This window comes from Thamnophis sirtalis, unplaced genomic scaffold (genome assembly GCF_051295495.1).
Source record: "Thamnophis sirtalis isolate CommonGarterSnake01/CBP01778 unplaced genomic scaffold, rThaSir2_p1.2 scaffold_10, whole genome shotgun sequence".
Taxonomy (NCBI): Eukaryota; Metazoa; Chordata; class Lepidosauria; order Squamata; family Natricidae; genus Thamnophis; species Thamnophis sirtalis.
In genome coordinates this window covers 25,324,399-25,458,284 of record NW_028261390.1, presented here as the reverse complement: position 1 = coordinate 25,458,284, position 133,886 = coordinate 25,324,399, and the positions used below count along the sequence as shown (strand labels likewise).

The following is a 133,886-nucleotide window of genomic DNA, read 5'->3' as shown; positions in this document are numbered from 1 at the left end:
TAATAGAGTGTTTTGTAACATAAAAATGAGATTTACATTATGTGTCTTGCAACATAAAAGTGAGATACAGTACAAATATTTGGAATAAATTAAAAAAAACCTGAAGCCTTCCCTTCTGTAGAGTGTTATAGTCATGTATTCATGCATCATTTATTTATCCTATACAGAAACATATAATTAGATGATTGTCCCCCAGCTATGGAATTCTTTGCATTCTGTTGTTGTAAGATAATCTGAAAAAAGCCTGTTTCATTTCAGTAAATTATATGAAAATAAAAAAAATAAGAACTGCAGCATATTTTACATTTTCTTGCTTATTTATATTTATAATGCTTTTGTATTGTTGAATTAGATTTGGGAAGACGTGAGTTCAAGTTCAGTTATGATGGCTTACTAGATCTGTGGTCAGTCACAACTTTTCCTAAACAGGCTGCAATTCTATCTATTGCTAAATATAAATAAATGTGTTTTAACTACAGCCTCAGATGTCCTGTTTCTTACCACAAATGCAGATTTCCTGCCACCTCAGAAGATTGCATTTTAATGTACTCTAAGTCTATAGTTATGGTTTTCATGTGCTTCCTATCTGAGGAAGGAAGAAAACCCCAGTTCTACAACAAGGTACTGCATTTTGTAGCTGAAAACAATGAGTTAGGAAGGTTTGGAGAAGAATCAGTCTAAAAGGCTATAAGTCGGTCATATCCGAACTAGATAACTTGCAAATTCCGATTTAGCAAGACAAACATAGGAGGATCATGTTCCACATTGATGAATTGTTTGAAGTTATCTATGGTAAGTGAACATCTGTGCATTTGGGAGAAGTTTCCTTCATCTGTTGCCTGCATGTTAATTGAAGAAAAATAGAGACATGTAGACTCATGCACAAAGATCTGTTCGTATTTTGAATATGGGGGTGGGTGGGGGGAGATGCCATTTCCAAAACTAACTAACCTGCCCCACTTCACTATTTTTTTGTTTACTGCTACATAAGATTGAGATCAATGGAGTTGGTCCCTCCCACCTCCCAACAGCCTATGGCAGAGTCAAATGCTTCATTGGAGAGAGCCCTATAGGAGACTAAAAGAGGATGTCAGTCAAGCAGTGATGGATTCTTGCACAAATGTCATGTGAGAGGGGTAAGTAAAGGAGACAGTAGGGGGCAGCAGCAGATTTAGTTGTGACCAACTCTTAGCTATTACAGTTCATATAGTAAGATAGAAGAGCCACTCAGAAATGCAATCTTGATCTCCCTTAGTTTTGGTTTAATTGCTGATTGTTATTACCAGAATCAATCGTCCTCCCCCTCTTTTTTACCTACCACATAGAGCCTCTGTTGAAAGTTTATAGTAGCCTGGGAAGCAGCATGTTCTTCAGCTGCATACATTGTGAGGATTGTCTTAGTAAACTGGTGAAGGAAGGGTACCAGAGGTGTTGTTGTCTTCGCTTTTGTAGATGACCAGGCTGAGCCAGAGGGAGGGGTTAAACAAGCCATCAGTCACAAATCCTTTCACATCCACAAGAGATCTAAATCCAGCCCACCTTGAATTCTGTTGACTCTTATCTACCTCCAACTTTTACTGTTAGTAGTTCAGATTCTTGTAGAGAGTTTAAGCGTGCAATAAATCTTTGTACTCATTTGAACCGCCTGGATTTTTTGATTTCCTTGGGGCTTGACATCTTTCTCAATATTGCTTTTATGGCAAGGAGCTTACCAAATGGAATACTGACTTCATGGCAGAGGGTTGGGGGAAAGGCACTTCTGCTTTTATCCCAGGAAAAACCCATCAGGTGAATGAGGGTTGGAGGGTGGGGTGAGGTGGTATAGGGAGCAGGGTGGCAAAAATCAAGACTCCAGCTTGGCTCCTGTTGGATCCTCTCCATACTATTTCGGGGCTGTTTCAATCAACACATGTAGCCGAGATGGTTTTTTGGTGTGCACAGCAGCCAAAGTGGAGGAGGGACAGGTGAGTGCAGGGAGTTGCAGTGCCTCTGCAAGCTTAAATGTGGGCAGGCTGCCAAATACCTAAATTTTGCTCTCAAAAGAAAGTATGCATCTGTCCATAGCCATACTTAACACACATATACACATGCTAAATACATACATACATACCAGTGACATGCGGTGATGGTTACCGTTGGTGAGGCAAAACCACAGCAGCGGCGAGAAGCAACGTCCCCGGCACTGTGTCCGACAGGCGTCTCGCATTTATGGTGGACATAAACGCGAGATGCCTGTCGGACACAGTGGCGGGTGTGTTGCTTCTCACCGCCGTCGCGCTCCACTGCCTTGCCCCCCCGCCTCCTCTGACAAACAATCCTGATGCCCCGGCCTGCAGCCAGCCCAGCACCGAGCCTGGACTCACCGCTCTTCTCCTCCTCCTCGTCCCCGCTCGGTGCTGGGCTGGCTGCAGGCCGGGGCATCAGGATTGTTTGTCGGAGGAAGCGGGGGTGGGGGCAAGGCAGTGGAGCGCGACGGTGGCGAGAAGCATCTCAGATGGACCTGGGACATCCGGAAGCCGGCGTGCTGGCTTGCCTTCCGGGTGTCCTGGCTCCATCTGAGATGCTTCTCGCCACCGTCGCATTCCACTGCCTTGCCCCCCACTCCTCATACGGACAATCCTGATGCCCCGGCCTGCAGCCAGCCCAGCACCGAGCCTGGACTCACCGCTCTCCTCCTCCTCCTCCTCCCCACTCGGTGCTGGGCTTTAAACGGGTCTCCCCTCCCCAGCCAGCCCACCCAGCCAATTCCTCCCACCACCACCACTGTGTCCAACAGGCCAGGTGTCTCACGTTTATGGCAGACATAAATGCGAGATGCCTGGCCTGTTGAAACACAGCGGCAAGAACGTCCCTGCCGCTTCCGTGCTCCGCTGCCTCGCCCCCCTGCCTCCTCCGACCCCACCGCTCTGAAGAAAGGAAGAAAAAACACACACACACAAACCTCACAATAAAAAATTAATTTTTTAATTTATTAAATTACAAATTAAATTACAATAAATTTGAAAAAACCCCTCCCTCCGTCTGATCCACCTTTTCCAGCTGTGGAAACTCTCTCAACTCTCCTCTTGTCCGCCCAACGTAAGCGTGCTCAACGTAAGCTCATAAGGCATGATTCGCTGCTCCCCGATCAGGAGGCGGGAGAATCAGTGCCTCTTTTGCATATGAAAGTGTTCGCTTGTTAACTCCGCCTTAACTTTTAAAAAGCGAACAATTCCTTAGGCAAAAGAGGCTCCGAGTTCTCTGGCCTCCTCCCATAGTTAACACTGAGAGCAGACACCAAGCCACTGTGACTTTGAATCTGGTAGCAACTACCCGGGCTTTAATTATTTAAAAAAAATTATTTAAAATTCTTTCTTTCCCTCAGGAGATTGGTGACGCCCCGCCTCCCCTGCCTCTAGTGACTGCATGTCCCTGATACATACATACATACATACATACATACCAGTGGTGGGTTTCAAAATTTTTTAGAACCGCTTCTGTGGGTGTGGCCTGCTTTGTGGGAGTGGCTTGCTGGCCATGTTACTGGGTGGGAGTGGCTTGCCAGCCATGTGACTGAGTGGGAGTGGCTTGGCAGTTATGTGACTGGGTGGGCCAACTTGTAAAATGTGGTGAAACTCACTTAACAATGCTCTTGCTTAGCAACTAAAATGTTGGCTCAGAAACACTGGCATTTGAGGCACGCAAGTCTTAAAGCTGTCAAGTTACAAGACCCTTGTATCCCTAACCCTTTAGAAAAAAAAACCCAGGGGTGTTCAAACTTGACAGCTTTAAGACTTGTGGACTTCAACTCCCAGAATTCCTCCTCTCTCTCTTCATCTTGATGATGTGCGGACGGGCGGGGAGAGGGGGCTGGAACCGGTTCTAAACGGCACTGTAGATTTGTGGAACCTCTTCTATAGAACTGGCAGGAACCCACCCCTGATACATACACACACACACACCCATACACACACACACACACACACACACACACACACACACACACACAAATCACTCTCCATTTTGAATACAAAGAGGAAGAGAGTTCACACGGTTGATGCCATACAAAATTGTGCCTGAATCTGGATATTCTGTTTTGGATTCCACAAAGCCTCCTCCCAAAAGATAACAAGGAAAACAAGTCGTGAAGAGGATCTATAATGTCCAGACAATCCCGTGGATCCTGCACACTTTTATGCTATGTCCTGAATAGAAGGAAGTGAACTACCAATAATCTTTTCTGCCATACTCACCACTCTTTACACCCCTTCCTGTCTGAAGCAATAATGCTTCCAAACCAGAGTGTAATGTAATATGACAGGACGCTCTTGATCATCCCTCTAAAGAAAGTGATGCAGAAAATGCAGGTGCTGCTGTGCCCGCTTCATCAGTGTCTCACTGGGAACAACCATGCTAGCTTACTCGTTAGCTGCACACCCGGCATAGATTGCATAAAGGAGTCTACATAAAGAAGTCCCTGCAGATTTTACTCCACCGGTTTTTGTATCTTGGAGCGAAGGAAAGGACGCGACAAGAGGTATGAGGAAGTGACTTTATTCAGCTCATAGTAACTGCGATTCAACGTGGCGTGGTTCGCGCCAAACATTTATACCCCCGGGTTTGAACGAGGAGCCAATGGGGCGTCGAGTAGCTCGACCAATCAGGGCGAAGATTGAACCGGCTCCGCCCGGGAACCAATCAGGAAGGAGTCCTTTATTCGCGCGCTTGTATTTCCCGCGCTAGTATTCAACACCCCTCCCCCCCCAGTCAAAGAGTTCCTTTAGGAAGGGCAAACATAGTCTTGTAGGTAGGCGGGGCGGTGGCGTTCTCGTCCCGATCTTCGTGGCTCCCCGGCGGTCGTCGATGGGGGGGAAACCGCCGGCGGAGGCGTGTCCGTGGTTGGGCGGTGAACCTGCGGCGCGGCCCCGTGAGAGAGCGCTGGCCCCGGGTCCCGTGCCCGATGTCCATCTGTCTGGGGTGGTGTTTCCGTGGCAGCCGGAATGTCCGGTAGCGGCCCCGTGCAGTCCGGTAGGGGTGTAGGTTCAGAGTCTCGATAAGGGCTTCGAGGAAGGGAGTAGCCGGGTGAGGTGCGCCTGTCCGGAAAGTTCGTATCGGCTTGTCTCCCGTTCCCCGGGTGGAAACGGTCCGTAGGAAAAAAGGTCAACGAGGGTGGCTCCTGCTGAGAGCGGGTGTCTGAGGGGCTCGGGCCGTCTGTTTCCGCGGGAAGGCGACGCCTTAATTGGTCCACGTGGCGCCTCCATTGTGTTCCGTCGGCCAGGCCGACCCTGAAGGAACAGGGGCCGGTCAGAGCTGTGATGGTTGCGGGAGCCCACCGTGGATCCCCAGAAAAGGAGCGGGCCCATACAGGATCCCCTAGCTTAAACGCGTGGGAAGGAAGGGCCCCCAGGTTGCTTGGCGGATCTCCTGCGTAAAGTGGATGGAGCCTGTCTAGGGGGGTTCGCAATCTCCTACCCATCAAGAGCTCCGCGGGACTTTTATTTGTCGTTGGGCAGGGTATGGAGTGCTGGCTCAAGAGGTAGGCCGCTACTCTTTCTTGCCAGTCGCCCTGGTCCATGCGGCCCAAGGCTTCTTTCGCTGAGCGAACTGCGCGCTCCGCCCGGCCATTACTAGCTGGGTGATAGGGGGCTGTGGCCGCGTGTCTGATTCCTTGCTCGGCCAGGAATTCTTGGAACGTGGTGGAGGTAAACTGGGGCCCGTTATCGGAAACTATCACATCCGGTAACCCATGGGTAGCGAACATCTTACGGAGGGCCCTCACTGTACTCTCCGCTGTGGTGGAGGTCATGATTACCAGCTCCACCCACTTGGAGTAAGCATCGACTACTATCATGAAGTTCCGGCCGTGGAAGGGGCCGGCAAAGTCGATGTGTAAACGGGACCATGGGCCTCTAGGGATCTCCCACTCACGAGGGGCGGCTGTGGGGGGATTCGGCCTAGAGTTTTGGCAGATCCTACATCGGCCTACGTAGTCTGCAATTTCCGAGTCTAACAAGGGCCACCACACGTAGCTACGGGCTAAGGCTTTCATTCGCGCTATGCCTGGGTGGTTTTTGTGGAGTGCGGGCAGGATTCGTGCCCGCAAGGCCGTGGGGATCACTACCCTATCCCCCCAGACAAGACACCCCCCGTGAAGGGCGAGTTCGGCTTGTCGCACTTTAAATGGACGGAATTCTTCCGCTACCTTTTCCGTGGGCCACCCCCTCAAAACCCATGAAGCAACCTGGGATAGGACGGGGTCAGCCTTTGTGCAGGCTGCAACGTCCGCGGCCGAGACGGGGAGGTCGGATTCGGCGATGGACAGAACAGAGAGCGCGGGCACGTGGGCTGTGTCCGTCTCTGGCAGAGGGCAACGGCTTAGAGCGTCTGCGTGCCCTAGCTGTTTGCCCGGACGGTATAACAGCGTATAAGAATACGCTGTTAGGAACTCCGTCCACCGAGTCATGCGGGGGGACAAAATGGGGGGAGTTGGCTTGTCGCCCGCCAGTAGCCCCAGGAGGGGCTTGTGATCCGTGACCAGGGTGAAATTCCTACCGTAGAGGTAGTCATGGAACCGCTTAATGCCGGACACTGCAGCCAGGGCCTCTTTATCGATTTGGCTGTAGTTCCGCTCCGTGGAGGAGAGTGTCCGGGAATAGAAGGCTATGGGGGCTTCTGAGCCGTTCGGGAGGACGTGGCTCAGGACCGCCCCTACGCCATAGGGGGAGGCGTCGCACGTCAGAATTAGAGGCATCCTATCGCTGTACTGGATTAGGACTGCCGATGAAGTTAAAATATCCTTTATAGCCGCGAACGCGTGCGCTTCACGGCTACCCCATTTCCAGGCCGCTGACCGGTCAAGTAGTCGGTGTAGCGGCTCAGCTAGTGACGCCTTGTGGGGGATAAACGGGGCGTAGAAGTTTAAAAGCCCCAGGAACGCCTGTAATTCCGCCCTAGATGTGGGTGCGGGTGCGTTTTTGATGGCGGCAACTTTGGAAGGAGTGGGGTGGATGCCTTGGGCATCAATGAGGAACCCCAAGAATTCAACTTTGGGAACAGCGATTTCGCATTTGCTGCGCTTTAATTTCAGTCCTGCCTCCCTAAAACGTGTGAGGACCTCCCGCAGTGTTTTCAGGAGTTCCGAGTGGCTGGGGGCTGCGACCAGGACGTCGTCGAAGTAGGGAACGACGCCTGGGAGCCCATGGAGCAACCGCTCCATGAGGCTCTGGAAAATCCCAGGGGCAACCGAGACGCCGAATTGTAGGCGGCGGCAACGGAAGGCCCCGCGGTGGGTGACGATGGTCTGGGCTGTAGCCGCATCGTCGTCTACGGGAAGCTGCTGGTAGGCCTGTGCCATGTCTAGCTTGGCGAAAATGCGGCCCTGTCCTAAAGAGTGGAGTAGGTGCTGCACTACGGGAACAGGATACGGGTTTGCCTGCAGGGCCAAATTGATGGTCGACTTGTAGTCGGCACATATCCTCACCGATCCGTCGGGTTTGACCGGGAGGACTATGGGGGTTTCCCAACGGGCGTGATCTACGGGCTCGAGTACCCCCTGCTCGATAAGTTTATCCAGTTCAGCGTCTACCTTTGCTCTCAATGCGAAGGGGACCCTGCGTGCCTTCAGCCTAACGGGAGCGACCTGGGGATCAAGGCAGAGGGAAATGGGGGTGCCCTTGTAACAACCCAATTTCCCATCGAACACATCCGCGAACTCATCTAGGACGCTATCTGCGGAGAGGGGAACTACCCTATGCACCCCTTCTATGGTGAGGCCCAAGGCAGGAAACCATTCCAACCCCAGGAGAGCGGGCAGGTCGTTCCTGACGATTAGGACTGGGAGTTTCCCCTTAAAATTCCCGTATTCCACCCGGATGTGGAATATCCCTGCTGTGGGAATCCCATTTCCCTGGTAGTCTAGGAGGGAGACCCCGACGGGGCGCAATCTGCTCTGGGGAACCCCGGGACAAAGGCGGGAAAACAAAGCCCAAGATAGGAGAGAACGGGAAGACCCGGAGTCCACCTCCATTTGACAAAGCTGACCTTCGAGTCGGACGGCGGTGCTTATCTTGCGGCTACCAGCGGGAACGTGGGATGCCTGGTAGACCACGCAGTCGGCGCTGGAGGGCTGGTAGGTTGAATGGCAGTCCTCAGCTCGCCTCGCGGAACGTGGCTGTTGGCGGCGTTGCGGTTGCGATGCCTGGCGCTGGTCGCTGGGCTGCATAAACGATGGGGCTGGCAGGAGAGCCCGGCAGACCCTGGCGAGGTGCCCTTCTCCTCGGCAGCGGCGGCAGACGGCAGAACGGAACGGGCAGGCTGCGTGGCTGTGGCGGCCGCCGCATCCGCGGCAAGGTGCGCTTGCGGCTGGCTGAGCGGGCGTCGGTGGTTGATGAGGTGGCCTCCGCTTCGGCTGCGTCCTCATTTGCCCGACGGTTTCCTCCTCCTCCTCCTCCTCGTCTTCGGCAGGGGAGAGGTCGTCGACGAGGTTCGTCTGGGTGGACGGCCCCGCGGCGGCTTGCGCGGGGGGGTTCAGCTGGAGGCGTTCCATGTCGGCCGTGGATTGTTCGGAAAGTTCGGCTGCTCGCGCTGTCTCCACGGCTTGCAACAGGGTGATTTTGTGATTCCGGAGCATGCGGCTGCGCAATTGCACGTCGCGGACCCCGCACACAAACTGCTCCGCGAGGTTCTCCTCCAGGTCTGCAAAATCACACTGGGCGGCCACTGTGCGCAAAGCCTCCAGGAACTGGCTGATGGATTCGTTGGGCTTTTGCACTCGGCGGCGGAAAGCGAAACGGCGTGCAAATAGAGAGGGTGAGGGAGCGTAGTGGTTCCTCAGCCTGGACATCAGCTCGTCCCACCCAAGTTTGTAGGCTGGCCTCGGGGCGGCCAGGGCTCTCGCAGAGGCGAACATGGAAGGCTCACAGCAGGACAGGAAGAAGCTGCATTTCTCCTCGTCAGTCTGGGCCTGGTTCTTCGAGGCGATCAGGTAACACTCGAAACGCTCCATGAACCCGTCCCAGGATTCTCCGGTGGCTACGCCGAATGGCGCGAAAGGAGGAAGCGACGATGCCATCGTGGTGTGGAGGCGGAGAGAGAGAGAGGAAAGGCGGAGAAAATTTCGCGTTCGCTGCCGGGGTTCTCAGTCTGAAGATAGCGTTCGAGCTGGTTCAGACGCGGTGGCAGCTGGCTGTTCTTCTCCGTGGTCGCGGGAATCGGAATCCCACCTTCGTCGCCAGTTTTGTATCTTGGAGCGAAGGAAAGGACGCGACAAGAGGTATGAGGAAGTGACTTTATTCAGCTCATAGTAACTGCGATTCAACGTGGCGTGGTTCGCGCCAAACATTTATACCCCCGGGTTTGAACGAGGAGCCAATGGGGCGTCGAGTAGCTCGACCAATCAGGGCGAAGATTGAACCGGCTCCGCCCGGGAACCAATCAGGAAGGAGTCCTTTATTCGCGCGCTTGTATTTCCCGCGCTAGTATTCAACACCGGTCATTGACTATAGTCGGCCATGCTCATCTCCATTTCAAGGCTATTGAGCCAACGCTGTCCAAAGACATTTCCAGTCATGTGACCAGCATGACATCACAGAGTGCTGTTACCTTTCCATCAAATTTACTTGCATTTACATGCTTTTGAGCTGCCATATTGGCAGGACTAGGAAAGGATGGGAGCTCAATCCGTTTGTGTGGTGCTCGGATCTCAAACCCAGGCTGCTGGCTTTTCCAGCTGACAAGCCCAGGGTCCTTACCACTGAGTTCCCACACTGCCATTGTGAGGACATATCTTGGGGGAAAAACCCCATAGGCAGCTTGTATCAAAACTAGGGAAAGGAGGTTATGTTGATAAGCCCATAAAACAGAATGTTTTACTTATTGGTCTGTGTATTTAATATTAACAGCTGGCAGCACCAGCTAACTTATTTAGAGGAAAGAAGGAATGACCTTGAAGGAGAGAAGGAAAAGCTGCTACTAAGGCAACAGTCAGATAAAAACAGCCTGAACCTGGGCCAAGAACTTAACTGAGAAACACGTCAGGTGAGTCTCACTTAGTTCATACAAAGATAAAAGTGATGAAGGGGGAAGCACATTCAGATTCTATTATAGTTGTTGTTGTTGTTGTTATAATAATAGTACTGACTTACATAGCATTGATTTCTTAGTCTGGTCCATCCTGTACTGGACAATACCTACTCTGAGATGGAAAGTTAAGTAAGGTATATAGTCTGGATAATACTCACATGGGAAATTATCTGGGGATATAAGTACTGGAGGATATTACAGTCAGTACTGTTGTACACATTTTTCAACTAAATCACAACCATGTGCTATGTGACAATAAAAAACAATATAGTTGGAATGTGGTGATCATACTTGAGATTTATGTAAGGCACCCCAGATAAGAAGCTAAGTAAGTTCATTCAAATAAAGTTTGACTAAAAGTTTTCATGAAGACAGCAAAGACGTCATTGGCTCAGAACTATATCTTTGTCTAATGATTAAAAAAATGAATCAAAAACTAGAATTTTCAAGTTGCACTGAGGCTTTGAATAGTTTTATTGAAAAGTGCAAGCAGCTACCACCCATACACACCCTGGGCTGGCTAGGAATGGAACTGAAATTGAATATACTGTACCTGTAAAACATTGATGGAGAGTGCGGTAAAGATACAGTATTTACTTTAAGCACTGAGATAGAGCTCCCACTAGGAATATCTATTCTATTTCATTGTTGTACCTTTTATTGCAAGGACAAAGTACCTCACAGACATAAACAAATGTCTCACCACATAGGAAATATACTCTTTGTTTACTTCTACAGAAGCTCAGCTTTAGTGGTCAGAAACTGAGTTGGCATAATTATACTAAGTTAAATAGATGCCATATAATTCAATTTGACTTCTGCAGAAAATATGGACAAATGCTCACCATCTTGACTCTTATGACAAAATCGAATTCTTCCACAAATTTGCCAGTAATAATCCTAACTTTGTCTTCTGGTGTTTTCTCTCCTTTTTTTTCTACTTCTCTAAATTTGTTTTTTCCATCATCCATTAATATTTTTTTAAAAAGTTTTTTATTTTTCCCTTTCAAGTTCATTCACAATATACATTCTTATAATTGCTATGTTGGAAGAAATGTCCTTCTGGGTTCAGCGCCAAGTGGGAGAAAAGACACTGGAAACATGGAGGCTGCTTGGAAAGATGGTTTAATGGTGGACAAGACCACATGGCTTGAGTCCTGAACAGAAAAGGTGATCACATGCTTTAATGTTGGGTGAAGAAGAAGAGAGAGAGGACGAGATGCTGAAAGTTCCTGGCTTTATATTCTGTTCGGCCCCACCGCTGTTTCCTGTTCCTGTGTAACAAAATGTATTCTGATTGGTTGTCAGACTCCTATGGGGATATGCCGGGGCAACTCTCTAGGCTGTGTTTTGAGTCTCAAGTTTGGTTGAGTTCTCAGATGTCATGTGGTGATGCTATCATGCCTTAATCCCATCACCCTGGAGCTGAAGGGGAGAACTCTTTATTATGTAGAATGGACTGGCTTGGGCATCCTAATGGCCCATTGACAAAGGGGGATGGGCAGGAAGCTGCAGGGAGCTACTTTGTCTTTAAAACATGTTTCTCTCTTTTCACATCCAGGGAAATATAATATTCTGCCTTTTCAATATTTCCTAGGATATTTCATTCTTTCAGGAGACGGATGGGTTTTAACTTCCTACAGCTATTTAACATTTGTCTATTCATCATTAGTCTGTATAATTCTTTTTGCGCGCGCGCACACACACACACACACACACACACACACACACATATATATATATAGAATACAATTTGGGTCACTTTCTTGCCATCCAGTGCCTCCATCTTATTTTGCATCGACCTTACTCCTTCCATCTTCTCAACCTCCCTTCTCTGCCTTCTTCTTTCCTCCTCTCCTTCCTTTCTTCTTCTCCTCTTTCCCCTCTCCTCCTCCCTTCTCCTCCTTACCCTCTCTCCTACTCTCTTAATTCCCCACCATTACTTTCTCTGCTTTAACTTTTCTTCCTTTCCCTCCTCATCCTCCCTCCTTTCCGTTGTTGCCCTTACTTATTTATTTTTTCTGATGGTTCTTGGGGTGGCGTTTCAGCAATCCCAATTTTATATTCATATTATATGCCAAAATATGTGACTTTTGATTATGATCTTAAATAGTAATATTTTACTTCTTCTGCAATTGATTGACTGGATTTTCTTGCATCCATAGTAATCCTATTAAATTTAGATAATCTCCAAACCAATAATTCAAAGGCATCTATATATTTTTCCCTTGCTCTTTATCAATATGCAGCTTTTCTAGATTTACTTTCTAGATCTAGGAAAGCTGCATATTGATAAAGAGTAAGAGAAAAAATATATATAGATTGCTCTTTACAAAAGCTGTTTGCAAAATCTCAGCCGCAGCCTCTCTTCTAGAAAAGAGAAACGTGGAACCTTAACATTTTATTCCCCTTTGAGACACCGCCTTAGGCGAAGCTCACTCACTGGGTCTATTCTAGGAAAGTCCCTTTCCACTCGTTTCCTTGAGATTCGGAAGCATCTCTACCATTCCCGGAGTCTATGATCCTTCCTACTTGGGCTCTTTCTTCCAACGCAGGGGGTCCCCAAACTTGCCAACTTTAAGACCTGTGGACTTCAATTCCCAGAATTCTCCAGCCAGCTATACTGGCTGGAGAATTCTGGGAATTGGAGTCCACAAGTCTTAAAGTTGCCAGGTTTGAAAATGTCTGCTCCGAAGGGACTCCCTTAAGAAAAGAACGCATGCGACTGGGGCAGACCCGGATGTTGTTACCGCTCGCGGAAAAGACACTATGCCACGCGTAGCGGTCTTCTAGAAGGGTCCCACTTGGGGAAAGAGCAAAGACGATAGAGTTGAGTCTTGAGCCGCCACTTCCGTCCACTCAGTTCCGATCTCTGCCGGAGTTCTGGGCGAGAAAGGATTAGAAAAAAAGGCGGAGGAAGACCGACCTAAGCTGAGTTTTCTCTGGCGCTGCCGGCAGAGAAGCAAGAAGGCGCGACGGTGAGAGAGAGAGAAAGAGAGGGTGGAAGGCGAGCCGGTTAGCGGCAGCCTCTGCTCTTCGCCGGGGAATACGGGAGGTGGGCAGGGAGAAGCGGGTGGCCGGGAGGGTGCAGGGCAGCCACGAAATCGTCCCCCTCCCCGTGTCTTCGTTGCCCGTGGAGACGGCTTGCCGTCGGGGGATGATGGATGGGGAGGGGGGGATGCCCTTCCTCTTAGCACCTGGATCGTATCACCTGTAAGATTCCCGACGGGTCATCAGGGGGCAGCTCCCCTCCCCCCCGCATATAGACCGTCAGAAGGAGGAAGTTTGGCTCATTTTACAAACAATCGCTTCTCACTTTCTTTTTTTAAAAAAAGAAAGAAAGAAAAGAAACCTGAAACTTTGGCCGGAAAAAAAAAAGGAGGCGCAATCCTTGCTACACACCCGGATTCGTGATCTTACCGTGAAGCAGGCGGGGCAGATATGGATGCAGAAACAGCAGGAAGTACTCTGGGAATTTCAGCTTATTTGTGAATGCACTGAATTAGGGTGGTTCCTCCCCCCCCCCTCTCATATCTTTCCTGCTTTTGCTTTGCTTTTTCATTGCTTGGTGTTTTAGGCAATTCTGACCAAACGTTTGGAAACGTGTGTGTTGTGGTCATCTAAAAGTTGCCATAGGGAAAGCTGGCAGTAGTTTTTTGTTGTTGTTGAGAGTAGAATAGAATAGGGAATAGAATAGGGAATAGAATAGAATTAGGAATAGAATAGAATAGAATTGATTTCTTTATTGGCCAAGTGTGATTGGACACACAAGGAATTTGTCTTTGGTGCAAATGCTCTCAGTGTACATAAAAAGACAAGAATCATAAGGCACAACACTTAATGATAGTCATAGGGTGCAAATAAGCAATCGGGGAAACAATATCAATATAAATAGTAAGGCTACAAGCAACAAAGTTATGGTCATGGAGTCATAAGTGGGAGGAGATGGGTGATAGGAATGATGAGAAGACTAAGTAATAGTAATGCAGTGAATAGTTTGACAGTGGTGAGGGAATTGTTTGCACAGGTTGAAACCACTGCTATATTGCAATGTATTTTATGGCAGGGAAGCATGATGAGAACATCCTGGAAAGTAATGCTAGATAAATGGCTTATTTTTTAAAAAATGCCATCAAAATTTCTGAATGAAATTACATAAAGCTGTAATTTCATCAGGCTGTGCTCCTTTAATGCCTTAAGCTGATACACTATGGCTTTAAAAATTACACTATATGTATGCTTTGAATGAAGACTTAAAATGACTTCCTGAATTGCCATCTGCTAAACAAAATAGCATGTCCCAGCTGATACAGCACAAAGTACACGAATCTATTATAACTTCTTACTTACCTATAGACAGTGATTGCTTCATTCTATTATAAGGGGTGATCACAATCTATCACAAATGCATATACATTGCTAATCCTATGTGTTTACTTATATAAAAGCAATCACTGTTTCTCATTCAGTTAAAAAACAGAAGTTTGCTATTAAGTACAGTAATAGCTGTATTTAACACAATCAATAATTTTTAATGATGACTGAAATGTTTTGTGGGCATGTTCAGGCAAATAAGGCTTTAGCTGTCAGTATATACAAGACTAATCTTGGTGAGAAGACAGTATACAGCAGTGATGGTGAACCTAAACAGAGCCATTTGCACAGATTACAGTACTTTTTTGGTTTGGGTTCAGATTTTGTTTATCTATTTGTTGCCCTGGTAGCAGATCTTTCTTTTGTCCTTCAAGGCCATTATTTTTATCCTCTACAATAGACCAAACTAAATCAAATTTATGCAGTTAGCATTCTTTTAATGCCCATTCATGAATTTACACAGCAAATATATAGAATCCGGCAAGAGTCAGAAAGCACACTTTATTGATAAAATACAAGTAAACATCTTGTTTTTCCTTGCCTTCATCTACTCTGTTTAACACATAACAGTTACAATGGTCAATATTAGACAATAATGCAAAAACAGCAACCCGCATGCTCAAGATTGGTGGATGAATGGTAAATGATTTTAAAATAGCTTCATAGTTTTTGATTTTTAAAAAAATCAAACCTCCTTGGCACATCCTCCCACAGCTTTCCTGACCCATGCTATGACTTCCATGTACTGCCCATGACCTATGCAGCACTTTTTAAGCACTCTCCAGCACTCCCAGTCCAAGACCTCTGCAACCCCTAGGCATTCTTCTTGACCTGTGCTACCCTTCCACATGTTCTACTTGACCTGCATTGCGCCTCTTATATATTCCCGTGACTCCCTTGCACCCTTCTTGACCTACACCACCCTTTACCTGACCCGCACTGCACTCTCGTCCCAGGCATGCTTCCCAGCACCCTATGCTGTCTATGTGCTCTTCACGATTCACACAGCATCTCTGCTACAGACCTTTCCTAAAGAAGGAACATAGATTTCTGATGCTCCCTGTTAGCTTCTCATAAGGAAACTTAATATGAAAGCTGGCAGGAAGTTGGAAGACCTTGCCCTCCCTGCTGCTTTTTTGCCCACCTGTGTTGATTCTGTTTTGCTCTTTACATAAAGAGATATCTCTTAAATGATGACCCAATGGGGAATGAATTATCTAGTAATATTTTAAAGATCCTAATTTATTTGTAGTGCTTCCAGTAGTACTCTTCTTCTGCAAATCTGTAAAAGTCCAAAACAGTTTTGTTTTCTCTTCCTTGCTTCCGTGCTGTAAAAGTGTTTTATAGTCATCATATTTAGTTTAAATTATCCTGTAAATGTGTGTTGAATGGTTCAACAAATGCAGTTTTACTTCTCCCGTGTTTGAGTTTGTAGGAAGTGATTAAGTAGAAATATCAGTTACAGAGAAGTTTTAGCTATGAAAGAGTGTTGTTCCACTGCTTAATTTTGTAAGTATAGATCCTAGTTTTCATTGCATGCAAAGAAGTAAAAGGATTGTTTAAGGATTGAAGTTTCTTACTTTGGTAATTGTAAAGCTAGTACATTAATTTAATATATTTGCATCTATATTTTAAGGTTAGATATAAAGATGCCAACATAAAACATTTTTAACAGGTGCCTGTAGGTGCATAAACAGGTACATGCCATATAATAAAAGCATTGTCAAATACTTTATACTGTTATATGCCCTTAACTCAGTTCCTGCTCTTTAGCTTGTCCATTTAATTTTTAAAATGTGCAGTTCCTGTAATATACTTTGAAATGAGGACAGAACAGTTTGTGACTCTTAAAGTATTTGTTCAAGCTTATCCAGCCTAAAATAGAGACTTATGATGTTGCTCAGAAATTGTATAAGAGCAAGTTCCATGAGGAAGAAGAAAATAGGGCTTTTTCTTTCTTATTCTTTTGAAATCTCATTTTCTCCTAATAATCAGCAAGTTAATTAAAGCTATTTGTAGGCCTACATACAACTGAAATACTCTTTAATCAAGTTGATAAATATCAACATAAGTAAAGTTTGGAGAATTTCTGAAATCTTTCTGTATTGTGTAGAGCATAGGGGTGTTGCTGTTTCATGACTTTTTCCCCTTTGTGGAGCTAGGGTGAGTGTGACCTGTGCATGACGCATCTGTCCCCTGGGCTGCCAGTTTGACACCCCTGGTGTAGAGGAAAATGCAAACATCTTAGTAAGCATGTCTTGATGTAAATTATCTCTCCAATTTATTTCACTGGTTAAATAGTGTAAATTAATACTCCACAATCTGTCCTAGGTTTGAGTGACAGTTTGAGAACTCACAGCAGGAACATTACATAAAAAAAAAAATAGTTAAGCCCATCTAGAAGTCAAAAACCCAAACACTCCCTATATTAGGCAAAGTTCCAGGAGAGAAAAATAAGAAATGTTGGAGGCCAGCCTTTGAAGAGTTAATACATCAATATGATGGATCAGGCAATTAGGGTTTAGTGTTTGATAGTTAGTTACACAGACTCATAAGCAACACATCTGATCTTAGAGAATTTTATAGTAGAACTTGAATTTCCCTATATTATGAGCCACAGTGGCGCAGTAGTTAGAGTGTGGTACTGCAGGCTACTTTCTGCTGACTGCCGGCTGACTGCAATTTGGCAGTTCAAATCTCACTAGGCTCAAGGCCTTCATCCTTCTGAGATGGATAAAATGAGCATCTAAATTGTTGGGGGCAATATGCTGACTCTGTAAACCGCTTAGAGAGGGCTGTAAAGCGGTAGATAAGTCTTAAGTGCTATTGCTATTATTTAATGATGCTCCATAGGTCTATCCTGGCCGCAAGGTCATTTAGCCATGGGGGTACTGTTGGCTAGATTTTAATTGCCCACAGCAATGTTAAGTTGCTGTGGCAACTCCCTTGGTGATTGCTAGTACCTTTAACATGGGTTAAGTATTGCATATGTGAGTCTAAATCAGAATCTTCCAGATCTACTGTGTAATGATTCTGGCTCAAATCCTGAGTTTGACCTTGCTGAATTGTTGGAGGATTGTTGGCTCAGTAGTCAGTTGTCTAAAGAATTATCTTCAGATGACTCCATTATGAACTATCAACAAGCCCAGGCCAGCTGTTTGTAGTCAAACACTGGATAGTGGCCAGATCAGGAAGTTTTTATGACTCATTTCAGACAAAAAAAATTGTACCTTTACCATAGTTGATCTACCACTCTCAAAATTGCTTTTTGGGATTCATTTATTATTTAACATTTAATGCTTAAACTAAAAACATTTTAAACTAACATACAGCAGAAGTCATGGGGAAAAATTAAGCTCCTAAAATAGTAGACTATCTGAAGCAGAACATTCCCAACTCTATAATCTTGTATTCTTGTATTTGTTTAGTTGTTTTGATATAAAAATAGACCTTGCATTTTTTGGGGCTTTTTTCCAATCAAACTAAACACAATGGGACTGCCCTAAATAACTTTCTCTACTTCTTTTTCCCCTTCCTTGATTGCTATGAGTTATGGTTTAAAAGAAATAGGGACAATATCTAAAAAGATTTTGTCTTATCTAGTTTGTAAATATTCTCCTTCCTCTTAGTCCTCTTAGTCATGAAGTTTCCAAGAGCTATTAATTGTTGAAATGTATAATTATTATTTATTAGATTTTTATCGTACCTTTTTATAAATTACTGAAGGTGGTGAACATAACTTAATACTTCCCTGTTTATTGTGAGCCACCCGGAGTCCTTCGGGAGTGGGGGGCATACAAAACCAATAAACCTAAACCTAAACCTTAATACACTTTCCTCCTCCTATTTTCCCACAACAATAACCTGTGAGGTGTTTTGGGCTGAGAGAAAGAGTTTTATGTACTTTTATGCCTAAAGGAGACCTAAAATTCACAATCTCTAGGCCAGCACCTTAACTACTGCACCAAATTGGCTTTCATATGTGGTGTGGTGTGTTAATACATATTTATATATGCATATATAATAAAGCAAATTATAACCTCTTATAGGAGCTTCATTGGAATACATTTAGTTACTTTAAAAAAAATAATGCATGCTCAACTTGTTTCATTTCAGGTATGTCAGAATACAGCAAGAGTTCCCCAACAATTGATGAACTTCACCAGGCTCCAAAAGAAATCCAGTCTGACTCTGAGGTGATTGGGTGGTACATATAGTGATAGCTATTCATAAGTCAACCAATCCTTTAACAGGAAAAACAAATTGAATCCCATTTCTATTATATTAATATTAATCCAAAAATGATTGGCTAAAAATATTCCTACTTTTGGGGCAGGCACTGTTGGTATTATTACCTGGCAGGTTTGCAGAATGGATGCATATTGATCCAGATTGTTTCAATGCTTACCAATGAACACATTTGTCTATAGGTAACCCCATCCTCTCTCCTTTGATAGGATTTTATGTTAGTTACTTAGTAAAACATGTAGTATGTAGTGCATAAACGCTCTAGGCGCATTCTCATGAGGTAGATGGCTTTTCTCATCCCGTGTTTGAAGGACAGTTAGTTTTTTTCTGTAGTGAGTTTCTTTTATTTTGAATAATAGCTTATTTCGTTCCTGTTTGCCTTCTTGCAAAGTAACCTAGTGAGCTGTTTGAATATGATGTTTGAGGAACAGTTATTGATTCTGTAGAAAGGTCACTTTCTTTTATTTTGAAATAGCTTATTTGGTCTCTGTTTAGCTTCTTGCAAAGTAACATGATGAGATGCAGAAAAGACACCAGAGACTGTGCTATGCAGTATTAATGAACAGTTTTAAACGTCATTCAGATTATGTGACAAAAAAATATATTTCAAGCTATACAGCATTGTTCCTGTACAGGTGGTCCTCAACTTACAACCACAACTGAGCCCAAAATGTCTGTTTCTAAGTGAGACATTTGTTAAATAATTTTTGCCCCATTTTATGACCTTTCTTTCAATACTTGTGAAGTGAATCACTGCAATTATTAAGTTAGTAACAGGGTTGTTAAGAGAATCAGGCATCTCCATTGCCTTTGCTTGTCAGAAGGTCACAAAAGCTGATCCCATGACCCCGGGACACTGCCACCGTCATAAATATGTGTCAGTTGCCAAGTGTTTTGATTATGTGACCATGGAAATGCCTCAACGGTTGTAAGTGTGAAAAATGGTCAAAAATCACTTTTTTATATTAATTTCAAATGATCATTATACAAACAATTGTATGTCAAGGACTGCTTGTATCAGTTGTGCTCATTATGCTTAAATGTAAGGATAGAGTCTCTTTGATTGTGGTATATAGAAGACTTTTATAATAAGCAATGGGTGGAAACTAATCAAGGAGAGAAGTAACTTAGAACTGAGGAGAAATTTCCTGACAGTTAGAACAATTGATCAGTGGAACAGCTTAGCAATAGCAGTAGCAGTTAGACTTATATACCGCTTCATAGGGCTTTCAGCCCTCTCTAAGTGGTTTACAGAGTCAGCATATTGCGCCCAACAACAATCCGGGTCCTCATTTTACCCACCTCGGAAGGATGGAAGGCTGAGTCAACCCTGAGCCGGTGAGATTTGAACAGCCGAACTAGCAGTCAGCTGAAGTAGCCTGCAGTGCTGCATTTAACCACTGCGCCATCTCGGCTCTGCCTCCAGAAGTTGTGAATGCCCCAACACTGGAAGTCTTTAAGAAGATGTTGGATATCCATTTGTCTGGAACGGTGTAGGGCTTCCTGCCTAGGCAGGGGTTTGGACTAGAAAACCTCCAAGGTCCCTTCCAACTCTGCTGTTTTATTGTATTGTATTGTATTGTATTGATAATTGGTCTACTTAGGTTTAAACATTTGGAAAGTTCTGGATTTCTTTTAAACATTTGAAAAACATATTTATACCTTTAATAAATATTGTTAGTAAATGCTGAAAAACATGACTGGTTAAACTGGGACTGATTAATAACCCTGAGCGTGCTTGTTATTGTGAAAAAGCTAACCAGGGACGCAAATAGCTCTTACACTATTTTTAGGAAGGCCATTGCAATTATTCTGTTTCACCAAACATTTTGTAGTTCAAGTAAGAGTTAAGAGTTGGACTGCCCTACAATGGCTGCAGTTATATTTCTTAATTTCTAATTTAATTTTTATCTTTAAGTAGCCTACTCTTTAAGATTTGGGGTTTAGAGTTTATGTACTGTTTTAATTTTTTTTAAATTGTGAACTTTGAAACTTGTCACTGTGAAAAATCTTGTGACTCGGGTGAATACAAATATTAAAATTAATTATAAAGCATGTTTCCATTATTGTGGGAATAATATTCCTCATCTCTCACATTATACCCATCCTAAAGTTTAATTGTTTGAAATAAGATATAATTTATTCTAAAAGCAAATTATTTGAGCATATGAGCCTCATGTTTGAAAATAATACTTGATTTACCACATTCCGTTTGACATGGTAGTAATATGGAATAACTGGATAGGTAGAAAAAGCCAACGAAGGACTAACTTAATGCACACTTTTGTAAATTTAAACACTTAATTAGTTGACAGATCGAAATTCCTTCTCTTGGGCATTGTAATGAGCTCAGGGATCCACCTTGCTGTTAATTTTAGTGAGAGTACCATGGTTGTTAAAACCACGTAAACAACCTAGAATGTCTACAGTAGCAAGAAGATGTACAGGGAGTCTCCATTTTAAGAGCAAGTCCATTCCTAAGCCTGTCTTTAACTCAGATTTGTATACAGAGCAGAGTGTGTATTTATGAAGTGGACTGGCTGTTACTAAAAAATGGCAGTTCTTCCTTGAGCTGCAAAATTGCTGAAGTCACACAGTGTTTTTATGAATTGCTGAAAACAGGTTGTGTCTTAAAAACTTGTGACTTAGGTGGTTCATGAAAAGATTGCGTGGCTATCAGCGGTTTGTTGGCTCAAGGAAGGAGAATGCCACCCACCAATTTGAGTAACTGGTGGCCTAGTTCACAAGTCTGTAAATCTGATGTTCTTAATCCAGGAACTGCCTGTATTATAAAGTAGTATTTGGGGGGATTCTTAACTCAAGGCAGGTTACAGTCTCCTAGGACCATATGAGAGCCAAGGAGAAATGCAGTTCCAAGACTTGAATGCCACCCAAAAGTTTTTTTACTTAATTGCAATATTTAATGTAATAAAATAGGGAAATTATTAACTACAGAGGGAATAGTTTCATAAATTGTAATACATATTATTCCAATAAATTCTTTGAATACAGATTCTAATATTTTCTTCAACCTGAAAAAATTTGCCTTTGCTTTGAGTCTTCAATTCTACCACTCTAAATTGTTCATTTTCTTTCCAGTGAAACATTACAAATAATATTTTTAATAAAAGCCCTTGAGTGTTCAACAGCTTCCACATGAGGGCACTCTGGGACCAGTTAAATTGCTTTCAGTTCTATATTCTATATATATATATGTGTGTGTGTGTGTGTGTGTGTATGTGTGTATATATATATATATATACACACACACACACACATATACATACACATACACACATACACATATACATACATACATACATATTCAGCAATATTTATACACACACAACATACAGTATTATTTGTGTGACATAGATTGTATACCAGTCTAGATCCTACATTCTTGAAGAATACTCAGACATTAAAAGACAAAAAAGGAATAGCAGTAGTAATAATTATTGCTAATATGTACTACAACATACTTGTATATTTTTAAATTTTAAATGTAGCTTCATTTCAGTAATAAATTCAAGGGCATCTTCAATTATTATAAGAATATCAGTTCAATATTTTTGAGTTGTTGAAAGACATGTTAAGCACACACAATCTTTGTCATTAGCTGCTTATCTAGAGCAAATAATTACTCATGGCAAAGTAATCCCCCAACTATGCAAACTTCTGTGATACATTTCTGCTTAATACGAGAAAACATTGTTCTCTTTTGTGAACAGGTTGGACAAATACATCATCTATAATATGCCGTTAACGCAATATGCAGCTAACGCATATTTCCCCAATAATATTAGGGTGGCGCTGAACAATTTCAAATGATATTTGTGGGGAATTGTAGAACAATTTGATTTTTTCAAATCTGCACTTCTGTACTATGTTCAACTGTATTGCATTTAAAATTACTTGTTTATAAGTTTCAATCAAAGGTGGGTTCCTACTGGCTCGGACCAGTTTGGCCAAACCGGTAGTGGTTTTCCGGCCTGGGTCGCCAGAACTGGCAGCGACCCATGCCTGCCACGCCTCTGAACCGGTTCTCCAGTCAGGGCGTCTTGTTTCCCCCCCCTTTTTTTAAGGTTCTGAGCATGCACAGATCTATTTTTGGGCAACTGCGCATGCGCAAGCAAAATTGTCCACGCACTGAACCGGCAGTAATGCCAGCAGCAACCCACTCCTGGTTTCAGTATATTTAGATGAAATATTTGTGTATGTTTAAAAGCAAAGGTCCTTGAGCACAGAGCTTCACTTCATGAAAGAGGTAACCCTTCATGATCGCTCCAAAATTCTACGGGTACTGCAAAAGAAATAAATAATGCTGAACAGAGTGAACTCGGTGTGGCATTTTTAAGAATGAAGGGTGAGCCCTGTTAGGTTTAGGACCAGGGGATTAGAAACTCATACAAACCTTATTTGTATATATAACTAAATATCAGTCTCAAAACTATAGTAGATACATTAGAGATTATCATTATTTCAGAGGGGAAAAATAACATCCAAGTTAAGGCCTGGAATGTAGCAGGGTTTTGGAAACAAATAAAACAAACAATTTGGACAGGCAACTTGGTTATTAAGCAAAGTCACTAAGTGAAAAATCATGTGGTCAGGAGTGTTTACAATTTTGAGCTTTCTTTTGCTTTACAATGTCAAAAGGATGTGACCCAAACAGCTGAGTGAGCCCAAACAGCAGCAACTGAACTCATGAGGAAGCTAGGTAGAAGGGCAAATCGTATAGCCCCTTTTCCCAACCCCCTGCCCTTTGGAATGCTGCTCCCAGCATTGGGATAATTAACAAAAAAATAAAATCTTTGTGTTTACATTCATTGGAAAGAAAGGGATTACAAGAGACTAAGACATACAGTGAGGTAGACACATTGAGAAAAGTGTGCTAGCACCAGTTGCTTGCCTATGCGCTTGCAGCTTTGAGCTGCTAACCATTTAGAAGGCAAAAAAAAGCCTTTAGTATGAAACTGATTAGGTTCTGGTTGATTTCAGACAGCAGGGAGGATTCTTATTTCTTTCACAGAACTGAGCTTTTAAATTTGCCCTTGGCACTTTTTAGGGGGATCATCCTTGTTTAAGAACATATGCTTAAGCAATCCCTCTGCGAGATGGGAGGGGGAAAAATGTCAGGTACAGGATAACAGATACTGATTGACTGTAATGGTCAACACGTGATTGAAAAAAAGACATTACAAAAGTTTAAATGTAATCATTGTAACTCTTAAAACTCCCAGAGGTGGAAAAACCACAAGCTCCCTAGATAGGCTGCATTACAGTTGTTATCAGAAAGTTCTTTCATATTTGGATGACTAAAAGTAATGCCTATTAGTTTTCTCTCATACCAATAAGACTTAAAGTGGGGGGGGGGAATCACCCTGTGTGCATGTTTTGTGTGAGTCATTACCACAAACAGTGTAGAATAGTTTCAGATTAATTAAATCTAATTTTTATAATATGTAAAAATATCGTTGTAACAGGATTTGGCTCATAAAATCAATGTACCTTAAAGAAAATATGATTTCCCAAGAAATGATTTGACTGATTATATGTAACCTCTTTGTAATTACATAGGTTTTCTCCAGGATGATATGTCTCCAACCTGGAAACAAAGGCCCTACAGTGATGTATCTATCATTGCTATAGTCCAATCCATCAGGCTCACTTCTAGTTGTTCTCTTTCCCTTGGATCTCAATTTTTCCTTACTCAAAAAGTTACAGGGAAAAAACCATTGCTGATTTTTGTAGATACAGATACATTATGAGACCTGAATATTTTTGGAGCCCTCTATTGCTACCCAATTAAGTACTACATAACATATTTCTTAGATGCTGGTTCCTTAATGTTGGTACTCTGTGTCAAACAAAAGAAGCATTTTTTTAAAAAAAAATCAGACTTGGAAAACCATCAGATTTCTGGTTGAGAGCTAAATATTATAAAGAATTTGAGAAGAACTGTTGCAACCAATGACAAACAAGGAATTAAATTAAAGGGGCAAAGACAATATGGCCAATATGGAAAGAGGCGTTGTATAGGTTTAAATTACAAATAACAGAATGATCAGAGAAATACAGACCAATTTCTTTCTTGAATGTAGATTATAATTTTTTGCAGCAATACTACCTTAGTTGAATGCCTAAAGAATTGCATCCTAGATATAATACACATTGACCAAACAGGTAATAGGAAATCCCCAGTTAATCCCCTGCCATAATTGGGACAGAAATTCTGCAACTGAGTAATATCATATAGCAAAATAATAATAATAATATGACCCCACTGACTTACAGTGGCACTTCTGGTTGCTGTTGTTAATTGGACCATGGGTTTATTAAGTACAATGTCACATGACCATGGCTTGCAATTTCCTGCTAGCTTTGCCTTTCGAAAGCTGGCAATGAATGTTGCGGATAGCAATCATGTGAGCGTGGGGGCACTGCAAGTGTTGTGCACTGGTCTCCAAGTGCTTGAATTTAAGGATTGGCCATAAGACTCCTGATTCAGCACTGTTGCAACTTTGAATGGCCACTGAACCAGTGGTCCCTACCTGTATTACTCCAAAAATAAATCTCAAGAGAGTAAACAGGTTTATTAATGTAACAGAACATATCAACAACAACAAAAAGACAGAAATAGTACACACCTTACTTGTTGTCATTGATTTGGCTTTCTGTTTCTAATCTTAGTCACATTTTTTTCACTGTGCTTCTTGATTTTCTGTCAGCTTTATTAGGTCATCTTCCTTACTCTGTATCTTTCATTACTAGAGCTTGCAGATCATTTACATTTACATTTTCATCATCAGCACAGGTTATTGATGTTTTGCCTCCAGTATTAAAACCATGCTCATCTTCCAATCCAGTCTTCCTCAATATATATTCAGCATATAGGTTGGATAAATAAGGAAAGAATATGTAGTTGTATACTGGTACAACTTTCATAGCAGCCATCAATTAAGTAGTAATGAGTTTTCAGGCTGGGCGACTGTTGTCTAAATGGCCAAACTAGACCATGGCCTTTCAGCCCAAAAGCTCATCACTGCTTAAGTATGCATTCTGTTGCCAACCTGGAATCAATCTGTGTTGCCATTTTCTGTCCAGACAGTGGTTTCCTGACCTATGTATAAGTTTTTTTATAAGGACAGGGATGTTGTCGGATTCCCATTTTCATAAGGACAGCCCATAGCTTGATGTCAACATAATATAACGCCATTCTGTAATCAATTTAGCACATGTTTATCTTTTTTGTTGTTGTTCTTTGGCTTCTCAATTATCTAGTGTGAATCTACAATAATGTCTTTTGTTCCTTGCCCTTTTCTAAAACCATCTTGAACATCCAATATTTGCCTTTCCATATATGGGTTTAGTTTGCATTTGAAGATACTATTATTTTGATACCATGTGAAATTAAGAATAGTGTATGATAGTTTGCACAATCTGTTAAATCTTTCTTTGACATTGATACATATGCGTCAATCTTTTAATTGGATTGGTCAGACTGTCAATCTCCAGATTTGTTACCATAGTTTGGTTGGAACATTGACTTATTCATGTTCTGTAACCTTTACTAATTTTTGTTGTGAGCTGCCCAGAGTTGTGCTCTGAGATGGGTTGATGATCATACAAATCTAATAAATAAATAATGACCAGACATTAATTTAACTTCATCTTCTGGAACCAGAGCTTCTTGTAAATAGGGAATATCTTTTAAAGTAGAGCTTCTGAACTTTTTACCATCATATCTCTCTTTAGTATACACTGTCCCTAGAAATCTCAACACCAAAATGAGCACAAATGAACAACAAAATCAATATAATTTGGGAAACAAACGAACTTTGGGAAAAGTGGATTTATAATAATGGACTAAAAGGTTCTTCACACTTCCCCTGGACTCCGTCAGCATCTCACAGTTTTGAAAACTTTGTTCTAAGGAATCTTGAAAGTTAATAAATTTACTGTACAAAATTTCAGTGTACTTCTTCCATCTTCATTTCATCTTACTTGAATCCCTTACAGTCTATTGTCTATTGATCTTCAGAATACCAATTTGAAGTTAAAAGGTCTTTCTAAGTTCAGAAATCTTTTGGAAATGTTCCCTGTTTCTATATTTAGTATCTTTACTTGTCTCTTGTAACAGCTCTCTGAAACGCTTTGTATAATTCCTCCTTGTGATCTTTATCTTTCTTGGCTTTGGTTTCTCTTCTTGGCCATTTTCCTAATTTGTTCTGATATTCAATTTGCTCTCTAATATTTCTTAGTCTTTTGCAATCTCTTTTCATAGTCATCCTTAACAGCCTTGATTTCATTCTATAGTTTCTCTGATTCTCTAATAATGAATTTCAGGCCTGGTGTGGGCTTTCAAAATGCTGTATATTGGTAACTAATCAATTTTGTCCTGCTTTTATTTGACTTGGAAGTTGCAAATGATTACTTCATGATGTGTTGTTCCACAATCAGTCCCTGGCCATGTTTTTACTGTTAAAACAATATTTCTATCTTCTTCTACCACTAATTTTGTCATTTTTCTTTCTTATGTGTGTTTGGGTATGTGTGTAGGAGGGTGGGTTTTCATTTTGATTACTTGAATACTATAATTCAGGGGTCTCCAATCTTGGCAACTTTAAGACTTGTGGGCTTCAACTCACAGAATTCCTCAGCCAGCAAAGCAAAGCTACCCCTGCTATAATGAAGAAGTAATTTAATTGGTTTCATTTCCGTTTTCTACATCATACAACCCATCTACAGTTTCCTCCCTATTATTTCAAATTTTGGTATTCCAGTCTCCAACTACAAAGATCACTTCTTGCTTGTATGGTCTGTTGACCATTAAACTTATCAACCTCCACTTTTCCATCAGTGGCACATACAAAAGAGTTGTCCACACAATCTATTTGATATTGTTTGGTCATTGACCAAAGTGTTTCCAAGTAATGCCTTACTATATTCCACCTAACTATGAAAACGATGCTGTTTCATCTTTATTTTTCATGTTCTGAATAGTGAACTATGAACTTCTGAATGAAGGTGTTTAATTCCATTCTGATGTCATTATATAATTGATTCTTTTCATCTGAACTATATTGTCCAGTGGTATCAGATTAATAATAAGCCATTCTTACCCCTAAAAGTCCTAAGTTCTTCCTCAGTAGCATATTAAGCAATGGAGAGGCCAGTGATCTGGTATTATATTGTCAGTTACTTTAACTCATCTATTCATGTAATTTTGTTAATAAAATACAGGATCACTTTCTCCCGTTAATGCTGCCTGGTATAGGTGCTGCCTGCTTTAGTTGGGTGCCTAGTATCACCTTCATGCCTTGGGTGAGCCTACGAGGAGTATATACTTTTGGTTTATATTGTGAGTATTTTTTACTCATCCCAACAACCACCCATCACAGTGAGGTTAACATTTGTTGTAAACATTACTTGTTTAGACTGGGACACTAAGCCCTCCTAATGTTTCTAATGTACATCTTTTATCAGTACTAGTCAGAGTAGCTAAGGGTAAGGGATGCTGCTAGTTGTGGTTCATCCTAAGCGTTCCAAGACTCACATGGATACAAGAAAACTATAATAATTGTCTTTTAATTCTCTGTAAGTTTGAAGGGAGAAATTGAGCAATACAGTTTCATGTGCCATTGAGACTGTCTATTTTGCATGATCAGATATGCTTATAGCACATTAATAATTTAATTAACATATGACAATAATACTTATTACTTAATAAATATTGAGTTATTAATACTTATGGTGTGATTCACTTACATTCTTTCAGCATCATTTATTCATAACTACTGTGCTAGATTGTAATTTTATATTGTGATTATATGTCATTCTACATATGTCATATGCTAGGGGGTAACTTTAGACTATAAATTTCATAAATAAATAAATATACTGTTGTGGTGGGAAACCCCGACAATGGATGCATAGTTGCTTATTTAGATTCCAGCAATATAGTAACAGAGAGCCAATTTGGTGTAGTGGTTAAGGCAGGGGTGTCAAGCTCAAAGCCCGCAGGCTGGATCTGGCCTGCAGGATGCTTAGCTCTGGCCCGTGGGGTCAGCCTGAAAACAGCAAATGACCGGCCCACGGTGCCTCTACCAGCGAAAACAGGTTCCCAATCTCCATTTTTGGCTGGGACAGCTTCCTGCAACCCTCTGCCAGTGAAAATGGAGGTTGGGGGGCAGCCACAGGTGGCCCTGACATGAATGACATCATACTGGCCACACCCACCACAGCTCCCCAAAGTTAAACACAACCCTGATGCGACCGTCAATGAAATCAAGTTTGAGTTAAGGGAACTAGAAACCAAGAGACTGTGAGTTCAATTCTGCCTTAGCCCTGAAGCCAGCTTGATGACCTTGGGCCAGACATTCATTCTCAGCCCCAGGAAGAATTGAATTGAATTGAATTTATTGCACTTATATGCTGCCCTTTTCCCCGAAGGGGACTCAGGGCGGCTCACAATCCAAGTCAGGGAAGGGGATACAGATAAGGGATAAAAAAGACAAACAAAACAATACACAATTTAAAAGCACACAACAACCATACCATTTGAGGGGGGGGGGCAAAAGCAATGGCAAAGTACCTCTGAACAAGCCTGCCAAAAAAATTAGTAAGGACTAGTTCAAGCAGTCACCCAGAGTCAACACAGACTTGAAGGTAAAAAACAAAGCTTAGTAACAGCATATCTCATAATATACACATATGATATAATATACACCTTGGATATAGCAAGATTTCCTCCATTTACTGCCCTGCCCGGAAAAAAATACTGAATGTCCAAAAACTGAATATTGATTATGTTTGAGGAAAGCTAATGCTCTTTTTTCATATTGTAGGCGTGCTCAATGGCTCAGGAATCCCCCAAAACTTCAGCAGCAGAGATTTCTGTGACAAGCAATGGAGAATTGGAAGACATACATGAGCTCGACTATAACAGGGTATGAATCTATAAATATCCCCTGAATTGCTTGACAATAATGCAGGTTTACTAATGATTAAGCAATCCAAGAAATTGACAACTTGTGTCAGGGTATTTGGGTATTTTATGTCTAGAGCGATACATAAAACAGAACAAACTAAGCAATCATTCGTATCTGTTTTGTTTTTAAAATGTAGAGGGTTTAAAAAGGGAGCTCAATCTAGCAGCATGAGTGAAATTTAAAATAGAATTGATGATGAAAAAATTGAAGTGAAAAATGCTAGACAGACTATTTTAGAGATTTGCATTCATGATGTGTAAAAGAGTGGAACAGAAATGAATGCTGTAAAAGTCCAAGAAAAGAAAATGATAAAAATTAATGTCCTGGGAAAATGTTGAAAAATGTAATGTATCAAGATAGATATAATTGGTGCATTATTAAAATATGAATATGGTTTTTATGGGATGTTTATGGGCTGTGCAAGTTATTGAACATGCACGTGAAGATTGTGGCTGTGCCTTATTATTGTAAAAATGTTGTTTCCTATGCAAAATGAAACGCAGCAAATGTAGGTAACAAAACAACAAAAAGATTAGTTTGTTAAGTCTTTACACATTTAGTAAAAGCAAGTTACAATTTTAAATTCTGCATCTCTGATGAGCAGTAAGATTTATACAGAGAGTGTGGCCCAGGATGAAAAGTTCTCTAGAAGAAGTCAGAAATTATCTTATACCTCACTGTTATGTACAAACCAGATCACTAGTAATTAATGTTACCTCAGAGGCAAAGTGATGCAGCAGATGTCCTTCTAATAAATATTGGTGTTAAAAAAGAGGTAAAAAGACAGACATAAATGAAAAATTAAGATGAAGCGCAGCTTCAGTAATAAGTACCAATTTTGAATATTCTGTACTTTGAAATAGCCATCTCATTAGTTTAAAATGGAATAAATATAAGCCTGGCAAGTGTTCTATGCCAACCAGACTTTGAAAAAAAATTGGTGAAACTATATCTGTCTGTCTGTTCTTATTTTTGGAGGCAGTCAAATGAACAATGAAGGCAGACTTCTGGCATACTTTCAGGCCTATTATGGTCATTAACATTGAGGCTTTGAAACTAAAGCTGACAGCTTTTCCATAAAGACTGAATCTTGTAAATGATCAAAGCTTTATTCTTGCTTATTGTTCATTGCTGTAAAACTTTGGCACTTTGTAAGAAATAAGAAAATATTTTGCAGTTGCCAGAACATGGGCGTGGAAAGGGTTGAGAGAGAATCTGTGATATTTATGGAAATCCCCAGAAAGCACAGCACACTAACTTATAAAGATCCAGGGAAGTCAAGGGATACATTCTTATGCTCAAACTTGAAAAGAATTACTGTATTTTTTGGAGTATAAGATGCACCAGAGTATAAGACACACCATGATTTTGAAGAGGCAATTTTTTTAAAAAAGTTTTTGCACTCTGCAAACCTCCCATTTTTCACAAAAACAGGCCCATTTTTGTCAAGAAAAGAGCATTTGTCAAGAAAAGAGCATGCTCCTGGGGGCTGGGTGGGGGAATTGAGCAAAATCCGCCCGTTTTTTACTCATTTCTGCCCTCCCCAGCCCCCAGGCGCTCTCTGAAAACTTCCTTCAAGCTATGCACGGCCATTTTGGTGAAGGGGCGGGGCTTTGGGAGGCAAAAAATGCTGTATTTAGTGTATATAAGATGCACCCAGATTTTCAGTCTCTTTTTTGAGGGAAAAGGATGCCTCTTATACTCCGAAAAATACGGTATTTAAAAAGAACTAATACCAGCCACGCACCAGTATCAATGGTGAAGATATGTGCTAGAGACACCTTAATTCGACTTCAATTAAAAATAAAAAGCTTCTTTGTTCAGTTGGGGTAGGGGAAGTAATCACCCTTCATATCTGAAAAACAGCGAGCTCTAGGGAAATTCTTTTGGTACAATGCAAGTCAAAATAGTATTTTAGTCAACTGAACCAGAAAGTAACATAACTGAAAAAAAGAGAAAATGATTCATTAATAAATTACTGTCAGGATTTATTTTAAAGACATCTTTTAAGTGTGCTATAATGCTTAATGGCAAAGGCTGGTTTCAATGCTATCTTTACAATATTCCAGTTTCTGTAAATTTTGTGGATTTCTCTATAGTTTAACCCTATTGTAAACATTGTTAATATGCATATTTCTGTTCCATCTAAATAATGGTAATGTATTGACTACGGAATTAATTACACTTACATATATCATTTGGCCATAACTATTTAGGTTTTTAGACAAATTCCAAGAGATTTCTGCACATATCACACACTGGTAACTTATTACGTATGACTGAATGAAGCCTGCCCATCAAGGTTGCATGTTGTAATGATCATAAAAGTTGGTCATGGGACCTTCAAGGGGCCCCAACCATCAATTTTGAATTCAGATCATAAGTTCCCTGCTTTGACTTGGTTGTATGTCGAGGATTATCTGTGCATAGATCTTGTTTTGCTTGTTTCTGTCTTCATCCTCCAGTGGAATGCTATAATATGGCAGGATTTCAGTTATTTATCCAAGCAAATACAGTAGATTATCAAAGTCTGATTTTGCAGATGTGCTGCAAATTAAAATGTCATATTCTGCTGACCTGTCAATTACAAATGGTCATCCATCATTCAGTTAAATATTGTTTTAGTTTGATGACTGGCTTAAATATTATAGAACAGACAAGTGTATAGTTCATTGTATTCATTGTATACACTGGAAGCTTTTAAGAAGATGTTGGATAACCATTGCTTGAAGTGGAGTAGGGCCGAGGTGGCGCAGTGGTTAGGGTGCAGTACTGCAGGCCACTTCAGCTGACTGTTATCTGCAGTTCAGCGGTTCTAATCTCACCGGCTCAAGGTTGACTCAGCCTTCCATCCTTCCGGGGTGGGTGAAATGAGGACCCGGATTGTTGTTGGGGGCAATATGCTGACTGTAAACCGCTTAGAGAGGGCTGAAAGCCCTATGAAGCAGTATATAAGTGTAACTGCTATTGCTATTGCTATTGTTTCCTGCTTAGGCAGGGGGTTGAACTAGAAGACCTCCAAGGTCCCTTCCAACTCTGTTATTCTATTGTAAAATAGTAGACTGTACAGTCAGGCATCTACTCAGTAAGGTTTTGTTGACACCAGTTAAACCAGGGGTAGTCAACATTTTTATACCTACCGTCCACTTTTGTATCTCTGTTAGTAGTAAAATTTTCTAGCCGCCCACTGGTTCCACAGTAATGGTGATTTATAAAGTAAGGAAGTCAATTAAATTTTAAAAAGGAAAGTGCTTCAATATAGGACAAAACCCGTACCGCCCAGCATGAAAGCTGGAACGCCCACTAGTGGACGGTAGGAACCAGGTTGACTACCACTGAGTTAAACAATCACACAAGCACCCAGGCACTTCCAATGCATAATTCACTATAGAAAAAAGTAGATTCAGAAGCTATTTTGTTGATGGAGAAATTTCAAAAACAGAAGCAAGAGTGCAGATTATATGCAAGGACAGCTGGTTTGTTGCTCAAATACTTATTTTCAGAATAGCTGAAAGAAAAGGACTGTTAAAATTGACTCTCATTATATTTTAAATTATCTAAGATTTTTGTATCTGCAATCTACATAGATATGCACTGATTTTTGATACCAAGCCATAATTTAGTGGCTTAACTTTTCTATCTAAGCAACCCCAGTTGTTTAATTAAACTATTAGACAATAGAAGTTTTATCCATAAATGTATTTGTGATTGATCTCAGCTCTTCAAACAGTTAATCCTGTATTAGAAAACTCTTCCTTGCAGAAGACTTACATAGTATCAGTCTTGAAAAATGCCTTCCAGTTTGGAATAAATTGGTCCAGGTTACACAAGGGGACTCTTAAACCTGGAAACAGCTGTAATTGAGCATTGTGTTGTCATTAAAATAGAACATCATGACACCATAAAATAGATTTCAAACTGTAGAACACATTTCTTCAAGATGACTTAGACTGCTATTATGCCTAAGTGTTCCCTTATTTGGGATTTTTACATGGATATTCCCTTTTATTCAAACATTTCTAAGGAGCTGAAGCGTTCTTTGCCAGCTGGACTTGGCTTGTCCGAAACACAGATCACGTCTCATGGCTTTGACAGTACCCAGGAAGGGGCTATTGCAGTTGGACCTTTTCAAGGTAACAGAATTCACTGTGTACTATTATTAAATGTAAAAGGCTAGAATAAGGAGTATTCTGTAGCCTTCAATTTAATACAGTGATTTCAGCATTAAAATGTACATGCCACCAGCAATTGGTAACAAACTGTGGTTGAGAATCTAATGAGTAGCCACAAAATAGCTCTCTATGTGATTTAGTCACCATATGAAGAATGTAATAGATTGCCTTTTGTTTAAAGTAGTCCTAAATTCAAAGTCTAATTCACTTCAAGATTTGCTTCAGTTTCACCAATATTTTGTGCATTAAAAATAGATTGATTAAATGAAGATGGATGTTGATGGCATATGTCCCATTTCCAGGTCCCTCATCATTACCCATGTCTCCTGTTATATCGCCTAGCAGTGCTGCAGCCTGCAGACTGGCTGGACAAGGGAATGATTTAGTTATTCCCAAAGGTATTCAGAGGTCTAAGCAATTAATGGCTTTACTGATTCAATACTAACTCCCATCTTTGGCAATACTTCCTTGACTTGTGATTAACTGCAATGGCTAAGTACAATGCTCCCTTTTATGCTGCTTTGGCTTGCCAAATGATTATCTTTTCTTTTCTGCATACTATCTTCCTTCAGCATTTTGTGTTAAATTTTATCACCATCATACTAAATAATGATTATGTTGAATAATCCATTGTAATGGAAATACTTTACAAATGTATATCAACACACATCTGAAAATTTGTGCTGGTGTTTGTACCTTTTTAAAAATTAAATAACGGAATGATTCTTGATTTTATGAAAATTACACTACCACTGTTGAAATGTATCATAAGAGCTATAAAAATAGATTCAAAAAGTTACTAAAGCTACTGGTATCTTTTAAAAATAATAAAATAGTGAAGTTTGAAAAGGGTAGGAAAATGAAAAAGAATTTACTGGGGGTATGCAGGACATTTAAAACTCAAATTCATGCAATCGTGTTAAGTGGTCATTTGGTCATTTGAATAGAAGTTGACTAGCTTGGGAGTATTTCAAGCTCAAAAACAATGAGTATTTGCAGAAATGATAGCTAGTTTTGCATTCAGAGCAACTTATTCCAATTCAAACTGGTTGTTTGGTGTTCGAAATGATTTGTATTTCTCTAATATTATTTTGGTGCTGAAAAGTTTATAATAGAGATTCCAAGAAAGCTTTTCTGGATGTGCCCAAATGTCAACCACCAAAATATTCTGTATTGTAAGCACAGACTTGACTTTATTTGATTCATCACATTTGGAAAATAATCTTCTAAGTTTTAAATAAACCTTTGAAATGGCAAAGCAGTGGTATAGTATAATCACATTGGTAGGTGTCAAGTTAAAACTAACCAGGATGTGAGTTAGGTTATTTCTGTACATATATCAGTCTAAACAAACAAAAGGCTTGCAAACTGCTACCAAGGTAACTTTGCTTCCTATGCCTGCTGGATTTAACATTCTCCAAATGTCCCTGAGTTAGAATCCTCCAGATGTTCTTGGCTTGTGTTTCTTAAAAGACCTAGCAGCTAGCCATTATAGTAAATAGTCAATACTGATTGGAATTATAATCCAAAATATCAAGGTATTATCAATTTGGGAAATGCTGCTTTAGATGGAATTCAGACACTCCCAAAAATAGATTATTAATTACGCCAACAGAGAAACCATCTATGGCAATCTGGATTATCAATGTTTTTTGTGTCTGTCATCATACCTAAACGTTTTTCAAAGCAGCCAGTCTTTCTAATAAAATGAAAAAAGAGAAGCCACTAGATTCCCTTTAGATATTGATGATATTTTAGTCACCGGTTTTATGTGGATATTAAACAATACTGACAGGGGGCGTGATGACTCCGCAGTTCAAAACCCAAGCACCTCACAATGGGGTTAGCTCCTATTACTTGCTCCAGCTCCCGCCAACATGGCAGTTGAGAAGCACACAATGCAAGTAGATGGGGAGGTAATCTTTCTGTGCACCTTGGTGTATAGCCCACATGACCACAAAAAGTGTCTTCAGACAACACTGGTTCCCTCAGCTAAGAAATGGAGATGAGCACTGATCCCTAGAATCGGACATGATTGGACAGGAGAAACCTTTACTTTTACCCTTTAAAAATGTTGAGGATTAAAATACACTATTTTGGAATCTACAATATACTGCCAAAAATAGAGCCATAATACCTTAATATTATATTGGAATTAGTCATTCAAATTGGAGCAAAGATACTGTTTTATAATATCAAAATCTCATTTCATATTTGAAGATTTTTCTTAAATTTGTAATACCAAATTCTAAAATGAAGAAAACTTCCTCTACCTAAAGTTTGCTATCTTTATTTGTAGTAATATTCCAAACTTTACTTTACTTGTTCCATTGACATCTATGTATAGCTGAATTACATTGCTATAATTTAATTTTGAGGATGATGGAAAACAAATTAAAAGATATTAAGCCATAAAGAAGTATGAATCTGGTTTGAAAAACTCAATTATTCTGATATGTAATTGTGCTTCTAATGTTTTCTAATAGAATAAATCATAGGCATTTTCCCTTTCATAACAATGTATTTGTAGCAGTCACTGGAGTCACTTTGGAACAGAAATGTCTCCAGCTTCTTGTGCTTTGAATGACTGATTTTCAATTTACACTTGAAATAGATGAGCTTTAAAAAGAGGCCTTCCTTTTTTATCATTTAAGTGGTAAATTTTACTTAGAAAAATGTCAGAAGAGATAGCATCTGAGGAAGGAGTTGTTTATCTATCATCCCCCCCCCCCGCCTAAAAATTAATCCTTGGCATCAGTGGAACACTTGAGTGGATAAATGCACACAAACACTTAAGTGGGTAAATATGTACATATGTGTGTGTTGGGAGGGAATAGGATTGCTGTATCCACTTGTAGGTTGGCTTTTGCTTCCTTGACAAAGGTGGGCACACCTGCCATGCAACTCTCAGGATGAAAAAGGTTTCCTATCTATCTGTGTATGTCCTATACATCTTAACAGAACATAAAAACACTAATGCGGAATAATTGAATCACCCACAAAAGTATGATAAGCAAATTTGGAAATCTGATTTAAAGTAAAATCCAGGTTTCTGTCATGCATTCCAGAATGTTATATTTTGGTAACATTGCAACATTGGAAATGGTATATTTCCATTAATCATTTCTTCATATGTTGTTGGATTTATACATTATACTCAATATTGTTTTAACCATACAGAGGCATAAATCATAATTGATGCATCACTGATCCCGCTGGGTTGAACAGTTCCACAGATAGTCTAGACCAGGGGTGTCAAACTGACGGCCCATGGGCTGGATGTGTCACACGCAGGCCACGCCCAACCCAGTCCATGAAGGAAAAAAATTGTGAAACATCACATGACAGCAATGTGATGCTGCGAGTTTGACACCCGTGATCTAGACCCAGACCCTACAAGGAAATTGCCAAAACCTTGAATTGCACCCAGAAGAAGAAACTCTGTAGCCTGCAGAGCAGCAGTGTGACATGGGCCTGTCTGAGAATCCCAAGAAACAACTTTCCATGCTGCTGCATTCTGCACCAGTTGTTGCTTCCCAATACTCTTCAAGGGTAGCCCTATGTAGAGCATAGTAATCCATGTCTTAGATGATTAGGGCTTGAGTGACTGAGCGCAGGAAGTCCCAATCCAGGAATGGATGCAACTGGCGCACAACAGGAAATTGCACCAAGACTCTTCTGACCATGACTGCCACTTGCTCTTTGAACAGGGGTTGAGAGTCCAGGATTATCCCCAAGTAGGACACTGGGTTTTTTCGGGGTAGTGCAACCCCATCCAGAACTAAAGATGTTAAAGAGACCCAGAACTTGGAGCTCCATGCTCTCAAAGTTGTTCGGTCTTGCCAGGGTTTAGTTAAAGCTTGTTGACCTCCATCAAGGACCCCACAGCTTCCAGGCATTGTGAGAAGGCAGCACCAACAGCAATTGGTCACTAAGGGTGGAGATGTAAAGTTGAGTATTAGCTGCATATTGATGATACCTTAACCCTTGATAGCGAATAATCTCATCCAGTAGCTTCCTGGGGATGTTAAAAAGGAGTGGGGAGAGTACTGAGCCCTGCAGAATGCCACAAAGGAGTGGCCATGCGCTGAATCTCTCAGTCCTTATCACAAAACATAGCTTTTGATTCATGGTTGCTTTACATCTCTGGAAAGGAGTGGCCTGATAGTAAAACACGAGCATGTGATGAAAATAGAAGGGATGATGTGCCTTTCTGTACATTTCTGGAAGAATTATTTATATTTAATATTTAATTGTCCCTTCATGGAAACAAAACATGAGAATCCTGCAGAATATTTTGCAGTTGCTTAATTCTAATTTACTGCTAGCTGTGATTTAAATGCAAGTAATGCTATTTTTCAGACTTTACCATAATCAAATTATTGTGCGATGCTGAAAATAAAGTCTTATCTTTCTTTAAAACATTTAAAGAGCTCTAAATAAGCTTTGACTCACTTACCTGTGATTTCCAAATAGGCAATCCAAGAATGCAGCAGAAAAGTGGACCCGTTGTTCTAGCAGAGGAAGTAAAGAATCCAGCTATGGAAAAACTGGAGCTTGTAAGAAAATGGAGTTTAAATACATACAAGGTTTGTATTAGTTCCGTTGCAGGAGCTAAGTGATTCGGGTATTTCACCTGCATGAAATTTTGCATTTTCCAACTTGAAGGCTGATATGCAGTTAAAATAATAATCTTCTTCTTCTACAGTAATTTAATGGGAAGAAACTTCTTGCAGTAGTGGTATTTAGCAAGGAAAGCAATTTGTTTCCTATAGTTTATTTTTCTAAGGTTATTTTTAAGCCTGTGTCACTTTCCTTGGATTCAAATGAGACATTCAGATATTACAAAACACTATGTTACTGAGCAGTCCTAAATAAGTGGGTTAAAGCGAGACATGGGGTCATTCTAAATATTTACCTAACAATTCCTGAATAGCTGAAAGTTGTCTCATTGCTCATACTTGCTTGTGGCTGCCCTTTCATGGTACCTGGATGTTGCAGGAGCCTAGATGGGGGACTTCAGCTGAACCCTAATAAGATAAAAGTGGTTATGGATAAGTGAAGTCTTGGGATCTGGAAGTTTATCATTAGTTCTGGATGGGATGGTACTACCACAAACAGACCCTGTGCGCAACTTGGGGGGTTCTTCTAGACTCACGACTCCTGCCTGAAGAACAGGTGGCAATCATGGCTAAGAGACCCTTTGCACAACTTCATTGGTGCACCAAGTACTACCTTTTCTTGATCACCCTTTAAGAATATTTGGAACCTATAATTGGTCCAGAATGCAGCAGTGCACAGAGTTTTGGAGGCCCATACTGTAACATATGTAACACCACTGTTTTCCAGAGGAATTTTGCAGGATTAGCCAGGATTGGGTATTGTGATGTCCAATTGGCCTCGAGACAGAGTTAATTTGAAGCCATGCCTCTGTGCTCCTTGCTTCTGGTTCCCAGTTTCAACTCTGTCTGGCCGAAGAAAGATAGGTTGCTTTTGGTTCCTGATTCTTCCAAAAACAATCCAGTGCCATCCTGAAAATTCCTTCTCCCTGCTTTCTTCTCCTTGCCTCCATCTGATACCTGGAAACTTCCCCTTGAACATGTGGCTTGTTCCCGGCCGCCGGTAAGGGATTTAATAGTTGCTTCTTGGGACTTTAGAGGCATGACGCCATTATGGTGGCCATTTTGGGGCCTCAATTCCTGCAGGCCACATGGGCTGGGACAGGCTACTATGAAGCCTTGTTTTCATCCCTGCCTTCCTGGGTGGCCATCATTTCTACAGCAGCGGCAAGGCCCTGCAGGCCCAGGTCAACGCCAGGAGGCCCAGATCCCTGCGGCTTGCAAAAGGGGCAGGAAAGGTTTACCAGAGGCTGATTTCATCGCATGGAGGCCGTGAGTGATTGGGGGAAGCTGTTTTTTGGTCGCTGCTGTTTTCTGGTGGGCTGAGCCTGGTGGAGCCCTGACCTGTTGCCATGGCAGATGCAGAGGAGATGCCAGATTCCCCCCCATTGTCCCCTGAGGAGGGGACCTCCAGTGGGGCCCGAGTGAGGCCCACAGCCTCTGTGAGGCTGCGAAAAAGTGCAGCAGCTGGAAAATCCTCCAAGGCCTTGCAGAAGGATAAGGAAAGGGGGCACATGGCTCTGGAAAAGCAGGTGTCCAGGGCTGAACAGAGGGGTAGGCCTAGTTCTCCCTTGAGGTTTAGATCGCCCATTAGATCCAAATCTAGGTCTCCTCACAAGGGGGGTTCCCCAGTGTATCTCAGGGACATTTCACCTTTCTCCCCCCAACCCACTCTCCATGGTGGAACAGGGCCCCTATCTAAGGGATCCTTTTCAGTGCAGGGGAGGGTAGTCCCATCAGGCCATCATTTGCTCCACAGTCTGAAGGCTGTGCACAGGAGGAGGAGGATTCCTTTGTTAGAGACATGGAGCAGCTTCCAGCAAGCATTCAGAAGTTTATCTTTTCTGCAATTTCACATGGAATTTCTGCTGGGTTACAGAAGGGGTCTGTGCGACCCGCAATGGTGGTAAAGGTCCGGGGGGGGTGCCACTGTTCAGGCCAGGCCGAGGCCTTCCCCCTTGGAAGTGCGCCGGACTGTTTCTCCTTTTCTGGCTAGCAAGGGTTCCATGGTGGGGGATCCGGTTCAGAGAGAGGTAAATATGTCTGATGATGAGGATCCCTCAAAACCCGAGGCACCAGCATTCTCTGGTCTGTTTTCTCCAGATTTGTTCAAGTCACTGTTGTGTGTTGTGCAAGGCCAGGGCCACAGTGCAACTGGGTGAGATGGAGGGCGCCAAGTCGGGTGCCAAGGAGGGTGGTCTGGAGAAAAAGCCGGAGGATCGAGTTTACTCAGAGCCTCCTTCAGCGAAGGAAGACATCCCTGCTCCTAAGTTGTTCCTAAAGGTAGTTAAAAAGCAGTGGGAAAAGCCAGGAACATTTCCCAACTCCAGCAGCAGGAGGTTCTTTAACATGGAACCTAGTTTCTCTGAGGCGTTGCAGGTGCCCACAGTGGACCCTCCAGTGGTGGCATTGGTGTCCATGTCAATGGTGGTGTCTGGTGATGTGGCTGATTACTTGAAGGCCGAGGACAAGAAGGCGGAGCTGACTCTTCATAAAACATTCCAGTCTTCCGCATGGGCATCAAGGCAGCTGCCTCTGCATCGTTCTTCAGCTGCATGGCTACAACAGATGCAGGAAAGTATTCCGCCTGAGGAGGTGGGTACTCATCAAGAGCTCAACAAGCTGGTTGCTGTTGCTCAATTCTCTGCGGACGCCACTCTGCGTGCCATGAAGTATGCCTCATGGACAATGGCAGCCTCGGTGACCTCCTGACGTCTCCTGTGGCTGAGGGGGTGGCAAGTGGAGAACAAGGCAAAGTGGCACCTGGCATCATCGCCTCATTCTGGGGGATCCCTTTTCGGTACCCCGTTGGACCCAATCCTCATTGAGGACAAGAATAAAAAAAGAAGGTCATGCCTACGCTTGCAAAGAAGTCGGAGCGAAAATCTGCGCCTTACTTTCGGAAGCAGTCCTATTGTCAGTCAGATCAGGAGGCTCAGCACAGCAGGTATTTTCCGAGATCAGATAGGCAGTCGGATAGGCACTACACCAGGGATAGGCCTAGGTCCCAACCCCAGGGGAAGAGTCCCTTTTGGGGGGGAGGTGGCTGTCCCTACCGCCGGGGCAGGTAGGTCAATAGCGACCCCACCCATAGGGGGGCAGACTGCTTCTGTTTGCCGACGCCTGGGCTGAGATTACCACTGACACCTGGGTTCTGAATACCATCTGATTTGGCCTAGAGTTTCTCTCCATTCTGCCAAACCACTTTCGGACATTTTCGGTCACCAAGAGGAAAGATAAACACTGTCTCATGAGGCAGGCGATCCAACACCACCTAGAGATTAGGGTGGTGGAACCGGTTCCACCAGACCAAGTGGGGTCAGGTTTCTATTCCAACCTCTTTGTCATTCCGAAGAGTTCAGGGGGATGGAGGGCGATTCTGGATCTTGAACTGCTAAATTTTCATTTAGTCTATAGAAGATTCAAGATGGCATTGCTTAAATCCATCTTGGCGGGGGTCAGGTGCAATGACTTCATGGCCTCCATTGACCTGACGGAGGCTTACCTCCACATCCCCATCTTCCCTGGCCATCGTAAGTATCTCAGGTTCTACTATTTAGGTAGCCACTACCAGTATAGGGCCCTATCGTTTGGCTTGGCGTCGGCACTTCGGACCTTCACTAAGGTCCTAGCCACAATGGCAGCTTACCTCCATGAGTGCTCTGTCAGGGTTCAATGCTAAATCGATGACATTTTAGTCCAAGCAGCATCGTTTGAGTGGGCGAGGGAGGATCTTTTATTGGTGGTATCCACACTACAGCAGTTAGGTTTTTCGGTTAATCTAGATAAGAGTTCCCTCATTCCCGCCACCAGGATTCCTCACCTGGGGTCCATCATAGACTTTAAGCTGGGGAAGGTGTTCCTGTCCCATGACCGTAAAGTTAGTTTGTTAGCCTTAGTTAGACAGGTTAGAAGTCAATGTTTTGTTTCTATAGTAGTGATCTCCAGCTTTCTGGGGGAATTCATTTCTTGCAAAGACGTGGTGCTTTGGGCTCATCTATACACGAGGCCGCTCCAGTGGCATCTCCTGCCGCATCAGAGGTCAAACTCCAGCAGTTCCGAGGAAAAGGTTCCAGTGACACCACAGGTGCAGCTGTCATTGGGGTAGTGGCTCTCCCCAGCGCTACACGAGGGCTGCAAGTTCAGGGAGCTGGAGCGCCTCATCCTGACAACTGACGCCAGCTTGTAAGGATGGGGAGCTCTCTTGGAGTCCTGGATGGCGCAGGGGCGTTGGACCCGGTTGGACCTCCAACACAATATAAATTGGCTGGAACTGCGAGTGATACACTTGGCATTGCGGCTCTTCAAAGACCATGTTCGGGATCAATACGTCTTGGTGCTGACCGACAACGTGGCAGCGAAGGCCCACATCAACCGACAGGGTGGCACACACTCCAGGGCTCTTCGAACTGAGGCGATGGCACTCGGTGTCTGGGCGGAGAGGCATCTTCGATCGCTCAGGGTGGAGCACATCACAGGAGTGAACAACCATCAAGCCGACTGGCTCAATCAGGCCAAAGTCGACCACGGGGAGTGGAGCCTTTCTCCGAAACTGCTCCAAGCCATCTCCACAATTGAGGCTTCACACAAGGGTTCCACCACTAGGATTTATGATTCCACCTGGCGAGTCTTTGCAGAGTGGTGCCGGGTCTCAGGAGCGAATTCTCACGAGGCTTCGGTACTGCACGTCTTGGAGTTCCTCCAAGATGGATTGGATAGGGGGCTTTTACATGGCACCTCAGGAGACAGGTGGCGTCCCTCCCCACGATTATTCGGGGAGAGGGGCTCCTTCCACTTTTCCAGGTCCCATTAATTAAGAGGTTTTTAAAGGGTGCAGGGAATCTCCGTCCCCCGGTAGTCCACAGGTTTCCAACATGGAGCCTCACTACGGTTCTCCAAGCAATGACAGGAGCACCTTTCGAACCTCTGAGGACGGTTGACCTGAAGTTCGTAATCCTTAAAGTAGTGTTCCTTGTGGCGGTCACCTCAGCACGTCGCATCTCCGAACTGGGGGTGTTGTCCTCCAGGTCGGATCTTTGTAAATTTCACAATAATCTGGTCGTCCTGCGACTGGATCCGACTTTTGTTCCCAAGGTTAACTCCCTTTTCCACAGGTCGCAGGAGGTGGTATTACTGGATTTTGTCTGGGCTCATCTCATGATAGGGAGCGCCTTTGGTACCGGCTGGATGTCATGCGTGCTTTGCGCACGGAGGGCCTTGAGAAGTCTGAGGCGCTCTTCGTTTCTTTTTATCCGTCTTCCCTGGGGAAGAGGGTGTCCTCCTCGGCTATAGGGAGGTGGATCAAACTGGTCATCGCATTGGCCTATGAGGTTCAGCACCTTCCAGTGCCATCACAGCACACTCCACCAGGGGTGCGGCTACCTCGGCGGCCTAGGCCACACAGGCGCCTATCGTGGAGATTTGCAGGGCGGCTACGTGGGCATCCCCGTCTCCCTTTTTCAGGCACTGCAGGTTAGACGTGTTTGCATTGGCTGATGCAGTATTTGGTCGTAGGGTGTTACAACAGGTGGTAGCGCATGAGCGGCCTAGGACCAATAATGCCCCCCCTGAGGGACGTTAACTTGGATATGTCCCAATCCTGGCTAATCCTGCAAAATTCCTCCAAAATGACAGTTGGTCTTACCTGAACTGTTGTTTTAGGAGGTTTTGCAGGATTAGCCAGGTTCCCGCCCTAGAGTTGGTCCCGGGGTTGGGGTGTGTTCCCTTACGACTTGTTTTCAGATGTTTTGCAGTGATCTTGACTCGTTGAAACTAGGAACCAAAAGCAATTACTGGGAAATTAATTAATTAATTAACTGTAATGCCCTCCTATTCCCAAATTGAGAGCCGATTTGAAAACAAGATTCAATAGTTCTTCCCGGTGCATGACCAGTAATAGAGTGATTGAATGGTGCTTTATATCCTATAGAAGTAGGTAATTCTTTTAGCCAGTGCTTAGAACTACATATTTTGCTGTCAAATACAATTGCCAGCTAGATACGTTGAGTTTGAAATTGGGTATAGCATATACTTCCCGTATTTTAAATGTTCATATTTATGGCCTGCAACATATTATTTTAGTGACTTGGGAATTGTATGTGCATTCATTACTATAAGATTTTATAAGTAATTTCAGTTTATTTTCAGCATAGCTTTTTTTTCTTATATTAGATGATCTTACTCTTTAAAATAGTTAAACTTTAAGAAGGTATGTAGAGAATTTTTTAAAAAGCAAGTGCAATATTTTAGAACAATTTATAATAACTCTGTAACATGAATGATATTAATTTAAATAATTCACATAAACTGTATGGGTGAGAAACTGAAAAACTTAATTTAAGCTTCTGTCTCAAATTTTACAGTGTACTCGTCAAATAATCTCAGAGAAGCTGGGCCGGGGATCACGAACCGTAGATCTTGAGTTAGAAGCTCAAATTGAAATATTGAGGGATAACAAAAAGAAGTATGAGAATGTCTTGAAACTGGCGCAAACTCTATCAACTCAACTTTCCCAGATGGTGCATACTCAAAGACAGCTTGGAGAGGCCTTTGCAGACTTAAGTTTGAAATCATTAGAACTCCATGTAAGATTTCATTTGTATTAATTATCTTCATCCTCTGCTGAAATGCCTATATTTATGTTTAATCCAACTGGTAAAAAGACATTGGGTCCATTAACTGGCAAGGTAAAGGTTCCCCTCGCACATATGTACTAGCTGTTCCCAACTCTAGGGGATAGTGCTCATCTCCATTTCAAAGCTGAAGAGCCAGCACTGTCCGAAGACGTCTCTGTGGTCATGTGGCCAGCATGAGTAAACGCCAAAGGCACACCGAACACTGTTACCTTCCCACCAAAGGTGGTCCCTATTTTTCTACTTGCATTTTTACATGCTTTTGAACTGCTAGGTTGGCACAAGCTGGGACAAGTAACGGGAGCTGTTACGTGGCGCTAGGGATTCGAACCACTGAACTGCCGACCTTCTGATTGACAAGTTCAGCGTCTTAGCCACTGAGCCACCACATCCCTATAACTGGTAGCTTAATGGAAAAAAATCCAATAATTCCTGCCTTCCACATTGCGTACCAATATGAATTAATACTGCTAATTAATTCGCACAAAGTGTTCTAGGATTGGAGATGGTTATTTTGAGACATTGACTTCACTGTTTTGTAAAAGTATTCTGTATTTCATTAATTTTATACCCAGAAAAAAAGCAATCCATCCATGCTCTATTGAAATCAAGAAGCATGTGCTATGCTCCTGGGAGTACCAAGAGGATTAAAATATCTTGATCAGGTTGCTTTCATATTGAGGCTTAAAATATCTTGATCAGGTTGCTTTCATATTGAGGATTAAAATATCGTGATTACTGTTATAATGCCGGTACAATTTAATAAAGAAGAATTAAGTGTTCCTAAATTATATATTAACAGGAGGAATTTGGATACAATGCAGATACACAGAAGCTACTTGCTAAAAATGGTGAAACTCTGCTTGGCGCAATTAATTTTTTTATAGCTAGTGTGAACACTTTGGTAAATAAAACTATTGAGGATACTCTACTGACGGTGAAGCAGTATGAAACTGCCAGGTAATGGCTTATATATTAGTATTTATCTTAATTTAAGTAGTTATTTATTGAACATTGAATCTACTTCTTAATACAGTGTAGTGTTGGATCAGAGACGTATTCTAAAGCAGTCCTGTTAAAATCAATAAAAATTTTGTAATTTGTGAACAATACAGGTATGGCTGATTTTTGAAGTTTCCATTTTATTCATTTGTTGGATGCTTCAATCACTAAGTGTTTGTAGGGACCTTACGCAACAGGATCAAAGCATAAAATAAAATAAAAATAATAAAACATTGAACAGGAGTGTACATTGCAATAGAGAATAGTTTTTGGTCACTACAAAGTTTTATAACTGTGGTACAAAATTAAGTTTGTTTTTTACTAGACTTATGTTCTCCCCAACAAAAACTCAAAATAAGATACATAACTTTCAATTGTTTTTCCTAATAATCATTTAGAACTTGAGTTTACCCAGTTCTAGTCCAGCACCATAACCACTGTTCTATGTTAGCGCTCTAATTAAATTTTGCAGTTCATGAATATTTGTGCATGTTAATTCTTTTATTCTCAGGATTGAATATGATGCTTATCGTACAGATCTAGAAGAACTGAATCTTGGCCCCCGTGATGCTAATACTTTGCCAAAGATAGAGCAATCACAACAACTATTCCAAATACATAAAGAGAAATATGACAAAATGCGCAATGATGTATCAATTAAATTGAAATTTTTAGAGGAAAATAAGGTAAGGAACTCTTAAATTTCTGTCAGAAATCAGTTAATTTTCACTGTTTAAATATGAATAATATAGGAAATTCAACCTTAGCCCTTGAGTTCACTTGGTCTATTTCTGCTTCAAATAAGTTCAACCTGCTGTGTATAAATATTACTAAGTAGCTGATTGATTGATTGACTGATTGATTAATTACCTGCCATCAAGCCATGTTATACTCCTAAAGACTACAAGACTGTTCCATTTCTGTGATATGCTACCAATCAGTCATGCAATTCTTCAGATATTAATGTGAATTATTTTTGTCTTCCCAATAAATGTGCACAAGCAACGGACAAATAATTTCAAGAATCCTTGGGAATTATTAACACTATTATTTGAGCCTAATGTGTATTTTCAGAGTTTAAGTTTTATTAAGTGCAAATTTCATCTCCATATTTCCAGGTATCTGTAATTCTTCATAGTGGGCATGAAAGAAATGAAAACAGGTAGTTCTTGACCTACGACTAGTCAATAAGTGACTATTCCAAATTATGAACAAATGGTGTGTTTTTTTTACCAGTCTTCACAGTTCCCGCCACCTCAGCATCGGTCACATGATTGTGATCTGGCAATCCATTTCTACTTTCGACTAGTTGCTAGGCACCATGCAATCACAAGATTGCTATTTGCAGTCTTTTCTGCCAACTATCCCAGAAAGTCAATAGGGAAGTTGGGAAGGAACGTAAGTCTCTCCTCCCACATAACCTCCCCCAGCCCCGTTGCCCTAGGTTACAACACCTCATGTACTCCGTGCATGTCCCAACCCATGCAGCCACTCTCATGCACCCTCCCTGACCCATCTTGAATTGCCCATGTGCACTCTTCTGACCTACACGATACCTCTCATATACCACTCACATCTTTGCACCCCTTCCCCATGTCATCCCTCTTTTTTACCCTCAACCCCTCATTCTCTCCCTACTTATCTCTCTGTGCTCTTGGGACTTGCAACCTCCTGCCAGTTTTCCCAGTGATTTTGTTGTGGGAAGCCAGCAAGAGGTTGCCTTGCCTAATGATCATAGGATTCAGTTAACGCTGCCCTCCAAGACTGCAGGGAATTGCTATCACTAAAAGATATGAGCATGCTTTATGACCGCATTCCTTAGAGATGAAAATCCAGGTCCCAATTGCCATCGTCAATCAAGGACAACCTGTATTCTCAAATGTCAAATTCCCACATTTGGTAGAAATAGTTTTCTAGTGAAGCAAGGAGTGCCAGTTTAAAAGTTTTGGTATGTGCTTATAACTAAGTGTAGTCCTGTGAGGTTTGGGCAAAATCCCAAAAGGTCTGATATCATAAGAGTTTTTAGTGCCAAAGTTTATTTATTTCTATACAGAAGTCTTCAGTGAATTGATGGCCTTAAGACATGTAGAACTACAATTTACACTGTTACTTAAGATCGCTGATGTGGAACTCATTTCTACATATTTCTCTGATGAATAAAGCAGACACCAAAGGGGGGGGGGAATTCTATCCTAATTTTCTCTACGATATGCTTGATTTTAATTAGTTTCAGAAGGAGCAATTGTTTTTGTAAATCCCTATTTTTAGTCTAAAATAATTATAGATTCCTCTTTTGATATCTAAGGTTGATGATTCCCACGTTAAAGGAAATTATAGGTTTTATTAGAACTTATAATTGTAACTGAAAGGAAGTTCCTAACTGCTAAACGATAGTGGATTATTTTACTGTTCAGTGGATCGTAAAACTTTTCATTCAAGTAAATTTCTTTGATTTAATGGAACTTGTAGAATGATCAGCTCTTCCCAACCCCAAAGGAACAACGTGTTTTTTGCAGTCTCATCAAGGTGAATTATAGCTACAGGTACTCTGTACATAAATGAAAAATATTTCAATTAATTTTGTTCCATAGTTTTGAATAATCAGTTGATAGATTTGTGGACTTTTTTGCATATTGTTAAATGAAGTAATCAATTTGTTCTTGGTTCTACTTATGATTTTTTCCCCCTCAAAATCAAGATTTAAAAACTCAAAATGTCTATGGAAATAGGGAGAGCCTGTTTTTCTTACCTTATGCTTGCCTCAAGAGATTTTCTTCCTTCAAACAAGCAAAAAAGTCACGTATGTCCTGTTTTGCCTACAAATCTACAGGAAATGTTATTTATGTGTTAAGCTTTGGTGATGCAGAAAAGGAAGTCTATCTAAATTCACACCTTTCTCAAATGTCTTGCTTTGACTTATAGTAAGTGCTCATTAGCAGCCAATGTGTATATTATACTTTACTACCAGAACCTTGATTGACCTGTTGAAGGAATTTTATCAGTATTTTCTTCACAATCAAAAAGGAGCTTGTCAAGGCTACGTAAATAGAGGGATAGAATCAAGATCACGTGAAGTGTTAATATCACTTTATAATGCCTTGGTAAGGCCAGACTTGGAATACTGCATTCAGTTTTGGTCTCCACGATGTAGAAAAGTTGTGGGGACTCTAGAAAGAGTGCAGAGAAGAGCAACAAAGATGATTAGGGGACTGGCAGCTAAAACATATAAAGAATGGTTGCAGTGAACTGGATATGTCTAGTTTAACGAAAAGAAGGACTAGGGGACACATGATAGCAGTGTTCCAATATCTCGGGGGTTGACACAAAGAAGAGGGAGTCAAACTGTTCTCCAAGGTACCTGAGGGTAGAACAAGAATCAATGGGTGGAAATTGATCAAGGAGAGAAGCAACTTAGAACTGAGGAGAAATTTCCTGACAGAACAATTAATCAGTGCAACAGCTTGCCTCCAGAGGTTGTGAATGCCCCAACACTGGAAGTCTTTTAAGAAGATGTTGAATAGCCATTTGTCTGAAACAGTATAGGGTTTCCTGCCTAGGCAGGGGGTTGGACTAGAAGACCTCCAAGGTCCCTTCCAACTCTGCTATTGTATTGTAACTGCATTGTGTTGGTCATCTCAATGAAACTCATAACTAGGTTACTATTAACTGGGTAAGGCTAGATGCAATATATATTTATGTTTTCTCCCTTATACTTATTTTTCCCAATCCTTAATATTAAGTCTTGTTCTGAAGGGGGTCATTAGTGCCAACCCAACTGGTTTATACTGTAGACATAAAAAGTGAAGGCAAGGGGATTCATAAGAGTTATTTCCATGCCCAGATTTGTATTTTATTTCATTTCATTATTATGTTATCTTATATTAATTATCCTATGGTATGGGTAAATTCTTGACAACTATTAACATAAATTAATGAAGAATGTTTTAGAATAGTCTACCTTCTAGTAGGTAACCTAGTATATTCATCAACTCTAGAAAATTGAAAAAAAAACCTCAACAATTCAATGCCAAATTTGAGAGTGTTGATTATATATCTTGGGCTATATGTGTACCAAATTTCATTTTCCTTGGTTCAAGTTTCTTACACAGGTTTTTGAGAGCACTTTGGGATAAATTATATAATTATATAAATTGTACAATTTAATAAATAATTATATAATGTAGATTATATAAATATCCATATTGATGGGCATCACAAACCACTTAGACAAGTTCACAACAGATCCAATCCAGCTTAGCCATAATAGCAAACATTTTAATACCCACTGTGTTTCAAGGATAAGGCCTTTACACAGGCCTTTATTCAAAATGTCTTCCATACTTTCTCCTTCCTGCCCTATATGACAAACTACGCGGCCCTCCCTATTGGGCAAGTTAAGCTGTTTCTATTTGTTTCCGCAGCTGTCAGATTTGCTCCGAAGCTATTGTCTGCTATCAGAAATACAAAATGTGCACATATTACAATAATTGTTATATTCCTCAAAGGGGTAATGTGACCCAGTAAGTAACTACAAATATTAATGCTTTATATTTGAAAGTATCTATAAAAAGGTGGTAATACTATCATGTAGTGCGTGTAAAAATAATTTGGGCTTCACACTAAAATATTCCACCTGTTAGCTCACTTCCAGTTCCAGGGTGCACATATTTGTGTAATTGCAGTGCCCAATAGCTCTCTTAGGGTGCGTTGCCAGTCCTGTGATTGGGATACCGCTATCAGCTGCAGCATATTGTTTCCTGTGCCTTGTTTGTTCAGGAATGCCTGTTGGGTGACTGCTGTCAAGAGAATGCTGAATGAGCAGGGATAAAACTAAGTTGTGCCCTGAAAGCCTTTCTAATCAAGTAATTGAATTATGAATCCAGAACTAGCTATAAGAGGGGGGGGGAGGGGGGGAGAGAGAGAGAGATCTGTATGTATGTTGAATCCATGTTTTAAGTATTGCTGGAAAAGGGATAGGTTCTCCCGGATTGAGTGGAAAAGCAGGAGCAAAATCAGTACAAAGTTGCTTCTAATTCTTCATCGGGAAGAGTATGAAGTAGAAGATAGAGGTGAGGGAAGAAGAGAGAGATAGGAGAGTGGGCGGGGGGGAGAGGAGGAGAGAAAGGAGGAGTGTAAAGGGGAGAGAGGAAGGGGAAATAGAGAAGAGAAGGCTGACAGGGAAGAAAGGAGGTAGGGAAGGGGAGGAGAGAGGAAGAAGAAAGTGGTGGATAAGGTACAAATATGGTGTATGGAGAGCAGAACAGCCAATAATTGATTTTGGGAGTTGATGACAAGACGAATTGATGTAAACATTTAATAATACAATACGATGTTGGCTATGTAATAGTATACATGTGATCATATGTTATGAAAATGAAGAAAAACTATAATTCTTCATTTGGTTGGAATGAAATCTAATACTTTCTGCAAGCGAATTATTCACCTTGATATCATTTTGCTACCTTTAACCGTTTCTGAATCATGATTAGAAAATTGGGCCTTTAGGAGGCAGAAGTTCTTTCAGAAAACCCAGTAGATTTGCAAAAGCTGTAACTCCACGTAACACTGTACATACTGCTGATTCCATGAACTTGCATATGTCTAAAAAAGGCTAGATAAGGATACTTTGCCATATATTGAGAAAGCACTTAACTATTGCATGTACTAACTTTTTAAGATAGTTATCATTTGGAAAAGGGTTGTTGATGCATTAGATACAGCATTGTCCTGAATGTCCAGAATCTACTTTTCAAATTGAGTTTTATAGTTATACATTTCTTGTAGTTTTAAATGAGAAAGATTAATGGATGCAGTAGGAATCTTGCCTATGAACAAGATGAAAATGTAAGTCTTCAGTCGAAGAAAACATTTTTTTTACATTGTGAAGTCATAAAAGATGAAATTATGCTGTGAAAATTCCGATTTGAATTTTGGAAGAAAAGGGATTGCATATAAAAAAGAAGAACCAACCTTACGGGGAAAACAAAAATCTTTCCACTAAATAGTACCTTATAATAGCTAAATAAGATTTTTTTATAGTAATATTCAAGTTTGTTCTCATGCATTGGTATGTATACGCGCACACACATGCGCACACAAACACACACGCACAATCTTTTGAGTTACTAGATAGTATAGTGTAAAAGGAACAATGTAAGAGGAACTTTATGAGTGTATTAACAACTTGAAACAGCTAAAAAGAATACGAAACTTTCATTTGATGCTATGAAAATTATTTTAGCTGTAATGGAAGTAAAAGATTAAAATGTTGGAACAGTTGAATTGATTCATTTTTTTGCTGTGCTATCATTTTATGTCCTGTTTGTCCAGATTTTTAATAGTACCGTTTGTCTTTCATCACCAGTTAGCCAATATTATGGAGACACCAGTTGTTTAACTGCCTGGAATGTAACTCTATAAAGTCACTACAAGCTACCTGTGTCTTTTTTCCCTTGATATTTTGTCGGTATATGGAAGTATTGCCAGAGCTATTATGGGATGTGTCTTAATTGCATAACGCATTATAACTGCATACATATGTCTAATTCATAAAACTGGATTTTAAAATCCTGTTCAGTCAGTAAAACATAGTGGTGTCTAGGTTTGCTGTCTGATTGTTGTAATTGCAAATTACTTTTAAGTATGCCCATCCCACGTACTTCACACATAAATCTGCTTTCCCAGTTGCTAGATATAAGCATGTAATAGATGCAGACTAGCAACAATTGTGGAAGAAGTAGGTAGTTATGGAGTATAAACATTTTTTTTATTTATTTGCTTTTTGAATACTTCACTTCAAGACCTTTTTCCACACTTAGTCTTAGTGTGATGCATTGCAACATTTCTGTTCTGGTTTATACAGTTGGAAAGTATGCTTACTAAAATCTTGTAATCTAAACTATTGAAAGCTTTGGGATGGGTAGTTACTGTAAATTTGTTAAATTTAAATTGTTAAGAGTGAAATTGAAATTTCACTGATCATGACATTGGTTGGGGATGATAAGCGATAGAACAATCTCCAGCTCATCCTTCAGCATAGGGAACCCTGAAACATTCCAGTAGAATGTCCTGAAAAACTATTTTTTTGTTTCAAACTCCACTCAAATTACTGTTTTTAAGGTTTCAAACAAAGACTGCAGAGTACTCAAGGCGTCCAGGGCTGTGTTGAGAGTGGGTTTAAAAAAAGTTCAACTGAAGAATTGAAAGGATTTTTCTATGGGGTTTGACCTTAGACTTGAAAATGGAGATTGGAGACAATGGAAATGTTACTCATGTGTGGAAGTTGGCAGGGTGTCTGGATTGAACCAGATTGGCCTGACATGAAGATTTCCCTTGAGTTATGCTAGCAGGGTGGAGACTTGCAATCAAGCATTTTCAGGTACTTGCATTTCTCTGGGAAATTCTTTTCAGTCTGATTTATTAGAGGATGCACATACTCTCCCTTGGCTTAATCAACTATGAGAAAGATAACAATAACAATTACAGGCTCTTGTTCTTCAGGGTTGCATACGCTTCCTTTTTTCCCCAATATCTTAATTTCAATAAGACAAAAAAGAATTTTTTTGACCCAAGATGTAATTGGTAATGATAATGTGACAAATTCCAAAATATGCATGAATGGAAGATCAGCATAAACATCTAATCCAACCAGGGTCTGGCTGTAAATATGACAGATCTAATACATGTGGGACAGCAGTATCATGTCTTTAGTGGTTATTTTTTTAATAATAATATGTGCATGGAAATGACAGTATAACATTGGTTAAGTCTGGATATAGGCTCATATTTTGATGACTTGATTATGGGCGAGAAAGCTGACCTGCCATGTATTACTGAAACCTGCTGTGCCCAAGTGAAGCAGTCCCCTCTCTAATTTGCGCCCAGCTGTGTTTCAGATGTGAGATTAGCCAGGACCACACAATAAGGGTCCCTGCAGATTGTATTCCATTAGTCGTAGGTGGTGCTCATCTCCATTTCTAAGCCAATTAAACCAGCTCCGCCTAAAGATGTTTCTGCAATCGTGGTGCAGTCACACCACAATGCAAAGCATGTGGTGAAACATGGAGCCCCGTTGCCTTTTCACTGAAGTGATACTTATTTATCTATTTGCATTTACATGCTTTAGAACTACTAGGTTGGCAGGAGCAGAGGCAAATAACAGGAGCTTACTCCATCATGCAGGGATAAGGCTCAAAGTGCCAGAGTATAAACCAGGGGTGCTTAAATCTGGCCCATGGAGCCGGCCTGGAAATAGCAAGGGACCAGCCCATGGTGCCTCTGCTGGCCAAAACAGGGTGCGGCGTGCCCACCTGCATCACCCCTCACCCCATTTTCAACCTGAATGGCCTCTTGCAGCACTCTGCCAGCCAAAATGGGGAGTGGGGAGCTGCACATGGCTTCCCGTGCTCTGTTTTGGCTGGCAGAGTGCTGCAGGAGACTGTCCAGATCGAAAACGGGGGAAGGGGTACATGTGCCCCCCCCACACCCTGTTTTGGCTGGCAGGATCCGTCCTGTTTTCACCACCACCATCATCACCCAGCCGGCCCACAGAGAACTATAGTGCTGATTCAGCCCTCAAAGAAGTCCAGTTCGACACCCCTTCTCCAGCATCTTTTAAGTCACTGAAATTGCTAGATGCAAGATCCTATTTGTTAAGTTGGACTCTGGGAATTAGTATGACTTTTTCTATGGTATGTACCCTTCTGCTGCATAGTATTCTCCCTATCTGAGCTCTTTGACTCTGTGGTTGGGTTGGCAATGGGGTTTTCTAGGCTTATGGCTTGTCTTGTTACTTGAGGGGCCATCTCTCCCCAATAATTTCTACCCATTCAATCCAATCAGGCAAGATAAGCATGCTTGGGGTCCCATTGGCTAAAGATTGTCAGTTGGCAGAGTCTAGATGTGCCTTTTCTGCTGTAGCACCAACCTTACGGAACATCTTCCTTCTGGAGTTGGCCCTGACCATGCAGATCTTTTGTAAGGCCTCGAAGACCTGGTTCTGGGACCAGTTTTTAGTTACACGAGTTATTTGGGCTGATCTTGATCAACTGCTTTGTATTTCAACTTTTGAAACATATACAGTTGTTTGTATTTTATTTTAATTTTGCTATCTGCCCAGAGTCAGTTGTTAAAATGAGCAGCCCTGAAGAAAGAGGTTGTAGTTTGGAAAACATTCAGTGTTTAGTACATCTGCAAAATATTAAAAGTTGAGTACTTTTCTTCTACATCACAAAAGTAGACAGACAGTTACAAAAGGAAACTATCAAGAGGATGAAGAATTATACCCTAACCAATTTAAAGATAATTAGGATAGTAAATATATTCATTTTACAAAGATTTTTGTAACCTATTATTCTTTTTGTTCTTTTTAGTAAATCTGTTTAATTAGACACAGGAGAATCTAGCTTGTTTATTATTCAATGTTACAACATACTGTATATTAGGTAAAAAGCTACACCATCAAAAAAATAACCCACGTAATAACTTAATATATGATCCTATCCAATGACTAGCCAAGAGCCTAACTAGCAACCTTCATGACCAAGTAGAGTGTTATATCTAGATTTCCTTAGTGTTATTGAAATATTCAATTTACAGGTAGTCCTAGACTTACAACCACAATTAACCCTAACTTTTCTGTGATTAAATGAAACATTTGTTAAGTAAGTTTTGCCTTATTTTTTTTTTTTACTTTTCTTGCCATAATTGTTAAGTGAAATACTAAATTGTTAAGTTAGTAACACAGTTTTCAAGGGAATCTGGCTTCCCCGTTGACTTCGCTTATCAGAAGGTCACAGAAAATGATCACATGATGCCAGGACGCTGCAACCGTCATAAGCATGAGTCAGTTCCCAAGCATCTGAATTTTTGATGATGTGACCATGGGGTCCTAAGTGTGAAAAATGGTCATAAGTCACTTTTGTCAATCGCTAAATGAACTGTTCTAAGTTGAAGGCTACCTGTGCACATTATAGTGGCTATCACTGTTACAGACACTACTTTGTGTATAGATTATTCTACTTTGTTCCTACTATACATATTTTTGTATTTATTTTCTTTGGCTGAATTAAAACTTTATCAAATGATAATAGCGATATGTTGAAGTAATCGGTACAATTTCATTATTTGCCAATTATCCTTATATATCTCTATCCAACTGATAAGCTTGCACCAGTATTTTCCTTAATTGATTGATGGCTGTTAACAATCAAATGCAACAATAAAATACAGTAATGTCCTTATCAGAAAACAAAATAGACGAACAGATGCAACTGATGAAAACAGACACCTGATCAGCGTATCTGTTGGATAAAATAATCAAACAATCTTTTTGACGTGTGGATGAACAACCGTAACTCCTAGAGCAACGAGTAAACAAAACAATGGGGCGTATTTGTGTGTGGTGATAAGATATAACATGGATGACTACAAATGAGCAAGATTGCACACATAGCCCTCCAAATTAGCTATGATTTATGTCATCCATAGTTCATTCAGTGCACCCACTCACAGGAAGAGCCTGTGGCAGGGTTCGGCTCATCTGTCACTAAGCCAAATTATGCTTAGCAGTTCATGTGAGTGTAGTCAGTTAAGCGCAGCTATGCAGGTAAGGTTATATTTATCATACACAGCCTCTTCATTTAATTTGGCTGTCGGTATTAATGGTAATTGATATTTGCTTCCGTTGGTGAAACTGTTTGTTTTGCTTTGCTTTGCTTTTAATCTGATCGTTTCACTGTAGAGAAAATTTGTAAAAAAATAAACATTATTTCTTGGGTGTCCCCTTTCAATATTCTGTACATATATTTTCATTTTCAATTTTGATTTTTCTCCACAGGTGAAGGTGCTGCACAATCAACTTGTTCTGTTCCACAATGCCATTGCAGCCTATTTTTCAGGAAATCAAAAGCAGCTTGAACAGACCCTTAAACTATTCCATATCAAATTGAAAATACCTGGAGTGGATGCTCCTTCTTGGCTCGAAGATCAGTAATTGAACCACGCACAGAGATCCATTGTTTCAGCCCAGGATCTTCTATATCCTGGAAGAATCAAGAAGCTTTTCTATAAGAAGGACTGTTTGTAGTGATACTTGCACAAGCAGCTTTAATTCCTCCCCCTCTCCAATAATGAATACTATAATAATTTGGCAGGGTGGATGGGTGTAACCAAATTAATGTCATTTCCGAATCAAAATATTTTGTATTTAAGGGTGAATGGTTTTCTGTAGTAGGGAAGTATAGATTTGCACTGACATAAATATTTGTGATCTTTGGTAACCGTGGCAAGTAGAAGGTGAGAAATTTTCCAAAAGAGATGCTCATGATTTATATATGATATTTTATATAAATGTATTAAACCTCTACAGATTCTTTTTCATGTAACTGTGTTCAAAAAGTATTTTTTTAAAAAAACATTAAGGCCTTTGAACAGCTTCATACACAAAATCAGTGACTCACTGATAATGTGGATTTGCAAAAAATAGACCATTTTTACACCTAGATCTTTTTATTATATGATTAGAAAACACTAGAGGTTGAGTTTCCATTTTGAGCTGAATCCATTTTTTATCATTATAAAGGAACCACTTAAGAAAGGAGTCTTAGTTGTACTACTTCAACGTTTTAACTTTCTATGAAATCATACCTTACTTGTCTTAAATTCAAAAGTGCCTTGTGAAACACTCTTTCTCCTCTTCTATACAAAATATAACATCTTTACAAAACCCTTTCTAGATTTATGGTTTTTTTTAAAGAGACTAAGGCCAGTCTAGTTTGTGTTCTTCTGTTTGACTCGCAGACCATGTCACTTGACAGGGACATAGTCTGTTTTCGAATCAGTAGCTATTGCAAGTACAAGTTTGTTACTTTATCATAGCTATTCAAAATTTATTGTTTTGGAGCATCATTGTTTGCACACTTTCTACTGCTTTTTCTGTTTATACAAATGAAGTACTTAAAATAACTTATCTCAGCTAAACGAATTGTATAATTATGTATTATATGTTGAAACAAATTAAGTTGCTTTTTAAATGGTTTTGTTTCAATCTTAAAGTAAAATGTTTATCAAGTATACCGTAAATCATTCCTCATTGCATTCTTGTCCATTATGGTGGTTTTTTTGCCAGGTTATTTCTTGAAGTAAAATTGGTTGCTGTTTCCCAGAGTATGGTTCATTATTAGCACTTATTCACACCAAGAGAAATTAGCACAATACATATATACCTAGAAGTAAAGTCTATCTAGGGCAGGGCTGTCAAACTCTCGGCCCACAGGCCAGATGTGTCACACGCTGCTCATGCCCGGTTTAGCGAATGGGGGAAAGTCACGAAACGTCATGTGATGATGCCGTGACAATGCGAGTTTGACACACACACCCCAAATCTGGGGTCTTGCCTAAAACCAAAAAAAATACTTTGTAGTTTGTTTCTTGCAACTAGAGATTTAATGCTTTGATTTTTATTAACACTGAAGAATAAAGTATCTTTTATTGTTTCTGTGATCTTATTAACTATAATAAAAGAAGCAAACTTCACCTCACATTCTCCAAGTATAAAGCATCCTCGAACATTTCTATCAATGATTTCATCTCTATTCTGATGCAAACTTCCTGATTCTAACAGAAGTATTTAGTTGACCACACTTTTTAGCTAATGGGAAACATGTGACTATATCAAAGAGTGAGAGTTGATGAGATCCAGCTTGGTGTAAGCACAAAAAAGGTCATTCAAAGCTAATTAATTTTGCTTTTTTTTTTTTTTTTTTTTTTAAGGAAAACTAGTAAAAGCTTGTAACTTCATTATAGTGGCTACATATCTTAGAAAACTAGAATCAGAAAGATTTATAAGATTTTTTTTTTAATTTTGTTACTAGCATCTGATTATATTATCTCACTTTAAAAAAAAATCAGTTTGTCCTAAAGAGTTGCACAAATTGCTTAATTGGTAATGTAACATAAATAACCTCATAATTCACTGTTGCAAATAATCATCATCCTGAAAGAAGGCAAACCATTTCTAAATTTTCATGGAAAATAATTATGTGAACCTTTCTAATTAGCCTTCAGGAGCAAAGCTAATTCAAAGAAAGCTATATTTTATGAATTTCTATGCCAGTTTTGCATCTTTATCTAGACTCATTATACCAAATTAATGCAGTTTTTTTAATTCCTGAAAAATTAGTCAGATCGTCAAGGTTCTGATTGGTCCAAATTGTTAAGAAAATATCGGTAATCATATTGCAGTGTCTTGAATATTTGATTTATATTCCAAGCAATTTAGGTCCTAGCTTTTAATTCTTGTATCACAGAAATAAAATGTTTGAGCCAAAATAATTATTTAGTAACTGCAAGCATTAAAATACATACTTTAATGCTATTGCTTATATGAAACATAATGGACATGTAGGAAAAAAACGTTTTTTCAAGATGTTTTGGAATAAGCTATTAACTTACTGCTGCTATTATGTAGAAAAGCAGATTCTTAATCTCTGACAGTATACTTTCAAAAACAACCGACAACATTAAGGATTGGCTGAACTAAATTCCACATTATACACAAAATGAATTTAAACCTTCAATTGCCTGTACACCATGGCAGTAATGTTTTTGTTTTGTTATAATTGATATTAATGGTAGTTTGTTATTAGTTCAAAGAAAATAAGCCTTCATGTATATTGGAAGATTTTTAGAGCAGGTTATTTGGATGCTAAGATGTTTCAAATGGACAGAAAGATAATGACTCTAGCTAAACATGTATCTTCCACATTTTTAAATACAATAAAACCCTCAAGCAATAAATATTAAAAGGTTACTATGAATTTCTTTCTTGGTTTCTTTTTCTGAATTACATCTATAGCAATGTTAATGTATATGTACTGATAGTAATTGTTTTTATTTGCTTCTGATAACAGAGTGTGCAGTATTAAAAGAGAAACTGATTTCAATTACTTAAATTCAGATTTTTAAAAATTATGTCTGTTTCATGTGTCTTTGAATGCAGTGTTTGGTATTTCAATGTGTAGCTGAAATACAGTGAGATTTATTTAATTTTAGGATTTATCTCATGTAGTAGTGGTTCATCTAACAATAATAATTTTCTTTATAAAGAATTATAAGAAGTCACTGAGGACTAATTATTCATCCTCCATACATCTGAAATAGTAAAAATGCATTGCCTCATTATAACTAAAATAGAATCCCAGTGACGACATCTGGCTTCTGCAATCCCACATGGTTTGCCCATTGCCGTCACCATCTTGTTTGGAGATTATTGTATAACAATAACTTTTGCCTACATTTTACCAGCAAAAAAATATATAATTGTTATTTTAATTAACCTCAGTGGAAATTACTGTAATATCAAAACCTTGAGCCCACCTTAAACAACAGGCTGCCTGGTAACCCTGTCTGCCTCCTTTGGAGCTTCTTGCCCACTTGACTTTTTACAAAGATTCTTTTTGATTAAAAATAAGGAATATTGCAAAACAAAATACAAGCCACAAAACAATATAGGTGAGATAGTGTTTAACGACAGTTTAATGAAGTTACAAGTAAAATTATAAATGAAAGGAAAAATAGGAAGTGAATCAGCACAGTAACAAAGAAACACAGTTGAACTGGATAAATTGAGAATGGGTTTATCAAATGCTTTTCATCTTTAAGATTCACTGTTAACTTTAAATTTGAACAGAGTGGCTCCATGCTGTACTTAGTTGCAAGGGGCCAAGGGTGGAAGGAGGGTATATCTCTGCCTCTTTCTTGCAAATAGCCCAGCAGTACTTGGCCCGCCTTAATGAGAAATCAAGTGTTAAAACTATGATGGGCCTTGGCCTGGATCCAGCAAGAGGATTCTTCTTCCTATCCAGGGGAAATTTTTTTTAAAAAAATCTCTATATCAGTGATGGTGAATGGTTTTCTGCTCGGGTGCTAAAAGAGTGAGCATGCACATGATAGTGCGCGTGTGCATGTCCACACCCATAATGCAATGTCCTCCACCTGCACATGCATGCACAACCCCCTGTGCTCCCCTTGCGCATGCACACAGGCCTCACTGAAGTCTCTGGACTTCCGGTAGGCCTGTTGGGCCTCTTTTTCACCATTCACAGGCTCTGGAGCCTGGGGAGGGTGAAAATGGCCTCCCCCTGTCCTCCAGAAGGCTGAAAATCAGCTGCCCAGAGCACGCATGCGGGCTGGAGCTGACAAGAGGGCAACGCCTCGCGTGCTCCCAGATATTGCTTGCCATCAGGGCTCTATATCCTCATGTTCAATTGTACAAATTTCCCTGAGTTTAAGTCATTATGTTTATACTGGTGATACAATAACATTGATATAAACATTATAGTCCCTTCAAATCAAAACCATCAGGATGGTTACTGATGGTCTTCAGAGAAGTTTTATAGCATCTTTGAGGATATGGTTTGTTTCAGTGCTCTGATTGGAATACACATGTAGACTTTTAGATCAGAAGTAAAATATATATGTAAATCAAGAAATTTGAAGATAAAATTTTCAGAAGCCACTTCGTATCAGCCAGAACACAGAACAACCAAACCTCAGGATCCCACAGTTCATCTTGAACTATCTCCTCCTCTGAAATAGCGCAAGGAGACCTAACAAAATGTTGATCTTTCTCATTTTGTTTTCAATAGATGCAGTGAAGTGGGTTTCAGCTTTCTCTGTAGCCTTCTCTGACCTCCCGGATACTCTCGAGATTTGTCAACAACAGTTAAACATTTGTGATTTGTGGAGCTCAGCCATTTAGTCTTTTTAACACACTCTTAATGTTATTAAACAGGTACACATCCCACATGTAAGCCCAGGGCATGAACTCAAAGTAAATATTCTCCAAATTAAATTTTTGGTTTAATGTGTTCTTTTCATTAAGAAAAGCAAGAAGAAAAACTGTCAGCTCCTGATGACCCCGTGGACAAATCTATACAGTTCTCTTGAGTTTAGAAGTAATTTGACTTCTTCCAGTAAATTTTTCAGCTTCACACACTAAGCCCCAAACATCTCTGGGGAAAAAGATACCTACAGGAGGAGTCAAAAATTAGGACTTCAGGGGGCAACCACATCAGAGGTGGTATTCAGCAGATTCTGACCAGTTCTAGAGAACCGGTAGTGAAAATTTTGAGTAGTTCGGAGAACTGGTAAATACCACCTCTGACTAGCCCTGCCCCCATCTATTCTTTGCCTCCCAAGTCCCAGCTGATCGGGAGGGAATGGGGATTTTGCAGTATCCTTTCCCCCTGCCACACCCACCAAGCCACAGTAGTAATCCCACCACTGAACCACATGATTGAAGTTCCATTCCCTTTTCTTAAAAGTATTGCATGCACATAAAAGGAAGCTTATACCAATATAAGATATTGGGGTGCAACTTTACTGTATTTTAATAGAATAGAAATTAAAAGATAATATATGGTTTTGCCATTATTGCTATAATACAGGGGTGCTTCAGGCTTCACTTAACTATTGCATTGCTCTTGGGAACCTCTGAATTCTTATGAAGCTGCACGGACAAAAGATTTTGGTATTTGCAATGAGGGCTGAAATAAGCTCTTCTTGCCAGTGGACTGTAAGTGCACTAATCTTTTATCCACCATGTACTAGAACTTTCATAGATGCAATACTTATGTATTATACTTTATGTGAAACAGATTGGTAGGGACATAAAAGAATGATGCATCATCTGGTTTGAATCACAGGGCTGATTAGAGGAATTAGAATTAAACTTAGTGGGAAATGGTAACTATTTATTACACTTATAGGCCACCCATCTCACTATCAAGCAACTCTGTACCTGAAGTCCAACATTTGAAAATCTGTAAAGATTCCCCTTGCACATATGTGCTAGTCATTCCCAACTGTAGGGGGCGGTACTCATCTCCGTTTCAAAGCCAAAGAGCCAGCGTTGTCCAAAGACATCTCTGCGGTCATGTGGCCGACATGACTAAACGCCGACAGCACACAGAATGCTTTTACTTTCCCACCAAAGTGGTCCCTATTTTTGCTGATGAATAACAACGATAAAAGATACAAAAACAGCAGCTACAAACATCTACCTTCTTACTATGTTTGCTTTTGAACTGATGTGTACAGGACTCCCTTTCCCTAAAAGTTATACAAAGAAACTTTTTCGTAGTATTCTTAATTTCTCACAAGATTCAGCTGATTCCAAGTTTTAGTCTTTCTGACACAAGTTCTACCTTTTCTGGAACCTGCCTTGGACTTTGGTTATGTGCTGCTTATTGCATTTCCTATGTATATGTATTCCTCCCCCCCCCCCCTTTTCATTATTTAATAGAGCTCTGCTTATATATTCTTTTTAGACTTCTCCCATCTGGCCAAAATGTAGTTCCAGCAACAATGCAAGACTGTGATAGAGGAGAAATAGGAGATTGGCAAATATCCTTTCAAAGAGCCCCAGAGGCTGGAAGGCTGGGAACTAGACTTAGAATATGAAGAGCAGTGTCCCAAATATGTTGCCTGAGGATCCTTGTGGTATTCTCAAAGTTTAAAGGGCAAAGGCTGTCCAACTAAAGTCTTAGGGAGTAAAACTTGCCAAAAAACCTTTATCCTTTGATATCATAATATCAAGAAAATAGAATTCCTTGTTCTTTCTTCAACTTTCTAAGAAATGTAGTTGGATAGGGGGGGGAATTGATAGTTTTCTATTTCTTGGCAGTTAGATCACTGGCAGATGTCAAGATTTTATATTTGTGTTTCATTTAGAATATGCATTCCAGGGTGATTCACAATAATTCAATAAATAAAAATGTACCATTAGTTGCTTTCTACAAACTGTATTCCTACTAGTAAAACTAGTTTAAGCTACTGTGTTGTACAAATCAAGAAAATTTGTTTAATTAATCAAAGTATAATTTTAAATATAGTTCATTGTTTTAAACAACCTAGGTATAGTAATACATGCTATACATGTTTGCATGTGTCATGTGTTAGGTGAATCCTTTTAACTGAAATACTAAGCAGTGATGAGAATGCTTGGAATTGTAATCCAAACAAAGATGATCCATCCATCTTTGGGAAGTTGACAATACACAGCCAGTTGCATTGAGTGGCCCTTGATTCTGAAAAGTCACTATTACAAGATGATTCAAAAATGGCAGATGTGAGCAAAATGAAATCCCTTTTGGTTATACTTACATGTTATATTCAGTCCTAGACTCCTAGATTACTTAATAAATCAGAGTTAACTAGCTTTCTGCATACATTCAGAATAGTTGCGTTTTACATAACACATAGAATGAAAACACATTAACAGTAGCCATTGTCTTAATGGTACCAAATCTTCCTCCAAAGAATCATTTCAGTAGTATTTTCCTAACCAGACCTCCATTCCCATCGCCTTAGTTCTCCGTGGGCAGTAAAGATTTATAATAATTTATAAGAGTCGGTGGGATTCGGGTTTTTTTACTACCAGTTCTGTGGGCGTGGCTTGCTGGGTATGGCGTGGCTTGGTGGGCGTGGTAGGGAAGGTTACTGCAAAATCCCCATTCCCTCCCCACCTCACTAATCTGCTTTCCAGCTTCGTTCCCCTGTGCAGGGCACCAAAAGAAGACCTAGCCAATCAGCTGGGACTCGGGAGGCAGCAAATCAATCGAGAGTGGGGCCAGCCGGAGGCGGTATTTGCCAGTTCTCCAAACTACACAAAATTTCTACTACCGGTTCACCGGCTGAATACCACTTCTGATAAGGGTACTTATTAAGCACACAGATAGCCCCATTTGATAGTGATCTCCATCTGAAGCAGTGGTGGGTTCCGGATCCCATCGCAACCAGTACACTGCGACGTGGCCGGGCATCCACCCTGTGCACGTGCGCTGCTCACGCGTATCCATCAGCCTGCGATGCTCCAGCTGCTCAGCATCGTGTCATGCAGACACCATACACTGCGTGTGTGTGCACTAATGGCCCGGTTTATTTATTTATTTATTTATTTATTTATTTATTTATTTATTTATTTATTTATTTATTTATTTATTTATTTATTTATTTATTTATTTATTTATTTATTTATTTATTTATTTATTTATTTATTTATTAAATTTATATGCCGCCCAATCCCGAAGGACTCCGGGTGGCTTACAAAAAAAAGAAAAAAAAGACACATAACGAACACATAACGGAAAAAAAATACAGCTCAAATACAGATAGGAAACGCAGGAAGGTGGGTGGGCCCTCCAAAGCACCGTTCTGGGGTGTACCTGCCGGAACCCACTACTGATTTGAAGGAAGAAAGGGTGTTTTACTGTTTTAGTAAGAGTAATATTTGTAAGTTTCCATATCAGAGTAGTGATGTCCCTGGTTTCCACACCAAATCTCACATGAAGGCAATGAAAGGGGGAAAAAGAAAGAAAGAAAGAAAGAAAGAAAGAAAGAAAGAAAGAAAGAAAGAAAGAAAGAAAGAAAGAAAGAATATCAAGATGTAACAAAGCACAAATTCTTAGTGAAAACAGTGGCTGAAAACGACAGGGAGAAAACATCAGTCAGGAACAGAACTTGTAGAACTGTTTAGATCAGTCTTCTATGTGCACCCATAGACCAGTTGTAGTAGAAAAGTCTTCCTCTATAAGGAGTTGGCCTCTGGCTCAAGTTTGTCTAATGATCCCTTTGTAGCTTGTATATTTCTGAGGCATTTATTTTATGGATATATAAGTATGATTGAGTAAAAAGTGTGGAATGTCAGGAATGTATCTTAATTAGAATTTAAATGGTTGCTCAACTGCCTTATTAGCAGGTATCAAAAGACACAATTAATCTTCACATTGGGCAATTTTTAACCTGTTGTGTTTGTTTACTTTGGGGAAAATAAGTATTTTTCTCCTTCACATTCAAATCCTTTTGATTCTCCCCCCCCCCTTCTGCTTTCTTCTTCCAGAGTAATTACTATTTTGCCCTAGTTATTTTTAAATGCTGGACAACTCAATGCCACAACTGGTTAGACATTTGGGAAGTTGAAAACCAACCCTGCCGGAGGCTAGAAAAAATGGTTTTTCCCCCCTGATGAAGTATTTCTTGCTCTGTTTTCAAGAGTTATCTTTTTGAAGTACTCATTAAAATTCAGCAGCAGTAATAGATTCATCTCTGTCTTATATGCAGAGTGGATTCTGACCTTGTGGTTGTTGTTAGTTGTGAAGTTGTGTCCAACCCATCGCAACCCCATGGACAATGTTTCTCCAGGCCAGGGGTGGGTTCCTGCCAGTTCTAACCTCTTCTATAGAAAAGGTTCCACAAATCTACAGTGCCGTTTACAACCAGTTCCAGCTCCCTTCCCCCCACTCATTTTCATATCATCAAGATGAAGAAAGAGAGGAGGAATTCTGGGAGTTGAAGTCCACAAGTCTTAAAGCTGTCAAGTTTGAACACCCCTAGGGTTTTTTTTCTAAAGAGTTAGGGGTGCAGGGGTTTTGTAACTTGACAGCTTTAAGACTTGCACGCTTCAGTGCCAGAGTTCCTGAGCCAACATTTTGGTTGCTAAGCAAGGGCGTTGTTAAGTGAGTTTCACCGCATTTTTCAAGTTGGCCATGCTCACCCAGTCACATGGCCGGCAAACCACTCCCACCCAGTCACATGGCTGGTAAGCCACTCCCACAAAGCAGGCCACACCTACAGAAGAGGTTCTAAAAAAAATGAAACCCATCACTGCTCCAGGTCTTCCTGTCCTCTACCATCCTTGGGAGTCCATTCAAGCTCACACCTACCTGTCCTCTACCATCCTTGGGAGTCCATTCAAGCTCACACCTACTGCTTTGCTGACTCCATCCAGTAACCTCATTCTCTGTTGTCCCCTTCTTCTTTTCCCCTCAATCTTTCCCAGCATTAGGCTCTTCTCCAATGAGTCCTTCCTTCTCATTAGGTGGCCAAAGTATTTGAGTTTCATCTTCAGGATCTGGCCTTCTAAAGAGCAGTCAGGGTTGATCTCCTCTAGGGCTGACCGGTTTGATCACCTTGCAGTCCAAGGGACTCGCAGGAGTCTTCTCCAGCATCATAATTCAAAGGCCTCAATTATTTGACATTCAGCCTTTCTTATGGTCCAACTTTCACAGCCATACATTGCAACTGGGAAAACCATAGTCTTGACTATACACACTTTTGTTGGCATTCTGATCTTACAAATATGTAAAGAGGATAGGGGATTTATTTCAATCACACCCAAATTGAGTCCAACTAGGTGCAAAACACCTAGTTGGACTCAAAACACCATTATATCAGATTCTGTGCCCCCAACATCATTAACTTTAACCCAGTATTACCAGGTAAGCTTTACTGCCCCTTGTGAACATAGTCCCTGTTTGCTTTGGTTATGGTGGGTAACCATAACCAATGTGACACGTTAATCATGGTTGGTTGTTTTAACATTATGGATACAACCACAGAATATTATACTAGAGGAGATAGAATATTTCTTAGATCGAGCGTTAATTCAGTTCAAATGCAAAGTTTCACGTGGAAGTAGAGTTTGAGCTGTTCTTTTACAGTAGGTTCCTATGTTGCATTATATTGCATTATTAAGCCATAATGTAATACATTTAGATTTGACCTAGTGTAATACATTGACTTTACTTTTTTTGATTAGCCATTGGGCCATATCAAAGTGTAATATGCGATTCTATGTATTATGAATTGTTGAACAAGCCATTATTTTCATTGACCAGCAACTGGCTTTACATATTACATTGAAGCAGTATTTTCACAAAATGTTAACCCTTAATAGCTGTTATTTGTGAAATTAAACTGGTTCTGCAGGTAACTGAATCAAACCATTTAGGCTAAAGCCTGTGGCAAAAACAAGCTTCATTATACCTTGGCATAACAGGAGAATCCTGCCTATTGTGTACTTGCATTAAACAGTGTCCCACTAACCAGGCAGCTGTGTTTCAATTTAGCATGTTGTGCAAATCCAGAATCTTTTAATATTAACTAAAGGGGGTCACAGAAGACTTGTTTTCCCACAGAGACTTGATCTTTGCATACTAATTTTTTTTTGTATCCCCACCCCCGCCTCTTAGAGGAGGTCATCTTTGAGGTTCCAAGCCTGCTCTTTGTCCCAGGTCCTTTTAAAGATTTAATGATAAATTGTTCCTTAGTCCAACAGCATTTGCATATTATTCTCCCTTGATTTTTGTGTGTTTGTTCCTAGAAGTCAGTGGTCCAGGAGCCCAGAGACTGTGGGAAGGGGGGAGGGGAATATAAGATACTTAAGAAATTCGTAGGAACTTAGTCCTACTGCCTTGAATAAAAGTGTTTGATTCATCAATTCCCTTAAAATATATATATATATATGTGTGTGTGTGTGTGTGTGTGTGTGTGTATGTGTATGTGTATGTGTGTATATATATATATATATATATATATATATATATATATATATATATATATATATATATATATATATATATATATATATATATATATATATATATATATATATATATATATAAAGGATAAGATGTGGATTCCTCCTCCCCATATCTGCCAGGATCCACTTTGCACTTTCTCTCTCTTTTTCTTTTGCACGTCACAAGTCTAACAAAGGCAGGGTGTGAACAAGGTGAACAAGGTAAATCTTCCTTGCTTGGCTCTGGCACTATGTCAGTGGTAGGTTGCAAGTGGTACGGGCGTACCGGAGCCTTCCTGGACACCAGATACCGTTCTGGTACGGTGCTCCTGAGGGCCCACCTGCCCACCCGAGCTCCTTACTGGTCTTTTAAGTTTTTGGTGCTTCCGCACACATGCCTGGCATGTACAGTGCCTGTACGATGCTCCGCTGAGCAGCTGGAGTGTTGCGGAGGCTCGCAGAAGCGCTGAGACTCATGAGCGTGCTGCGCGCGTCCATGTGGACGCCTCCGGGCCCGTTCCAATCATACCAGTTGGAGCGGGATCCGGAACCCACTACTTCACTATGTATAGGTAGTCCTCAACTTACGACCCCTAAATTTATGTTGCCAAGACATTGGTTGAGGGGATCACATGACTGGGGGGCACACAAAAGGGGGTCATATGACTGGGTACACTGCAACCATCATAAATGTGAGTCAGTTGCCAAGCAGCCAAATGTAAATCATGAGACCATGGGGATGCTGCTGCCACCGTTAGTGTGAAACCTAGTCATAAATCACTTTTTCCAGTGCAGCTGTTACTTTGGAGGGTTGTAACTCCGAACGGTCACTAAATCAGCTGCTGTAAGTTGAGGACTACCTGCACTACCGTTTCCCAAGAGCGCGTGGGCGGGAGGGCAGGTGCAGCAGTACAATTCTCGGCACGTCCACTCGACAGTAAGCTCTTTGGGGTTTAATAGGATTGCTCTCTCGGAGCGTCAGTTGCTGCGGCTGCTGGGGAAAGGCGCTGCCCACCAGGCAGGGCCGATTCTGTACCTCCGAGCTTCGCGATTCGGGGCCACAAGAGCGGGGACGAAGGCAGAGGCCGGGAGGGCCCTCTGAAAACACCCCCAAAGCGCGAGTGAAGGCGACGAGCTCCTCGCCTCTCCGCCTTAATTGCTACTTGGCGAGCAGGCTGGTGCTGCTACCTGAAACAGCCCCGCCTAAAGCTGCGCTTGCGCAGCGTCTCCGCCTCGTCCGGCTTAATCCTGGGCAGCGAAAGAGGCGGCGGCGACGGCAGCGGTGGCGTCCGGAGGCTTGAGGAGTCCGCCCGCTCGGCGTCCGGACGCTGCGGGTTCGCTGGCGGAGCCCCGGGTGGCAGGCAGGTAGGTCGATCCAAGTTTGCTCCTGGTTTTTCCGGCCTCAGATTTTAGCGTTCCTCGGCTCGCTGTCTATTGGAAGCGCAACTCCTCGATATCTCTACCTAGACTACACTTCTCACCAGGCGCAGCTGGAGCGGCTGCTGCCTTGAAGGGGGAGTCGCCGTCCTCCCAACAGATCGGAGGTCTGGGTCACACGGGCCGATGTGTGGAGGTCAGCGAAGACTTCAGGCGTCCCTTTCCTTCCTGGGAGTCCCCGGGCCGCGGCTCCTTCGCGTTTGCTTCGGAGGGAACCTCCCCCCCAAGCCGGTTTTCCCGGCATCCGATTTCTCTCTTTCTCCCCTCGCTTTGCCTGACGCCCCTTCCAGTAATAGAAACATCGACACCCCCCCCAAGCTCGGTGCTCTTATCTAGGCGTTGGACTACAGTTCCCATCATCCGAGCCAGCAGGTGTACTAATTGGGCACTTGAAAGGATGCCCTGTGGTGTCGGGAGAGCCCTGTCTCGGGGAAAGCCGAACCATTCGGAGGCGGGGGGGGGGATTTCGGGAGGAAGAAGGCGGTTGTGTATTTGTTTCGAATGAAAAGGGTCATTGGCTTCGGTTAAATTTCTCTCCCTCCCCCCCCCCCCCCAATGAAATTAAGACACATTCCCGCCAGTCCGGCATCTTTTCGCATCTTTGCCTTGGTAATTGTATTCAGTCGGAGAGAGACTTCTCTCGGTTCGTTTTCTACTCCGGTGTGGTGGCTTCAGAAAGACTTGAATTCCCACAGAAGTTGTAGACCTGGAGCTTTGCCGAAGCGATGCATTCTATGACTTGAACTGACTGGGCTCCCTCAGCGGGAGGGAAGGGACGGAGTCGAGCAAGGCTATGGCTTCTTCTCCCCCCATCCCCGCCTCCCCGGGAGTAAGTAGAGAAGGTCCAAAATGAGGGGGGGCAGAAGCGCCCCTCAGCCTCTCCTTCCCCTCCTCAGATATTCTAGGAGAAACGGGAGGGAAACGCGGAGCTCCGGATCGCTCGGCTGAAGCCGAGAGGCAGCCGCAGCTCCTCTCCTCCTGGGAACTAAAAGCTGGGGAGGGGGGCGCTGAGTGCGAAAAAGCTTTAGGTGGGAGTCGCTGGGTATCCCCGGATGGTTCGCCGCCGCCTCCCCGGTCAGCGTTTCCCTTAGACTGCGGGTGGGAACGGGGGACGCCGCCTCCGATTACAAAGACCGGAGTAGAAGGAGCGATAACCTTCCCGCCGTCACAGCGACCCCATCTCGGGAGGCGTCGCAAGGTGCCCGCGGGAGCCTCGAGCACTTTCGGCGGAGACGGAGAGAGGGAGGCCGGGTCTCTTGGGGCAGCAGCCAGGAGCAAGCGAGGCGCAGCCATGGAAACAATGGGCTTTCTTGATGCAGAAGCTGTTCTGAGGGGGCTCGGCCCGTGAGTGGGGAAGCGATGCCTCGTGCCCCGCAGGAAGGAGCTAGCCGGGCAGGTGGGAGACAGGAAAGCGGCTGGGTGGGCTCCGTTTGCTTGGAACAGGAGTGGTTAGGAAATGTCTCTTGCTGGGGGATATCGTCTCCTATGTGTGTGTGTGGGAAGAGACTCCTTATCGCCACATCCACCATCTCTGCTGCTGTTTCTGCCACTGCAATCGACAGGCGGGTGGCTTTGGCGTCAGCATCTGTCTCTCTCTCGTGGTTTTGGGGGCGGGAGGGGAGACGATTTTCGCTGCAGCCCATAACGCCTCGCCCTTACGGTATCAAGAGGGACTGCTGCCTCCTCTGATCTCACCTCGACTCTGGCTGTTAGTGAGCTTGTTATTTTTAATTGGCCCCCTCCTCCCCACTTTTTTTTTTAAAGGATTTGTCCAGAAACAAAGCAAGCGGGTTAATAGCGTAACAATAATAATACAGTAATAGCATCAGCTAGCTAGCGCCTAGGCGAATAATAGAGGCAGGGCATTTCACATTGTCACCATTGATCTGAGATGTATACGCAAATTGCAAGTTTTTTTGGGGGGGGGGAGTGTAATCAAACAGACCTTAAATATAAGGTACCCGCTATCTTAAGTTTCTAATGTCAGATATATGTTAATCAGATGAGAACCTGAACAAACTTAGATTAGCTTCTTTTTTAAATGATCGTCTTGCTGTAGCATAGGGGACAGCCCCCACTTGGGTGGTCTCCTAAGCAGAAGGCAGTTTTATTATTCCAAATTCACATGTGCCTACTCCCACACTTTTAAAAAACTTAGACAGCAAACCTCTTAAGCTTGGAAAATGAGGACTGGGAGAAATGATTGTTTTTTTTAATCTATAAAGAGTTTAAGGCTTTAAGCATACTTTAAAATTGCATTTTGGCTGTTAGTAGGGCATTAAGTTTAATTATCAAGTTTGATAATTTGATTTATAAAAAATGTTCAGTAACAACGTTTTCATGTTCTCATGAAATGTATCAAGCTTTTTTTGAGATACTAAAATTTCTGCTGCCTGAATGGCTTAACGCTGCTGTAACTGTCAGGCATTAATGGTATATAATTTAAATTCAGCCATAAAGGAAGAGAAATGGTTTGGCTTCTATCCAGTATTGACCATTCACTAGTTGGGACATAAGAGAGAGTGAGCTCAAAGTTTACAGTTGTAAGATATGTGTCATTATGGCTATCAAGTTGTAAATGGGGGAAGAAAACAGTGTGCCTATTCCAGTCTCCCTGTATGTCCCTACTTTATTTTCAATTATGTTAGCTGACATAAAAACAAGTACTATTTGGCAGAGAACCCAGTATTTTGATCCAAGGCCTGAAGAAATTGTAAATCTAAGCAATGGATTGGATGCCAGGGATGAATATTGTGATTACAAAGGAGAAGCAGTAAACTGCCACATTGCATGTTCTGCATTAAAGGGGAAGCTAATTGTTAGAAATAATTTAGGTTTCCTAAAAATATAAAAGAACTGTGTTTTTGTGTTCCAAATAACAATAGACACCCATGTTTGCTTTTTAAGGAAAACAAAACAAAACAGCCTTTCAAATGCCTTCTACACTCCAGAATTTACTGCTGTAGTATTTGTGGTTAGTTGCTCAGTCTCCCCTTTTTGTAGGGGAATTACTGTGTAGATATTAAAACATTATCAGACATGCTGACATCCGAGCATTGTGCTGAAAGCTTGTAGCAGGTGAAAACTGGCAGCATCACTATTCTGATATAAAAATTTGTCTTAGAATATGAATTCCAGTCAATAATATTTTTTATCCATTGTGATGATGTCTGTTATTTTATTATCATGGATGTGAGTGTGGATTTCTTAGAAACGTACTGTTTTTAGATATGACTGGATTTTTATATTGTTAATTGTAAATTACTTGAATTTTCTGTAAATTTCAAATAGTTAAACCACAGCAGCTACTGTATCATTTATATTTAGAAATATCTCTGTTTGCCTATGGATCCCTGGTGGGCTTATTGTGGGAGACCCGATGTGAATTTACACATCAGCAACTATTCTTGTGATGGTATTTCTTTAGGTATTTCTGATATTGTTTCTTCACCTTTCCATTGGATTCACATTTTCACATTCTCGAAAAAACATCAGGATGTGGGAAGGGCTGACTCTGTTTGTACTTCTAGTACACACACACAAATATCTGTACCTCTCAATTCCTCTCTAGGACTTTATACTGACACATCTACTTTTCTGTGTAAAGTAATTCTCAGTGTTAGTTGGTGCAAAACACAGGTGCATATCTTATTTATACAATGGGACTGTGAGAGTATGCCTTAGGCGTACACATTTATTCATTCACACCCTTTCTTGTGAATCAGGGTCTATCGGCAGCTCAGTACCACACCCCATCCATACCCTGTGTAACTTGAACACCAGGATTGTGTGGGAACCGGCCCTAAGACCTCTTCAGATTAAAACTCCAGTTTCCTTCAGACTAGTTGTTCAGGATGTAATCCCAAATCCAGCAAAATGTGTGGTAATAGCCTCCAGTTTTATTCTTGCACTAGGTTATAAACTGGAGACATCTGCTGAAGCAAATTGAGCAATAGCTTTTCAGACACTCGTGTGATATGTCTTGTTTTAATAAGTAGGGACTGTATGTGAACATGCCTTAAGGTGAGCTCTTGGTCAGAAGACAGCATCCAAAAAAGCCCATTTAATTTCTTCCCCAATTGTTGGGTTTCCATCCATTGCCAAGGTGAAGTGTACACCCTCGCTTGAAGCAGAGGCAATAAGAAGGGAGTAGATAGCTGAGGGGGAAGCTACAACGAACAACAACGTTTCTTTCCCAAAGAAACCTGTCCAACATAAAATTTACCTGAATTGAACCATAGTCCAAATAAAATTTGGAATCCTACTGATCTGATGCAGTGGTAGGTTCCAGCAGAGACTACTGCTGGTTTGCTCAAGAGCGTGCCACGCACATGTGCGCAGTACAAAAATTGCTCTGTGCATGCATGGAAGCAAAAAACAAAATGGTGTTGCCTATGGCAGCAGCAGGAAAACTGGTTCAGGGGCTTGGCAGGCCTGGTTTGCTGATGGTTCCAGGCTGCCAAGCTACTACTGGTCCGAACCAGTTGGAACCTACCACTGATCTGATGGTGCTAAAACTATTCAATTCTTCCTTTTCCTATAAATGGGTATCTTATTCTTTAAAATGGGTAACTAAACCTCCACATTTTAAGTGAGAGGCAACAATACTCATCCCCAATTTTTTATTGAGATTTTAATCTAGAGATCTAGATTAAAAAAATATAGAATTTTGCTTAAAATTTCAAATATGCAAAATATGAAGCCGGCGTGCTTTAGGGATCTAAAACTGGAAACATTAAACAAAGTTTAGTAATATTGACATTTAATTCCAGTGTTTGGATACATTATCATTGCTTAGAATTCTGACTAATTATCAGTAGTAATCTTGATAGTCCATGTAAGAGTAAGTTATTTATTCTAATTTACACCTCTTTTGATGGCCATGTGTCATCATCAGCCATTCAGTCATGTCCGACCCTTAGCCACTCTATGGATCAGCACTCTCCATGCTTCTCTGTCTCACACCGCCTCCTTCAGATCTGCCATGGTCATCCTGGTGTCATCCTTTATAGTGTCCAGCCAGAGGGTACTAGGGCAGCCCCTTCTCCTTTTTTTTCACGGATCACTCCCAGCATGACTGACTTTTCGAGTGAGACAGTTCTCATGACATGACCAAAGGGTGACAGTCTCTGTTTGGCAATCTTGGCTTTAAGTGATATTTTTGGTGAGGTTCGGTCTAGGACTTCTTTGTAAGTTTTGCAGTCCATGGGATGTGTAATAGCACCACAGTTCAAAGGCTTCTGGAAAAAAGAGGACAAAACATTTCCGGAAAATCATCATTTATTTGAGCAGGTGTGTGGTTAACCATTCTCTGAAGGAGGATGCTGGCTTAAATGGGTTTATGCACCCTGATTCTTATTCAGCATAAATGGTGATGTGGCACCCTGCTGAATCTCTGTAAGCCTCTGTCAATTGGAACACGTTTCTTGGTGCAAAGCTAGAAATGTTCATCTACACCTGAGACCGTTCTGAAATGTTTTAAGTCTGCAGTTAATATACAAAGAAAAAAGGTAATGGTGACAAGGCATTTTCTCTGTCGGTTGTGCTTCTGTCCAATAACAGATAAGATCCCTTGGTGTGGTTTTCCTCTTTGCACATATCTTTTCTTATCTCCTAGATGGGTAAGTGTATTAGGTGATAACTTTGGCTCTATCTGTTTTTTCTTATTGTGTGCTTAATTTTTCCTAAATTCTCTAATTTCTCTACACAGCTTTCCCAAACTCGGGGCTTTGCATTTGATTGGTCTTTGGCTCCTATCCCTTCAAACAACATGGCTGTTTCTGATTCAGTTATTATAAGAACATATACACCTGTCCATCCTGAGAGCATCAACCTGATATAAGGTTGCTGTAGGCACAAAGTGATACTGACTTCATCAGAATCTATTCACAGTTGTATTAATTGCTTCTCACTTCACTTAAATCAGGACAACTTGCATGTATAAAATGAAGTTAGTAATGTTCACTTATCTTGCTTCACCCCTTCTTGAAACGATTCTGCTAAAACACTTTTTCCATATCTTTTGTTTTCCTTGTATGTCTACTCACTGCCCCATCAGGGTAATACAAGAATGTATTAATCACTTCCTTTTGGGCCACTCATTAGCTGCTTTCTTAACTGATGGCTAGAAGAGAGACCAGCTTGTAGTGTTCATGTTTACCTTGGATATAAGTGGCAATTTGGGATTACTGAGCTTTTATGAATGTTATGCATGTACATGGTGCATTTAGAATTGTCACTTCCTAAGAAACATCTTCAGTGTTTCAAAACTGGTTGGTCCAGTATACAATAACTTCACATATACAGTTTTTCCTTCAGTAAGAAAATATATTTCAAATTAGATGTATTATTCTGAGCACAGGTTTATCATTTCCTGAATAAGCTGTCAAACATACTTGTTTTTTAAAAAAGGTTTGGGATTTAATTTAGTAGCTAGCTGGATCATAAACACCCAGATTAATTATGTAAATATTGCATTGTAAATTATTTTCAGGAATTGGCATTTGTCTTGCTGTTAATTGCCAAGTTATTTGATTGATTGGTGCAGATCTGTAAGTTCAACTATATATTGCTTTGCAAAAGAAAATAGTTATTAATTTTCCTCAGCAACTAAAGTTCTTTAATTTTTTTTATAATGCTGAAAACCAATTTGTTTATAATAAGAGAAAATACTGTTTTTCGAATTGCTTAATCCATAATAAATGTCAATCTGCCACACTTTGGATAGTACTGTTCCTGCTCATGAAGATATTTAAACATTTCCATTTTTAAGAGCCATATTTGAAAGCTTACTAGTCTTTGTATTTCTTTAACAAAGGGCTATATTGTTCTGACAATACAATTTAGTTGTATAATTTCTGTTATATTCTGTCACTGACTTTATCTCCCTTTCTGTGTTGCAATAGCTGCAGATTTTTTTTGTTCAGCACAATATAAACTTAATTGTAAGCTTTACACCTTTTCCTTAGGCCAAATGGGCCTACCAGAAGTTCATTTCTGAACTTCCGGTAGGCCAATTGGACCCGTTTTTCACCCTCCCCAGGCTCTAGAGGTTTTCCTGGAGCCTGGGGAGGGCGAAAACTGCCTCCCCCTCCCCTCCAGAAGGCTGAAAATCAGCTGGCCAACGTGTGCATGTGCACTGGATCAGATGGTTTGCGTGCAGACAGATATGGCTCATGTGCCACTTGTGGTACACATGCCATACGTTCACCATCATGGCTATATTGTGAACCACCCAGAGTTTTAAGATAAGTTGCCATACAAATCTTTTAAATGAATAAATGAACCAGTGGTGGATTCTGGATCCCGTTCCAACCAGTATGGTTGGAACAGGCCCGGCGTAGCCCACATGGACGTGCACCATACGAGTGCACACATGTGAGCGCGTGCATGCATCGTACCTGCCTGCAACGCCTCCGCAAGCCTCTGCGATGCTCCAGCTGCTCAGCGGAGCATCACGCAGGCGCTGTATGTGCCGTGTGCAGAAGTGCAGAAGGCTTAAAGGACAGGTAAGGAGCTCGGGCGGGCCCTCCGAAGCACCGTACCGGAACAGTACTCGGTGCTCCAGGCAGGCTCTGGAACGCCTGTACTGGGGCATACCGTCTGCAACCCACCACTGAAATGAACAAATGAATGAATGAATGTTGATTTCAAGCTCCATAATTCTTTAGGCAATATCAATATGGAGAAGGCTCCCATATCATGTCTACTTTTACATGACGTTTTCATTCAGAAAAACAAAACAAATAGTGAAACTTGGAGAGGAAAGGGAAAAGAAAGAAATTGCTGTGATAATTTTTGATATTGATAGAAAAGTAGAAATGTATTAAAGATCTATAAGGCAGCATTGTAGGATCGTGTAATAAAATTATTCTTTTGTGGTAGAAGTAGTTTGAATGAGTAATTTGGTTTGTTATTGTCCTTAGCATCTACCAATAATAAAGCCAAAGGCCAATAAAGAACAAATGAGTGAATCAGCAAGAGGGAGCAATATGGTTTCTTTCAATTAAATCAAAATATGGGTCTTTTAATTGGGATTAATGGTTTTCACATGTTTCTCTTAATCTTTAATAGAAGTGTATCTTGAAACCTTGATGGTGTGTATAAATTATGTAGTATCCATAATTCTGTATGTGTCACATTATAGCAAGAAAAAGCTCAGCTGTATCCAATATGTATAAATCTTTACCTTGCTAAAATCTCAGAGCACTTATAAAAATTATTAGACTTTATGGAGTATTGAAACTGATTGAAGTTCCTACATGCCTCATTCCTAAATTGGCTATATAATTTGATATTGTGCCATTAAGCTTTAATCCTAACTCTCACTTTCTTTATCATTGTTTTTTTTTAACCATATACCGAGAGCAGAAATGGTCTCTTGTCTTTTAAAACATGACTAGTCAATATATTCCACACATATACTGACACCTATTTTTCCTAAATAATTTTCAGCGTACTATTTTCAAATTTTGTGATTTTTTTAATGCTTTGGTGCTTGGTGCGTCTTATACTCCGGTGCATCTAATACTCCGAAAAATATGGTACCTATCATCCCAGTATGAGATAATCTGGGCATACTTATTTGCCTATATAAATAGTTTTGCACATTTGGATAGTTATGCATCTTCTCCTTTCCTTTTAATTGTTTATGCTTGTCACACAATACTAACCCAAGGAGTCCAACTTAAAGTATCCATCTGTATTGCAACCAAAAAAAAATGATGTTCTGACTTATTTGGTAAACAAATTTAGTTTATATTTTCAAATTCTGTGATATAGATGAGATTGGTCAGATGTTCTGAGACTTTTGATGCAAAACTAAACTGAATTTGAGTATCAGTAATTTAAAAATTGCTTCAACTATGATATTTAATGTTCACGTTCTACAAAAGATGATAATTCAGTAAAAGTTTATATTAATTTTAGTGACTACAATTTGTGGGTCTGCACATATGCAGAGACGAAATGCTTAAAGATAATTTTTGTATTCTACACAGCTATCAGTCTGAAAAAATATATGACTGAATGTACACATTGCAATAAACTATGATGTGGTTCATTTGGTTTGATTTAATGTGATATATGAAACAAATTGGTTGTGGTTTATTAATTTATTAATTAATCATGGTTGGTTAATTAAGCCATCCAGAGTCACCTTATGGGGGAAATGGTCAGCATAAGAAAAATTAAGAAATAAATAAAATAATTTAATGGTTGTGATTAAAATAAATATATTGGGTTTACATAATAATAAACATACTGTCTTATCACAATATAGTAAACTGATTTTAATCTAGATTGCTCACATTTAATTTTTCTATTCTGATATAAGATATAAAATATTCATATCAAAGTACAGGTAATGAATTAATTTATCAAATGTAGAGAATGTATTGGTGGTGTACATGCATAATTATCCCCCAATAAACACAGTTCAAAAAAGCTTGGCAGTCAAAGTAAGCCAAAATACTAAAAAATATGGTATGATTGAATGAGTTGTTTGGTACCATGCAAGCAGAGATAGAATTATGTACTGTATCACTGAAACATTGCTTAGTCATTAAAGTGAGAGAATGTAGGTCCACAATAAGTCAAAATTATTTATAATATAGTTTAACAAGCTATTGATTTCTTTTGTCACTAAGCTCCTATAGCAAACTTTTGAGATGCACTTGAGTGAATTTTAATTGTGTATGCTACTCAGAACTATATGCAAGTCAGATGGGGGTGGGAAACTATATAAATTCAATAAATTGAATGTGTCTTTTTGAGTCCTAGTGCACATAGTGCATAAAATTGAATTGAATTGAAGGATAGAAATTAAAAATAGCACAAGATAATAAATAAAGCACGTGTTGCTATGTAGTCTGACGCTTACTGAGTTAATGTTAATAGGTTTAATCTAAAGTAGTCATATCATAACAAACCTTGTGATGCAGCCCAAATAAGATTTTAAATATTGGTGTGATTGATTTGGCCAGAATCTAAATCAAATGTTTTACATTGGCTCAATTTAAATCCTTTCTAGCCTTCACTTGCCTCCCATGCATAAATGAAGCTGATTTAAGAAATCCTTTTCTGGATTTCAACTCGCTTCCTCAATTTTGCTCACAGTGATGACCTGATATTCTGTCTGGACCATAGTTAATCCTGCATCTGTTTTTCTTTCCCATACTAGCAAAATATGTGCCAATTGCTCTCCCTTCTGCAGGCACGTATTTCGAGACCTGGTTGGAGGGGGGAGCATCAACAGTTTTGCTCTTCTCTCTGTCCCCTTAGTCTTCAAGGGGAAACAACAAAATTCTTGCTGATTTCAGTTTTTTTAATTCTTCTGCTGAACCTCTTAAAAACAAGCAAAAATAGCCAGCATTTCACTGTTCCATTATTAAATCTGGAACAAAATATAAAAACAAAATAAAGACCCATTCTTTCATGGCAGGCAGCCAAGCAGCCGAAGACAAAAGGTCATTGAAGTCACAGAGTGAGGACTATTGGAATTGCCCACCAGAACACACACCAGCCACCTGGAGTGGAGTTGTGTAAGATGAAATGAGGTGCAAGAGACTGGCTTGTTTGATTGGGGGAGGAAAAGAAACCACTAGTTTTGATGCAGACTAAGAATCCTCAGTTGGGGAACAATTTTTGAGATTGATTGTGATGGGCTAAGGATGATATCATCCATTCCTGTCTTAGCATAATGGCAAGTATCCTATCTTCACACTGGAGATGTGGATCGGCCCTGGAAGTTGTTATTAGGTTGACCTTAAATTAGTTCTACAGGCAGGTAGTCCAGTTTTAAATACTTTGGGCATGATTATAAACAATGGCTTCTGACTATGTTGTTTACAAAGCTTACTCAGGTTGTATGATGCATTAGAAGAGATATACAATGGAGTTACTAATTGGTATGTCTGGATTGGTGGAATCATTTAAATATAGCAGTGATGGCTAACGTTTCCAAAGGTGTGCCAAAACTGTGTGTGTGTGTGTATGTGTGCTATTGTGCGTGTGCGCATGCCCACCCACCTGCGCATACACGAGTGACCCCCCCCATCTGCACATGCATAAGCAACCCCCACCTGCGCATATGCAAGCAACCCCCCCATTGTGCATGTGCAAGTGACCCCACCCCCCATCGTGCATGTGCAAGCAACCCCCACACCTGTGGGGGGGGTTCACCCTCCCCAGGCTCCAGAGGCTTTCCTAAAGCCTGGGGAGGGTAAAAATGGCTTCTATGAGGGCAGAGGAGCGGGGGATGCCATTTTTGCCCTCCCCAAGCTTTAGGAAAGCCTCCGGAGCCTGGGAAGGGCGTAAAACAGTCCCAACGGGCCAACCGGAAGTTCGTTCCCGAACTCCCCCGGCCCTCCGGAAGGCCGAAAATCAGCTGGCCAGCATACACATGAGTGCCAGAGCTGAGGGCTGCCAAGAGTTGCCATGCCAGCAAATATAGGTTCACCATCATGGGAATATAGTCTACAAATTGGTGCTTTGGCCATACCCTTTCCCATATTGCAAAAACATTGACCTAGCCTTCTTGTTTTTCTGTTACAGATTTCAGGGGCGAACACAGATCTCTTGAATTTCATTGATGGATGGTAAACCAAAATTTTGATGAGGAAGTCATACGTTGTTCAGCTGCTAAGCATTATATGCACCTCCACAGAACTAAGTCTGTCTCTCCACAGAGAGAGATTATAAAATGCATGTTATGAATTGTGTCTCCTTGGTCAATGATAAAGAAAATGGAGCAATTTCAGCCGAAGCTGGATTCATGATTGGCGATACCAACGAACCAGAAGAGCGACCCCCTCCACCCCCACCTCTTCCTCCACCATGCTTTTCCGCAGAAGCTGGATTGCCTTTATCAGCAGGAGTGCCGCCACCGCCACCTCCTCCTCCCCCCAATCTAAGCAGATCTTCGGTATCCCAGCTGTTGAATGGACACAGCCACCTGAGCAAGAAGAAGCGAATACGTAGTTTCTTTTGGAAAACGATCCCCGAAGAACAAGTCCGTGGTAAAAACAATATCTGGACTATTGGTGCTAAGCAGAACTACCAAATCGACACAAAGACAATTGAGGAATTCTTTGGTCAGCAAGAAGAACCTGCGCCACTAGAAACTAGAAGCAGATCTTTAAGAAGGTCATTTAAAGATTCCAAACAAGAGGTAAGCATCAACATGAGATGAAGCATTTTAGTTTTGAATTTTTATTAAAAGCAGCCTATTTGCTAAGATATGAGTGTGCAATACTCATCTACCATGTCTTCTAGAAGTGCCATGAGTCTTGCTCGGCAGCAGTGATTGGGGTTGTTGTACAACAGAGCTAGAGGGCACACATTTGGGCAAGCCTGGTTTAATTACTTGTGCATCTTACTTGTAATAGAATCTCTTTCTGATGGAGAACAAAATGGACTTCATTTAAATGTAAAGTATATCAAATAACAGCAATAATCACACATAAAGTTTGTGGCAATGAAGTAAAAGTATGTGATTTGTACTGTAACTTTCTTCTGTGACCTCTTGAAACAGAGATAGAAGATTTTGTATAGGTATAGGTAGCCAAATTTTTGGCTATATAGGTAGCCAAATTTGGCATATAGGTAGCCAAATTTTTCTTTAATGTTTTTAAACTAAAGTGACTTTTTCTATGTAAGAAAATGTTGCCTTTTTTCAAGTTATCAGACGTTATTAATGTAAAACTAATGCAAAATGTATTGTCATCACAAATTTTAAAGTGGTAATCAGTGTGCACGCCCATACTGTAATTGGGCATTTGGGGGGAAAACATGCCTTTCATGTACTAGAATTATACTCCCTATAATCTTTTTAGGACTATATTTAAAGTTTTCTGCTGAACGAAGTATTTACAAACTTGAAGGTATCTTCCTGTTAAAAAGGCAAGTTTCTAGTCCTCATGAGTTCAGAGAGACTGCTTTATGGCTGCATATTGTAATTATTAGATCTTGCAGTAGACTTTGCAATGTAAAGAAAGAGTTTTTTCCTTGAACTGCCTGTTGCTACATCTCAGAAATACAGAGTGATGTTATCAGTGTGAACTTTTCTGTCTAGGCTTGGACCGAGATGCCATAAAACAAACTCTTCAACAATATTACCAAGTTAGGATGTGAGGGGAAAGGGCCTGAGCTGTTTCTGCATTGTTTCTGTTTTCTAGCTTCCTTTATTAGAAAGATGTCAAGCAAATGTTTCTGTAGCCTTGAATTCCAGCCTGGCCCAAATACAAACTAACAACACAATTCCATATCTCCTTTTTAGCTCTGTCTTGGAAATAGTAGATTATTGTTTTGTTGTTGCTTTGTCCAGCAAGCATAGAATCAAAATAAATCCCAAACTCTAGGATGTGCAAGTCAAATATAATTTTAAACTAAAAACACAGTGCAATTCAGTGCTTGTGCACTAAGTCAGTGATGGCCCTCCTGATTGAGGGCACAAAGCATGACCATGCGTGGGAGTACATGTGCGTGTACCCTCAAATGTAATGCAATGCATGCAGCCCCTGTGCATGCAACCCACCCCCTGAGTATGTATGTGGTCCCCCTGCACATGCGCACAGCCCCCCGTGCATGCACGGCAGAGACCCAAAGACTAGCTGGCTGGTGGGAGACGCAGGTGCAGTAGAGCTGAACTGGTGTGACAGCTCACATGCCATCAGAGAGGACGCTGTGAGCCACCTCTGGCATGCATTCCATAGGTTCACCATCAGGGCACTAAGTGTTAGATCTGGCTTATCTTTTTGTAGAAATATCGCTTTAATATGGATTTGAGTTTATTTTTAAATATTTTTTTTATTTTTCCCTCCTCATAAACCAGACTGCTCTTGCTTTTTTATATTAAAATGACAATCCTAACTGACTGAATTCCTTTGAGCTCAGTGAATTTGCCTTCCAACTAAACACTAACACTATGGAGGAAAGTGGATATACACTATATTGCCAAAAGTATTCGCTCACCCATCCAAATAATCAGAATCAGGTGTTCCAATCACTTCCATGGCCACAGATGTATAAAATCAAGCACCTAGGCATGCAGACTGTTTTTACAAACATTTGTGAAAGAATGGGTCGCTCTCAGGAGCTTAGTGAATTCCAGCGTGGAACTGTGATAGGATGCCACCTGTGCAATAAATCCAGTCTTGAAATTTCCTCACTCCTAAATATTCCACAGTCAGCTGTCAGCTGTATTATAAGAACGTGGAAGTGTTTGGGAATGACAGCAATTCACTATGAAGTGGTAGGCCACGTAAACTCGTCCAACATCAGTGTGTGACCTCACAAATCTGGAAGAATGGTCAAAAATTTAGTTTAATGTTTAGTTTAATAAAATTTGTATGCCGTCCACTCCCTTGGGACTCCCATAAACACACTCCTAAACCTTGTGGACAGCCTTCCCAGAAGAGTTGAAGCTGGTATAGCTGCAAAGGGTGAACTGACGTCATATTGAACCCTATGGATTAGGAATGGGATGTCACTAACAGTAAGTTCATATGCAAATAAAGGCAGATGAGCAAATACTTTTGGCAATATAGTGTATCTAAAACATTAAAATCCATTTAATCACTTTCAACAAATAGAAATAAAGCAACTTGAGATAAATGTGTACGTTTAAAAGACAAATACCAAAAAAGTCCATTTTGGAAAGAGGGGGAGAGGGAATCTCAATGTATTATACTTAACAAATGTGTTATCATATTCATGGGAGCTATAAAATATTTTTAAAAGCTAATATGTTTACACTGTACTTTTTACAGCTTTCACTTCTTTCTATTTCAACACAATAATAATGCTTACATTTACCCTCAGCTAATGTTTTCTCAGGATTTGCATCTTCAGGAAACTCTTATCCTGTGGTTTGGGAAAAGCATCCAAGATTGTGTGCAAGCATAATTTTTAAAAAAATATGTGGGTTCTTAGAAAAGGCATGTTTAAGCATATAAGAATAAATGAGAAGAGAGCTTCTAATCCTAGAATTAATTTTTTTTTAAAAATTGGGAAGTAGTGATTGCTATTATATAGCAATTATTAAAATGACAAAGGAATCAATATGGTCTAAGCTCATACTTTGGTTAAGACTGAAAAAGACATCAAAAAAATAATGTATACTTATACTGACATTGACAGTATACTTATTAAGAGACAGATATCTATGAGTTTTTAATTGAGTTTAGTAAATACCATCAAAGTACTTTATTGGAAATTAGGTCTATAAATGTCACATAATATTATGTCAGTTGACTGTGTTGTCTAGGGAATTATAGCTATTGACATTCAATGTCTCTGGAAAACATAATATAGGAACGCTGTATTCATATGTGAACTGATTCATTGTATTGATATTTCAATTGTAATGTAAGAACTAAGCTATAAAAATTGTTACATAATTGGCTGACTTAGTACAACACATTCAGAATGAACCTTGGCTCACAATAATTCTATCTAAAGAAATGTCCTAATAATAGTTTACTGACTTAGCATTTCTCTGGTTGGAAATTCTTGTGGTTTGTAAGCCATGCTCTATACTTAATGTATTGAAGTAACTCAGCTAGTTATGGTTTATTGAAAAACACGGCTCAACTATGGGTTACTATGACTTTAGCATTAACAATAGCACTTACACTTATATACCGCTTCACAGTGCTTTACAGCCCTCTCGAAGTGGTTTCCCGAATCAGCATATTGCCCAACAATCTGGATCTCATTTTACCAACTTTGGAAGGATGGATCAAACTCATGGCAGTACGCTGAATTAACCTGCAATACTGCACCGCCGTGGCTTCTATAATTAATATTTCAGCCTGTTTCTGAAATATTGAACCTTTGAGGCTAAAATCAATAGGTCTTTCTAGACAGTATTTATATTGTATCTTAGCAATATGAGAAAAGTGGCTGCCACAGAATGCTGCTGGGTTTGGTCAGTCAGAATCCTTTCTTATTTATTCTATGTTTCTATAAGAAAATAAATTACAGGCTCTAGTAATACTTTAAATTCCTAGCTGAGAGTATTCTCATAGGAAAAGTAGGATGACCCAACCTTCCAAAAGGAAAAAATAAACAAAAAATGTATATGATTTATATAAGCTATTCTAAGAAGTAAAGTTTTTAAACTATTGCCCTTATTGAACTATGTTCAATGATTAATAAAGATATGGTCTAAATTAAGTCTCCAAGAGTTTAATGACTTGATTACAAGATAAGTTGTATTTGTGCAGAAGAAGAAAACTTGCTGTAAGGAAGGTGTAATCAGTGTAACAATGAACTCACACTATTCTGTTAAAAGTGTGTGCTGCAGATGAAGAAGACTGGTTGATAGATACCTTCTCTATGGAGGAAGGTTCTTCTCAGATTTTGCTACCTGAAGAAACACCTGTTTATGTTCTGGAAGTAAAGATCTGTCTTACAATTTTATGAAACATAGTTCTAGGTGGCTCACGACAATGATAAAAAACAGAAACACTAAAATATGGTCTCTAATCCATCAAGCAATGCAATTCTCAGACTTCAACTGCAACCTATAACATGTGAGGTGAAAAAACAGCCCTTTATGGGTTTCAAGAAGGTTGAAAGGGTGGAGGCTTATCAGGTTCCAGGGGAAAAGGTGTTGCACATGACCAGAGATCCTACAGAAAGGTGTACTTCATAGGTCCCACTAGATAACAGTATTTAAGAAAAGGGACCCTACCTGACCTAGCAGGGAGTGGGGGAGAAGGTCCTACAAGTAAAATCTTGAAGATAATTAGCAGCTTAAAAAGGCCTTAAAGAAGACAATTAGCACCTTTAATTACCTGGTGAAAAAACTGGAAAGCCAGTGTAGTTTATGTAACAGTGGTGTGATACAGGCAAACTGAGAGGAGCTCAAAACACTGTATGCCACCACATTCTGGACCAGTTATAATTTCCAGATGGTTTTTGAGAGTAGCCCCATGAAGAGCACATTGCAATAGTCCAACAGGATGTCCATAAGATGTATCTGAACAAGCCCTTTGCCATATTTGTTTGTTTGTTTGTTCGTTTATCAACAAGTACAAGGAAACAAGTATGAAAACACATGAAAAATGGCACAAATAAATGGATATAAATAAGCAAAACATAGCCATAAACACACAAAAAGAGTACATATAAATGGAACAGTAGGACAAGGACAGTAGGCATGCTGGTGCACTTATGCACGCCCCCTTAGAGACCTCTTAAGAAATGCATAAGGCCCATGGTAGATAGTTTAAGGTAAAAGGTATGGGGGTTAGAGGAACTAACAACAGGATCAGGTAGGGAGTTCCACACATTTACTACGCTATCTGCCACCAGATCCCCCAGGAGACACAACTGTGGAAGGATCACCATATTGTGTAACTGCTGTGTCTGGATAGGGTTCTTCTATCGATACTCAAAGAAAACACATCACCATTTCCAGGAGAGCCAAAATCCAAAGCCATTCTGCCTTGCTTGTGTTGAGTTAGAGCTGGTTTGTCCACAGCCAGACCTTCACAGCCTCCAGGCACTGGGTCAGTACTGAAATAGCATAACCTGCTCAGCCATGGGTGGAGTAACATAACTGGGTATCATCAGCATACTGATGATACTGCACTCCTTGTTGTTGAATGATCTCACCCAGTAGTTTCATGTATATGTACACTGGTGAAAGACCTGAACCCCAAGGCACTCCACATGGCAAGGGCCTAGGACTAAATCTCTCTTCTACCCTTCCAACACCTGCAACCAACTGCAGAAGAAAGATGACAACCACTGCAAAACAGTGCCTCCCAGTCTCTGAAACTAGTCTAGGATGGTGCTATGGTCAATGGTATCAAAAGCTGCCAATGGATCCAGAAAGCCCAGACTGCTTGCGCCACTTGAGCCCTCCAGAGTCATCCGCAGGTGTGACCAATGCAGTCTCTATATTTTACTGCTCTCTCCATATTTCAACCCAAACTGAGCCCAAAGTGGGGAAAAAATTAAAATAATACAATTCATTCAAGACTCTCTGCAGAAGAGCCAATCTCCTCAACAACCTTTCATTGAGACTGTTGTGTTCAAGGTTCCCCAAGAAGGGGGCACTCTACTGTCTTGTTCAAGGCATTACCTCCTCTTCTTACAGAGAAGCATTAACTGTACCAACCACATAACAATTCCCATTAGGTTTCGTGCAATTGGGGAGCAGAGGTGCAGAATACAATGGCCACACTCACAGTTAGAAGGACCCGGTCCATTTCCTTAAGACAAACTGGCTCAAATTCTTTCCAGATAACTTATGTCAGATGGTTATCAGAATGTAAGTTGATAGCAAGAAGCACATGAAATATGGCTCTTGGTAAATCAAAAAAGTTTGGTGATTCAAAAGAGATGAGTCCAACTTTTTAAAAATGGGAGAAGTGAAATCGGGACAGGTAGATTCTGAGTTTGGCTTTAAAAATACACAAAAAGTGTAGTGGAAAACATAACTTGAATTTTCAGACCCTGCATTTTCTCTGCCAATTTTTAAAAAAAACAGTTTGATGGATTTGTTTGCAGATTAAGTAAAATTAAATTTGTCTTCATACTTAATAGAAATGACTGAAATGAACCAATTTTTATCTTGATTCATTGTGTATGGTTTATTTAGAAGTTAAGAGATGCTTTAAAAACCATTTCTGGTCTTAAAATCATAGTTGTCAAGGATGCTAAACAGAATTTCAGACTGATAAGTTCTGGCATTTGTCTAAAAGGACAGATTATAATTGCTTTATACTTTATAAAATAGTTTTACAGGTTTTAATGTATGTCTTTGCTTGTCTCATTCTTTTCTCGGCTCTTTAGGTTGGGTGTTTAGTGGTTCCCAACTTTTGCTATTTAATACTGGCATTATTGCAGACAGAATATTTGATGATAAGACTTTTTGTGGATAAACAAAATAGTTACAAGTCTCCATTACAAGTACAAGGGTGCTAAACATAATGACTCCTTTTCTTCTTCTCTTCACATAAACCTGTTGCCACTGCTTCATGACCAGATTATAGATACATGTTTGCTAAAGAGAAGCTGGGCACACCTGAGTGTGAGAGAGAGAATGAAAAAAGAGGGAGATTGTGTGGTTATTTTCCTGTGCACAGCTTGGAGAGTCCAAGCGATGGGTTAAATCAGTCTGGTTGCCCTGGGACTGAGGAATCTTTTTCCTTGGCCACGCCTCCTGGTGTTACTTGGCCCCAGAATTTTTCCTCAGTCTGCCTGTTCAGGACTTGTATTTGTGAGCTCCTGCGTAATTTAACTAGGCTTGGAGTCTCCTTCTAGCTTTTTCCCTTTCTTTTTCCTTAATTTGTTTTTCCCACAACTAGCAGTTTAAATTGTCTCCCTTTTTTGCTTCATATTGTTTGATTTCTCCTAGAGATTCGGAGGTAGGCGTGGGGGGTGGGTGGGCGTGCTCCTCTTGCCGTGCCGCCTTGGGACAGCAGCGGAGAGCTGCCGTATTTGCTTTAAAGCATGGCAGGAGCAGTGAGGCTTCCGGTGGCTGCCGGCATTCTCCTTTTAGTTGAGATTTGTTGATTTTGTGATTTTCTCACCCTTCGGAAGGCACAGCCTGCTGCGGAGGGGTGTGCGGCTGCTTTAAATCACGTGGCCGCCATCTTTACCTCCTTCTTCTCTCTCGCACTGGAGCGGCGGCCAATTGGGAGGGCCTGAATTCCCACCTTTTTTCCCATTGGTGTTCCCGCTCAGCAACGCTTCTGCAGATAGCCGCAGGGTGGTTAGCTGGCCTTGATCAGCAGGGTGGTTAGCTGGCCTTGATCAGCTGGGTCACTTCCACCCAGAGTGTTTCCCCAAGCGGCGCTGGCATCTTGGCCATCTGGTGGTCATACACCGGCACAGGGAGGATTTTTAAGTAAATTTTTTGCCTTTTATCCACTGATTCTCCCTGATCTGTCTGCCTGGTCTTGCAGCCTCCTCTGCCTTTCCATCTTCTCACCTCCCGTCGAGTGGCTTGATTCATTGAACTCATTGCAGAGTTCCAGTTTACTCCTCTGGATTTTTTTCCACAAACTGTTTCTGCTTCCACAATACCTCCGTGTCATCTGATCCAGCACCAACCACCAGAGTCTCCTTCCTCTCCTGACCTCCACCTGTATTGGCCTCTTGTCTGAAGTCTGTGCCATCAGGCCATGGAGCATCCTGGCCCATTTGACTCCCCTGACGGTAGACCAGGCCCCTCTCAAGCCCCTAGCAAGGCAACTTCTGAAGGCAGGGGCAAGGGGGTAAGGAAGGACAGGGTGGCCAGTCAGGATCACTGTTCCCTCTAAGGTGCGCGGCCGCGCGGCCGCGCACATGGCAAGAAACCCCCGCGCAGAGGTTTCTAACTCCCGCGCAGAGGTTTCTTTCAAAGCAAACGTGGGGGAGTCCTTTGCAGGCGGCTAGAACTGGCCGCCCGCAAAGGACCTTCCCAAACTTGTTTCAGCGGCAGCTCTCAGCCTGGCGGCAGCGTCACTCAAACTGTGGAAGGAGGGGGAGGAGGAGGGAACTAAAGAGAGCTTTTACCGAGTCTGCGCCCCACAGCCAGGACTGTCCTTGCGCCCCTCAAGCCGCGTTTCTTCCCCGCAAAGCCCTTCGGGCAACCCGAGAGTTCCTTTTGGCGCCAGAAGGGTTTTGCAGGAAGAAACGCGGCGTTTCTTCCTGCAAAGCCCTTCTGGCGCCAAAAGGAACTCTCGGGTTGCCCGAAGGGCTTTGCGGGGAAGAAACGCGGCTTGAGGCGCCAGGACGGTCCTGGCTGTGGGGCGCAGACTCGGTAAAAGCCTCTCTTTGGTTCCCTCCTCCTCCTCCTCCTCCTCCTTCTTTCTGGAGCCCCTTCCTCAAAGATTTGGTACCAAAGCAATGGCGGTGAGGAAGTTGTGTCTTTTGGATTTTGCACTGTTGTCTTTTCAATGGTTCTCAGACTGGTTGAACCTTTAGCAGCTGGGGTGATATTCTTTACTGTTAAGGTTACAATTGGATGTGTTGGACAAATCTTAAAAGATGAAACTTTTATTAAAACGTTTGACTTAACTAAAAACGTCTTCCTTTTTCTTCTTCTTCTTAAATATGATTTATTTATTTATTTTTACTTCAGAAGTTTGATGACCATTGTACAAACTAATCCAACCTAAATGTAGAGGAGGAGAAGAAGGGGGGGGATTTAAAAAGAGCAGAGGAAAAAGAAAAGAAAGCATGAAGAAAACATAAAGAAAGGGATGGGAGGGAGGGAAGGAAGGAAGGCACTTTATGTTGAAACAGAAAATATTATATAAGGAAGAAAATGGAAATAACTTAGGAAGGAAGGAAGGAAGGAATTGCACTTAATATTGAAGGAAAAGAGAATGAAGGAAAAAGTATTGGAAGGATTGAAAGAAGGAAGGAGGAACAAAGAATTACACTTAATATTGAAATGGAAAAGAAAATATAATGAATGAAAGAAGAAGTATAGGAAGGGAAGGAAGGAAGAAAGAAAGAAACAAAGACTGTTGAAACAGAAAAGATAATATAAGGAAGAAAATGGAAAGACGTATAGGAAGGAAGGAAGGAAAAAAGGAAGACAATGTTGAAATGGAAAAGAATATAAGGAAGAAAATGGAAAAAAGTATAGGAAGAAAGGAAGAAATGTACTTAATATTGAAACAGACAAGGGAATGAAGGAAAAAATATTGGAAGGATTGAAAGAAGGAAGAAAGAATGGAAGGAACAAAGACAATGTTGAAATGGAAAAGAATATAAGGGAAAAAATGGAAAAATGTTAGGAAGGAAGAATTACACTTAATATTGAAACAATTGAATATAATGAAGGAAAAGGAAACAGGAATAAGGGAGGGCTGAAGAATTCTGGGAACTGAAGTCCACCCCTCGTAAAGTGACCAAGGCTGGGAAAAGAATCCGCACTAGGGACAATGCAAGCTATGCTTCACCCCGTCAGTCCATCTTAGCGTGCAAGAAAGACATCAGACAACGCCATAGTTGCTATGGTAGCATTTGGCTATGCGCAGCGATGCTCTCCTGGTCTTTATGGGTGGGAGGGGGGCAGTTGAGCTATGATGCTAATCCCCTCGTGGGAACACAGAGGGTGGGAGAAGAGAACCAAAGAACTTCAAACTCCAAGGTTCTGGAGTGGAGAATAAGGGGATCAACTTTGTCTAAATGATATTGACATATAAAGAACGGTTGTAGGAACTGGGTATGTCCAGTTTGATGAAAAGAAGGACTAGGGGAGACATGATAGCAGTCTTCCAATATCTCAGGGCCCAGGGTTGCTCCAAAGAAGAGGGAGTCAAACTATTCTCCAAGGCACCTGAAGGCTGGACAAGAAGCAATGGATGGAAACTAATCAAGGAGAGAAGCAACCTAGAACTAAGGATAAATTTCCTGACAGTGAGAACAATTAACCAATGGACCAACTTGCCTCCAGAAGTTGGGAATGCTCCAACACTGGAAGTTTTAAAGAAGATTTTGGATAACCGTTTGTCTTAAGTAGTGTAGGGTTTCCTGCCTAGGCAGGGGGTTGGACTAGAAGACCTCCAAGGTCCCTTCCAATTCTATTTCTATTGTATTCTCTATATTCTATTCTTTCTCTGTTCTATTCTAATCTCTTCTGAACTAAATGTTTATCTAGAACTCAAATAAATAGCTGCTTTTTGGTTTTATTTTTTTTAATATTTATCAGTCTCTCTTTTATTCCATACTTCTGGTTGAAAGACTATTCTATGTCATGCTAAACAAATGCATATTCTAGTGGCGGCGGGAGCTCGTTGGCATCTTCAGCAGCAGCCCTGCCTCCTGTGAAAAAACCGAAGATGGAGCAGATCCACGCAGATGACGTTGCTGCAACATGACTGGAGGAGGAATTCTGGGAGTTGAAGTCCACAAGGCTTAAAGCTGTCAGGTTTGAAGACCCCTGGGGTTTTTTTCCTAAAGGGTTAGGGGTGCGAGGGTCTTGTAACTTGACAGCTTTAAGACTTGCACGCTTCAATGCCAGAGTTTCTGAGCCAACATTTTGGTTGCTAAGCAGGACCGTTGTTAAGTGATACTGATATTATATAACACTTTTAATTAAGCGGGTACCTTGAATAAACATAACTTTGAGTTTCAAATAATACTGATTTCGTTGTTGTCTTAGGTGACATCTGTGAAAAAAATTAAGGTGCTCAGGCATGAAAATGTGCCGCTCAAACACTATACTTTTCCGCTCACACTGAAAAAAAATTAGAGGGAACATTGGTCAGGATAGCCATCCCTATAAGGCACCTTCCACGGCAGCGACTAGGGATGCAGAGAGGCATCAGCGGGCTCTCGACAAACAATTCAAGAAGGCCCAATGCCAGGCTGTGAGGGAGTTCCCACAGCCTACCCCTCCTGTTGGGACAGTCATTCCACCACTCCCAAGGGGGGAATCACCTGTCTATAATTGATGAGAAAATGGACTCCCAGGACCTCTCCCTGGATAGGTCTCTGGCTGAACCGGGCTCTCCTGCTTTTTTGTGTGTTTCTGAGTCAGGCCCCACCCCCGAGGACCCTAACCCTGAGGGGCTTACTGATCCCATCCTTGCGTGGCAAGTTCCTCCTCCTTCCAGGGACCCCATTGGATCGGACTCTGCCTTAGCTCAAGAACCTGAGTTATCCGCCCACGTGCAGGCGATGGTTGCCCATGCCGTCTCTCAGGGCATTGCCCAGGGGATGCAGAGGCATGACCAAGCACCTGTTGCTCCCAGCTCCTCCCAGCCCAGGCAGGAGGCTTGCTCCACTGCCAGGTGGGTCCATCACCCATCTCTGAAATCCTCGGCACTAAGCGAGGCTTCCGTTTTGGAGGACCTGGATCAGGAGGAGCAGGAGCTCTCGGAGGACGAGAACCTTCCTCCGGATGCTCCTGCCTTCTCAGGACTTTTTAAGCCTAGCCTATTTAAGTCCATCTTGCACAAGACTAAGAACATCACTAAACCTAAGACCGTGCAGGGATCCTCGGATTCCTCTCCGGTTAACCACAATGCTAGCATGTTTAACGTTCAGGCACCTCAGCAAGAACTGGTGCTGGTTCCTGATCTCTTTATGGATGTCATTCAATGGCAATGGCCCCAGCCTGGCTCCCTGACCGCACCCAGCGGCAGGGACAACAAGGTGTACTCAGTTGACCCCGCACTGGAAGACATCCTGGTTCTACCATCTGTAGCGCCTCTCACTTCTAATTCAGTCCTTCCTTCTGACCTGTTGGAAAGCCTCAAGACAGAGGACAAAAAAGTGGAGAAGGCCTGCCACAAGACTCATCAGGCAGCGGCCTGGGCCCTTAGGTTGTCTTCATCCGCATCCTTCTTTAACAGAGCCTCTGTCATTTGGCTGTGGGAGCTTCAGGCTAAGCTACTGGTGGGAGACACTTGTCTTCGCCAGGACATAACTAAAATTATTGCAGTGTCCCAGTATTTGGCTGATGCCTCCCTTAATGTGGCTAAATTTGAGTCTAGGGCATTAGCGTCCAATGTGACCTCCCGCCACCTTGTCTGGTTCCGTCATTGGCAGGCAGACCAGAAGAACAAGTGGAAATTGGCATCTGCCCCGTTTAAGGGGTCCAAATTATTTGGGGAGCTCTTAGACCTCTTCTTAATTGAATCCAAAGATAAACAGAAAGTTCTGCCCACCTTGAACAAGAAACAGGATAGTAAATCCTCTCCCTATTTCAAGAGGCACTCCTTTCGTTCCAGTGAGTCTGCAGGATCCTCTTCCACTCCCTCAAACAGACCAACTGGTCAGTCGGGAGATAGGTCCCAGGACAGGCAGTCCTTTTGTGGTGGGGTAGGCAGCAGTTCAACTACCACAGGTCCAACCACAGCGGGGCCTCCAACAGGCCCTTCTGCAAGTCCAAGTGACCATCAACGCTCCCCTCCCATTGGGGGCCAGCTCCAGATGTTCGCCCCCCAATAGGCACTGACCACAGAGGACGCCTAGGTCCTCCAGACTGTCAGGGAGGGACTTTCCTTGGAGTTTCTCTCCCAACCCCCTCAGAACTTCATCCACTATCCAACCCCGTCGTGCCCTCTCAAGAGGAAACTCATGACCCAGGAAATTCACCATCTCCTGGAGATCAATGCTGTGGAACAAGTTCCACCCAACCAGGAAGGGAGGGGATTTTATTCCATTCTCTTCCTGGTACCCAAGAACTCAGGGGGATGGACAGCCATCTTGGATCTCAAGAACCTCAACCATCACATTGCGTACTGGAGGTCCAAGATGCAATCCCTGCAGACTATCCTAGTGGGGATTCGCCAGGGGGACCACCTCACGTCCATCGACTTGAAGGAGGCTTACCTTCACATTCGCATTCGGCTACAACACCAAAGATTCCTGCAGTTTTTCTATGCTGGCTGACACTATCAGTACAGGGCCCTTCCATTTGGTCTGTCATCGGCACCCAAAACCTTCACAAACGTTCTGTCAGTGGTTGCAGCGCAACTCAGGCGCAGGCCCGTAAGACTTCAATGTTACCTGGACAACATTTTCATCCAATCGTCGTCCAGGAAACAGGCTTTATGGGACCTCCACATTACAATGAGGTATCTCAGGAGTCATGGGTTTTCCTTGAACCTGGAAAAGGGTCATCTCACCCCAATTACCAAACTCATCCATCTGGGGGCGGTGATAGACACCTCAGCTTGTAGGGTGTTCCTTTCCCAGGACAGGATAGACAGTTTAGTATCCCTGACCCGCAAGGTTCTGGGGTTGAGGCAGGTCTCCATTCTACTCCTATCACAACTGTTGGGGAAGATGATCTCCTGCATCTCAGTCGTACCCTGGGCACGTCTTCACTCCAGAGAAGTGGCTTCTCCTGCCCCATCAGAGAGCCAACAGGAGCAACTCATCCATGAGGGTCCAGATTCCCCTGACCGTGAAGAGGTCTCTCAAGTGGTGGCAATCGATGGCTCTACTGAAGGGTCATCTGTTCAAGGAGCCCACGAGAGTAGTCATCACAACAAATGCCAGCCTTGCCAGTTGGGGGGGGGCACATGGGACATCGCGTAACTCAAGACAAGTAGTCTCCAGCCGAAGCAGCCTGCAATATCAACTTCTTAGAGCTGCGAGCGGCCAGATGACGGACAATGTGGCCACCAAGGCCCATATAAATCGCCAGGGCGGCGCTAGGTCCAGGAAGCTCATGGCGGAGGCGGAGGCCCTGAGCAGGTGGGCAGAGCGTCACATTGCATCCATTCGCTCTGACCACATCTCGGGAGTGGACAATATGCAAGCGGACTGGTTGAGCAGGACCACCATAGACAGTGCAGAATGGCGACTGGATCCGGCCCTGTTCAACCAGTTGTCACAGATTTGGCACCCCAGTGATCGACCTGTTTGCCACCCGAGAGAACACGCAGCTCCAACGCTTCTTCTCTTGCTTCCACTCGCCAGGGGTGGAGGGGATGGATGCCCTTCGATGCAGATGGCCTCAGGGTCTACTGTATGGCTTCCCTCCGCTTCCACTTCTACCACAGGTAATCTGCAAGATCATCACAGAAAGAGCGGAGGTCCTCCTCATAGCTCCCCACTGGCCTCGCAGGTCATGGTACGCCGACCTCGTCAGCTTGTCAGTGTCCTCCCCATGGCAGATTCCTTGGGACCAGGTCTCCCTCAGCCAGGGGGCCATAGTACACCCGGGCCCCCAGTGGCTCAGCTGGCTGTTTGGCACTTGAGGGGGATCTCCTGAGGAGCGAAGGCCTGTCGGAGGAGGTTGTGCATACCAACCAGGTGTCCAGATGACCATCAATGACCAGGATATATGACTCCACATGGTCCACCTTTGCTAAGTAGTGTGACACTTACCATCTTGATCCAGTTACCGTGCCTGTTTCCTGCCTACTGGATTTTTTACAAGGAAGCCTAGACAAGGGTCTCGCCCCCAACAACCTTCGACATCAGGTGGAGGCACTGTCTAGCATCTGGTCCGGCGATCCAACCCAGCCCCACAGCAAGATCTTGAGGGCTCGATGTTTCCTTAAAGGCACCTCCAACGTACGTCCTCCGGTGGTCCACTGCTATCCCACCTGGCAGTTATCGGTGGTCCTACAGGCTCTTACCTGTCCGCCCTTTGAGCCTCTGCATACGACATCTCTTCGTCACCTCACTTTAAAGACTGATTTTCTTGTCGCAATAACATCTGCGAGACGCATTTCAGAACTGGCGGCTTTATCGGTCCAGGAGGATCTTTGTGTCATCCACCTGGACAGGGTGGTACTGCATCTGGACCCTGCCTTCATCCCGAAGGTCAACACCTGGTTCCACAGGAAGCAGGAAGTAATCCTGCCTAACTTCTGCCCACGCCCCAACTACCCAAGGGGACGTGGTTGGCACAAGTTGGACGTCAGATGGGCCCTTCGGATATACATCAGACATTCTGCGGATTTCTGCAGGTCAAAGGCACTCTTTGTATCATTCCAGCCAGGCTCCTTGGGTAAGAAGGTCACATCTTCCACGGTTGGTAGGTGACTGAGAGCATGCATTGCACCTGCATACGAACACCAATCAAGGGCGGTACCCCGGCACATTACCACTCACTCCACTAGGAGTGCTGCCACCATCACTGCCTGGGCCACCCAGGCTACCATTGAAGACATATGCAGAGTGGCTACTTGGTCCTCACCATCGCCCTTTGTTAGGAATTATAAATTGGACATGTATGTTTCGTCCGAAGCATTGTTCGACAGGCAGGTTCTACAGGCAGTTGTTTCCACAACTGAATCCCGGGACTGTTCTTCTGCCCGCCCTAGTGACATATAACTTGGGTATGTCCCGTTGCTTGGACTCTCCAAGCAGTGCACAGGAAAATGACCATTGGCTTACCTGAAGGGCCCTTTTCTGTGCACCGCGTGAGAGTCCAACCCACCCTGGCTTTTCCATCCAGGGATTCGTGACCGTCGTGTCAACTTGGATTTTTCTTTTACTGCTTCATCACGCTCCAGCCTTCACAGTTCCAGACCATCTCAAAATTCTGGTGCCAAGTAACACCAGGAGGCGTGGCCAAGGAAAAGATTCCTCAGTCCCAGGGCAACCAGACTGATTTAACCCGTCGCTTGGATTCTCCCGCGGTGCACAGGAAAGGTCATTTCCTTGCATACATAAACATTATTCTAACTTTAAAATTTGCACAAGTACTGATTATTCCTACTTTTAAAATATTAGGCTCTGGTATTTTAATGAAATATTTTAATAGCTACTGCTAGGCAAGAGTTGGGGAATGAACTGAGGGGACAAACTTGCCTGGAGGGTGCATCCCTATGATGGGGATAGAGACATCATTGGGAGATCTCTGGAATGTTTGAGTGTGCTTTACTACCCAAATATAGGTAGGCTTCGACTTACAATTATTCATTTAATGTTCAAAGAGGGCCTTGAAAAAAAAAGATCTGCAATCTGTTGTTGAAGTTATGACCATTGCACCATCTCCTTGGTCATGTGATCTCAATCTGAGTGCTTGCCAAGCAACTTGCATTTATAACAGCTGCAGCATCTTGCATCTTGCAACTTTCCCAGCTAGTTTCTGAAAAGAAACGTCAGTTGGGGAAGCCAGATTCATTTAATGACATGTGATTTGCCTTAATGACTGCAGTAAAAATGGTTGTAAAATTAATACTGGTCATCTAGTAAGTCACTTAATGATTGTATTACTTAGTGGCCAAAATTCTGCTCCCAATTGTGATTATATGTGGAGCACTACTTGTATATATACAACTCTCTCTCACAAACACTCACATAAATAGTGCAACTAGGTTTTCATCGCAGTGCAAGGGAGGATTTTCAAGAATGGATTAGCTCAAATTGCTGGTGGGAGAGTTAGCTTCCTCATCCCCTAGTAGCAGCTGTCGTAAAAAATAGGTCCCTATATACATTCTGGCTGAGGCTTTTAGGGAAACCATATATTAAAACCTTGAAGAGTTCTGTCTATTCAGCCTTTTGAATGTAGATAAGGCTTTCTTTTATCTTAGGGTAAACTTTTCATCAGGAAGCAAAGGGTCAGGCCCTGGCTAAAGAGAGCAGAAGAAGGGGAGGAGGGGGCCTGGAGAAAAGGGAAAAAGCCTGCCAAAAAATTCTGGCAGATAAAGCTTTGGTGCTATAAAGTTCATAAATGAAGATTCTCTGTTTCATTTGCTTCTTCTTCCTCCTCCTCCTCCTATTATTATTATTATTATTATTATTATTATTATTATTATTATTATTATTATTATTCAGAAAAGAAGCAGGCTAGACATATAGTAGAGTTACTGTTAGACAAAGATCACACACAATGATCTGAGCCCTGTCAAATCTTGGGTCACTACTGAACTAAAGGCTGCTGCTGAGGAAGCCAGAAAACATGAAAGGATAAAGAAGACAACTTACGCTTCGTCTCTAGGATAGCTCCTGCTTTTATTTCAAAATCAAACCAAAGATTTGTTGCTTTTGAGGTTTTGCTCATAACGGAGCAGCAGACAAGAGGGCTCAATGTATTAATCCTAAGAAATATCAGAAAATTCTCATTGGTTTTTTTTGGGATACTTTATTGTATTTGAATGTACCATGTTAAAGTTTGCAAACATGGCTTACTTCCTAGTAACTTCATGGGTATGTCCATGTAGTGGCGTTGTGTTTTTTGTTTTGTTTTTCTTTTGGCAACAATACAAAAGTGGTTTGCATTGTTTTTGGGATGTGGTTTGGCTTCCAGACTATTATCTTGCTATTTCCTGGTAATAATCTCCCATTCAAGTTTAGCTTTTTGAGACTAGGGATAGCTACATGCTGCCATCTTAGTGGACACCAAAACTAAAGATGTTAAGATAGATTCAATTCCTGGTGACTAGATGGACTTAGCTGTGCTTGTTCTCAGTGCGCTTTAACTAACGGTATAGAAGTGGTTGGCATCCTGGAATGTTTTTTTTAAAAATTTCTAAGTACTGCTTTGGGGTTCTCTGAAGTGTCTCATCACGTCTTCACCAGGTCCAGCTCTGTTTAACTCTAAACACAGGTCAGTCCTGTTCTGTCAATTGCTGAGATGCTAACGAATTAAGCAAACAGGAGAACAATAGACACCATGAATAATCCTCTGATCAACATCAGGATTCAGCTATATTCTTGCCAAAATACTGGGTTGGCCAATGTTTAAGTACTCATATGACTTACTTGGTTGGGTTATGACTTAATGTGACTCTCTGGGAAAAACAGATTTTAAATAATTTGTGGGAGAAGCATAAGTTTCTTTTATTTAACTACTGTAAAGTATTGTAAGATTTAATTGCACTTTGTAGAATTTGATGGGCTCTTAAGATAGATTCTTGTGAAAAATACAAGGCATGGTTAACATGGTACAGTTAACCTAACACAGAAAACTAGCATATCAGTCTGATCGCTTGTGTAAAGTCTTAGGAATATGTGCTAGAACTATCTTCAGTACAGTTAGTTTCATTTCAGCAATTTCTATCTTACATAACATATAGCATGAGATTGTACGTATTAAGTGAAATGAACTGTTTATTAGTATAACCAATAAAAAAGTCAGGTGCTTTCAGGGTATAAACAAATAGGACTTTCCTGATAATGAAAATGTTCCTTCTAAGTGCCTGGTGATCCTTCATTAGGAAGATCATCTGTGGCCACATAACACTATTGAAGCATTATAATTCCATCAATTTATGAATTTATTTATTCTTGATATACTGATGTTAATCATCATTATAAAGATGTAATGGGATTTAAAGAGATCTTTTATTATAATATTTCAAGACACATGTGCTTAAAGTTTATTGGGTGGAAGAAAAAAAAGGAAGAAATGAATTTGGCATTTTCTTGGTTAAAAGCACTAATGTATTTTATTGACAAAAGTTACATAGCACACAATGACTTTCCAGAATGTTTTATAGCTGTGATGGCGGACCCATGGCACGCGTGCCACAGGTAGTATGCGGAGCCATTTCTGTGGGCACACAATGTGTTGCCCTGTTAGCTCCAGAGAGAATGTGGACAGCTGATTTTCAGCCTTTATTTTAGGCTGTTGGGCTGTTTTCGCCCCCTGGAAGCTTCAGGGAAGCCTCCTGAAGTCCCTGGAGGGCAAAAAACCACCCAACGCGCAAACCAGAAATTTGGGAACAGAAGCTAGTGCTACAGCGTGGGCACACATGCTTTTAGAACCCAAGGGGGAAAAGGTTTTATATAGTAAGTTACGTCTGCTAGGTAGCCTATGTAGTTTGTGGTTCTTGAACTGCCTGTAGCTTTTACCATAATAACAGCTAGGTTTCAGTCAGAATTATTCAGATTTCTGGGCTGAAGGATCTCAGTTTTCTCTTCTTCTTCTAGAAGAAAGAAATGGGTTGGAAACAGAACAAAAGATTGACTGGTTGATTGATTATTCAAGGCCTGTCAAATTTTTCAACTTTCAATTTTCAAACATTAGGGGTGCTCAAAAGTTGTGACATCCCTTGGGGATTATAAATATATTTTGGTTACTTTAATATAGTTTAGAGATGCTTGGTAAGTAGCAACATAAATATAGCTTGTTAACATTTTGTTTGTTTCAACTACAAATATAGTTTTTCTCCATGAGCCATGGTGGTGCAGAGGTTAGTGTCAGGCCTGCAGCAGTTCCTTTAAGAATCTTTGGCCTGCCACACTCTCATTTAAAGGGGGGGGGGAATAGCAAGGGGTAGAATGTATTGTTTGTAAAATAAAAAATTCCTTTCTAGAAGCTCAAGGCCATCTTTTGTCTCCGCATCTTTGCACCTGACCAGAAGCAGCGGGGCATGGGTGCTAGCATGGAAGAAGAAGATTGGACCATGTGATGGATTATGGGTGTGGGGACAAGATCATGAACTTTTAACTGGGTGGGATTCTGATGTAATTTCCAGAATTGGGATTTCATAGCATAATGCCAAGATGTCTGATTTATTAAATTGGAACTTTAAGGATCGTTTTGCCTTGGACTCTGATTTAATTCTACATGATACTTGGAACGCTGACAGTTAGAATACAGTATTGCTGGCTGATTCTGCCCCATGCCAGGAGTTCGATCCTGACCAGTTCAAGGTAGAGTGAATGAGCCTTTTATCATTCTGAGGTCAGTAAAATGAAGACCCAGATTGTTGAGGGCAATTGTATCTTGGAGAGTGTTGTAAAGCACTATGAAGTAGTATATAATTGCTATTGCTAATATCTGTCCCTATCCTAGTCCCTCTCCTAACCTAACAGAGTTAGACCACTTTGTTGCTGGTTATCCTCTTATTTCTTTCCACCTTTCCAAACATTAAAGCCTTTCCCAAAGACAGAAAGTGGAGAGGAGGGGAAAGCAGGTGAAAAGGAGAAGGGGGAATATTTATCAAAGAATGGTCGCTCTCCCAGTTACATGTGACATTTACTGTAGCCAATCGTTTCTTCTACCGTAGAAGTTGCTATGTAGCCTACAACATATTTCTATTGATGAATTGCAATTCTAGACAGGAGAAGGACTTTTAATTAAAAATAACAATGTAGGAAGTAGGTGAGCCCCAGGGGGTGGGGGGGATAGGGTATCATAATGATATAACAACTAAAATGACTCCTAGCATCCACCTATTTTCCTCATTATACAGTCAGGGCAGATAATGAAATACTGGCACAATATTATTGTATATCCTTGTACGAGTAAGCAGCCTAACTTATTTTCACCAACTGAAATTTCAGAATTGTTGTCATTATAGTAATCTGAGAGTTGACAGGTACATTTTTGTCCATATTTCTTTCTCAGCAGATCTGTATTATTATTTGGAAGTATGTTTACCTTTTCTTACGATATTTAGAATTATCCTTGCTTTTGTTATGCAGAATAATTTTATTCTCTCTATAGTGATTTAAAATAACAATTGAGATTACTTTGCTCTGTCTGAAATGATAACTTTTGTTGCTTTTTGCAGATTAATATTTTGGATGCCAAAAGAAGTATGAATATTGGGATTTTTCTCAAACAGTTTAAAAAGTAAGTTATTCTTCTGCTGTTGTAATTATTACACTGATGATAACATAACATCAAAAAACAGATATTCAGCTACCAATAGAGTAATTACAAACTTAATTTAGCCTGAAAACATATTCAACCTGTTAATAACCTTATCTTATACTTGAGTTAGCCTTACATTTTCCTTTTAAGCAATACTTTTGAAATTTTAATCAATATATAATACTACAATATTAGAGGTAATTTTAGTTAAAGTAAGCTACTGGCTTTTAAATTAAAACTTATTTTTCTTAAAGGTTGCATTTTTAATAATATGAAAATGTCATGAAAGTAAGGACAATATCGTGATATTAATGTCTTTTTAAGAACAGTTGTGTTTATTTCAGATGAACTTGCTCAGAGGCAGCTGTACATTTAACTATTTTTTGCTATTGAACATTGTTTTGGAACAGCACTTTTTAAAAAAAGTGGGTTTCTTCCCATAATTCCTAACCAGCATTAGATGCACTGGCTGAGAATTCTAAAAACTGAAAAATTGAAGCCCTCTGTGTAAGGTTGATGAAGGTTGTTTTAAAACATAGAAATCCTATGTTTCTAAACTAAAATGTATTTTTATTCAATTGTCTCATTAAGATCACTTGACTCTCTAATTGAAGATCTTCACACTGGAAGAGATTTCTATAGCTCTGAGACCCTACGCGAGCTTCTTAAATTATTGCCAGAAGCTGAAGAGGTAAGAATAGGATTGTCTGCTTTTGAAAACCACTTGGAAACATCAATTGGATCAGAATGCTACAGCATAGGCAGGGATAGGCATGTTTCAGTGTACCTCTGTGATACTTCTGCTTTATAAGCTGCACTGATTGCCGGAGTAATCTCTCTCTCTATAAAAATGGCTGTGTGTATTTGTGTATCTATGTATGCTCCAGCATAACTCTGGAATGCCTCAACAAAATTCAACCAAACTTGATACACAGATGACTTCCTCTCTGGAAACAAATACTATGGGGGTAAGACACCCCTAACACTCCTCGGTGTGTCCGTGTGTATGTATTCCAGCATAACTCCAGAACTCCTGGGCCGCTGAAATGAAAAGGACTGAATTATATCTATAGTATCAAGTCACAATGACACTATAGACTGTGATAGAATGTGATAGTGTGCATTTTGGATTCAGGTTCTCTTAAGATACAGCCTGTTGTGCCTTAAAATGGCTTCTACTGTATAGCACAGTAGAGTTGCCATGGTAATGGCTTCGCAGTACTCCATAAGGGGGCTCCCTCTAATATAGGACTGGGATAAATACATACCCGGATATTCCGGGTTATCAGCTAGTTCACTTTAAAGCATGACATCTCATTTGGTTAGGTTATTTTTGGTACCACCCATCTCCCAGTACATGCTGGTAGAGTTGATGTGTACCAAACTCTAATTAAAGAGTCAGGATCAACAAAACCTGTCTTCACTGTCACAGCACCTGCCCTCTGGATTGTGGTTCTACTTGAGATCTATGTGGCTTCCACCCAGTTTATATAGACCTTGAAAGACCCAGTTGTTCTCAAAAAATCTTTACTGAATGTGTTTTTGTTTTTATTGTTTGTTATACTATGAGTTGCCTACAGTTGGTTTGGAATTAGGTAGCACCTAAATGGCATGAAATAAATAGCAAAATGAACCCACAGTTCTATTTCTGAAGAAAGAAGAAAAACTTAAACTCTTAAAATTATATCGAAGAAGTAAAAAAAAAAAGTACTATAGACATGATATGTTTGTCTTGTATAGCTAGTTTCACACTTAGTTTTGAAAAGACATTATGTACAGTATGTGTTGAAGTACACATTAAGCAATCTTGCTTAGGAGATTGGTTTGGGTGCCAAAATAAAATGCAGTCCAAAAGCTCCATCTGAGAAGAAGGAGGACTATTTTAGGCCAAGAAAGCCTATTTAAAGAATAGGAATTTCAGATACAGAAATGGGAAGACTATTCTGAACAGAAGAAAAAACATTTTTAAAAGTTTCATAGATTTATCAAGAAATGAGCTTTCAAAAAAGGATGTTAGCAGAGTTATAAATAAGGGACAACCAACAGTCCTCAAGACCATGAACAGTAGCTACAAAACAGAAACGAATGGAATCTTTGAGATGTAGAAAAACATCTGAAAAAGCAGCATGATAGCTTTTCTTGTATATGGGGCAAGGAAGGAGGAGGGGGTAGAACTGGAAATATTGCTAAGAAAGCAGGCTTCGAGGGATGAAGAGATACAAGTTTCCCCCTGGTATCATGGCAGTGAAGATTCTCAGTTTCCCCATTGTAGTTTCATTAGAACTCTCTCTCTCTCTCTCTCTCTCTCTTTTTCTCCTTATTTTTTATGAAGAAAGAAAAGTTGAAACTTCCATGTTTAATTTGAGATATAATAGGAAGAAACACTCAAAAAGAAATATCAGCCAAAATGTTGTAAAAACAAAAACAAAAGATGTATCTGAAAGAAGTATAAAATACTTAAGTAGATGCATATATAACATATAATACCTCAAAATTATATAACATTCTGGACTTTGGGAATGGTATTTTAGAAGTTGAACTGCCATAAATGTGAAGGATGCTAGATTGGGTAAAAAAGGTAGCTTAAGAAATTGGATTGCTAAAACTCTTTTACCATCAAATGAGACTAATACAGGTATGTGAAGGAGAAAGAGAAAGCCAATGTGCAAAGAACAAGGATGAGAAAAAACTTCAATTTAGCATGACTGCAAGTAAATATGCATAGTGTCATGAATGTTTTTCTTTTAACTTAAAATTAACATGCTTGAACTTGAACACTTCATTGCAGACACATTAGAAGTATGCAAGTATTCACCTAGAAATCTCCCTTAAACAACACTTTGCTTTGATACAAACAAATGTTTTTTTTTAAGTTAAAAATTGAGCAAAGTAAAAACTGGCATGTTAATAATCAAGCTAAGGCTGCTGTTAAGACTCCACATAGGACAAGGCAATTTTAAATGTCTCAAACTCTAAAGGAGGAGCAAAAAAAATATCTTATGTTAACATTTAATTATATGGTTTTCCACTCGACGTCACACTTTTGGGGAAAGTATGTTTTGTGTAAGGCAGCTCACACTTTGTCATAAATCTAAATCTCCAATTTCAAATTTTGCCAGAGTTTAGTCATAAGACACAGTAAATTATTTTACTAAAAAGAGTGTCTCATCTTGACCAAGTGCTCTAAGGGGGACCGGAATGTCTTTTAAAATATAGCATAAAGTCAGATATTTAAAAACTTCTCTCTTCCCATTTTAGGCTCAGGGTGGTGGCAAGGTCTTGACTGCCCTTTAAAGCACAGAAGGAAGAGTTAGGATAGGAAGGGTTACTAGAAAGTGGCCAGGCAGTTTCCCTGGTGATTACATTTGTGAACTGTTGTTTATGCACACTACTTAGTTTACATTGATACAGATTTTTTCATTTAGAGTAAGTCATTGTATTGCCTAGTTTACAGCTTAAATCCTTGAAATACTTCCTATGTTTTAAGTAGAAAGCTTGATTCTCTTATTTCAAGTGGCTGTTCTGTACAGCATCTGCTCAAGTAACAAAGTCTCTTTCATTAGTGATCTGTGAAGTTGAGAGTTGGGCACTCAATGGCTCTTCATCTCCCAGTCGTTTTAAGAAGTACTGAAATTGGCATAGAAGAAAGCTGGGAATGTTTAGAAGTCAAATACAATGGCTTTGTTCACACACCATGCTAAGTGACATGCACTGTTTCAACAAGGTTGCTAAGTAAGCTAGAATTGGGTTTGGAGATGAGGAACGCAGTTCTGGGTTGTCTGACCAATTTCTGGTTTCACCCCACTCTTTTTTTTTTATAGCTGTCTTGCATTATTAGATGATTAGAAGTTTGACTAGAATTAGCCAGGAAATCTCAAAAAATCATATTTCTCATTTCAAGCATTATACTAAATCATATTTGCAATAAATATACCTCTTACTTATGGTTATTATGATGTTTGAATCTGGTCATTGGATTTATCCCACAAATCATAGTGAAAACAAATCTTGATTTGCCTGATATGTGAATTCAACCACATCAGTTGAACTTCTTGAACTCCCACAGTTATTCTTCAGTCGTGTAATACTGGGTATTAGTGAAACAAAGAAGTTAGATTATATTGTACTGAATGGCAGAACATAGAAATTCTTTGAATGTGACATAATAACGTATTATTTAAATAAGGGCCTGTGGGCTGTTTTCACAATTTCCCCTCCCTTTAGACTACTATCTACCTTCCTGGCTGAACTATCTAATGTTTCAGTCATACTTCCTATGCTAAACAAGATACAAAGTAAAAGTTAGAAAAGGGTAGGATTACACATTTCTGAGTAAAGAGAAACAGGCCTGATTGAAAATCATTAAATTCTACCTTGCATGTATGTTCATCTTTAATGATGAACCTACTATATTCTGGACTTTACTTACATATTACATGTATAATACAATTGTAACTGTGGATAGTTTCAATGCTGTTTCAATAATATATGGATTTTTATATGACAGTAGATGCTACATAAGTATCACTAGCTAAAAATGAAGCTCAAATTTGTTTTGTGATATAGGCAATACATTTGAAAAGCTGCAGTGTTTTGCTGAAGTTTTATAAAGCAAATATGGATTTGACTTCAAACACTTGCAGGAAAAGAAGTGCTGCTACAATGTTGCTGCAGCTTTGAAAATAATATTTAAAAGTATTAAATGCATACTTTTGAATAAATAATTTTTTGTACTGGCAATTAAGCATGGGTATTTATTTTAAATTTATTGGCCACTCATTTCCAGTGGACTCTGAGCTGTGCACAAAACTAAGGCATAACAGCTGCTGAAAATAATAAAAGAGACAGCCCTGTCTACCACGCTTTAGTAACAAAATCCATGAAACAAAACACAGGCAATTAAACAAATAACAAAAGGTAACTAATGCCCTTGAAGCTTTTGCTTGACTGTAGGAGGGTCATCTTGAAATAGTTCTCCCTTTTCTTGTAACACACCAAAATTTCACAGCTTTAGAAATCTTCATTACATGCACAAACTGTATATGGGGAAACTGGTTTGTGTGTAAGGAACTATAGAATGAAAAATGATAATATTTTGTTTCATACCTGCATTTTACACCTTTTGAAATGTTCTTGTTATGGAGGCACATGCTGTGGTAAAAATAGTTTGTGAATCTTTTGGAATTATCCATAATGTATCAGGACCGTGACCTGCAATTTGATTAGAGCTTTATCTAAGCCCAATTAATAGATAAAGAGAGGATTAAACAAATAATATTGAAACATTGTACATAATGTGTCATGTCTTTATTGACAGATTCAGGCTTTGTTGAAAGATGTATGTGAAACCCTAGGATAATTAGCTCTCTTAAGGCAGTAAGTTCAGTCAACTGTTCTGATCAATGAGATATCAATCAAGTGCCACAGATCAATCAAGGCAGGGGTGAAATCTACTTACCTTCACTACCAGTTAGCAAATGTGTGCGTGTATGCTGGCTTCGCTCGCATGCGCCACCTCCGCACATGCGCAGGACCTTCCACGCATTCACGGAGCATAAAAAAATGGGACGTGATGATGTCCAGGTGGGTGAAGCCTCCTGCTGCCCCCACTACCAGTTCGCCGAAACTGCATAGAACTGACTGAATTGCACCACTGATCCAAGACTTCCATCAATCCACTGTCAGGAAAATAATACATATATGGACAAAATACAACATCTTTCCCAACAAAATCGCCACAAGTTCAATACTCTAAATAATCCTAAGGTCATAAGCTCTGTACGATACTTCTATATTATATAATATTAATGGCCACAAGGAAAACATTGCAATGGAGCATGACACTCACTGTCATGTAGACACTTACTACTATTGTCCAGAAAGCATGTTGTTACACATTTTAAACTTACTAGAGACCAGCTGGCCTTTGGAACAACACTCTGTTCCAGGTGAAATGAAAGTGAAATGTTTTGACACTAATGAAAAAATATTATATTTGGAAAAATAAATAAATGCTGGTTTCCAACTAAAGAACTCACCTCAGCTATGAAGCATTGGAGTGGGAGTGTTTTGGATTGTTTGGAACTTAAATGGCTCACAGTCTTTGAGGTAATAGCAAATTCTACAAGGGAGCATCTAGATCAGTTAGCTGAAGCTTAAATGAATGTAGGTCATGTAATATGACAGCAGTCCTGAACACCCAAGTAAATCTTATTACACAGTGGATGAAACAGAATAAATGTTTCCTTTTGAAATGGCTGAATCAAATCTCTGATCTTGACCCAAATAAAATACATGCATCAGGGGTGTTAAACTAGATTTCATTGAGGGCTGCATCAAGGTTGTGTTTGACCTCTGGGGAGGGGGGCTGGGGTTTGTGTAGCCAGCTCAACATCACTCCTGTTGGGGCTGCCTGTGTTGGCCTAAGCGCTCTGCCAATGAAAACAGACTCCCGAGCTCCGTTTACGGCTGCCATGGCCTCCTGCAACCCTCTGCCAGTGAAAATAGCTCAGGAAGGCAGCATGCGTTTTCACTGACAGAGCGTTGCAGGAAGCCATGGTAGCCGAAAATAAAGCTCGGGAGCCTGTTTTCGCTGGCAGAAGCACTGTGGGCCGGTCCTTCACTGCTGCCAGGGTGGCCCAGTGGGCCAGATCTAAGTATCCTGTGGGCCAGATTCGGCTCCCAGGCCTTGGGAGCGATTGTGGGTGCACCTCGGTATACCCACGTTACACCTATCCTCCGCGAGCTGCACTGGCTGCCTATTGGACTCCGGACGCGCTTCAAGGTGCTAGTCGTTACTTTTAAAACCCTACATGGTATCGGACCTGGGTACTTGAGAGGCCACCTCCTGCCAATTACCTCCCATAGACCTATTAGATCCCACAGATTAGGCCTCCTCCGGATTCCATCAACTAGCCAGTGTCGACTGTCAACCCCCCAGGGGAGGGCCTTCTCTGTGACTGCTCCGGTCCTCTGGAACAATCTCCCTGTGGAGATCTGGACCCTCGCCACCCTTCAGGCTTTCCGCAAAGCTGTTAAAACCTGGCTGTTCTGGCAGGCCTGAGGCTGATGAGTTCCCAGCCCCACTCGAATTGTTGCGGCTGTTGACGAGTTTTTAATTTGTTTTTGTATTTGTCTTGTCTTCTTGTTTTTTGTACTTCCCCTTTTCCCTATTTAGTTTGTTAGCCGCCTTGAGTCCCCTTGGGGAATAGGGCGGCATACAAGTTTAATAAAACTAAACTAAACTAAACTTGAGCTTAACACCCCTGACATACATTGTGGCATGACCCAAAGAGAGAGATTCATGTAAGACAATCTTACTTTAACTTAATGAGTTAAAGCAGTTCTGTAGAGAGGAATGGATCAAAATACCTCTAATTATAACCAGTGACAGAGATGATAGAAAGGTTCGCAAACTTTCTCACATCACTGTTGTCAGTTGCGATCGTAATTTTACTTCACAAAAATGATAACCTTGTTTTTAGCAAGTGCATTGTTTTTACAGTGCCATATATGTAAAGAATCTGTGTATTCAGATGAGTCTCATAAATACTTACACATAATATGTTTGCATTCATTTACATAGTATGTGGGAGTGATTTTGTTATTGTCTCTGCAGTATAGTAATTGTTAATTGCTACAGAATTTTTTAAACGTGCTGTAAATTTAGAAATATCTTTTAAGCCAGATAGTATTCTTCAATCTGATGCTCTTTAAATGTTTGAATTACAAATTCCATTATTTGTAATAGGTTTCAGGCAAATACCATGGTATATGACAGCTCTTCCTCTAAACGGCTAGTAATACCTATTGGCAAAGCCACCTGCAAATTGTGGAATTTTATTTAGTTTAAAAATAGTTTTCTCTTCATGATAAATCCACCCTTAGACTCTAAACTATGTCAAGGGAAAGAAATCCTTAATGAAAGAAACATCTCATTTGAATAGAGGCCAAGAATTGCCCTCCTAAAGGAGAAACGTAGAGAGAGAAATGAGACACAACTTGTTTTTTAATTATTTATGTGCTAATGAGTTGGCAAGCTGTCATGCTATTTTATAGCGTTGAATGCTGCTAACCTCCAGGTGTATGTACATTATTCTGCATTTGGGCAAAGATTTGGAAGACTTCTCTATAGCTGATGTTTACTAAACAGAATTTTTTTCAGTGATTATAAGAAGTCAAATTAATTTATTTATTGTGAAAAAGGAGAATGTGTTTTTCCTAGAAGGACAGTTGCTTGTTTTGAACTTTCACACCATATTTTCATAGATTTGGAGACTTAAGAGTGGGAAAGTTATTTTACTCAGCACAGATAATATTGGTGAATGCTATCATCATTTGCAACAATATTAAACAAAGCATCCTGAGCTGGAATTAGATGTTACAGCAAGATGTGGGAAGCAACAATCGGACACATCACCTCTTTTTTCTGCCCTGGACACTTCTTGACAAAAAGTGTAGTCCTTGGTATCATTTCTTTACCCCTTAATAATAGTCGAGAAGTTTAGATAATAGTATCTCATAACCTATTTTCCAATCCAAATATTAAATAGTGTGGTCATGGCATATACTATTTTCATATTAACTTCATTTTTTTTTACTGTGGTGACTCTTAAATTCACTGTTTTTAACGTTTTGCTTCGATTCTGATCTATTTATTTTCTTTATTCCGCCCTCCCCCCAGGTAAAGAAATTAAAGGATTTCAGTGGCGATCTATCAAAACTGTGTCAAGCAGATTCATTTATGTATATGCTAATCCAGGTGCCAAAGTAAGGAGATGTTCAATTCTTGTTATTCACCCTAAATTCACTATTTCTTGCATCGCAATTCTAAAATCTATTTTGCTTATTTTCAGCTATTCCCTGCGCATTGAAGCAATGGTGTTAAAAAAAGAATTTTCTCCATCATGTACTTCACTGCAGAAAAACATGACAATTATAAAAATGGCTACAAAGGGTAATTAAACATGCTGCAGCATGCATTAGGATCTTGTTTTTCTTAGCAGGTTAATCAACTAACTAGAGAGATGAGATCTGGAATTTCAGGTACCTATTAGCTATTTAAAGAAGGAAGCTAGCTCTGACACATTCCATAAGGGTGTGTGTCGCCGTGTACATATGTTATCAAGTGTGTATGTTTGTGTATAACAATTTTTGATGTATTATGAAGTTGATAGAATCATTTCCCCCTTTTTCTATTTTCCTGTATTCTGATTTTGCTTTTCTTAACATCACATAATTTTCTTTTCCAAAACTCTGCATAACATTTAGTTTTCTAATAATCTTATTAAATCCCGGGAACAGCACAAATGTGCACTCTTTTTTTCCTTTATGCATTATTCATTGTTGTAATGCTATTATGACTGAGTAATGGTGCTTAATTTATTGAATGAAAATCGTTGCATTGTGCAGATAGGTAGTCACTGATTTTAGACTAATACTAAACCTGCAGTATGTTTAGTCATGGTTTATTGAATAACTTTATGACATGGCTTCCTAGTGCTGATAGTGAATAACTTAAAAGAAGCTGGATTCCCAAACAGCTAAACTATAGTTTGCAAATCACAGCGATTGCCAAATCTTGCATCATATAAATCACAGTATGAATTAGAAAAATATATAAAACCACCCATTGATTCTTAAGATCTAATCATATTGCATTTCTCTTATCTCTGCTGCTGATTGGCAAAATTACTTACCCTGGCTTAAATCTGTTGTGCTACTTGGACTTTTATTGGCCTGAGGAATGATTCTGTCTGTCCATTAGCCATGCAGAAACATCTAAATGCATAGGGGTTCCTCAATCAGCCTCTGGCAATTTCCACAATGTTGGTCCTCTGACTATAAAATACGTAATTTTACTCAGAGTAGAACTTTCCCATTAGCAGTTGGCCCTCTTGACATCTGAACTAAAAGGACTATGGTATGCCATAATTCATTTTTCCTTCTGCATATCCCTTCATAAATTGAAGATTGATGAACATTATTATAGGGGAATAAATATTTAATCCAGGAAAATAATATTTTAGATGTTGTTTTCCACACATTTACTTAAAAGGAGAATTTGCACAAATTGAGACTGATTCAGTCTGGAATTTCTAATTATGGCATATTTGTTTACAAAGCTTAAGGACTAGAATATATTATCCAAAACTGGTGTTTCCATTTTTCCATTATTCATTTTAGCCTAATTTATAGGATTACTATGAAGGAATACAGCACAAATAGCCTGAATTTTTTGAAGTGGGAAAGTCTTACATTTTTTCCTATTCATGACCAGAACAACACAATATTATTGTAACTTGAAGACTGATTTGTAAAATGTAATGGCCCTGTCTGGTAAGATACGCTGATACTTTCTAGTTATTAGATTTTCTTTCAGTTTCCAACACATGGCCCATATTTCACTTCCGTTTTTAATTTTCCAGTGACTTTGATTTGCAATGTAGGTGGTTACATTTCAAGTTCTGCCAAAATCTTTTAATCCATGCCACGAATGAAAAGCACTTCACAAACATAAAACAGTGGCTGTGTTCATGGAAATGAACTGGTGCAACTTGCTACACTTAGCTGAAACTTCCTTCTTTGATGAGGATTATCAAATTGTGGCAGTTTAGGATTTTTAGTTTAGCTCACTTCAAGGTGTTGTTATCACCTTTAAAGCCCTTCTTCGCATGAGACCAGGGCATTTGAGGAACCGTCTTGCCCCATTTGTGGAAACATATAGCTGGTTCCAAAGAAAAAGATGCAAAATTATAATTACTTAAATTTATTATTTTTTAAAATGTATTAGCACCCATCTCCAGTGGACTCTAGGGATTTACTGAACTAAATATAATTAAAATAAAATAAAAACAGCAAGAACATTAAATTAACAGCCAGTCCAGATTAAAAAATCCTTCCTAACAAAAGCATCACCTGAGCTCTGGAACCAAAGCCAGGTTTGTAAGGCTTTCTGGAACCCCATATCCCTATTAGGTGCCATCTTAATTTCTGGAAGAGGGATGTTCCAGAGACTAGAGGCTGCAAGAGAAAAGGTATGCTTCCTAGGATCTACAAGATACAAGTACTTAATACAGGGGACCTAGAGTCCACCCACTCTGATGGGAATGTACTGGGCAGATAAAAACAATTGGAGATAGGCAGTCTGTCAGGTATCTAGGCCCTATGCATACAAGGCTTTATAGGTAACAATCAGCACCTTGAATTGCTTTTAGAAGCTAACCACATAACAGTGACAACACATGGACACATTGAAGGGCACTGCTTGCATTTTGGTGCTTTTGTGTGATCTTTAAGGGAAGTCTCATATAGAGTACACTGCAATAATCCAGGAATGGAAAATGACCATGGCATGAATGATTTTTTGATGGTTCTCCTGTTTGAGGAAAGGGCCTCAACTGTGCAAAGGGCCTCCTAACCACAGCTGCCACGTGTTCTTTGAGCAGTAGCTGTTCAGCCAGGACCCCTGAGTTGCACACCACTATTGAGTGGGGAAATACAGCACTATCCAAGACCCAAAGATGTTAATGTCCTTGACCTGGTGGGAGGAGGGGTTTCCAAACAACCACAGCTACTCAGCCCTGTTAGGACGGAACTGAAATCTGTTCCACCCCATACAGACCTTAACAGCTTCCGGCACTGGGTCAAGGTATTAAATGCTTCACCTCTGCTATCCGGGAGTTGAGATGTAGAACTTGGTATTGTTACCATATATACTAATGATACCACACCCTGGACTGGTGGAAGACTTCACCCAGTAGTTTCATGTAAATGTTGAAAAGGAAAGAGGAGAACATTGAGTCATGAGTCATTCTGACATGAGGGTCCATGAATGTGTGTCTCCCATCTTTCCACCATCAACCAAGGAGAGGAACCACTGGAGCATAGTGCTTCCCACTCCCAACCACCACAAGTGGTTTAAAAGAATACTGTGGTCACATTATCAAATAAAATATCAAAATGAAGATGAGTTACCCATTTCATTTCCATAGAACCTTCCAATATCCCCACCCCAAAGTCTCATATTTAGAGGAACCTATTAAATGGCATAAGCTGTAGCAAAGAAGATTCTTGTCTGCTGTGCAGAAGTCCATCTTATAGAATACAATCTCAGAGTTCAGAAGAAACTTTAAAGAAAAACTATTAGCCAAGGATCAACCAAAGAAGGCAGCTGATAAGGTTTTCCTTAGCTCCAGCTTAAAAAAAAAACGCTTATTACATTTATTTTTGCCCAAGAATTAGATTTTTATCCGCCCTAAATTAAGCTCCAAACTTTTACTATAGCTTCCTCTAAGAAAAATAAGATAAATTCGATGTGCAATATGTATGTATGTATGTATGTATGTATGTATGTATGTATGTATATGTGTTTGTGTATGTATATATGTACATACACACACACACACACATACTAAACAAATGCCACTTGGATAATATTTCTTGTGTCTTTTTCTAGAGCTGATGTGCTGTGAAGAGTTGCATGCCATATTACACTTGGTGCTTCAGGCTGGGAATATTATGAATGCAGTAAGTGGATTAGCCTCTTTGCAGATGGCAAGTAGGGCAAAGAATTTCAAGCATTGTGGATTGACCTCCCATATCTCTTCTGCCTCCCCTTCCGCTCTTCTACATAGGGAGGCTTCGCTGGCAATGCAGTTGGCTTCAAGCTATCCTCATTACTCAAGTTGGCAGATACAAAAGCAAACAGGCCTGGGATGAATCTGCTTCATTTTGTTGCTTTGGTATGTAAATTGCCTTTTCTGAGATAACAGACTATAGACATCTAAGCAGAAGGAATAGGTAATGGATAGGATATTATGGGACGGATAGGGGGTGCAGAGTTGAGGAGCAAATTGTTTTTCCTAATCCTTGCTCAGTTTGCTATATGCTCCTGAGAATCTAAAATTTAGCATTCGTTTTAGTGATTTTGTTAATATTTCCCTGCACACTGGTTTAACAGCTAATTTGAAATGCCCAGGAGGAGGACAAAAAAAGAGATTAAGCAGGAAATGTTATAAAGACAGTCCTCAATTTACGATAGTTCATTTAGTGACCATTTAAAATTACAATGGCAACTTATTATGTTTTTCATTCTTATGATCATTGCAGCAATATCATAGTCACGTGATCAAAATTCAGACGCTTGGCGACTTACTCATATTTATGACGGTTGTAGTGTCTGGGAGGGGGTCATGTGATCATCTTTTGCAACCTTCTGATAAGCAAAATCAATGGTGAAGCCAGGTTCACTTTAACAATTGTAACAACTGCAGTGATTCACTTAACAACTGTTGCAAGACAGGTCTTAAAATGAGGTAAAATTCACTTAACAACTATCTTAGCAACAGAAATCTTGGGCTCAATTGTGTTCGAAAATCCAAATACAGGATTACCGGTAACTGTTTTCATTTCAGAAAAGGCATTAGTATGCGGCCTTTATCTAATGGTCTTCCCTACTGCAAAATGATTGCATTCAGTGGTAGAATATACTCATTCTTTCTAAAAATGTCCACAATTAAGAGCCAACCTTATCAGTTTTCTTAAATTAGGTTTTGGAAACCACAGTCCACAGGTTTAAAGCAGGAAACGTCTTAACTGCTGTGGCAAAACATCCACATTGATTGCTGTTGAATGGAATGAAATGTTACTGGGGTTTTTGTCTGTTTCAGGAAGCCCAAAAGAAAGATAAAGTTCTTCTAACCTTTTCAGAAAAATTGCACCATGTTCATGAGGCAGCAAGGTAAGCAAGAAAACTGTAAACATTGGCTTATTTTCTTCATTTAAATTGGTATGCTGGGTTTGGGCATGAAAATTTGAGATCTAAGGAAATATTTACTATATTTACTATTATTTTCACAGCAAAAAGAATGAAATACGCAGCTTTCCTGTTTAACAGGTTGAATGAAGCTATTTTTTAAGGGGGCTTTTTGTGGCAGTTAACTTACTAAAGTTTACTGGGTTATACTTATTAACCAATTGGATGGACTGATTGAAGTTAGGTTTAGCGTAACAATCATATTATTTAACAGCTTGCCATCACTGTATCCTTCCACTTAAGAATCAGAACACTCATACTGCATTAATGCAAATACATTGACTTGTGTTGTGAATGTCATGGGGCAACTTAATGTTGACTGATGATTTGCTTAATTAGATTCTGTCTGTTCACTAATGTGTGCTATTAGGAAATAGTATGTTTTAAGTTGTTCACATTTCAATGGGGAAATGCTCTTTTCCAAAGTAGATTGAAATTACTGTTTTTTCTGCAGGATATCCCTAGAAAATATTGAAACTGAACTTCACTCCCTGTCATCAAAGACCAAATCTCTAAAGGATAGTATTCGCCGGGACACAGAACTCTTTCGGCAGATGGAAGGATTTCTTCAGGTTTGTTGCAGATGCTTCATATGTCTGTTCTTTAGACACATATACATTGAGCGGCATAATTAAAATTCAGCTGGTGTGCTTAACAGATAATAAACCCCTTGTTTCTCTTAAAAACCCTTTTCAGTGATAATCTTGCTAAAATTCTGTAGGCATTTTAAGAGGTTGCTTTTCACAATCAAAGCAACTTAATTGTTCATTGTTGTCCTGCAAGGGTATGCTTTCTTAATTTGTGTGAAATGGTTGTGTCAATTGCCTATTATTTAAGCAGTGCTAACTGATTGATCAATGGTATTTCCTGCCCACCCACTTTCCTCTGCTTGCGGAAAAAATAATGCTTTTAAAAGGCTTCTTTTCTTAACAAATATTACCACTTCAGTATGGAAGATGACATTTGTGCTTTTTTCAGTAGCTTTGAGCTGATGTAGTCTGAAACTCAATAGAAACATTTAATTGCACCACTGTTTCGATTTGATGAAAGCCAAGTAGTATAATGCTTAAGGCAATTGAACCTATCTGTTTGCCTTTATACTGATGATCAAAGCATTCTTTCTCACAATCCCAGGTTTTATTTGTTAGAAGTTTTTCCATTATAGACTATTTTAAATGTTTTAAAAGTCTGTTTAGTATTTTATTCATTATTTGTATAGAAAGGACAGAATGGTTGAACAACAGGAATTACCATCTTATTGGTTTTGTAAATTAGTAATTAGAGTCATGCTACCCTAATGTGTCTCAGATAAGATGTGTTTTCTAATAGTCATTAATATACTCAATCAGTTTGATGTCCTACTGGATTTTATAAACTCAAGTATTTTTACAATTGACATCATGCTTCTCAGATTAGTCTTATAGAATGAAGCTTTCTGAGATAAAGAATTAATTTACTTCTAGGAGAATGAAGCACTGCTTTTAGTCTATAACTTTTTATGAATAGCATTTTATAAATGCTTTGTTTTGCTGTTTTATGGGTAATAGCTACTAAAACTATTAGCATTTACATTGGATAGGTTTGACTCTTATGTGTCTTTTCTGTCCTTCATATAATTGCATTTGTTGCTTACAATGCTCAGATTTATAAGGCAATACCTACTTAGAGCCTTTGTCTTAATTAAGATCCTATGATATCTAGTGATATTATAGTTAGGGACATAATTATATGACCATTTTTCTGTAGTTGTTAGGTGAATCCAGCTTTCCCAATTGACTTTGCTGCTTGGCAAAGGGACTCAGGAAAGGTTGCAAAACCATGACCACATGCACACAAGATGTTGCAATCATCATAAATGTGAACCATTTGCCAAACACTAAAATTGTGACTATGGGGGGGTTATACAACAGTTGTAACTGAAAACAGGTCATAACTAACTTTTTCTGAGGTTGTCATGAATGGTCATATGTAGAAGAATACCTCTAGTTAATTGAAACACCCATTATTGTGTAGGTCCAATAAGAGGCCTATATTCACGTCTTGGGTGGTGATTACATTAAGTTAGTTTCACATAACACACTAAATATGCACACTAAATAAAGATTCTGAAAGTATTCTAAATTATGAGAAAGTAAAAATTTAAAAAGTTGGCAATACCTATCATTATAGAGTGGATAAATGGGAAATCATTTAGAATGAAGTTTGGTTTTATCAAATTAATGGTTTGCAACCTTCCCTGCTTCCCTTTCTAAAAAGCAGTCAATTGGGAAAGCTGGATTCACTTAACTGCAGTAAAAATGGTCACAAAATTGGGTCCCCAACTATAATAGCACTAAACTGTAATATCACCAGATTTAATAGATTAATAGAGTTGGAGGAGACCTTATAGGTCATCTAGTCCAACCCTCCACTCAAGCAGGAAGACCCTACACCATTTCTGACAAATGGCAGTCCAATCTCTTCTTGAAAGTCTCAAGTGATGAAGCTCCCACAACACATGAGATTTTAAGACAAAAGCTTTAAGTAGGCGTTACCATCTATATCTGAACATTATAAGCAACAAATGCAGTTATATGAAGCACAGAAAAGATACATGTGTCAAACCTATCTAAATTGACTATTTATTGTTTAGCCTTTGAATACCGTATTAGGTATCATAATTTACATTGATGACAGGTGCCAACTGTCATTACATACTCCTGTACTTCATTGGTAATAGTTATTACTACAAATGATTTTGTATCGCCTATTCAGTATTGAGAAATGTTTAAGTTTTCCTAATGTCCTTGTTAATCTTTTGTTGGCATCCTGAATTTGACATATGGCTGATAAGAACTTGATCCCTGAATTGAAGAGACTTTTCCCCACACAGAAGTGTGAATCACTAAGTAATACAGGCAAAGTCTCTTTATAAAGTAGAGAAAGAGACCAAGCATACTGTATATTCAGTATATGTAATAGGTCAGAAAGCAAGCAATCAAACAATAAAAGAGATTGATTACATGTGAGACTTGAACAATAGAAAATGTTGATTCTAGATAACATTCGAAGCAAATTTATGGGTTACATTATTCTTTTCCAGCCGACTTTGTATCTTTCTTAAAATTTGCAAGTGTATTCAAGGACTTTCAGAATACACTATTTATTGTTTAGTACTGAAAAGTTGAGTTTTTGCATACAAAAATAAATAGCCTTGACCTAGAAGAAAAATACATGATGTTAAAAAGCGGCCTAGACTGCAGTATTAAAGGTGATAATACCACCTTTTAAAATGCTAATAGTGAAGCCTAAAATTTGAGGCAACAGACATATAATTTTCATATTAATTTTAATTAGACTAATTCCAGGTTTGGATCTCCCTTTATTTTAAAAATGCATCTAATATAATCTTTACTAAAAATGCCAAATGAATAACCTGATTTAAAAATCTTCTCTCATTGTGACTCAGAAACAACCTACCTTATAAGAAAGGTGGAGCCAATTTTTCATACTCCTTCTTTATCTTCATAACTGCTTTGCTGAGCGAAATAGCTTTTTTTCATTTTTGGATAACTGATGACTTTAAGATAATCTACCTTTCTTAGAACAGTATTTATATATCTCCATGCCTTTTAACCTTCAGGCTTTCCCTTTCATTTTGTAAGCAAAGTCATCAGGAAAATAAAGCTTAATATACCTCTGGCACTGACAGCACATTTTTTTAAAATGCTCTTTTAGGGAATGAATTGAAATTCTGAATGGAATGGAAGTTCTTCATTTCTGTTAAAAGTTTTTTAAAAAGAAAATAATAATAAAAGAAATTGGAAAAGTTCCAGTTTAATTTTCTTGAAATGCATGATTGCAGCATCTTAATCAGTGGCTAAGATCCTGAGCTTGTTGATGAGAAAGGTCAGCAGTTTGGCGGTTTGAATCCCTAGTGCTGAGTAATGGAGTGAACCCCCATTACTTGTCCCAGCTTCTGCCAACCTAGCAGTTCGAAAGCATGTAAAAAATGCAAGTAGAAAAGTAGGGACCACCTTTGGTGGGAAGGTAACAGTGCTCCGTGCACCTTCGGTGTTTAGTCATGCCGACCACATAACCACGGAGATGTCTTTGGCTCTTCGGCTTTGAAACGAAGATGAGCACCGCCCCCTAGAGTCAGGAACGACTAGCACATGTGTGAAGGGAACCTTTACCTTACCTTAAACAAATATCTATTACTGGTTTTCTGATAAATTGGATCTGAGTTTGAAACCCAGTGTTGCAAAGGGCTATATTAATCATAAGAACTGATGCTGAAGCTCTTGATACATATAGGAGTGTGTTCTCTATTTATACTCTTCAGGGATAATTTCAGATGAGATTTCATGGTTGGATATCTTCTGCATCAATGTAGATAAAATGAAATATTTGCCTGGAAAATAATGTCCATTCCTTTCATAGAGAAATATTCTGTAACAGAAGACTAGTGCTTTTAATAAAAAAAAATTATTTATATGGCAAGATACAATATATTTATTGCTTATTTCACGGGTTTATTGCTCAGTGGTTAGGGATTTTCTCCTCTCTTTATCATTTCACTGAACTAAGGGGAAGGCAGCTCTTTGGGAATCTGTGTTTTGTGAAGAGAGTTATAATATGTTTGATTAATTTCTGAATGTTGAATGCTGGTGGCATAATGATATTATTGTCCATGAAATGCCCACTCGTTCTACTACTGTTTTGTATAAACTTGTATCGCAGGTTTGTGCCATACTTTTTTTTTTAAAAAAACAACAACCTGCAAAACCTGTTTGACCGGAAGGATAAAAAGTTATAAGTAGACCAAGGTGAGCACAGCAACTGCTGTGCCAGTGCTGTAGTCTATAGTCTTTTGCTACAGATGACACTCTGGACTTCACTGGTTCTGAGATTAGCAACTGCATGCATAGCGTGTAAAAAATAACCATTAATGTATTTTGCTTTTATTTAAAGTTTGCTGTTAAAGAATTAAAAGAACTCGACCATTGGAAACGAGAGCTGATGAAAGAAGCACACGCCCTTATAGACTTTTTGTGTGAAGACAAAGAAACTATGAAACTGGAAGAGTGCTTTCAGATCTTTCGAGATTTTTGTTTAAAATTCAACAAAGCTGTTAAGGTAACAACAACTCCAAAACTCAGTAATATCTTTTGGCCTTAAGTGATAACGCTGTTTTATTACTAGGTGATCTCAGGTTATCCTTTGAGTCAAATAATGTATGACACCCTTTGGAGTTACCAGGGAGCCATGGTCTCTGTTCTCTCACCTGTGTTTGCCTGCCCTCTTCTGATTAGAATTAGGGTTTCCTCCAAAGTCCCTTCTAATTCTGTTATTTAATCACAAAAACTCCCTACCTAGTTCCTGGAAGAAAAGCCAGGGATTCGTGGCTTTCCATAAGGGAGATAGGATTGTGGCCATCTGGATGCTTTGGGTGAAGCAGTACCTTGCAGCAAGTACAGCAGTAAACAAGGCAAGATGGGACTCTTACATGATGGGACCTGGAGCATGCCAACCTTATCAAATCTTATCAGACAGGCAGAGGTAATGGGAGAAAGGCGTTGTAGGTCACAATCAACATTTTCAAACACATGCTGGGAATATATGATAACCAGCAGGTCATTGAGTATTATATAGAGTGGAGTGGAATGGAATGGAATAGAGGTGTCAAACTCAATTTCATTGAGGGCTGCATCAGGGTTGTGTGGGTGTGACCAGCTCGACATCACTCCTGTCAGCACCTGTGGTGGCCCGAGTGTTCTACCAGCTAAAACAGGCTCCCGGGCTCCGTTTTCAACTGCCAGGGCCTCCTGCAACCCTCTGCCAGTGAAAATGGAGCCCCGGGCCTTGAATTTGACACCCCTGGAATAGAGAGTTAGAAGGGACTTTTGATGCTATTTTGCTATTCTAAGCAACTGATGTAGAACTAATTCTACTTCTATTTTCCTATAGATTATTTCTATATAGTAGCAATCCTGAAGACATGCTTGAATGTTAGCTCTATTATTACAATTGATTTTTGTTACATGTTTGTTAGAATAGAATAGAATAACAGAGTTGGAAGAGACCTTGCAGGTCTTTTAATCCAACCCTCTGTTCAGGCAGGAAACCCTAATTTCAGACAAATGGTTGTCCAGTCTCTGTCGAAAACCTTCCAGTGTTGGAGCATTCACAACTTCTGGAGACTTTCCACTGATTAATTGTTCTAACTGTCAGGAAATTTCTTAGTTCTAGGTTGCTTCACTCCTTTATTAGTTTCCACCCATTGCTTCTTGTCCTGCCCTCAGGTGCTTTGGAGAATAGCTTGACTCCCTCTACTTTGTGGCAACCCCTGAGTAATTGGAACACTGCTATCATATCTCCCCTAGTCCTTCTTTTCATTAATATTTTTTATATGTTTCAATCTCCAGTCCCATAATCATCTTTGTTACTCTATGGACACACTGACTTGAGTAAGACCTTGTGGCCCTCGAATGGGCACAACTGGCATACAAGATAAATTTATGCAAAGGTTTTCACGATTACAGCTATTGCCTATTCTTCAATCAGGAGCCATTTTTTAAGGAAACCCCCATATTGCAGTTTGTATCTGTCTATGGCAGTATATCCCCCTCCAGAATTAGAAATTATTTACAAGTGATCCTAAAATCATCATTCACTCAGTTTTCTTGGGGTTGAGCTTGAGCCTGTTTCCCCCTATCTAGATTCCCATGACCTCCAATCACTGAGATATGAGATGTGAATTCAGAGGCATTGCTTGAAAGGCCAAGCATATATCATATTTTTCAGACTATAAGACACTCAGGACTGTAAGATGCACCTAGCATTTGGGGAGGAAAACAAGAAAAAAAATCTGCCCCTGCCTCCCAGCAATTTGCTCCTTGCAGCAAACAGCAAACAGCCTGGTCATCTTCAGCACAGCCTAATTTAGCATGAGCAGCTGATTGGCAGTTGGATTGGCTTCTCACAATACCACCTATCAATATCGCCGCCTCTGTGTGCTCCATTTTTGGCCTCCCCGTGCCCCATTTTTGGCCCATTCCAGGCGGTGGTGGCGCCTATCCCTGCTGCCTAGAATGGGCTGAAAATGGGACTTATGGAGGCCAAAAATGGGGCATGTGGAAGCAGAGGTGGCAATGAGCAGCAGCAATGGATGGTGATCCCCACAGCCTGAACAGCTGATCAGCAGCATTCCAGGAGGCAAATCCAACCACCAATCAGCTGTGCTAAATCAGCTGTGCTGAAGATGACCAGGCTGTTTGCTTTTTGTTGCAAGGAGGCAAATTGCTGGGAGGCAGAGGGTGGACGGGGCTTTGGCAACATTTGCTCTATAGGACACACAGACATTTTGAACCACTTTTTGGTGGGGGGGGAGTGCGTCTTATACACTGAAAAATACAGAAAATGTATTAAAATATATTACCTTATGTATATTGCTGATAATAGCTAAACACTTGCTAATACCTGGGCAGGTATCTGAACATTCTAAAATTTATAGACATTTGTTTGGTGGTAGCCCTGCAAAACGTTTCTCATGTGGTCCGGGGCATAGTTCCTGCTGAATGCTATTTGTTTATTCTTGACCTCCAGAGCAGTAATACATTCACCTTTGAGCTTGTTCCCTCAGACTTGTTTAAATTATAATTTTATTTTATTTACTTTGTTTCATTGCTACTCATGATCTCAACTCTCATGGATACAGGAAGATTGGCTGTCTTTTATTGATGTGGATATTCAGCCTTTGGCTTTAGGATCCTGTCAGCACTGCAGGAATGATATATTTATTCCATTAATGGGCTACCCAGGTCCTTATGACTCTGAGCAGCTTACAGTTAAATGTTCCCTTCTAATTGACTGCACTGATGACCCTGCTACCTTAGCTTACCTTCAGGGCTTGTCTGAAATGTTTTCTCAAAGGGTCTTGGAGAAGGGTCTTATACCCTATTTACCTCACGTTTTCATTAATTAGGCCTTCTGCCTTTTCCTTCAAGGATCTTCTGTCCTCTAGAGCCACACTTTGTAGATTATATGAGACAGTTCTGTAGCAGTCCTGTACAAAAACAATCAAGATAGCACAAAATATGCCCCTTTTCTGTACCTGATGCTACAGATATTCTGCGACACATCACTAATTCCATTTTCAGTATTTTCCACCCACCTGACAAGGCCAGATCCATATTATATGTTTCTGATATTTCTCATGCTGACTAGAGTCCTGGCAAAAATCAGCAAGTCAAAATAAATTCTTGCCACACTTTAGTGATTCTGACAATCTTGGTTCACCCTATTGTTTCTTGTCACCTTTTAAGAGTAGCTCCATTTGCCAAACTGCCCTGGCCTGTAATTCACTGTCAAGGCCAAGTCTTCTACCAGATTTTATTTCCTCCTCTTTTCAGTTTAGAGGATTTACTTTTGCAATCCCACTGTGGTGAGATTGAACAAGTTCTACTGCCATCTTGTAACATTTCCACCAGGGTTTCCTGGGAATTTTTGTAGACATCATTCCTAGACAGCAGATGAACCTTTTACAATAGCATGGGATATCTTGGCTTTTCTTCCCTAAGTAGAACAACAAGAGCCAAGGTGGCGCAGTGGTTAAATGCAGCACTGCAGGCTACTGCTAGATCAGCAGGTCAGCGGTTCAAATCTCACCGGCTCAGGGTTGACTCAGCCTTCCATCCTTCCGAGGTGGGTAAAATGAGGACCCAGATTGTTGGGGGCAATATGCTGACTCTCTGTAAACCGCTTAGAGAGGCCTGAAAGGCCTATGAAGCGGTATATAAGTCTACTGCTATAATTTGGCTTTTCCATCAGTAAAATATATACTTGGTTGCTATTTTTTTTAAAATTAGTAATAAGGGTTTTTTTTAAACTCCCAGATTTTAATGCTTAGCATAGTTCTATCCCAGTGGTTGGATGGGCCTGGTGTCACTCACATGAATGTGTGTAGCGTACACGCATGCTCATGTACGCAGCACGTGTATGCATCATACCTGCCAGTGATGCCTCCGCAAGCCTCTGCGACACTCCAGCTGCTCAGTGGAGCGTCACACAGGGCGTGTGCGGAAGCGCTGAAGGCTTTAAAGGACAGGTAAGGAGTTCGGGTGGGCCCTCCAGAGCGCCATGCCGGAACGGTACCCGGTGCTCCGGGGAGACTCTGGTATGCCCGTACCGGGGCGTATCGCCTGCAACCCACCATTTTTCTATCTTCCAGCTACCCTTCTTCTTCTGACATGGAGCTGCTTTTTCATTCTCAATGTTAGTGTCAGAACCCACTAATCATATAGCTACCAGTTTATCTTATTTAATATTATATAGTTATATTGAACAATCAGTCCTTAATCTATTTATTTCATTCCTTCCAAAATCAACTTCTGCTTTTTGGTTAAATTAGACATAACACTGTCTGCTTTTTACAAAACTCTAATCTCCTTTGGAAGCATAATTTTATTCATCAGAGGTCTGTCATACCTATACTGAATAATATGGAAATGTTCTCACACCTTTTAATGGTCCTTGTTTAAAATACTCTGAACTTTTGCCTCATTATTTTCCAAATGGTAATCATAACCAACTATCCAAAATTGTTTCTTAACACAATGTCAACATGAGAAATATTCTTCTAGGGTGTTCTCTTTATGGTACATGGATATATGGACTTATTCTCCTTTATTATCCAGTATTATAGGTTGCATCTTTGATCTCAAGGGTAACAGTCTCTTGAAAGCATCCCTCTCTTCATTTACCTTATGGCAACAAAACTCCCTTTCAAGCAAGACACTTGCCTATGTCTGTGTAATGATGAAGAATTACAGTTCTTCAAATGGTTATATGTGCATTCACACATTTCATCCTCCAACTGACTTGGTTTCAAAAGATCTCTCAGATCTTCTGTTTCAGTCTTAGAATCTGAAGGGGTTCAATGGGAATTATATGTGTGGAATAAAACTTATATCAGGTGTTTTTATAAGCTGTAGAAGATTTTAAATGTGCAAATATGTAATCACATGTGTGAATGCCCAGATGACTACTACCAAACCTGCAGGTACATGAGAATTATCAATTCTTTCCAATCTGGTTTGTGTGAAGTGTAGACTGGTGGATGAGCATTGTTTTACTTGCAAGTGATGGTTTTCATTGCAGTGTTTTTATGGCACAGAAAACCCAGATTTTTTTAAAAGGCAAGAATCACATCGCCGTACCACATTAAAAGCATTTAAATGCTTTATAAAAGAAAACAATATGGGAATAATGCTAAGCATACTGAACCATGGTTCATTATCCTACCTTGTACTTAAAATGTGCTTACATTCATAGAAAACATATTCAAATCTGGACATGAATTTTACTGTTTGTTTTGACTGGTTTGCTTATGTTTTCCTAATACATTAAATGACAACTTTAGAATTCTGGACAATATTATGACTGAGTTGAATGTTTAAAGAATGTTTGAGCATAATGGAATAAAATTTGAGGAGCATATAATAAGCCACTTGTAGTTAGGCCTATGTACTTGCAATGAGGCATTCGAAAAATATTTATTACTCCATTTCGTATTCTGACAGAAAATTATTACAGTGCTACTTTGTTTTTTAAAAAAATCAAGGCTAAAGATGGGGTACAGGTAAAGAGGATTAATATAAGGGAAAATTCAATGTAAATAAGTAATTAATTCCATGATTATAAATATGTATTTTCTGAACAGGAAAACAAAGAAAGAGAGGTTCAACAACTTCAGCAGCTACAGCGACTTAAAGAGCTGGAGGACAAACGCCGGTCGTGGGTTGCTGCGGATATCAGTGCTTTTGGCAGGAGCAGTAGTGAAAATGATGTTGGTGCACTAACAAAGCGCGGACTTGAAGAGTTTTTACCCTTTTTGCAACAAAGACCCCAAAGTCCTTCTTACAGAAATACCAGCACAAGACGCTCTCGACATTCCTTGGGCGTGACTGCAGAAAGAGAACTCTTTACTTTCCTGAGTACCTCAAAAGGAGAAGATCTGAACAAGTTTAACAGCCTCCCTCGTGAACATCCTTTTCCAACAAGACCAAATGTAGCATGGTCAGAAAATAAGGAGCCTGTGGATGTCAGTTTCACTCATTTGCACTTAGACCAAGTTTCCAAAAACAAGGTCCACAGTTACCAGTTTTTCCCATCTCAGGCTCAACATGTAGAAGATGATTCCCATAATAACCTCTATAGCAATCAAGAGAGGTCAAATAATGACAAGTATGGGTTTAATGTGCCTTGTGTAGAATCCGGCGATGCAGTTCCTTGGGATCTATCTATGGAAGAACATGAACATATTCCAAGACTGCATAGGTTTGACTCTCATGAAACAAATGATGTAGAGGATTCATCTCCAGTTCATTTTGTGGCTGGAATGCAAGGCTTGGATGCTCAAGATGGTCCATTACACTCTCCTGGCATTACAGGAGATCCATCCAATAGAGAAAAGACTCATTATACAATTGAACATTCTGCCAAAACGATGAGTTATGTTAATGAAGCTCTGGAACCTGATAATGATAGCCCCATCTCTTCAGATGGTAGCATTTCAGGAACTAAAACTCAAGGACCAGTTTTCTTTGAATCAGATTTTGAATGTTCATTGACACTTGATCTCTCAGAAGATCAAAGTTCGAAGTTAGGTGGCAATAAAATAGATAACAAAAATGGTGCTAACTCCTCTTATATGAATGAACTGCAAACTGGTGAAAATGCCATCTTTTCTAATGATAAATCTGACTGCAGCAATAAGTCTAGTTTTCCAAAGGAGAAATCAGTAAGGAGCAAAGACTCATTAGGACCAAAGAGAAATTCCTTGAAAGACAAAACTTCAGGTACCACAAAACCCAGCACTGCCTCTCCAAATCATCCCAGACCTGTGAGAACTCTGAATTCATCAGAAAATGCAAGCATGAGAAAAGTTGTACCCATTTCTAGGTCCACTAAACCAGCATCTCCTAGTTGCCCCAAAAAACCAGAGGCCAAGCCTGCATCTCGAGACACGGCTGTAGCTGAAACACGTCTGTCACGTCGTAACTCCGTCCGGGGTATTGTAGACGCAGCGCCAAAACCTCCCTATAGGCAGAGTATATCAGTAGAAGAGCCAAAATTTCAGCATGGAACTTCAAATTCAAGCAGTGGCCATTGTGAGAAGGAGCAGCTTCAGCACAAAGGCTCTTTTAAAAAGCCCAGTTGCAAACCAGTCAGATATGTCCCCAAGTCAAAAACTGATGAAACAAAAATGTGCCGCTCCTTGAACAAATCTCAGGGCCCTGTGGATGCTAACAAAAGCACATCTGCCACAGCTCCCAAGGCACCAGCTCCTGTTCCGAGTTTTGCAAGAAACACAGTGGCCTCTTCGTCAAAATGCGCAAAGGTGGATTTGCCCCCTCCTTCCAGAGCCCCACCTCTCACAAGGTCTTTGTCTCAAAGACTACCTCGAATGAAAGTAACAGCCGCCTCTGATGATTTTAACCCAAAGGAAAATGGTGGCACACTGAAAAGAGCCAACAGTGCTAAAATTATCAAAAGAAACACTGACAACAGTGACCTTCTTAGTGTTAAAGCAGACTCTGCGCCAAGGGAACAAATAATGGAAAAATCAGGATCCTTTAAATGCAAAGATGGGAGTCAAACTACAATTGGGAAACTATTCAATCACTTCTAAAACATAAAAGCATTTGTATCATTTGGCAATATGGAAAGTGAAAACCAGGTTTCTCAATGCTAACTATTTTTGTTATGAAAGATTCTAAACAAACATGCTGTATTTTGTTATTCGATAGAAACTAAGGTACCTTGTGTGAATCCTGAGGGATGCCTGAATTGAATGTATTTCAAAACTACTGTGATGGAATAGCTGTAACTAAGATCCCTTGTCTTGGGGAGATAGTAGCTTTTCAGGAATTTAGCATGCTAAAACTGATTTCCTAGTGTTCTGCCTGACAAGACCTCATCTCCAAGTTAGCTGGCTTGAGATAAGATGAACTAGAGTGAATTACAAGTAAAAAATATTGCAAAGTTGGGGATGGTTGTGCTAACAAATTCTTTCATGCAATGAAAGGCAGGGAATTCAGAATTAGGAATTATGGCCAGTTGTATTGTCACTGCTTTTCTGAGAATGCAGTCCTGAACTTTTTTTTTTTTTTTTTTGCAAAAAGTACAAAAAATACACACCGATCATTTTAAACACTTTGAGTTCAAGAATAATTGTGTCTATTGCAGAGTCCATTGCTGGCAATTGGACACATGGAATTTCTGGCCTACTAAACGATAAAAATGGAACACTGCTGGCTTTGGAAGGGGTGTGACCATAACTTCATCTAAAGAATGTACAGCATGTCTTCAGTTGTGTGTGTGTGTGTGTGTGTGTGTGTGTGTGTGTCTTTTGAAAGGAGGGAAAACTCTGCTGGGCAGAATTTTTATTCTCCGTGATTGTAGCAGAGCTGCCTTGCATGTACAAATAGAATATTAAAAAGGAATGATTGGTGTTGAAATTAGTTGGTTAGCTGGAAGCTATGGCTCTCAGAAACCACAAGTGGTAGTTAGAAAAATGTTTATGGTTGATTTGGGTTGTCTCCGTCATGTGCAAACTTGCCAGCTTTAGGTATACATAAGTGCCATATTTATGATACCTATCACAAATGCTGCAGCTTGAAACCTGCAAGGGATGTAATCTTTTGCAGAGCACTTTTCCTACCAGTTCTGGTTTCCATTGATTTTTAACTATGCCACTTACTTGAATTGCTTCTCCAGTTAGGAAAAGCCTTCGGTTTCCTGATGCCACTTTCTTTAAAAAACAACAACAAGTAGGCTTGAAATGTGCAAATTTTCTTTTAAGTATGACAAAAGGCTCTTTTGCCTCAAGTGTGGGTTTTAACACTCCTTTTTAAACTTCACTTATAGGTGTGTGTGTGTGTGTGTGTGTGTGTGTTTTAGTATGTTATTGTTAGAGAAATAGTTCACTGCATGAGAGACAACACCAGGTCAGGCTAAGATACAGAGAATGAGGAAAAACCTGTTAATGTATATTTTGCATTCTCCTTGGTCCCTTTCCAAATAAATATTGGGTGGTGAGGTTTATAGGGAAAGTGGCTGCTCAGCCACTTCATTTAAGCAGCTGCCATTTTATTCATTGATGAAATATTGTGAAAACGCAAATAATAATATTAATATTTGGGCAAATAATGTTAGTTATCAAGCCATGTTTTTAGCATTTTTAACATTCCCACTCTTTCTCCTATATGTACATCAGTCTTATGTAATTTTCCCAGACACTGAACGATTGAAATGAACAATTTTACAATTTCAGCTGATGATATTGTGTTTTTCTGTGACTGAATTATTTTTTTTCTCCCCAGCTGGTTTGCCAAAATGCCATCAAGTGTATAGTTGAGCCACCACTTCAGTAGCATGTCTGGCCAAACTTCCTTATGGTAAATGCTCTTTGAATGGTATCACTGCTTTTGATTTTAGCAGGTTCTTGAGTTCTCCTTCCTCCATAGATAAAATGCAGTAATCTGTCCCTTTGGCTTTACTTACATCATTTTATACTCATCTGCAAAAGCAGGTGGTGGATTTTTATTACCTTTTGATGGTAGTGATCTTAAAAAGAGAAAATAATTTAAATGTTACTTGTTTGAAAACTGTAAGTAAATTTCTATATAAAAGTATATGTACAAATGAACTGGATGTATTTAATGGACCATTTATACATTTCTGAGTTTATCTTGCTAGTTTAATAAAGTTCCCATTTATGGGATTTGTGCTATATGTTTCCATTCTTCCACTGTAATTTTGCTTAGCATTTTGGTTGGCATTCTAGTTAAGACCCTTGGTGAGAAGAAATGCCTTGAAAAAAATTAATAAGTTTAAGTGATAAGTTGACCATTGTACATTCAGCATTTAAGCTATTCTGAAACTAGATAAGAGATGTCCAAGGCAAGAGTGCCAAATGCCTATCTTCTGATCATAAGGAATAGCCATCTTGGATTATCCAATGTTCCTGCTTCTTGCAAACCACTTCTTGTGGAAGAGTCCTTGGCAGGATATAGCTGAAAACAGAAAGAAAATTTAAGAGGTGTTTAAGCTTAGGGTTTGAGGGATGCGGTGGCTCAGTGGCTAAGATTCTGAGCTTGTCAATCAGAAAGGTCGGCAGTTTGGCGGTTCAAATCCCTAGTGCCATGTAACAGAGTGAGCTCTTGTAACTTGTCCCAGCTTCTGCCAACCTAGCCGTTTGAAAGCATGTAAAAATGCAAGTAGTAAAAATAGGGACCACCTTTGCAACGTTCCGTGCGCCTTCGGTGTTTAGTCATGCCGGCCACATGACCATGGAGACCTCTTCAGACAGTGCTGGCTCTTCAGCTTTGAAACAGAGATGAGCACCACCCCCTAGAGTCGGGAATGACTACACATATGTGAGAGGGGAACCTTTACCTTTAACTAAGTTTAGGGTGCAAATACTATTCAAGATAGCATATTCTTTTAGGGAAATTATAGTCTGGATGAGGTATTTTCCCTTCTAGTTTTAGGCTTGGTTGCCTTATGAATATGTAAAAATTGACGAGTCTGAATTTGCCTTTGCATTTGTTTGTATTCACTTGGAATATTTTATCTATTGCTACATAATTTCAACAAGGGGAATTACACACTTGTTTAGACAGGATTGGAAGCAGCATATGACAGAAATTAGGTTGCCGTTTCATAAAGACAATTCATCTGAAATACAAGTTAAAAACACAATTGTATTATAAACAGGCCCACAGAAAAATGGTATCACAAAGTAACAACAGCCGAATCCAGAGGATCCAGCACAAAAACACTACAATTGGAAACGGCAACAACTGATGAACAAAGTCAAACTGCCAAAAGCTCTTTTAAAGAAGGTAGAGTTGTATTCCAAGCCTACCTTTCTACTGCACATCCTGGTGTGGTACATCCACTTTGTTAATGCCAAAAAGTTTTTGACGTAGAGTGTTGCATGGACTCAGCCAATTGTGGTTTGTTTTATAAATTGTTTTAAGAAATCATGGTTTAATACAATATGTCAGCCCAACAAATTATTTTGTTAATTAAATTGTTACAGAAATTTAACAGGGTTTTTAAGTTACAAATTTTATAATAATAAATAATTATATAGAATAATTATGTAGAATGTATGTAGAAAACTTTAAAATCTATGATAGTTTCAGATATTTTCCTTGTCACTACTTGTTTTGGTTTGGAGACATGTCAGTGTTCTTATTGCTAGCCTGCTGCATAATAGTGATCACATTTTAATGAGCTTTGTATTATTTTCTTAAGTCATTTAACTCTCTAAAGGTTTCAGATATTATTAATATATTTTTGGAAATTTCATGTATTCTATCCTCGGAAGTCTGCCTCAGAAGATTTCTTGAAATGCTTAACTAGCATCTCCCAAATGATGATTGAATACCATAATAATTATATATATTTTAAAATGTTGCTCTTTGGGAGGGGAAAGCCCCAATTACCAATTTTTACTAATTGCCTAATTATTTTCTGGTTCTTAGATAACATTTTATAATCCTATACAAATACAGATAGATATAAACATAAATGCATACGTTCATATTCTTCTTTGAGTATTTTATTTATTTATTAAATTTATATGCTCTCCATCTCATAGACAAGCAACTGTGGGCAATTTACAAATCATAAGACAGCAAGATAAAATAAAACATTTAAAAGATTAGAAATTAAAATGTTAAAAGTTAACAAAAAAACTAGACAAGAAAGGAAATACTAAAATGTGATCTTAGTATGCAGAAACATAGACCAAAAATGCAACAAAATTAGTCCTATTGGTTCCGATTTCTTACACTAGCATTCTTAGCTATTTTAAAAACTTTGACTATATGAGAAAATATAAAAGTCAGCTGTCACTCACCATAGGAAACAGATTCCAGCAAAAAAAAAGCAAAAATGTTTCTCTGATCTGTTAACTTCCTTTCCTTTCATGCACTTAGCTTATTGATTTTAGTTCAAAGATAAGATAGGCATTAGCATAATGACTTCATTTTGGGAGAGGCCTTGCTGATGCAGAATCATCTTTTAGCAAGGCTAGAGTTTTCAGATGGATAGCAGTTGCTTCAGCTTGTTAGCTAAGATTTACTCCATAGTAAAGAGTGTGGGAAAATTCCATTTCAATGCTAATGCATTCTTAGAAGAAACACA

At 40.4% G+C, this 133,886-nt stretch overlaps 2 protein-coding genes across 4 annotated transcripts; both read left to right on the top strand.

The window, feature by feature from the left end:
- The first annotated feature begins 12,799 nt into the window (after positions 1-12,799).
- On the top strand, positions 12,800-58,594 carry ARFIP1 (ARF interacting protein 1). Of its 3 annotated transcripts, XM_014076457.2 has the most exons (10): positions 12,803-13,037; positions 18,550-18,629; positions 29,532-29,633; positions 33,700-33,808; positions 34,150-34,245; positions 38,324-38,436; positions 44,829-45,050; positions 45,901-46,058; positions 46,612-46,786; positions 56,938-58,594. In XM_014076457.2, the coding sequence occupies exons 2-10, from the start codon at positions 18,552-18,554 to the stop codon at positions 57,091-57,093; spliced, it is 1,209 nt and encodes a 402-aa protein (XP_013931932.2). In that variant the 5' UTR covers positions 12,803-13,037; positions 18,550-18,551; the 3' UTR covers positions 57,094-58,594. The 3 variants fall into 3 exon arrangements, with proteins under 3 accessions (XP_013931933.2, XP_013931932.2, XP_087580426.1); XM_014076458.2 differs by lacking the exon at positions 34,150-34,245 and having other exon boundaries at positions 12,800-13,037; XM_087724300.1 differs by lacking the exon at positions 18,550-18,629.
- An 11,108-nt stretch (positions 58,595-69,702) lies between these two features.
- On the top strand, positions 69,703-132,716 carry FHDC1 (FH2 domain containing 1). Its single transcript, XM_087724299.1, has 12 exons — positions 69,703-69,825; positions 81,451-82,066; positions 102,786-102,847; positions 103,460-103,559; positions 111,552-111,637; positions 111,724-111,824; positions 115,326-115,396; positions 115,504-115,611; positions 116,539-116,609; positions 117,139-117,256; positions 121,638-121,802; positions 127,387-132,716. Exons 2-12 carry the CDS (start codon positions 81,599-81,601, stop codon positions 129,355-129,357), a joined length of 3,321 nt encoding a protein of 1,106 aa, XP_087580425.1. The 5' UTR covers positions 69,703-69,825; positions 81,451-81,598; the 3' UTR covers positions 129,358-132,716.
- The last annotated feature ends 1,170 nt before the right edge of the window (positions 132,717-133,886 follow it).

Excerpts from the sequence above, each read along its gene's own strand:
- ARFIP1 (XM_014076457.2), top strand. The coding sequence starts at position 18,552 with ATGTCAGAATACAGCAAGAGTTCCCCAACAATTGATGAACTTCACCAG. Across the intron at positions 33,809-34,149 it reads TGCAGTTGGACCTTTTCAAG|GTCCCTCATCATTACCCATG; the intron begins GTAACAGAATTC and ends TCCCATTTCCAG. Across the intron at positions 46,787-56,937 it reads AATTTTTAGAGGAAAATAAG|GTGAAGGTGCTGCACAATCA; the intron begins GTAAGGAACTCT and ends TTTTCTCCACAG.
- FHDC1 (XM_087724299.1), top strand. The coding sequence starts at position 81,599 with ATGCATGTTATGAATTGTGTCTCCTTGGTCAATGATAAAGAAAATGGA. Across the intron at positions 82,067-102,785 it reads TTAAAGATTCCAAACAAGAG|ATTAATATTTTGGATGCCAA; the intron begins GTAAGCATCAAC and ends TGCTTTTTGCAG. Across the intron at positions 111,638-111,723 it reads ATGCTAATCCAGGTGCCAAA|CTATTCCCTGCGCATTGAAG; the intron begins GTAAGGAGATGT and ends GCTTATTTTCAG.